At 45.9% G+C, this 128,005-nt stretch overlaps 4 protein-coding genes and 1 non-coding gene across 5 annotated transcripts; 3 read left to right on the forward strand and 2 right to left on the reverse strand.

Annotated features, from left to right (window-relative positions):
• Positions 1-23,968: 23,968 nt before the first annotated feature.
• Positions 23,969-76,847, reverse strand: PGLYRP3 (peptidoglycan recognition protein 3). Its single transcript, XM_078355306.1, has 11 exons — positions 76,510-76,847; positions 74,583-74,678; positions 71,841-71,948; positions 70,398-70,599; positions 68,030-68,148; positions 66,946-67,098; positions 65,514-65,712; positions 61,329-61,447; positions 60,023-60,665; positions 35,686-36,240; positions 23,969-24,656 (listed from the first exon to the last, which is right to left on the reverse strand). Exons 2-9 carry the CDS (start codon positions 74,629-74,631, stop codon positions 60,487-60,489), a joined length of 1,128 nt encoding a protein of 375 aa, XP_078211432.1. The 5' UTR covers positions 74,632-74,678; positions 76,510-76,847; the 3' UTR covers positions 23,969-24,656; positions 35,686-36,240; positions 60,023-60,486.
• LORICRIN (loricrin cornified envelope precursor protein) lies at positions 25,731-28,268 on the forward strand. The gene is made up of 2 exons (XM_035279874.3): positions 25,731-25,777; positions 26,956-28,268. The coding sequence occupies exon 2, from the start codon at positions 26,979-26,981 to the stop codon at positions 28,023-28,025; it is 1,047 nt and encodes a 348-aa protein (XP_035135765.3). The 5' UTR covers positions 25,731-25,777; positions 26,956-26,978; the 3' UTR covers positions 28,026-28,268.
• A 13,626-nt stretch (positions 76,848-90,473) lies between the features above and the next one.
• On the reverse strand, positions 90,474-109,946 carry PGLYRP4 (peptidoglycan recognition protein 4). Its single transcript, XM_035279873.3, has 9 exons — positions 109,634-109,946; positions 108,994-109,088; positions 107,222-107,311; positions 106,290-106,491; positions 104,189-104,307; positions 102,730-102,882; positions 101,506-101,704; positions 98,150-98,268; positions 90,474-91,328 (listed from the first exon to the last, which is right to left on the reverse strand). Exons 2-9 carry the CDS (start codon positions 109,046-109,048, stop codon positions 91,150-91,152), a joined length of 1,116 nt encoding a protein of 371 aa, XP_035135764.2. The 5' UTR covers positions 109,049-109,088; positions 109,634-109,946; the 3' UTR covers positions 90,474-91,149.
• LOC118149323 (U6 spliceosomal RNA) lies at positions 92,008-92,111 on the forward strand. Its single transcript, XR_004736711.1, has one exon. It is a non-coding gene; the product is annotated as a U6 spliceosomal RNA (small nuclear RNA).
• Positions 109,947-118,432: 8,486 nt separating the features above from the next.
• On the forward strand, positions 118,433-121,531 carry S100A9 (S100 calcium binding protein A9). The gene is made up of 3 exons (XM_008984423.5): positions 118,433-118,458; positions 118,844-119,005; positions 121,194-121,531. Exons 2-3 carry the CDS (start codon positions 118,868-118,870, stop codon positions 121,401-121,403), a joined length of 348 nt encoding a protein of 115 aa, XP_008982671.1. The 5' UTR covers positions 118,433-118,458; positions 118,844-118,867; the 3' UTR covers positions 121,404-121,531.
• The last annotated feature ends 6,474 nt before the right edge of the window (positions 121,532-128,005 follow it).

Here is a 128,005-nt window from a genome sequence, read left to right on the forward strand (position 1 = left end):
TCCTTGATAATTATACTAATAATATAATAGCATGGTTAGATTAAATGGATTTGTGCTTTCTTGCCATGCAAAATTGAAAGACAGATGATGTAGCTCTATATCATGATTCAAGGTCTCAAGGGAATAGACCCTAGAACCTAATTGGTCAGAGAGGATGGGTCAACATTCATTGATAATTCATGAAAACGGCTACCTTGGGTAATTTCCTCCAAAATTCACTTGACCCAGTAATTCCAATGCACAAACCTGTACGTTGTCCCGGAAGGGGTGGCAGTAGAGATGGTAATGGGAAACCATTTGCAGCTAATTCAAAACAAACCATCAGCTCATGATCAGGGGAAGCTTGTACAGAATTTTCTGAAACCAAACAAATGTTTTCTTTTGGGACCAAAATAATCTACTTGTGCTGTGAAGCAGAAGATTGAGGATTCAGCCAAGGGCCTCTGGAGGGTATAGAGCTGACCCTAAGCTGCTGCCTACAGAAAACCCAACCTTCCTGTGGGTGGCGCAAAGGCCTGGCTCCATTGAGAGGCAGGTAGCTGTCCATCTAGATGAGAGCACAGGTTTGACTTCTCAATTTTCATACTAGATTACCAACCATGCTACCTATTCATTTGATTTCCAAAGTATATGTAATATGCTTTGTAAATACGTAAATACATTCAATAGCATCTTCAAGAGCTTCAGGCAGGTATCTGAGAGTGTAACTCCTAATCCTCATTAGAAGTTACATTAGAAACCATCAGAAGGCTCAACTGAAAAAATAATGACTACCTTAACTAACAGTGTTGATTATTTAGGATGTGCCATTTCATCTAATCCATGCAACAGCTCTCTTAAGCAGGTGTGATCATCTCCTCCATCGTGAGATTGAGACTTTACCCTGAAGAGATGTCAGCAACAGAGAACTAGAGAAGAGATGGAGCCACGATTTGAACCCAGCAGTTTGACTCTAAGTCTTTACTCTTACACACTAGGAAAGGTAGTCTAAAGAAGTCACTACCTGTATACTACTCCTCTCCTCTAAGGTCTATTCATGGGACAAGTTAGACAGCTGTAAAGCTAAATAGTCAATTGCATTAACCTAGCTGCTCAGAAAATGGCTTTCCTTGAACGGAAACGACATGTGTTGACCTGAGATTTTATGAATCTTAATGAAAGTTGGCTGTGAAAAACTATTTCCACATGTTATCCCACTCTTGATGGAGATTCAGTGTTCCGTGGCACTCAATGTCTCCTCTGTGAGATCCCGCTGATAGGTATTTTTTAGAGAGAGGGAAAAAATATTTTCCCTAGCTAGTATGAAAGGAAAATCTTGGGACCCCAAAACTACTAAGTTAAAGGGAAAACTCAAGCTAAGAACTGCTCATGGCAAACCTGCCTCCTATTCTATCCAAAGTCATCCCTCTGCTCAGTGAGATAGATGCATATCTGATTGCCTCCTTCGGAAAGATTTATCAGAAACACAAAAGAATGCAACCATTTGTCTCTACCTGTGACCTGGAAACTCCCTCCCAGTGTCCTTGCCTTTCTGGACCTAACCAATGTACTTCTTACGTATGTTGATTGATGTCTCATGCCTCCCTAAAATGTATAAAACCAAGTTGTGCCCGTCCGCCTTGGGCAAGTCATCAGGACTTCCCAAGGCTGTGTCATGGGTGCATGTCCCTGGCAAACAAATTTTCTAGATTAGAGACCGTCTCAGATATTCAAGGTTCACACTACCATGACCTAAAATCAATGTCTCATCCAATCATAAGGAAAACATAAAACAAACTCAAATTGAGAGACATTGAAAATACTTGGCCAGCACTCTTCAAAATAGTCAAGATTATTGAAAACGAGGAAAATCTGACAAACTGCCACAGTCTAGAAAAGCCTAAGGAAACATGACAACAAACGTGATATTCTCAGTGAGACGCTGGGGTCGATAAAGGACATCAGGAGAACACTCGTGAAATAGGAATAAATTAAGGGCATGACTGAATAACAGCTGGCCCTTCAATAACAGGGCAGGGAGGGGCACCAGCCCCCTTTCCCCTTCTCACAGTTGAAAATTCACATACAATTTTGAATGCCCCAAAACATAATCACCAGTAGCCTATTGCTCCAGAAGCCTTACACATAAGCATGTGATTAACACAAACATAGACTAGTATCTACATTTTATGCATTCGTGTCACACCTGACATTTTCATAATTGTTTAGCTATTTCTAGGTTACACAGTATGTCTGAGAGGTTTTTCAAAGTGTCGAAAATCTCCAAAATCATTCCAATATATTTATTGAAAAATATCCTCATAAAAGTGGACCCATGCAGTCCAAACCCATGTTGTTCAAGGGTCAACTGCATATTGATAGATTCACTGGTTGTGACAAATGTGCTATATTAGTGTAAGATAATCACAATAGGGAAACCGTTAAGACATTCATAGGGAAAAATAAGATTTTAACAGTGGGGAAAAATCTGGGGTACACAAGAACACTATACCATCTTTTCAACTTTTTTTTAAATCTACAGTTCTTCTAAATGTCTTGATTAAATGAAAAGAACTTCTATGTTTCTAGACAAGAAAGTGTAAAGGTGGTAAAAATATCAATTTGCCCTAAATTATTTTATAAAATGAATCCAATTCTAATCAAAATCAGTATTCTTAGAAATGACAAAATTATTCTTGAACTTATAGAAGTAGAAGGGAAAATATCAAGCCAAGAAAATATTTACTAAAAAATAGTAAAAGTGGACTTGTATCACCAGATATTAAAATATTTTATAAAGATTTTTAAAATTAACAATATGAACACAGGAAAAAATAGAGAGATTAATGGAACAAGCAGACAGCCAAGAAACAAATCAAGACTATATTATTTCATACATAATAAATAATTAAATAAGAAGAGGGGAATCAACTATTTTTTGACACCTAATATCTTTAATTTATTGAGTGTCTATAAATGAAAAAACAATACAAAATATTCCAGAAATTGTGAAAATTCAGTTCATAAGAGCAGATATGTATATTAAATTGATCAACTATTAACACTTTAAACTGATTTCATTTGAATTCAAAAGTTAAATGTAAAAAACAAAACCTGTAAAAATTAGAAATCAGAAATGCACAGATAACTTGATCTCGCTTCAGGTTTCTAAGTATACAAGTCCAGGCAATAACAACAAGGAAAAATATTAATACAATTTCTGTGTCTACAAATACAAACAGAATCACATAGAACAAGAAAAACTTGGGAAAAAAACACATTTCAGCATGCACGACCAGCAAGACTAATATTCTTAATATTAGAAGAAATCCATAAGAAACAGATGAACAATCTACTAGAAACTAGAAAATTCGCAAATGAGTAAATAAATCAATAAAGACACCAAAAAAAAAAAAGTTCATCACTAGTATTCAAAGAGGCAGAATTAAAGCAACAATTTTGCTTATCAGGTTGGCAGATAATGAAATAATAAAAGGAATGATAATACCCAGTGTTGACAAAGATGTGTGGAATCCAGCACATACAGTGCTGTGGGAGTTTAAATTGGGACACTCTTTCAGGACAACAGGCTGGCAACAGTAACTAAAAGAATCATGATGATAGCTAAGAGTTTTGACTTCAGTGTGGTCAGGTGATGAACTAAGTACTTCCTGTGTATTAAGGTACCAGCACCTCATAGCAATTCGGTAAAGGAGGTACTTTTAGACACGTTCACCAGAGGGAAACCATGGTCCTGAGAAACCCTCAAAGCCATTCAGCTAGCAGGTGGCAGAGTTGGGATCCAGTCCTAAGCAGTCTGAGTCTGCGTCTTCTCTGTGCATAAAACCTGATAGGTGTACGGTCATGCTAGGAATTCAGCAGAAGGAAACAACTGTGAACGTTTACAGACTTAGGTATACAAAGGTGCTTATTGAAATGATTTTATAAAAGCGGGAGAAAGGCAATAACCTAAATTATCACCAGTAGAGAATAAATCAATAAATTTCTATTTTCCATATTTTACAAATATTCTAAGTAAGCACGTATAGCTTTTATAATAGCAGGTTAGATACTTTCTTTGTTCATTGTCAAAAAAGAAAAACTTGTCCTTCGAGTTTTGGGGTTTTTTTCCTGTATTACTTTATTTCTTTTTTATTTTTGAATTAAATAAAAATATATACATTCACAGTATATAACACAGTATTTCGGTAAATGTATACATACACTGTGGAATGACTAAATGAAGCCAATTAGCATATGCAAAAACCTCATCCTTTTGATTCAGATACCCGACTTGTCTTCCTTTCCTTAGTTCTGATTTTCTTTCTATCTCATAAGCCTCATAACATATGTATCCTTTGCTGTGGGCTTAAGAACTGTATATTAATAAACAAATAGCATAATACAATAAAAAATTCTTGACTTAGGCATTTGAAGGAACAGGAGATGACAGTTCATTGAAAATAAAAAGTAATGAATTAAGACTTAATTGATGAAGACCCTCCAAGTTTCCTCATGTTCTTGTGCTTCTCAGACCTTAGCACAAGTCCAGACAAACTCAGGGTCAAGAGGACGGGGGTTGGAGGGGCTCCTCTGCCCACCCCAGGATGAGGGGGCTACCAGGGACCTGCCCTTTCTCTGCTGAGCATCCCACCAGTCCCGGGTCAGGCCCTGTGGAGGGAGCTGGAGTATGTGTGTGGTGGCTGGTTAAAACTGGGCATCAGTGTTGTGCTCTATCTGATTCCTAGGACCTTGAAGGCTAAGATGCCCACCCATCCAGCTGAAGTGCTGCGGCGGAGCAGTCACACGTGACAGGTGTCCAGAGCTTTCTGGTCCACATGGGGCAGTGTTACCCAAATTCTGCAGTGTACTGAACCTTTATTCCTGCTGGAATGTTTGTTCCTAGAGGCACTTGACACTTTATGGTCTATCAAGCACATTCATGCTCATTATCTCACTTGAAAGATTCATTGCGGCTGTAACGGGCCTGTGGCTGTACTCTCTGCTGTCTCCCCAGCATGCAAGACAGTGCCTGTCTGTGTGTACTGAGTGGCAATGGCCATGCCATCAAATGGACACCAATGGCAGTGGACATCACAGATTTTTATCTGTAAAATGGAGATATTAGTACCTACTTCTGAGGGATATCATGGAGATAAAATCAAGTGTTAGTTGTAAAATTCTTGGAAAGCCGCAGACTCATTGTAAGGGGTAAATGAAAGTATCTGAAGAACCAAAGAACGAAAGTGTGGCGCTCAGGATCCTAGAGAGCATCCCACCTTCCTGAACTTTCAGGCTGTGGCTGCTGAAGAGTTCTTGAGACTCAAGGTCTCGATGTGGCAGGAAGCCTTGCAGGGTGGGGTGGGGTTGTACCCCATTTCACCATAGCCCCCTCCACCCATTTATTCTTACAGGGAGCAGTGAAGAAATCCTTTTTTTCTTATCACCGAAACTATGCAGAAGAAAGGCAGCACTTCAGGAGCCAGGTTGCCAAACTGCCCTGCTGAGCTTTCTAGGCTGAGTCAGGCATGTCCTAGGAGTAGTTTTTCCAGAAGGAGTGATGGATTTGTGCTGATCTGGCCTTTCCCTTGTGATGAAAGCCAAAGAGCCCTCATGCCTCTGCAAACCCTGCATTCTCACCCATGCCTCCATCCTGGGGGAAAGAGAAGCTACCACATCCCTCCTGCCCAGAAGAACATCTGATCATCACCTCAGGCACCCAATGGAACCCCACAGGGCCACAGAAGTAGTCCTTACTTTCTGTAGCTTCACGGAGTGAGGCTCCATCACAGCATAACGCACTCTGCACATCACTTTTCCCTGCCTTCACAAGACAACTGCATGCAGCAAAAGAGCCCTGCACTGTGCAGGAGCCCACGTGGACACTTGAGCACTTACATGCTATGTGGTCTGCGGCAACTTCCTCAGCAACTCTGAGCCTTCATTTACTCAGCTGCAAGATGGGAGTAACAACAATGCCGAATTCACAAATTATTTTAGGAATTAAATGAAATGACTCCGTGACTACTGGTCAGAGCAATGGTATTCAACGATTTGTTTGTTCGTTGCACATGACATTGTCACACAGACCAGAGTAGCCAGTCAAGCTCAATCACTGTGACTAAGATCCACCTTCTAATATTTTCCAAAACTACTGCCAGCACCTGCCCGGTTCCAATCGATTGATCCCCGCCATGCTCTTTCTCCAACACACCTGCAACAACCCCAGGCAGCCCAGCTTTTCCTCAGGACGCCAATGTTTGAAGAAACAACTTACCTTGGGAAAATGAAGTCATCGTCATGCTTCTTTCCAATCTAAGTAAACTTTGGTAACTGCCCATATCTTTTAAGATAAAACTCAAAACTCCCTAACGTGGCTTTCAGGCCCGAGTGATGCGGCCCGTCTCCTGACTCCCCTCTGTCCTTCCTGACCACTGCAATGGCCTGCACATGCCCACTGGGCCACCCCATACCACTGCACATGCTCCTCCATTCAGCTCCATTCCTCCCTCTACATATCCTGATGGATTCTAGCTCAAGCATATTGTTCTCCAGGAAGACCCTGTTGGCGCCCCCACCACAATCTGTGTGCACCCCTAGAGTGTGTCCATGTGTGTCCCTGTCTTGCAATCACTCATTCACAGTCATCCTCCACACCACAATATGAACTCCTTGGGGGTAGGGACTGTGTCTTGTCTGTCTTTGTATCTCCAGCTTCTATCACAAAGTACATACTCACTGAATGAATGAATGTCATTTCTTCCTTGCTCCGGCACAATTTTCTGGATCTGAAGGAAATCACTTTCCAGTCTGCTTCTCCACTTCACCATCTCATAGCAGCTGATCTCTCCTTCTCAAGTCTCAGGTCCAAGGCTCCCCCTACCTCTGCAGACCCCCCTGGTCTCTTTCCTGAGCATCCAACATAACTCAACCCCCAATCCACCAGTTTCTGCTCCACCACAAATGAGTACTTGTATGTATCTACATTTTACATTTAACTATATTTGCATTTATCTCATGTGTGGGCAAACACCAGGGGTGCTAATGATGGCAACTGTATCAGCAGATCCCCAAAGTTTAAGAATGAATTATGTGGCTGTGAAATAAATGAAACAGATTGGTCAACTGGGGCCTGAAACCAGTGTTGTTGTTGTCGTTGTGGTGGTGGTGGTGGTGCTAAAACAAACTAAATGAATGTCCCAGAGATGAGCTCCATCATAGTCTGACAGAAGACAGCGTAAAGTGATAACTCTATAGCCATAATAATCAATCAGCCCTACAATAACCTTGATATTAACACTCACTTATTGTTCCCTGTGCGCTGAACAGAATACTACAAGCTTTACTGACCACATCCACAACTGTCTGAAGACCTATTGCTTATGGCTGTGTGACCTTGAGTAATTACCTTGCTCTTTTTGCCTCCATTTCCTCATGAGTAAAATAGGGATAGTTATGGTACCTAGGCCTCATAATGATTAAATGAGTCATTATATATAAAATGTTTAGAGGAGGGCCCAGCGCACAGCAAGTCTCCCAAAAATGTGATCCCTCAGACCAGCCTGGCCAATGTGGTGAAACCCCGTCTCTACTAAATATACAAAAATTAGCTGGGTGTGATGGCGCATGCCTGTAGTCCCAGCTACTCAGGAGGCTGAAGCAGGAGAATTGCTTGAACCTGGGAGGTGGAAGTTGCAATGAGCCGAGATCGCACAACTGCACGCACTCTAGCCTGAGCGACAGACTGTGACTCCGTCTCAAAAAAAAAAAAAAGTGATCCCTCCCCGCCCCCAAAGTTAATCTGAACCTGAATTAATTAGTCCTAACCACTGGGGTCTTCTACCTCAGAGTTTGCTGTGTGGCTCAGGCTGCCGAGGAAGTAGATCTAAAGCCAACAGATGGAAGAAACAGAAGGCAGCTCTCTACTCATTATAATTGTAACTTTCTTAAAAATATGCTTGAGGCCAGGTGCAGTGGCTCATACCTGTAATCCCAGCACTTTGGGAGGCTGAGGTGGGCGGATCATGAGGTCAAGAGATCGAGACTATCCTGGTCAACATAGTGAAACCCCATCTCTACTAAAATACAAAAATTACCTGGACATGGTGGTGCGCGCCTGTAGTCCCAGCTACTCGGGAAGCTGAGGCGGGAAAATTGCTTTAAGCTGGGAGGCAGAGGTTGCAATTAGCCAAGATTGCGCCACTGAACTCCAGCCTGGTGCCTGGTGAAAGAGCAAGACTCTATCTCAAAACAAAACAAAATATGTATATATGCTTGAGGCTTTGTTTGCAATAATAAAAATCAGAGCAACCCACATGCCCATCGATTTAGGAGTGGTTAAACAAACTGTGGCAGATCCAACCTATACATTTCTAAGGAATCAATAAAAGGAATAATGTTGCTTTATGCCTACCAACAGTATGTGTAAGGCAGGGTTCTAAGTTCTTACCAAAATTTACTCATTTAATCCTTACAAGACCCTGTGGCTATAGGTATACCACAATCCCAATTTACAAAGGAGAGAAACTGAGGCTGAAAGGTTTAAATAATTTGTATCATGCAACTAGCAAGTGGCAAACCTGTGGTCTGAATCCAGGTAGTGTGACCCTGATGGATGGAACCTGATCCATCCTCTTACCCGTCATGTTAATTTACTACTGAGTGGGGAAAAAAACAAGCAGCAGAAAGATACACAAAATATATAATACTATTCAGGTAAAATATACACACAACATAATACCATATTGTTTCTAAATATACACATGAAGGTGAGAAAATGATCTCTTTTAACAATCAAGCCAATTTACGATTGTTGCCCATTTGAAGGGGCTAAAGGAACAAGAATTGACAATGAAGATCAGGAGTAATTTCACCCTGACATAAACGTCTTAAATGTTTAAAGCAAAATGTGTTCCGCTATTATAGAATGACTTAAAATGTATAAAATAAAAATAGAAGAAATCACCTACTTCAGGATTAGATGAGTTCCCTAATATAAAAAAGATTGGCTTAGATTTCTACTCTTAAGAATCTCTGCAGGGAAGGACTGAAGCACCGGTGAGGAACTGGACTGGGAGAGCACCACAGCTGGTTGTCACCAGAGAAACTCAGCATGCTCCCAGTTAAACTCAGTATCTTTTACCCTCAAACTTCTTACCCCTTTGGTCCGTCCTAGTTCCAAATGACATTGCTTACATTTACCCAATGTAATTATAATTCTGTATCATTTCTGTTTTTCCAACTCTAACTTCTTTACTCACATAAAATAACTTCCACTATTCTTCTGAAAGCCTTTAATAATGTGAAGATGGCTATTTATCCCTATCTTCTCTTCTCCTAGTTCCACTTCTACTGCCATCACCACGACCACCACCATCAGCACCACCACCACCATCACCACCACCACCACCATCACCACCACCACCACCACCATCACCACCACCACCACCATCACCACCACCACCACCACCACCACCACCATCACCATCAGCACCACCACCACCATCACCACCACCACCACCATCAGCACCACCATCAGCACCACCACCACCATCACCACCACCACCACCACCACCACCACCATCACCATCAGCACCACCACCACCATCACCACCACCACCACCATCAGCACCACCACCACCATCACCACCACCACCACCATCAGCACCACCACCACCATCACCACCACCACCATCAGCACCACCACCATCAGCACCACCACCACCACCACCACCACCATCAGCACCACCACCACCACCACCACCACCATCAGCACCACCACCACCATCACCACCACCACCACCATCAGCACCACCACCATCACCACCATCAGCACCACCACCACCATCAGCACCACCACCATCACCACCACCACCACCACCACCACCATCAGCACCACCACCACCATCACCACCACCATCAGCACCACCACCACCATCACCACCACCACCACCATCAGCACCACCACCATCAGCACCACCACCACCACCACCACCACCATCAGCACCACCACCACCACCACCACCACCATCAGCACCACCACCACCACCACCATCAGCACCACCACCACCATCACCACCACCACCACCACCACCACCATCACCACCACCATCACCACCACCACCACCATCAGCACCACCACCACCATCACCACCACCACCACCACCATCACCACCCCACCATGCTAGTTGTGGTGGTGGTAAGAATTAGTGGTAATGGCGATGATAGTGGCTGTAGTAGTGGCGGTGATGGGAAAGAATCAAGGTAGCAATGTGATAGATTGGTGGTGGTGGTGGTGATGGTAGTGGAGGTGGTAGAGGTGATGGTGGTGGTCGTGGTGGTAGAAGTGGTGGTGGCGAAGGAGGTAGATGATGGTGGTGGAGGTGATGGTGACGCAGGTAATACAGGTGGTAGTGGTGATGATGGAGGTTGTGGAGGTGACGGCAGTGGTGGTGCTGGTGGTACATGATGGTGGTGGTGGTGAGAGGTGAGGATAGTGGTGGTGGTGGGTGATGGTGGTGGTGGTGGGTAATGGTGGTGATGGTGGGTGATGGTGGTGGTAGTGGAGGTGATGGTGGTGGAGTGGGGGTCATGGTGGTGGAGGTTATGGTGGTAGAGGTGGTGGTGGAGGTAGTGGTGGAGGTGGTGAGGTGGTGAGGTGGTGGTGGGTGATAATGGAAGTTATGTTCATGGTGATGGGTGATGGTGGTGATGGTAGTAGAGATGGTGGTAATGCTGGTGCTGGTGGGTGCTGGTGGTGGTGGTGGTGGTGGTGGTGGTAGTGCCGGTGGTGGGTGATGGTAGTGGTAGTGGAGGTGAAGGTGGTGGAGGCAGAGGTCACGGTAGTGGAGGTTATGGTGGAAGAGGTGGTGATAATGGTGGTGGTAGAGGTGATGGTGGAAGTGATGGAGTAGTGGTGGGTGATAGTGGAAGTTATAATCGTGGTGATGGGTGATGGTGGTGGTAGTAGAGATGGTGATGGTGGAAGAGATGGTGGCAGTGGTGGTGCTGGTGGTATCTGATGATGGTGGAGGTGGAAGATGGTGGTGGTGGGGGTAGAGATGGTGGCAATGGTGGTGGTGGTGGTACATGATGATGGTGGCGGTGGTGCTGGTGGGTGATGGTGGTGGCGGTGGAGGTGACAGTGGTGGAGGTGGTAGAGGTGGTGGTGATGGTGAGTGATAGTGGTGATGGTGAAGGTGGTGGTGGGTGATGGTGATGGTGGTACAGGTGGTGATGTTAGTGCCAATGAGAATGAGTGTCAGCTCCATAACAGCAGTTGTGGTGATGGTGGTGGTGGTGGTGGGTTATGGTGGTGATGATGGTGGTGGTGATGATGGTGGTGGTGAGAGGTGAGGATGCTGGTGAGAGGACAATGGTATTGGTGACAGTGGTGGAGGTCACAAAGGAATAAGAAAACAATCTATTTTAAAGAAAAATCACGGTGCCTATGACACAGTGCAGTGTGTTTGCATGGTTGGCAGTGACGGTACAAAAAGTTGTGGATGTGATAGTGGTGGCAGTGGAGATGGGGGAGGGAGCGAATGTGGCAGTCATGGTGGGAAGAAGTGCACATGACAGTGGCAGTCCTTGTCATCGTGGTGGCGATGGCGGTCATGGTGAAGGTGATGAAGGTGGTGGAGCTGGTGGTGGTGCAGTGAGAATGGGCAGAGGCAACAGTGGTAGTGGTGAGGATGGTGCTGACGATGATGCTGTTGGGAGAGACGATAATGAAGTGTTAGGCATTTGGCACAGAACTGAAAGTGATGGCAAGATAGACATGGTGACCACGGTGTTGGTGATGATGAAAACAGGTGTTTAAGTCACGCAGGTACAAAGACAAAAGCAGCTCTAGGTCTAGGTCTGGTACCTGGATGCTGAGACCAAAGTTTCTTCCCCATTTTTGCTGCTGCCATTTGTCAGAAGAAGTGGAGAAAAGTTACGTGGGAAGTAGACTAAGATGAGGACAGTAAATAGAATGCCACTACCCAAGCTACGGGGCCTACAGGACCTCATGTGCTCCTTCCCAGCCACCGCAGCTTTTTCTGGATCTCAGACCTCCGTGTCTACTCCACTTGGGAGTAGCATACTTGCATAACAAACCCAGCTATGTTACTGCCAAAATTAATATAGGTGAAAACAAGGAAAATGCCAAAATTTGACTTTTACTCAGAGTGAAGTGAATAGTTAGGGTAGTAAGGTGACCACTTACTTCTGTATCTCTTTGATCAATTTATGATGTTTTTCTCCCTGCCACTTCTTAGTTCCCGTAAAAAAAAATTTAATCTCTTTTATTTTTCCATTATAAAAGTAAATAAATATACTTTAGACCATTTTTAAAATATGGAAAAAGGAAGAGAAAAAGGTAGTCTTTAATTCTACCATCATGGCGACAATGTCCTGCGTGCATCTGAAAGCAAGAAAAATGGAAAGCAAGTAAGACAAGCACACCAAGGCAGCTCCGGAGCCTCTCAGCCCTCCCTGGATAAGCTGCAGCTAGACCCGTCAGAGCTGGCCCTACTAATTGCCACTTCCCATGTCAGGAGGTCACCAAGTGGGAGTGTGAGGCCGCATTCCAGTGGTGGTGGAAGGCCCTACCAGCCGCACCTGCCCAGCACTCCCACAGACACTGAGCCTTGCTGAAGGACATTTGGCCTGTTCTTCCACAGAGAGCAAGGTGAGCAATTAGGCTCAGGAATCCGAAAACAATCTATTTTAAAGAAAAACAAATCACTGTGTCTATAGCAGCCTGTCCAAACACAGTAATCACAACAGCCGTGGCATCTCTGGAAGCCAGTGGCGTTTCTGAAACTCATTCCAGCAAACACAATACCCAATTTGGACTTGAACCAGGCTAATTCCATCTCTGTCTGCCAAGGGTTTGACTAAAGCACCTCCACTATCTCATATGTGATTCACTGGGGGGTTAGGCACAATGAAAACAGCAATTCATAGCACACTTTTGCCCCTTCCTGGTGCCTTCCCCCAGATTGTACTGGGTTTCCCAGATATGACACTAGCCTGAGCAAAGCTAGCAGTTAAGTGTGGCCTTTATATGTCCTGTCCATATGTCCTGTGTATGGCCAGCTCTTACGTGATGATGATAATGATGGTGATGGTCGTGGTACCACCAAGAGCTCCCAAATTGGACTAGATTATCTACTTCCCAGGGCAAGCTCATCCTCCAATGAAATAACATCCTCCAAAGCCACAAGGCATCTCCTCAGATCACACTCTTTCCTGTCTATTCTTCTTCTCTCAAAAGCCTCATTAGCTGCTCCTGACTGGGCACAATCACCCTGGTTAGGATGTTCCCCTTTAGTTTTGTTTACAAAACTTACAGGGCACCACTCTGTGGCAGACATTGGGCTAAGTACCGGAGGTTCAGTGATCAACAGCTTTCAGTCATATCCTCAAGGAGTTCTTAGTTCCGCAAGGGAGACAGACATGTAATACATAATGTAAACACGACATGGAAAGTGGTTTTATTTGGTTTCATTTAAGGTAAACTCAGAATACTATAGGAGCACAACAAGGGGGCACATAATCTAGTATTTGGACAGGCTTCTTGAAAGAGGTGATTGTCAGGTCTGTCCTACACACTCTGGCCAAGCAGAGTACACAGACATACATGTTTTTGCCTGTGAGGGTGGCTAGGGGACTGCACTGGCTAGGGGACCGCGCGGCTTAGCACAGCTGACAAGAAAGTGAGGCCTTCATAACCCAGAGACGCTCACATTTATTTAGAACAGATTTAATGACAAAGGCCTAGAGCAAACACCAATTGTGGGTAATTAATATTGACCCCAAGTAGGAGGCAGTCCTACAGGCGGATGATCAAAGACTGGTTTCTGGAGAAATTGGTAAACTTATCTAGATAAATTCCTTTGCACTCCCTTTTATCTGTTATAATTTTTCCTGCCACCCTCTCGGATCTCCTACAGGTAATATCTCACTTGGCTGAGAGCCTCCTTTCCATCCAGCCCAAATCAACATTGAGTTGAAGTTAAAATTTGACTGTCCCCTGCTGAAGGGAGCCACGATAGTCCTCGCCCTCATTCTCTCATGGAAGCTCAATCAATCAGCTTGAATCCCAGTTTCTTAGGGTCTTTAAGGTTCTAGGTTCCACGGCAATCTCTTCCTGGAAGGGCTCCAGGGCTGAAGGACCAAACTCAACAAACTGACCTTCTGGCCCACACTCTTCTTGGGCTGAACTCGCCACATGCCCCCTCAACCTGCTGCCAGTGTTTCAGTCTTGGTGGGGAGGATATTAACCCCTAGGATGAGGGGCTCCAAGGACACACTGCCTACTTCACAGGATGCCTCTGTCTGCCTCCAAAGACAATGCTCTGAGCCAGCTCCTGAGTCTAGAGCGGCCCTCTGTTCCAACGCTGTGTTTCAGCGGGGAGACAGACCCACTCTCACACTTGCAAACCCTCCTGCTACCCTTAGCTGACCATGAGGGCAGAACTCCTGCACCACAAGTGTGCATTTTCTGGGAGGATGTGTGGAGAAGGAAGAAGCAGAGCCCATGCTTTTAACCTGGTGTTTCCTAAACCTCAATAATGCACATATTTCATTGGTAGTTTTTCCCATATCCATGAACTATTTGAATGATTATTTATTCCACACTTTTCTCTAGATCAACGCGATTTTTGCTTGGCCGGATTTATTTTTGAAGATATATTACCACAGTGTCACCTTCTTTTACCTCATCCTAAGCAATGATACCCATGAAATAAATCTGAAGTGCTTATTCTGTACACATTAAAAGAAATGCATTTTCTTTTTTTGTTTTGTTTGTTTTGAGATGGAGTCTCGCTCTGTCACCCAGGCTGTAGCGCAGTGGCACAGTCTCAGCTCATTGCAATCTCTGCCTCCCAAGTTCAAGCAATTCTCCTGCCTCAGCCTCCCAAGTACCTGGGATTGTAGGCAGGCACCACTATGCCCAGCTAATTTTTGTATTTTTAGTAGAGATGGGGTTTCACCATATTGGCCAGGCTGGTCTCAAACTCCTGACCTCAAGTGATCCACCCGCCTCAGTCTCCCAAAGTGCAGAAATTACAGGTGTGAGCCACCGCACCCAACCAAGAAATGCATTTTCTATTTTAATGCATAGCTATTCGAATAAGGAGGGTTTGTGACTCACCAGCAGAAAGCACACTTTGCTTTACATAACTCTTCTGCAATCCATATAGGATCCAGCAGGGATTATGTGGAGTAAAATGTCCTCATTAATCATGAAGAGCAATTACATGCCATGAATAATTTAATCATACATTAATATCACAATCATGTTGGTAATGCAGTAATACCGAGAATTCAAAACCCTGTGCTGACATCCACTTTAAAACTTCTAGTATGCTATAATCTCTGTTATCTCCCTGTTTTGGAGCCAAACAGGGCTTACAATTTCTTGGAGTTGCCAGAATTTGATCAGAGAGCCCAGGGTTGGGTAGGGAGAAAGAAAGAGTTATTATTCTGACTAGACTCAAAACCAGCATCGTAACAAATCTTAAAACAATTCCTCTGTCCGCCCTACCTCCCTTTTCTCTCTCCCTCTTTCCATTCTCTCCATCATTCTTTCTTTCCTTCTTTAAACAAACACTGACTCACTGCCTGGTGCGTCCACAGGATCCAGGTTTACTAAGAACTGCAATGCTATCCCTGCCTTCCAGGAGCAAACAATCTTGTTGGGGAGGTAAAAATAGGGCAAAGACTTAATATCCTTTCCACTCAGCCCAAAACGTCTAACATCCAGGTCAGTAACAATTCTAGATGTGGGCAGTTGTGGAAGAGTGCGTCCATTCATCCATTCCTGCTACCAGCATTCATTGTGGACTGGGCTAGGCTGCTTGAAATGCAAGACAATGAACAAAACCTAGTAACCCCCACTCCGAGGAGACCTCAATCTAGGGGGAAATGGGATTACTGAGCTGCAAGGTGAAGTGGTGTCCCCATGGCAGTGGGGTGCTGGGGAAGCTTTCCTGGAAGGGTGATGTCTGATAGAGTACTGAAAGAGAAATTCGATCAGTTAAGGAAGGGGCCAGTCACAGATGGAGGGAAAGGCACAGAAAAAACATCAAGGCATTGAAAACAACCTGACTCCATGGGGGAGAGGGGTTTGCTGAGTTTGGAGGACAATGCTTCTACAGGGGAATAGTCAGAGGCCAACTGGAACTGAATCACAAAAGGCCCTTTGGGCTAAGAAATCTGGACTTGATCCTGATATGTAGACACTGGGGATTTTTAGTAGAAAAATGATGGAATTGGGACAAATCCAGTAACAGTTAGTGAAAATACACAGTAACAATACAGTTACCGTAGACACCAAAGCTGGCTGACAAGTGAGAATTATAGAGCAATTCCCAGGCCAAAATTCAGAGGGCCAGCAATCCTGTCCACATTCCCGAGAGAAAGAAAACTGGTTCTTGAGAAAGAGTAGGGTGTGAGGACAGAGATTACAGACCGTGAAGGGCTGAGACACACAGACACACACAGACATATGTACACACATCACACACATATATATGTACACATTTCACATACACATAGACATTTGTACATGTATCACACACATATGTACACACATAACACTTAGATATATGTGCAAGCCACACCGAGAGGCATATGTGCGCACAACACACGCACACACAGACTTATGTACACTCATCACACGCACATGTATGTGCCTCACATATACACACATTGACATGTACACAAATCGCACATACGACGGAAAAACACATCACACACAGGGATGTATACATACATTTCCATAGATATGTGTATACATTCTACACAGATGCATGGGGACGTGTACACACTGCACCACATGCACACATTTATTCTCACCTGCATGAGAGCAACATGAAAGTCAAAGTCCAAATCTGGAAAAACCTCTGTCTACTGTTTTTACTGTTTTCCAATCCTAACGCAAAACTTACTTTTTCCAGAAGGCTTTTCCCGTTGTTTCCCTTCTCTGCATCCCCTCATTCCCCCGGCACTGGGCTGGCACTGCTCTCAAGCATTCTATTACTAAATGACTTCCTTTTTTTTTTTTTTTTTTGAGACAGAGTTTCGCTCTTGTTACCCAGGCTGGAGTGCAATGGCGTGATCTCGGCTCACTGCAACCTCCGCCTCCTGGGTTCAGGCAATTCTCCTGCCTCAGCCTCCTGAGTAGCTGGGATTACAGGCTCACGCCACCGTGCCCAGCTAATTTTTTGTATTTTTTTAGTAGAGACGGGGTTTCACCTTGTTGACCAGGATGGTCTCGATTTCTTGACCTTGTGATCCACCCGCCTCGGCCTCCCAAAGTGCTGGGATTACAGGCTTGAGCCACCGCGCCCAGTTTTACTAAATGACTTCTTTTCCAAATGCCCCCACTAAGCTGTCTGCTTCCCTCTCCCCTCTTCCTCACACCCTCTCACACACATACCGAAAGGGGTCAATTCAGACTACACATGCCCAGGGGAATCCTGGTGCAGAAGCCTGTGAAGAGAAGATGGCTTGACAAAAACAAGACGGAAACTGCATTTTGTGGAAAATCCATGATTCCGTGGAGCTAGAGAGAGTCTGGGAGAACCAAGACACAAGCTTATACGCAAGGAAATCGGGGGGCCAAGAAATAAAGGACTGAGATAAAGGAGGATAGTTCACTCACACAAACCTTTCTCCTCACCTACTATGCAGCCAATACTGTGTGTACAAAGGAAGATAAAATCCCTTCCAGCAGTCCCCCAGGGGGACAACCAAGATCTGAAGAAATTCGAGAGAGTTCTCAAGGGCACAGAGGATATAGGACAGCTGGAAGGTCTAAATGGTAAGAACGGGAGTCTCCACCATGGACACCAGCCATTAAAACTAATAGTCATGGAGTCCACGCTGTGACATGGAGGTCTGTGCCTGTGCATGATGACACCGCCACATGGAGAGTCAGCACCCAAAATTGAGAGTTTATATAAAGGGGAAGTATAAATTAAGAGAAAAAAACAACAAGATTAAAATACTCAACAGCATTTTAAATACTGCAACCTACCAGCTGTATTTGGATGATGGAATTATAGGTGATCTTTTTTCTTTGCTTTTCAAATTTGTAGCAAATTTCTTTCCTTTCTTTATTTTACTTTTTTGTTGTTGTTGTTCGTTTTCATTTTTGTTGCAGAATGATTTACTAAGGATAAGGGGCCAGCTCCACCACCAGGGATTCCCTGCTGTAGGCATACGCACACACCTGTAGACATACGAACACATGTCACACAAATTAATCCTTCCTCTGGGATTTACAGTGTCATACCCTAATTGCAGGAGGATCTAAAGCAACGCAGCCTGCCCACATGCCTTTCTTAATCCGATGCAATTATACCCACCCTGGGTGATGACACTCACAGAGGTTATTCTTAAGGCAGGCTAACTTTCCTTGCCCGGCCCTTCTGCTGCACCCTCCCTTTTCCTCCATACTCAGCTCAGGTGGCAAATGCTTTCAGGGAGAAAAATTCTCAAAATTCCATTGATTTAAGCCCAAGGCTGGCACACAGGGAGGTAGGACATTTCTATACTTTTTTCCCATTGGCCTGTGATCCTTGTCAACCCATCTAGCTTCTTCCCTGTCACTGCTTCTGACCATCTTCATCTCTCCTTCCTCTCTATCCAGAGAAGAGCCGTGGGAGGGAGGCATAAAAAACCCCCACTAAGAGAGGAATGAAGTAGATGGAGAAACTGAGATCTGAGGGACAAGACAGTGCCCAAGCTCACAGGATATCGGTGCCCAGGCAGGTTTAGAGCATTGCACCCCTGCCAAGATCCCAAGACCTCAGCAGAGGAAAGATCTTGATCCCTATATTTCAGAACAGACCAGAGGCTAACAAACCTCCTAGCTCCCAGCTGGGTTTCAGGCCCTATCCAGAAAGCTGAACATCAGACCACAGGCGGCCAGGGCCTCCGGGAAAGTATGATTCAAGAAATATTCTGAAAAACTGACAAACAAGAGACAATGCTAACTATCAGGCACTTTAGATGAAAGTTGGAAGATAGCAGGAAGAGCCACTTATTCAAGATACTTTCATAGAAAAGAAAATCAGATTATATGTTGCCTCCTCTATGAGATTAAATTCTCATCATCTCCTTGACTGATCAACAAATTTTTACAAATATTTACTCCGAGGTCCAGCCCTGAGTTCGATGGGAATACGGAGAGTTAGGGAGATCCATGTCCCCAAGGATACCCCTAGCCTAGAAGAGAAGGCCCAAGGAACCCAGGCCAGATAGAAAACATGCTTCCGCAGTCCCACCTCTTGGGATTCTTGAGCACATGGATGGAACCAGACAAAGAGGTCACTGGAGACCCACCCACCAAGCCGTGATCTCACTTTTTTAAGCAGCAAGAAAGTTCGCCCAAGTCATCCACCTGATTTCAACAGGTTTAGCTATTGAAATAAGGAGTATACTAGGAAGAACAAGCAAATATTAAGGCTAACCAGCAAGTCTGAGGAACAGGATTACTTGTCAAGACAAAGATTGAATCAAGATTGTGGCCTTCAGTTGTAAATCCTATTAACAGTCTGGGTAAAACAGAAGTCCCACTCAAAGCCCACTGCAGATGCAGGGAATTTTTGAAAGCAGTGCTTAAGAATCAAAATTGGATTTAAAACTAAAAGAGGAGCAGCATTTGCCTGCTTTGCTTTTCAGTGGTGCCCAGTGAAGAAATGCATTGGTGGAGACTATATGCGATACAGCACACAGCTGAAATGCACAAGTTAAAGCTTTTAGGCCAAGCAGTCTAAAAGGTTATAGGTTTGAAATGCTTATGCTTTTTTCTTTCTGCCACATTGATTTCCAGATTGTTTGACTTGGAATCAGTCAAAACAACATGGATAATTCAACCAGTGAATATCAGTGGATGGGCTGGTTAAGGAGCCAACATTCTTAGACCACCAACTATCATTATGCACCAGAGTGCTGAGGGCCATCAGGTGACATTCCCTATCTCAGAGCAGGACTGCAGCTGTTCACTGCTCCTCCCTGCTCATAAAGTTTACACATGAGCTAGGATGTAGGCCCTAAGCCTTCAGGCTACCTAACAGCTGCCCACCTGTGAAAGCGCCTCCTGATATCAGCAATTTACTTTCAGGCCTGGAGGCTAGTGTGCCCTGGCCCAACAGCCTACCGGAGCTTAGCGGGCACAGCTACAAAACATTTTTACTGGCATTTTAACTACTCCCTTCTCTCATTGCCAGCACCTAGAGGTATTCTTCATAGAAATACCTCTTTTATTTCTATAAAAAGCAGAAAACCGCAACTCAAATCTACAGTGGCAGAGGTCCTGAACTGGGCATCCAGAAACCCAGGTTCTAGTCTTGGCCCTGGAACGTGGTTTAGCCTCTCAGGGCCTTGGATTCTTTTTTCTTTTTTTTTTTTTTTTTTTTGAGACGGAGCTCTTGTTACCCAGGCTGGAGTGCAATGGCGCGATCTCGGCTCACCGCAACCTCCGCCCCCTGGGTTCAGGCAATTCTCCTGCCTCAGCCTCCCGAGTAGCTGGGATTACAGGCACGCGCCACCATGCCCAGTTAATTTTTTGTATTTTTAGTAGAGACGGGGTTTCACCATGTTGACCAGGATGGCCTCGATCTGTTGACCTCGTGATCCACCCGCCTCGGCCTCCCAAAGTGCTGGGATTACAGGCTTGAGCCACCGCACCAGGCCCAGGCCTTGGGTTCTTTGCCTATCTCTACAAAGGAGAGAGATGATAGGAAGGTCTCTACATGTCCTTCCAGCTCTCATACTTTGTAAATGCGTAAATTTATCCCTAAGGAGCCAGGAGCATTCAGGAAAGCATCTTCTGCTCCCTGCCTCCCAAAGGCCACAAACCAGCCTAGCTGAGGAGTCATCCCTTCATTTGGTTCCTTTTGACCCAAAGAGGAGAGGCGTGTGGTGCTTGGAAAGAACATGCGATTTAGAATCAAAAGAACTGAGAATCTTGGCTTTTCCACTTAAAGGCTGTGGAATGTGGGCAAATCTTCTAAGCTGCTAACTCACCCTGAACTGCGGAACGTTACTGGGCACACAAAACTGTTGTGAGGATTGAACGTATGTGACAGTGGTCTATAAATTGAAGAGTCTGTCCACAGGGGAAGGGTCTGACCTCAGGCAAGCCTGGTCCCTGGTTGCACTGCTAACCCTGTGTGCATCTATAAGCTTTTTGGAAAGGACTGAACAACTCATCTGCGGTCTTCACCCTCAGCAAAATGAGCTCCAGGAACACACAGAAGAGGACCCACTAAGAGTCAGCAGTGCCTGATGACACCCCAGGGGGCTATAAAGGCTCTTTAAATCCTAGGATGCAGAGTTAAGAACTAATGGGGAGCCTTCCTTCAAGGACAATTCGAACTTGAAAAAAGGGACAAGTCAAACTGATGTGTCATTAACAGACTGTAACTAGTACAATCGCTCCTTAAGGCCTTGGAAAGGGAAAGCGGTGAAGGAGAAGGAACCAGTGGGTGGGATGAATCCAGGGAAGCTTACTGGAGAGGGAACACCAGTAGCCACGAACCACTGTAGAGCTGTCCCTCCCCCTAGCCCTCTAAGCAGCACTCCCCATGTAAGACGGAGGACCAGCCACCCCTTCAAACTGTTGGCCCAGAAGAACTGTAGAAAGGAAGAAAATGGCAGCCCAGGAGGTACCCGGAGCCCTGTGACACTTCCTGGGCCAGCACTGTGAGAGAAAACCGTTCCCATTCCAAGTCAAGAGTGCAAAGGGCTTCCAAGCCCTACTCCTATCCTGCCAAAGCTCCCTAGGCCTTGCCCTGTGTCCATTTTATTCTTTACAGCTGCCTGCTGCCCCTTTAACCTGTTACATAAGTAGTCACCACTCAGTCACGGGAATGCACGTGCATAGCTCTGGATACTTCAAGGCTGTAATGAGTACACTTCCATTCAACTGGGGGTCCCCAAACTCAAGAGCTGAAATCTCAGACTGGGGCCCAGGAGCCAGGTGCCTCCACTCAGAGAAGCAACCTTCTCAGAGTTGTTCTCTGCTGCTCTTTCTTAAACACCCCCAACATAGCTTGTGAAGATGGCCAGGCTGTGCATCAGCAACTGGGCCGTCCTCACACTGTCTTCTCTACCTCCTTCTCTCTTGCTCTGAAAATGCCTGTAACAGGAAGATGTGCACCTCCCGAAAAGATAAGCTAAGCTGAGAAGCGGAAAGAATAAGTCTCCAACTTTCTTGCAATTTATGAATCCGAAGCTGGGTTTTCTCTAAAGAATGCATCCGTGACTGTGGATAAGCCCCAATGTGTCCTTAACACCCTAGACTGCCACATCTTTCTGAAGGATCACCACCCTTCACACACACACACACACACACACACACACACACACACTTCCTATGTGGAGCGTGCCCACCAGACTGATATTGTCGTGATGGTCAGCGAAGCAGGCTGAAATGAAAATTCCACTAGCCCGGTGTCACTTCTGCAGCTGGTCCTGGAATGCTGCAGGAGGCTTGTTCATTCTGCATAGCAGCTAAATTTAATCTGTAGTTGAAACCCTCCACTCCTAATCATCTGACAAGATCAAATCTCAGCCACAGTCAGTCAGTAGGTCTCAAGAGCGCCTTCAATTCCACTGGGATTTCCTAAGTACCTATCAATGCCCAGCACCATGCCAGACACTGTGTAGCATTGCTTTAAGGACCATCCCCTCTAAGGATACAAGTATAGGCAAGAACCGTGTCCTCATCTGTCAAACTGCAGATGTCAAATGTTCTATCAAGCACACTTTCAGGGTTAAGCGTCTAAAGGCTATAAACCTTAAAAATCTGACCCCAAATACCTACGTGTTATTTTACAATTCTACAAAATCCCATTATTTCCTCACTGATACGATCAAAGGTGATAATCAGTTGCTGTCCACACAGATATCCCATTTGGACTACTGCTTCTGGTCCAGAAAGATAAGATAGGAAAACCAGGCTCATATATGCATACATCAGGCAAGGTTAACTCAGGGCTGAAAGCCACAAGATCTGGTACTCAGCATCATGTCACATCAGCCTCTTCTGCATGTTAACTAAATAGTTGTACTAGTTAGAAGTTTTTTCTCATTACATGCCATATAAGGTGGCAGAGGCAGGCATGGTGTACCAGGCTCACCCCCAACTCTACCAAGAAGATCCATGCATAGCTTTGGAAAGGCTTCTGGCTCTGTGATGCTTAGCATGGTGCCCAGTACATTTGTCTTGGCTGGATTAACAGATAAAGAATTAACATCTTAAATCTAATAGAAAAAAAATACCCTATATTCTTAAAAGAAAATGAACCCCAAAGTCAACATAGACAATGTGAAGATTAGTCATTTTAGGGGGATCAACTGTACTTGAGGTTCCCCGTTTTGTTTCTTGAGACAGGGTCTCATTCTGTCACCAGGGCAGTGGTGCAATCTTGGCCCACTGCTGCCTTGACCTCCCATGCACAAGTGATCCTCCCACCTCACCCTCCTGAGTAGTTGGGACTACAGGCACATGCCACTACATGCAACTAATTTTGTTTATTTTTTTGTAGAGATGAGGTCCCACTGTGTTACCCAGGCTGGTCTCAAACTCTTGGGCTCAAGTGATACTCCCAACTCAGCCTCCAGAGTAGCTGGGACTACAGGGGCATGATACCACACCTCATTAATTTTTGTATTTTTTGTAAAGACAGAGTCTTGCTGTGTTGTGCAGGCTGGTCTCAAGCTCCTGGGCTCAAGCAATCCTCCCACCTTGGCCTCCCAAAGTGGTAGAATTACAGGCATGAGCCACCGCACTCAGCCCAGTTTCCAAATTTTAGAATTCTACAGAGAAGCAATATCTCCCTCAAAAAAAAAAAAGAGTGGTAACCGTTACATCATTGCAAAATTTTCATTTTGACATGTAAGGACATAAAAGAAACAACTACAGCCTCGTGTCGCCATGTCACCACAGCTTTTAAAGGAAGAGGTAGGAAGGCCATGATTTCAGAATTGAAGACTTTCTTTCTTAAGAATACCCTGCTGACATCCTTTTACTTGAATACATAGCAATGGGCCAATGAGGGCCTGAGATCAGTGCTAGGAACCGTGGTCCACGTGTGCTCCTTTTTCCAATATGGCCCAGTGAAATAAAACTGTTCTTTTTTATACCCATAGCAATCACTAATCTGGGCCTGTTTCCCTCCAAATTCTCCACACTGCCTCAACTTCAGGCAGAGAAACTTGCCTTCTCCAACAGAACCTGTCTTCTCCCTACTGGGTTTTCTCTGAGGAGGAGAGCGCCTGAGTTCCTCTCGGGTTCACCTGGGTTTGTGCTGCCCAAACTGAAACCAGTGCCACAAGTTTCTGAAGTCCCCAGTCTAATCAGGATCATTTGGATCATTAAAAGTGCACTATAATTAACAATTTATTATTGGAGCTGTCATTTCAAAACAGAACTGGGCAGAGCAAAGTTCGACTGTGGTATCTTCAACAATACCAATCGACTTCCGGTGATGAAAGAAGGAGAGGCATGCTGTTCTGCGTGCACAGAGCTGATGCTACTGGTCCAGAGTCCACAGGGAAGTTCTGAGCTATTCTCCAAGGAGAAGAACTGGACTTGCCCAATCCCTCCATGGACTTCTTTCTGGCCTTGGTGTCCAAGGGAAGGCCAGGCTGGAAGTAAGGGTGTGCTGTTATAGGAGAACACAACAAAAAAGATAGCATCACCTTCTCCACTTAACTATTCCCTCTTCACATGCCTGTGAAATAGGTATCACGATTTCTATTCGATAGACAAGGAAACTGAGGGTCAGAAAGCTTGATCATTCCACAGTCAATAATTACTTACTGAGTACCTCCCATGTGCAGACATTGCACTAAGAGCTATGCCTCTGCCCAAGGTGACGCAGCTGGCAAGTAGCAAAGGGAGCACCCAACCCGTCACCTAATCTCAAGTCTATTCCATTTGATGACTGCCCCTCAGGCTGAGATCAGTGTTTTGCAACACAACACCGGAGGACAACAGAGCTATTGTCGGATCACAGGGTCCCTCTCTTCAGTTTGTTCTGCTGCAAGGAAAGTCGGTATTGATTATCTTTCTCAGACTTTCTCAAATGTCTGCTGTCTCCGGGGACGAATCAGTAGCTTCCCATGTCACATTAGTTACAGCACTGTCCAAGGTGTGCAGTCCAGAGCTGGGTGCTGCGGGCTCATGCCTCCGGTGGGCAGGACAGAAGCACCCCAGCAATTCACACATGAAATCCTGGGAGAGAAACTTTTGCAAAGGAGGAAAGGGTTCTAAAGTTTTGAGGCTTTTTGAGTAGCAGGACCAGAAACCAAACAGTAGGATTTCAAAGGTCCTACTCCTTGGACAGAGAACAGAGACCTCCAGTTTGACTATCTTAGGGCACCTCAAGACTCTGGGACCTACTCCTCAAGCACGGCCCTGTGGTCACCTGGTATGCATCCTGTGCCAGAGGTTTCAGAAACAATGTCTGCCATCCACTCTGGTGGGCTGACCCCACTGATGAGCCTGCCACACTGTTGCATCAGAGAAGGGGCCAGTCACACACCAGGCTGCCCATCTCGAGAATGCCAAAACCTTCATGAACAGGCCACCCTGTCTGTGCCTGCAATCACAGGGAGGTGGGGCTGACAGCCATGGGTCACGTAACTGAGGCCAAAAACAAGCAGCTGGCCTGGATCAACGGATGAGTCAGGGTTTGAGGCATAAGGTATATAACCTCAGGAGCTCGATGCTCCTCACATTGCCAGCATCTTCTCTCCTCACTCACCCTTCCTGGTGCTTTGGGTAAGTGTGGGTTCTACTGACTCTCATCTTCCCAGCTGGTCTTGCCCAGGTCTAACTAGATTAGAGGAACCTCTGCCTTCCCAACAGTGCTCACATTTAGAGGGGTCAGGAAAGGAGTGGGGGAGTAGCTGCTGCCATGCAGATGGTGTTTCTGGTCTTCTGGCCAGAATGTAAACTCCACAAAGACAAGACTATCTCCTGCCTCTATGGCACCCCCATCGGGGCAGGCATGGTGCCGGGCACAGGACTCTGCAGAGGCTGTCCAAGGCAGCCTGTGCAAGGGCTGAGCGGACCTTGTGAACCTTTCAGGAGGAGAGGCTGAGCCCACTCTCAAGAGAGTAGGGAGAATGATTCCAAGGAAGTTGCAGATGGGAAGGATTTGAGGTGCCACAGAAACCCAATTCCTGCTTTACAGAGTCGGAAGTTATGAGAGGGAAATACAACTTCTTACAATTCAGAGTCGCTGCTACCAAGCTCGGACTTGAGAAAATCATGGAAGAGACAGCTATTAGCTTCTGGTCGGGAATATTGGTCCAAAGGACCACCAGGGTCCTTACCCTGTTTGCAGGCAGGGCCACAGCAGAGCCTGTCTTTTCTAATAACTAGCCCTTGAATCACGGCCTCGCTTAGTGGGACAGACCAAGAGTTTGAACTAAGGGCTTTTGCAGAGGATAGAGTGCAACAGCCCTCAGCAGAATGGAGTCCAACAAATCTCCCTCTGTTGTGCCGGGAATAGGTAAAATCCCCCGTGCCAGATAAAGGTTTGTGGTAGTTTTCTATTTGCACTCAGAGAATCAGAATCAGGGATTGGAGGAGGCCTGAAAGATGAAGTGTTCAAACCCTTCCATTAAGAGGAGATGAGAAACACGTGGGATTGGGAGCGATCCGCCCTCAAATCACCCAACATTGGCCAGAGTCAGAGCTGGAAGAAAGAATGGGCACCGCTATCTGAACTGTTTAAAGCTTAGTGAAGCCTTTCTGCGGGGGAAGGAGGAACTCAACCGCTTCCAAAAGCAGGAATCGTGGGAATCCCAGCTGGGGGCTCTCCGGGCACCTGAAGGAGCTGTGGAGCTGGCCCAGGCGGGCGCTGGGAGGATGGCGATGTTGCCATGGATGCAGCTGCCTCCGTAAGCATCCCCTTGCAGCTGGTCCAGCGATGCTCTCTTCTCTCCTTCCAGGCTCCCCTTCCTTCCTAGCCAAGATGTCTTATCAGAAAAAGCAGCCCACCCCCCAGCCCCCAGTGGGCTGCGTAAAGACCTCCGGCGGCGGAGGCGGCGGCGGTGGCGGCGGCGGCGGTGGCGGCTGCGGCTTCTTTAGCGGCGGCGGCTCCAGCGGGGGCAGCGGCGGTTCTGGCTGTGGCTACTCTGGCGGCGGCGGCTCCGGCTGCGGCGGGGGCTCCTCCGGTGGCGGCGGCGGCTTCGGAGGCTGCGGCGGGGGCTCCGGTGGGAGCGTCAAGTACTCCGGGGGCGGCGGCTCCTCTGGGGGCGGCTCCGGCTGCTTCTCCTCTGGCGGCGGCGGCGGCTCCGGCTGCGGCGGGGGCTCCTCCGGTGGCGGCGGCGGCTTCGGAGGCTGCGGCGGGGGCTCCGGTGGGAGCGTCAAGTACTCCGGGGGCGGCGGCTCCTCCGGGGGTGGCTCCGGCTGCTTCTCCTCCGGCGGCGGCGGCTCCTCCGGGGGCGGCTCCGGCTGCTTCTCCTCCGGCGGCGGCGGCTCCTCCGGGGGCGGCTCCGGCTGCTTCTCCTCCGGCGGCAGCAGCGGCGGCTCCTCGGGCCAGGCGGTCCAGTGCCAGAGCTACGGAGGCGTCTCCAGCGGCGGCTCCTCCGGGGGCGGCTCCGGCTGCTTCTCCAGCGGAGGCGGCGGCGGCGGCTCCAGCTGCGGCGGGGGATCCTCTGGCGGCGGCGGCTCCGGCTACGTCTCCTCGCAGCAGGTCACCCAGACCTCGTGCGCGCCCCAGCAGAGCTACGGAGCGGGGTCGTCCGGCGGCGGCGGCGGCGGCGGCGGCGGCAGCTGCTTCTCCAGCGGCGGGGGCGGCGGGGGCTCTGGCTGCGGCGGCGGCTCCTCCGGGGGCTGCGTCATCAGCGGCGGGGGCTCCGGCTGCGGAGGTGGCTCCTCCGGGGGCGGCGGCGGCTCCATCTGTGGCGGTGGCTCCTCTGGGGGTGGCTCCTCTGGGGGTGGCTCCGGGAGTGGCAAGGGCGTCCCGGTCTGCCACCAGACCCAGCAAAAGCAGGCGCCTACCTGGCCATGCAAATAGGTCCCCCAGGGTGCCACAGAGGCGAAGGAGTTGGAGGTGTTCTCTGTGGGCGCCGATGGGCTTAGGGCTCTCATGATATTGTCAAAGGTTTGCAGATTCTTCACGCCTTAACCTACCTGGAAGAAGCCTTTGAGCTCTTGTTCAAAACCGCGGCATCTTGTTCTGAGTTTTGCCTCTTTGGTTTCTGCACAACTACCTCCCAACCCCAGTGCCTCGCTCAATAAATTTGCTTAATCATGAGAATTTGGGTCTCCAAGAGTGTTTTTTAGTGTTCAAGTTCATCCATTCCATTCCATTTTTCTCCTTTCCTGCATTCGCTCATTCACACTTACATTCATTCTACAAATACACGGACTGTATTGGTAGGAGGGTGAGTGGAGAGATGGGAGTCACCAGGAGAGGAAGGAATGGCTGGCAAACCACGGTCAAACATGTGAAGATCCTAGCGTACGGCTTAAAATCATGGCGTGATCCCAAAACATAAAGATCCTGAGTAAAGACTTCAATAAACACCTCCCTGTGGATTGGGTAACCACTGTGGGTGTCCTTACTGAACTCTGCTTTTTAAAGACATGCTGCCCTGGAGAGATGCTGTCTCTTATAGTCCAGAGCCAATTCTGCAAGGTCTGAAAGCTGGATGGCTGCACGTTAGGAGCACCAGCTTATGCTACCCAGACTAACCAGAGAAATAATAAGCATATCAGATGTTTACAGACCTCTAATCTAGGGCGAGCAAGACCACTTTAGTAGGTATCCATAGGGAGAGGAGGAAGCAGGGGAGCTGTTTCCTGCTCGCTCTCTCTCTTTTTTTTTATTTCAATCAGCTTTCTCAGGTTGTTTCCTGCTCTCTTGATGGAGCTTTCCTAACTTAGGAAGATGCAGCATAAATATACGAGATGTAAAACCTCAGCACCAGAGAGAAGTCATGGAAAACAAGGGCTTTCCAATTAACAAGGAAGAAGCCACAGTTGCTCCAAGGCATATATTAATTGCATAGCCCTCAAAAGAGATGTAGAACATCAACCTGGCCAGGGACTTTCCAGCTTAGGTTTCATGTCCCAATTTTACCAGCTCTAGTTAAATGGTAATTTACTGATTTACTCAAGAAAAACTCCTGCTACATCAAAAAGCCAAGGTGCTCTTCTTACTCAATCACTGCTGGTATTAAAAAAAAATAAAAGTTATCCCTCCTCCACTCTTCCATTTAGGATCACTACTATTCATCATTTTACATCAGTAATTTATGGAGATCAAAACAGGTAGCAGTCTTAAAGATCCAGGAGTCCAACCACTGCATTACTTTTACATTTTTTTAACAAATGAAACTCAGACTTTCAGTTCTGCACAAAATGAAGTATTTGTATTTCTTACTATTACTCCAGGGAATGAGAACTAAAATCTCTGGGCATAATATATATAACAAACATAAGAAGACTTTGAAAGGTGGAGAGGACAAGACAGACTAGCCAGAGTCCTCAGAACTGAAGGACTGACAATGGTCAGTCCTTTCCTGGGTTTTCTTTTTGCCTCCTATGTTTCCCAAATTGAGCACTAGAAAATCTGCAACCAAGATTCTGGCAGGTGCAGACAAAAAAAAAAAATAGCACCAAGAAAATTGTCTTGCTTTTGCCAAAAGACCAAGAAAGGGGTGGTCTGGTAAAACAGAAACCTTTCTGACAATATTTGCCCTACTTCAACCAAACACCATGGGGAAAAATGAACAAACATCCTGGACTTCCACCGCAGTAAAAAGTCCACATGGACTTACTCAGAAGGTGCTAAACTCTCCCTCACCTCACTAGTGTGGTATTAGCAGAAGTCTGCTATAATAGAAAATTTAAACAAGATCTGGAGTCTCATAGCATAATGCCCAAAATGCATAATGCACACAATAAAAATTACTCATCATAGGAAGAACCAGAAAAAAAATCTCAACTTGAATGATAGAAGAAGCATTTGACAGATGCCAACAGTGAAATGACACAGATTTTGAGATTATGTTAGGGGTTTTTGCTATTTTGAGACAGTCTCATTCTGTCACCCCGACTGAAGTGCAGTGGCCCAGTCTCAGCTCACTGCAACTTCTGCCTCCAGGGTTCAATCAATTCTTGTGCCTCAGCCTCCTGAGTAGCTGGGACTATAGGTGTGCACCACCATACCTGGCTAATTTTTGTTTTGTTTTTGTTTTAGTAGAGACAGGGTTCCGCCCTGTTGACCAGGCTGGTCTTGAATTCCTGGCCTCAAGTGATCTGCCCGCCTCAACCTCCCAAAGTGCTGGGATTACAGATATGAGCCACGGCCACCATGCCCGGCCTTAACTGTTAGAGATTTTAGAGAAGCCATTATTAAAATGCATCAATAAGAAATTACGAACATGCTTGAAACAGTAAGAAAATAGCAAATATTGGCAAATAAACAGAAGATATAAAAAGAATCAAGTGGAAATTTTAGAAATAAAAATATAATAACCTATTATAAAGTTAAATTTTAGAACTGGAAAATAAAAAATTTATTAGATAGGCACAATAACAGAATGAAGATGACAGAGTAAATAATCAATATCCCTCCACTTTCCACTATTCTACCCGTCCCGAGAATACAGGAACAGGCACTGTCTTAGGCACAGAAAGCAGCCCTCACCAAATAATCAAACCTGTTGGTGTCTTGATCTTGGCCTCAAATCTATGAGAAATAAATCCCCAGCCTAAAAAACTCTGAGAAACAAGTTCCTGCTCAAAAATAGATCAATAAAAATTATTCCAACAGAGAAAACAGACTGGGGAAAAAAACAGAGCCTCAATAACCTGTGGGACAACAAAAGTGCTAGTATTCGTGTCAACTGAGTCCCAGAAGGACAGGAGAAAGGGTGTGGCACTGAAACAAGTAGAAATAATGGCTAAGAACTACCCAAATTTGGTGAAAGTAACCTACAAATTCAAGCAGATGAGTAAAACTCAAACAGGATAATCCCAAATAAATCCACACTAAGAAACATCATCAAACATCTGAAAGCTAAAGAAAAAGAAAAAAAAAATCTCAAAGAAGAAAATTTTGAAAGCAAACCTTAAAAGTGGAGAAAACTGACACATCCCTTATAGGGGAACTATCATTTGAATGACAGCAAATTTCTTGTCAGAAACCAAGAAGGCCAGGACAAAGTGTCACCACAGCTTTCAAGGGCTAAATGAGAAGAAGTGTCAGCCCAGAATTGTGTATCCAGTGAAAATGTCCTTCAGAAATGAAGGTAAAACAAAGATAAATTCATATGAAAGAAAAATAAGAAAATGTGATGCCAGCATATCGATCCTAAATGTGTGGCTAATGGAAGTTTTTCAAACAAAAAAGAAATGACAGAAACCAACATGTAACACCAGGAATAAAGGAAGAACAATGTGAAGTCTAAAACTATAGGACAGTATCTTTTTCCTCCTGAGTTTTTAAAAATTATATTTGATAGTTGAAGTAATAACCAACATTGATATGGTTCTTAATGTATGTATAGAAAATGTTTAAGACAATTATATCAGAAATCAAGAAGTAAAGGGACCTAAATGGAAATAAGGTCTGCAGTTCACTCAATGATAAAATGTCCATACCAATAGACTATGATAAGTTATGTAGATACAATGTAATACCCAAAGCAGCCACTAAAAAATCTGTATACATACAAACAGAGCCACTCAAAAACACTATAGGTGAATCTGAATACATTTTTAATGAGTGTACATTTTTATTGTAGTATAGCATACATATATACAAGGGCGCAAATTATAAGTGACAGCTCAATTAACTTTTACCAAGTGAACTCATCCCAATAATAAATCTCAGAAGCCCTCTTTATTCCCTTCCCAGTCATTAGCTTGCTTAAAGATATCATCAGATTATGCTAGTTTTTGAAAGTTATATAAAGATATATAACCTTCATATATGATATCATAGGTCATTTTTAGAATTTATATTTAATTGAAAGATAAAAATTATATATTTTTTGTGTAAAACATGTTTTGAAACATGTATATGCTGTAGAATGGCTAAATATAACCAAATAACATAAGAATTGTTTCGTGTACTTATATTTTTTTGTGGTAAGAACACCCAAAATCTACTCTCTTAGCAATTTTCAATCATACAATACATTGTGTTTAACTATAATCACTATATTGTAAAATAGGTCTCTTGAACTTATTCTGTCTATCTAACTGAAATTTTGTGTCCTTTGAGCAGCATCTCCTCAGTGCTTCCCTTCCCCACCTCCAGCCACTGGTAACCCCCATTCTACTCTCTTTTCCTATGAGTTCAACTTTTTTAGATTCCGTGTCAAAGTGAGATCATGTGGTATTTATCTTTCCACACCTGGTTTATTTCTCTTAACATAATATCCTCCAGATTCATTTTCCTTGTCCCAAATGACAGGATTCTCTTCTTTTACACACCAATATTACAATATTAAAGCACTTTAAATTTGGCTATATTTAAAAGTGAGTATAAACTCATTTTTACCCTGTGACCTTTATACTTTCATACATTTTTGTTTTACTAGCCAATGTCCTTTTCTTTCATCTTAAAGAATTCCCTTGAGCATTTCTTGTAATATAGGTCTGGTGGTGATGAACTCCCTTGGCTTTTGTTTGTCTGAGAGTCTTTGTACACCCTTCATTTCTGAAGAGCAGCTTTGCTGGGTATACAGTATTCTAGGTTGATAGTTTTGTTTTTTCCTTCAGCACTTTGAATATATCATCCCACTCTCTCCAGGCCTGTAAGGTCTCTGCTGAGAAATCCACTGTAATCCTTATTGGAGATCCTTTTATATTATTTTCTTCTATTCTTTTGCTGCTTTCTGGATTCTTTGTCCTTGATTTTTGACAGTTTGATTATAATATGTCTTGGTTAGTCTTGTTTGGATTGAATCTATTTGGAGACATTTGACTTTCCTGTACCTGGATATTTATATCTCTGTCAAAATTTGTAAAGTTTTTTGTAACTCTTTAAAATAAGCTTTTTATGCACTTTGTCTTTCTCTTCTCCTTCACAAAATCCTATAACTTGAATATTTTCTCTTTAGATACTGCCTCATAAATTCCATAAGCTTTCTTTGTTCCTTTTCAATCTTTTTTCCTTTTCTTCTCTGAGTAAATATTTTCAAATAACCTGTCCTTGAGTCTACAGATTCTTTCTTCTGCTTGATTAATTATGCTGCTGATGCTCTCTATTTCATTTTTCATTGCATTCATCATCTTTTTTCAGCTCCGGAATTTCTGTTTGTTTTTCTTTTTACCTAATTTTAAGATCTCTTTTAAATTTCTCATTTTTGGTAATTCATTATATTTCTCATTTTACTGAATTGTTTCCATTTTCTTGAAGTTTGCCGAGCTTTCTCAAAACAACTATTTTATTTGTCAGGCAGTTTGTATGTCTCTACTTCTTTGAGGTCAGCTGGTGGATAATAACTATGTTGTTTTGGTGATGTTATGTCTCCTTAGTTTTTCACATTTCTTGTCTTATGTTGATGTCTATGCATCTGAAAAAGTAGAGACTTATTCAAGTCTTTGAAGTCTGGTTTTATCTGGGAAATCCCTTCACCAGTCAGCCTATCCATAGAATCTGGGCAGGCCATCTGGTATAGTCTAAAGGCAAGCTTGCTGCTGGAATCCTTGGACAGGTGGCCTGGTGTCTGAGTTCATGAGGTTGGATCTGTAACTTGAATCCACTGGAGTGGACTTATTGATTGGGTCTGTGGTGGTAGGCCTGGAGCTTAAATCTGTGGGGGCCAGCCTGAGACCTGAGTTCACATGGGCTGATCTGGCGCTGGAATGGGCCTTGAATCTGAGTCTCAAGGGCTGGCCAAATCTGAGATGAGCCTGGTGCATGCGTCCACTGGGATAGGGCTGTAGCCTGAGCCCCTGGGGGCAGGTCTCAGTCCTGGGTCCACAGGGGCTGATCTGGAGCTTGGGTCTGCAGGGGTGTTGGAGCTTCAGTTCACGGGATCCAGTCTGACACCAGGATCTACTAAGTTGGGCCTGGACCATGGGTCTGCTAGAGCAGTCCTGGACTTTGAGTCCTTTGGAGCCTGGAACCACAAGCACGAGCCCAGAGTTTGGGGCCAGCCTGGCACTAGGGCCAGCATAGAGCCTGGGTCTGTGGAGGCAGATCTAGAGCCTAGGATTGTGGATATTGGCCTGGTGCCTAGAGCCACAGGATCTGGCCTGGAGCCCGAGGCCTTAAGGGTCAACCTGGAACCTAGGTACACAGGTGAATTCCTGAAGCTTGGGTGTGTTGGGATTGGTCCAGCACTGGGGTCTACTGAGGCAGGTCTGTACCATGCGTCTTCTGGAACAAGCCTGGACATTGGTTCGGCTGGAGCATAGAGCCATAGAAGCTGGCCTGGAGGGTGAGGCCATGAGGACTGGCCTGTCACTGGGCATATCTGGAGCCTGTGTCCATGGGTGACCACCTGGTGTTTGAGGCAAGGAATGCCAACCTGGTGCTGGAGTAGGCCTAAAGTCTGGTTACTGGCTGAGTGCAGGGCGGACCTGGATCTTGTCTGTTAGGGTCAGCCTGAAGACTAGGGCTGCAGGGCTGGCCTTGCCCAGGGGCAGGCCTGGAGCCTGATTCTGGTGGGGGTCTGACCTAGTGCTGGGGTGGGGGTCAAAGCCCAGGGATGCTGAGGCCTACTTGGCACTGGGGCTGATATGGAGCCCAAGGTTATGGGGGTCAGTCTGGCACTGGGACAAGCCCAAAGACTGAGTTCACTTGGCAGACCTGGAGCCTGATTGGGCAATGTCTTATCTGGCACTTGGGCAGGCTTGGAGATTCAGTCCACAATTACCATCCTACAGTCTGGGGCTTGTCTGGTACTGGGTTTTACTGGGGTGGGCCTGGTTTGTGGGTCCAAGGAAAAATCTGGCACTCACTTTCTTCTCCTTCCCCCATACAGAGGGTATCTCTCACCGCACTATGCTGCCTAGGATTCGGTGACACAGGTAACACAAAAACGTCCTTCCTACACTCTTCAGGACCTTTCTTATTTCTGGTGTGACAGCCAGTGCTGTAATCTCTCACTTTGTTTCCTCAGCTCTTGTGAAGGTATTTTTGTGCATGGATATTTGTTCAAACTATGTTTCCGCAAGGGAATAAGCACTTTGGAGTCATATTCTGCCATCTTGCTGACATTTGGCCTTGACTATCTAATATGTGTTTTTAGTGTCTGGCTTCTTTTGCTCAGGATTATGTGTTTGTGAAATTCACTGATGTGTTTCTTTGAATAAAATAAAGTCGCATTTATTTTTTTACTGTCATATGGTGTGTGTGTGTGTGTGTAAAACCTAGTTTGCCTAGTCTAATGTTTGAGTTTCTGCTTACCGTTTTCTGTTATCACAAGATTTGTACATGCTCAGCTTTGCTGAATACTGTCAGTTTTCCAAAGTGGTGCATCAGGGTTCCTGAAGGTAATGGTTTGTATCTGACCAACACTTTGTTTTGACTTTTTTGTTGTAGCCTTGAGACTCTCAGAGTCAATAAAGCCTTCTACAAATCAAGTGTTAATATGTTGCGTTTTCATTATCATTCATTTAAAAATATTTTAATATCACTTTTCTGAGGATCCAGCAAGCTGACAGAAGTAGAACAGAAAAAGAAGCTGACCTTCTGCTAGTTTACCTACCGCTGCGTGGCCGTGGACCAACGGCCGAACACATCCTATGAGCAGGTGACTCAGCTGCACAAAGCGCGCCAGTGGAGGCGGCTGAACCGCGGCCTGCAGCGGAAGCAGCACTCCCTTCCGCCGCCGAAGCAGCACTCCCTTCCGCCGCCGAAGCAGCACTCCCTTCCGCCGCCGAAGCAGCACTCCCTTCCGCCGCCGAAGCAGCACTCCCTTCCGCCGCCGAAGCAGCACTCCCTTCCGCCGCCGAAGCAGCACTCCCTTCCGCCGCGGAAAGCGCCTGCGCAAGGCCAGGAAAGAAGCACCGCCCATGGAGAAGCTGGAAGTGGTCAAGAGGCACTTGCTAGAGGTGATCATTCTGCCCTAGGTGGTGGGCAGCGTGGTGGGCGTCTACAATGGCAAGACCTTCAAGGTCAAGCCAAAGATGATCGGCCACTACGTGGGTGAGTTCTCCATCACCCATAAGCCCGTGAAGCACGGCCGGCCGGACACTGGGGCCATCCACTCCTCCCACTGCATCCTCTTCAAGTAGTCCCTCAGCTAAAAAGACACACGCGTCTCAAAAAGAAAAATAAATAAATATATATTAATATCTTTTGTGACGTTTTCTTTAACCCTTAAGTTTTAGAAGTGTGTTAGCTAATTTCTAAATATTCGGGCATCTTCTAGCTATCTTAATGCTATTAATTACTAGTTTAATTCCATTGTAGTCAGAGAATATGATTTCATTCCTTTAAAATTTAGAAATGTTTTGTGGTACAGCATATGATCTATCTCAAAGAGTGTTTCATGTGCATTTGGAAATAATGTGTATTTACAGTACTTGCGTATAAGTCAAGTTGATCATTGGTTATAGTGTGTTCAGTTTTTCTGAATCCTTTCTGATTTTTGCCTGCTAGTTCTATCAATTACTGAGAAGGAAGCTAAGATCATCAACTATGATTGTTATTCAGTGCATATACATTCAGAATTATTATATCAATTATATCTTCCAGATGAAATGTTATTAAATGTTTCCTTTTATCTATCATATTCTTGTCTTGAAGTCCACTTAGATAGTAATATATAGTCACTCTAATTTTCTTATGCTTATTCTTTGCATGGTATCTTTTCTCAGATTATTACTTTCAAACTCCCTTATCTTTGTATTTAAAATGCATTCCCTTTAAATATCATATAGTAGGGTCACACTTTTTATTCCATTCTGAAAATCCCTTCCTATGTTTTTCCCCTGAATGTAATGTGTCAATTTTCTTTGGTTGACTTTTAAGTTTTTTATCTTAATCTTTGGTTTTTTGCAGTTTGACTAAAATAGGCTTATGAATCTAAAATAGTCAAACTTAAAGAAGCAGAGAGTAGTTGCCAGGGGAAAATCAAGCATAATTATCGTCCAAGTTTTTAGGGGCATCAGACAATTCATGCTAACTTGCTCCTGGTCCCCAACACCCATTCATTAAAAGACAAAAACTCTTTTGCAAATATACACTTGTGTTTTTTTTTATATCTGTCACATATTAAAAGTCTAATATGATTCTTTGTAATGACCTTGTTGATTCCCTGCCCAGATATCCTGCATCACTTTAACCATTGATGTGTGAATATTCCCCAGCTTCTGCATGCTTTACTGCACGCAGTGTATATATGAAACTTTCAGGAGATCATCCTTAGCACTAGAGCCCTCTCACTCACATGAAGAGCCAGGATTGTTAAGAGTTGTTTGTGCCACATTCCAAGGTAACCCAGAGCCAAAGACTAAAACGTATGGGAGTTCAAAAGCTCAGCTCATTTACTCAGGATGCAAAAAATTCTGAGATGTGATTTATACTACAAGAGCTTCTTGAGCGGTCGGGTTAAATGGAGAACTTTGCCTGAAATCGCAACCTTATATGATTTCTTCCTTTTTCCTTTTCTGCTTTTCCACTCTCAAAAGCAGTTTTTTTTTTTCTTTTTTCTTTTTTTTTTTTTTTGAGATGGGGTTTCGCTCTTGTTACCCAGGCTGAAGTGCAATGGCTCACCGCAACCTCCGCCTCCTGGGTTCAGGCAATTCTCCTGCCTCAGCCTCCTGAGTAGCTGGGATTACAGGCACGCGCCACCGTGCCCAGCTAATTTTTTGTATTTTTAGTAGAGACGGGGTTTCCCAATGTTGACCAGGATGGTCTCAATCTCTTGACCTCGTGATCCACCCGCCTCGGCCTCCCAAAGTGCTGGGATTACAGGCTTGAGCCACCGCACCCGGCCAAGCACTTTCTTAATAAAATCATTTACACACAAACCTGTGGCTCACGTCTACTTCTTTATGGGAGCAAAAGCTAAGACACTATTTCAGTTTTCCATTGGGTTTGACTTTAGACCAATCCTTCCTCTTTTTGGTAAAGGCTTTTTATTTTATTCAAGATTTGTTTTGGATATAAGGCCACCTTTCATTGAGAATCTCACATCCCTGCTGGGATGATAAAAAACCTTTTGTCTTTTCTAGCAAGTCCTTTCTGGTATAAAGACCACTGTCGTTCTGGTTTGAGTACTCTGGTTTCTACATAATTTATATTCTGTCTCTGTGGCATGTTTTCGCTGGTGAATTTACTTTTGTTTTTTCTGCACACCTAATTTAATATTTTGTTTGATCTGCATGGCTGGCTTAAAATTTTTGTGAACACTCTGATCTTAATTTGGTTATGCACATCTGTAAATGATTTGGTTTTTTTTCCCCCTTGCTTGTTTTTAAAAATCTAAGAGCAAAAAAACATTCTGAATGTCGGATACAGAATAATTAACTAAACGCCACTAAAGCAGTCACCACCACTAAAACCCTGATCTAAACTCCTGATATACTTCAACTTTGATGGTCCTCATGAAATTTTCTTTGCTCTTTAGAAATTAATGAGAAATGGAATGGTATTTTCAAACATTATGACGTGCCAGGTTTTCTGGAACTCCAGCTTGCTACATATTATGGCCCACTGTGGTACACATTTCTAAAGTGATGAGTAAATTACATCAAGAAAAACTCAGAGTAAAAATGGCCATTATTCAAAATTTCTTTAAAAAAAATTAAAACCTGCAGCTATAGAGTTAACATCTAGAGCCTTTTAAATTATTTGCCTATGTCTCTAGGTTCTTGTTTGTTTGTTTGTTTTCTACCTACTTGGAATCTGCTGACTTTTCTTTCGGCATTGAGAGAAAACTTTCTGTTTCTGACATCCCAGCCAAAATTTTTTAAATGGTCTTTAGAAGCTTTCAGATAAATAGCTTTACAAATTATAACAACTTCATGGTAACTAACAATCTAGATATCTTTTGGAAATGTAAATTAATAACAGTCTGATGGTCTCAATGTGTCCGACATTGTCAGCCATAATTCTGGTTGTTCTCTTAAAATGCTGTATGGAATAGAAATAACTAAATTTCTTCTTTAATTTTGAACTTCCGTCCATAGCCATACCACCCTGAATGTGCCTAATCTTTTTTTTTTTTTTTTTTTTTGAGACGGAGTTTCGCTCTTGTTACCCAGGCTGGAGTGCAATGGGGAGATCTCAGCTCACCGCAACCTCCGCCTCCTGGGTTCAGGCAATTCTCCTGCCTCAGCCTCCTAAGTAGCTGGGATTACAGGCACGCACCACCATGCCCAGCTAATTTTTTGTATTTTTAGTAGAAATAGGGTTTCACCGCGTTGACCAGAATGGTCTCCATCTCTTAACCTTGTGATCCACCCACCTCGGCCTCCCAAAGTGCTGGGATACGTGCCTAATCTTAAAAGCTAAGCAGGGTTGGGCCTGGTTAGTACTTGGATGGGAGACTGCCTGGGAATACTGGGTGCTGTAGGCTTTTAAAAAGAAAAGAAATTTATAAAATGAACTTCCGTCAGATTTTTAACCACAGCTGTTTCAAGTTTTTGTCATCCACAGTTATTTGCTTTGATTTTACTCCAAAAGCATTTGCAATTGACTATTTTTAAAATTGCTATTCATGGAAGGAGAATGATCCAAGATGGCCGATCGCTAACATCCCGGGATTGCAGCTCTCAGGGAAGGCGCGGAGAAATAGAGGACGCCACACTTTCAGACAAAGTCTGGTCACTCACGGAGCAGAAGATCCCCCAGTGGTGGAAACACACGAGTCGCCAGCGCGACTCTCGTGGTCGGCGCAGTGGTTCCGCCGGCACCTCTACGCGGCAGCGCTTGGCGCAGAGTAAACAGGACCGGTTCCCCTTCTGACCGAGGTTTGGAGCCTTGGGAAGGCAGAGTCGCCTACTACGGAAACAAGAAGGAAGCCAGACAGGAGAATCCTGGGCAGAAAAGCACCATCAGTTTTAACGTTGCTGCTCTGGCCCAGGAACTAACAACCTGGACGTCCACTCAAGAGACTTAATCTGAAAGTTGGTAATTTCAAAGACGACAGGAGGATAAATTTACAATGATGGGAAGAAACCAGCCTAAAAAAGCTGAGAATACTCAAAGTCAGAACGCCTCTCCCTCTAAAGATGATCACAGTTCCTCATCAACAATGGAACAAGGCTTGATGGAGAACGAGCGCCTCCTGATGACAGAATCACTCTTCAAGGAATGGATAATAACAAACTTCGGTGAGTTAAAAGAACATGTTATAGCCCAACGTAAAGAAACTAGGAACTTTGAAAAAAGGTTTGATGAAATCCTATTGAGAATAGACAACTTAGAGAGGAGTATGAGTGAATTAATGGAACTGAAGAATACAATACAGGAACTCCGAGAAGTATGCACAGATTTAAACACTCGAATTGTTCAAGCAGAAGAAGGGATATCAGAGGTCAAAGTCCAACTTAATGAAATAAAACGTGAAGAAAAGATTAGAGAAAAAAGGATAAAAAGGAATGAGCAAAGTCTCCAAGAAATGTGGGACTATGTGAAAAGACCAAATTTACGTTTGATAGGTGTACCTGAATGCGACGGAGAGAATGAATCCAAGCTGGAAAATACCCTTCAGGATATTATTCAGGAAAATTTTCCTAAACTAGCAAAGCAGGTCAACATTCAAACCCAGGTAATACAGAGAACACCACAAAGATATTCCTCAAGAAGAGCAACCCCAAGGCACATAATCGTTAGATTCACCAGGGTTGAAATGAAGGAGAGGATACTAAGGGCAGCCAGAGAGAAAGGTCAGATTACCCACGAAGGCAAGCCTATCAGACTTACAGCAGATCTCTCGGCAGAAACTCTACAGGCCAGAAGAGAGTGGGGGCCAATATTCAACATCCTCAAAGAACAGAACCTTCAGCCCAGAATTTCATATCCAGCCAAACTAAGCTTCACAACTGAAGGAAAAATAAAATCTTTTATGAACAAGCAAGAACTCAGAGATTTTATTACCACCAGGCCTGCTTTACAAGAGCTTCAGAAAGAAGCATTACACACAGAAAGAAACAACCAGTATTAGCCTTTCTAAAAATACACCAAAAAGTAAAAAGCACCAACATAAAGAAGAATTTACACCAACAAATGGATAAAACAGCCAGTCAACATCAAATGGCAGTAACCCTAAATTTAAATTGACTGAATTCCCAATCAAAAGACACAGCCAAAACCCAGCAGCATGTTACATCCAGACCTGTTTCACATGCAAGGATACACAAAGACTCAAAACAAAGGGATGGAGAAAGATTTACCAACCAAATGGAGAGCAAAAATAAATAATAAATAAATAAAAAGCAGGAGTTGCAATTCTCGTATTGGATAAAATAGATTTTAAAGCAACAAAGATATAGTGGTAAAAGGATCAATGCAACAACAAGAGCTAACGATCCTAACACCCAGATAGGAGACTTAGATTCAATGAGACAGAAAATTAATAAGGATATCAAGGACTCGAATTCAGATCCAGAACAAGTAAACTTAATAAATATTTATAGAGCTCTCCACTTCAAATACACAAAGTATACATTCTTGTCAATACCACATCACACCTACCCATTAGTTTAAATGAAACATTGATTGGCCATTATTAATACCCAATTTTTTTCAAAATAAAGCAATATTTCCATTTACTCTCCCTCTTTCTCTTCCTCTTTCTTCCTCTCCTTTACTTATTTTTTTTTTCTTTCCTTCTCTCAAAAAAAAAGAAATCAACTTGTAAACCTCTAGATCCAGGTCAGCAATGTCTCTTTCATTGCTTGATTTCCTTTCTTCCCTTCCCTCCCTCCCTCCCTCCCTCCCCGCTTCCTCCCTTCCTTCCTTCCTTCATCCCTTCCTTCCTTCCTACCATCCTTATTCCCTTCCTTCCTGCCTTCCTCCCCCCCCCAAAAAAAAATTGCTATTCATGGAAAAGACTCTAACTACAGTAGTCTTAAACACAGATTTCTGATCATTTTAAGATCAATGAACTAAATAAAATGCTTTCACAACTCAGATGAAGACACTGATGGGTTTATGAAACTGCTAAATAAGATAAAGCAGAACAAACTTAATTGCATATGATTGAATAACTGATCATGTTTTTATGACTTTTACTTAAGATGTTATTGGCTCCTTACTTACATGTTTTGTTTTACAGATATCAGAAACTTTTTCTCTTAAGCCACCTGCATGTTACAAAATGTGGTAAAGTATATGTTGTGAACAAGATGGAAATGTTTGTTTTTCCTCCTACTTGATTCCTCCAAAATTTAGAAACTATTATTACTATGTTTTTATGTCAATATGGTTATTGACATAAGCTCAATAAGAATCTGTTTTCTATTTATAACATGATACAATCAGAAACATTCATTATATTACCAAGGCTTTGACTAAAATATCATATTTGGGAATGTGCATGAAATACCTGGCTTCAAAGGTTTACAGCCTTACGGTGAATGAGTAAAATTTGTTACTTCCTAGCAGGCCCAGGGAACTTAAAAGTCTAGCTTTCTCACCAAGCTGGAGTGCAGTGGCGTGATCTCGATTCACTGCAACCTCCACCTCCCGGGTTGAAGCGATTCTCCTGCGTCAGCCTCCCAAGTAGCTGGGACCACAGGCATGCACACTACCACACTCGTACTACCATGCCCAGCTAACTTTTGTGTTTTTAGTAGAGATGGGGTTTCACCATATTGGCCAGGCTGGTCTCGAACTCCTGACGTCAAGTGATCATCCCGCTTCAGCCTCCCAAAGTACTGGGATTACAGGCATGAGCTACCGCACCTGGCCACAACTGCAGATAATATCTAAAGTCTGCCTCGATTCGGCTTCCTGGCCTCAAGAGATTTTATTAAAATCTGGGATTTCTTATGCAGTTGGTGTATAGAGAAAAATTTGTGTTTCTAAAGAAAAGCTATGATACACTTGTTATTACACTGTAGTTTTGTTCATTATTTTTGTGTTCTTATTATCCACCTTTAGACTAGACTAGATCCTGAATTATTCTCGATTTCTCCAATCCAACTTTCCTCCATGGAATCACTAAAATTCCATGTTTTCTGTTTCTAAAGCCTTATCAGCAGAAACTAGATGAATTTTAAGGAACAAGTCTTATGCCTGATGTATAGGCCACCCAAAAAGTTCACAAAACCACCAGATGTCATAACTAGAGACATTCAAACTGCAAGCCAGTATGAGAAGTTGATGCTTTCACGCTGTAGATAGCTTTTCCCAAGATATCTGAACAAGACTCTGTATCTTAATGAGACTCTAACCCCTCTTAATGCTACCTTTTTCACTTGGCAGGATACTTATCAATTGATTTATTCTTTCAGTTAGTTATATTTAAGCTTAGGATCATAGCTCAAAACCATTGTGCAAACTGAGATTGTCATATTAACATTGATTTTACTGGGTATTTTCCCTTTTTAAACTTTAGTTAGTTGTCAAATTTTTGCAGAAGTACAACTCTTAACAGAGAGCAAAGACTACAGAACAGATGAAATTGACCTTAGTTAATGGACTCCAGGTGCACTTGGCCTGAGAGCCACTCCCTTCAGAACTTCCTTGTTGCTCAAATGTGCCTTAAAAAGTTTTGACACGCAGATTGATCCAAGATGGCCGACCACTAACAGCTCAGGACTGTAGCTCCCAGTGAAAGCCCAGAGAACGAGACGACGCCACACTTTTAGAAAAATTTTCGTCACTCACCGATCAGCCGATTCCCAGTGGAGGAGCCCCACGGGTCGCCAGCGCGACTCTTGTGGCCGCCGCAGCGGTTTTGCCGTCTAGGCGCAGCAGCTCTTCATGCAGAGCCAACGGGACTGCTTCCCCTACTGATCGGAGTTTGGAGCTCCAGGAAGTCAGAGCCGCTTGTTGCGGACTCAAGAGGGAAGCCAGACCAGAGATTCCCGGGCAGAAGAGCACCATCAGTCTTACCGCTGCTATTTAGGCCGCCACAGTGGGTTGCTCGGATCCCAGCACTGGGAATCAATAAGTCGGACGTCGACTCAGAAAACTAATTAGAAAGGCGGTTCATCTACAATGAAGGGAAAAAAACAGCCTAAGAAGGCCGAGTTTACTCAAAATCAGAACCCATCAGCAACAGAACAAGCCCTGATGGAAAAGGACTCATCAGCAACCGAACAAGCCCTGATGGAAAAGGACTCATCAGTAACGGAACAAGCCCTGATGGAAAAGGACTGTGTTCCATTATCTGAAGTAGTCTTTAAAAGGTGGATGATAAGAAACTTCTGGGAGTTAAAGGAACTTGTTCTAAGCCAATGTAAAGAAACTAAGAACTTGGAAAAAAGGTTCGATGAAATGTTGAAAAGAATAGACAATATAGAGAGGAATACAAATGAACTTATGGAGTTGAAAAATACAACACGAGAACTTAGTGAAATTTGTACAAGCTTAAACAGCCGAATGGATCAAGCAGAAGAAAGGGTATCAGAGGTCGAAGATCAACTTAAACAAAACAACAAGACAAGAATAGAGAAAAAAGGATAAAAAGGAATGAGCAGAGTCTCCAAGAAATATGGGACTATGTGAAAAGACCTAATATACGCTTGATTGGTGTACCTGAATGTGACGGAGAGAATGAATTCAAGCTGGAAAATACTCTCCAGGACATTATCCAGGAAAATTTTCCTAATTTAGCAAAGCAGGACACTATTCAACCCCAGGCAATACACAGAACACCACAAAGATATTCCTCAAGTAGACCAACCCCAAGGCACATAATCGTTAGATTCACCAAGATCGAAACGAAGGAGAAAATATTAAGGGCAGCCAGAGAGAAAGATCAAGTTACCCATAAAGGTAAGCCTGTTAGGCTTACAGCAGATCTCTCAACGGAAACCCTACAAGTTAGAAGAGAGTGGGGGCCAATATTCAATATACTTAATCAACAGAACTTTCAGCCCAGAATTTCATATCCTGCCAATTTAAGCTTTACATTTGAAGGAAAAATAAAATCTTTCAGGAACAAGCAAGTACTCAGAGATTTTATTACCACCAGGCCTGCTTTACAAGAACTTCTAAAAGAAGCATTATACACAGAAAGGAACAACCATTATGACCCTTTCTAAAAATACACCAAAAAGTAAAGAGCATTAACATAAAGAAGAATTTTCATCAACGAAAGGACAAAATAGCCAGTTAATATCAAATGGCAGCAACCCTAAATTTAAATTGACCAAATCTCCCAATTAAAAGATACAGACAAAATCTAACGGTATATCCAAAGATATACATAGACTCAAAATAAAGGGTTGGAAAAAAAATGTACCAACCAAATGGAGAGCAAAAATAAATAAATAAAAAGCAGGAGTTGCAATTTTCACATTTGACAAAATAGATTTCAAAGCTACAAGGATACAAGGGTAAAAGGATTAATGTAATAATAAGAGATCTTAACACTCAGATACACAAGACCCATAATGAGATTTAGATTCAACAAGACAGAAAATTGATAACGATATCCGGGACTGGAACTAAGATCCAGAACAAATAAACTCAATAGAGCTCTCCATTTTAAACACACAAAATATATATTATCCACAAAATCTAACGATATATCTAAAGATATACAAAGACTCAAAACAAGGGGATGGAAAAAAAACTCACCAACCAAATGAAGAGCAAAAATAAATAAATAAAAAGCAGGAGTTGCAATTCTCACATTTAATAAAATAGATTTCAAAGCTACAAGGATGCAAGGGTAAAAGGATTAATGCAACAATAAGAGATCTTAACACCCAGATACATAAGACACATAAAGAGATTTAGAGTCAACGAGACAACAAATTGATAACGATATCCAGGACTTGAACTCAGAGCCAGAACAAATAAACACAATAGAGGTCTCCATTTTAAACACATAAAATATGCATTAACCACTTTAAACACTCAAAATATTGATCGGCCATTATTGAAACCCATTTTAGGAATGAAGTAATATTCCTTTTTCCCTCTTTTTCTTTTTTTTTCCCTTCTTTAAAAAAATAAAAATAAAAATAAAAAAAAGAAATAAAAAAGAAAAAAGAAAATGTCACTGAAGTGTAAATATTCCCTTTAAAATACATATTATAGTGCTCTGGGAGGCTAAGAAAGTTAAACATAAAAACAACAGAAAAAAAAAAAAGTTTTGACACTGATTATATCAGTAATCAAGGACGGGTCCTTTCTGGCACCAATGGACATCAAAAGCTAACTACAGGATGATTAATTAGTGGTGCTTTTAGAAAAAGATCTTGATAAAAATTAAATTTTTTTAAAAATCCCTAATAAACAGAGTCAGGGAAGCCCTTGAAGAGAGGGTTCTCATTCATAAATGCCTGATAACAAAAACAATCATGAAAGACTGCAAAAACCATGACTCACACAAAGGCCATTGCAATCTTATACAAAAAAAAAAAAAAAAAAAAGGCTGGGCGCGGTGGCTCAAGCCTGTAATCCCAGCACTTTGGGAGGCCAAGGCGGGTGGATCACGAGGTCAAGAGATCAAGACCATCCTGGTCAACAAGGTGAAACCCCATCTCTACTAAAAATACAAAAATTAGCTGGGCATGGTGGTGCGTGCCTGTAATCCCAGCTACTCAGGAGGCTGAGGCAGGAGAATTGCCTGAACCCAGGAGGCGGAGGTTGTGGTGAGCTGAGATCGTGCCATTGCACTCCAGCCTGGGTAACAAGAGCGAAACTCTGTCTCAAAAAAAAAAACACTTCTGTTGAGGACATCTGCCCAGCTTTGGACTGGCATCACACTTATTACTGATCCTTGAAGCAAAGGCTAACTATCTCAAAACAATTATGTAATCCTCCTCATTTTTTCTCTGAAAACCTTTGTCTTCCTTTACTTCCCTGAATATGCACATGGTTTACTGGGGCACACATATTTTCATTGTAATGCCCTATTCCCAAGGAAATATTATTTTCTTTTAGAAAGCCTCTCTGTGGCTGCTATTTAGGTTGACAGAGGACAGTGGCCGCTAGCAAGGCCTATCTTGACTAATTCAACTTCCAAACAACAGCGAAGAGGAAGATGTCCAAACTAATACGGGGACAAAGTTAAAATTTCTTACAATAGAGGGAAGTACAGATATATTAATAACCCTATACTAACTGGCAAATACACTGCAATTGGCTGAATTGTGTCCCCCTCAAGATTCGTATGTTGAAACCCTAACCACCATTGTGATTGTATTTAGAGATGAAGGCTTTGGGAGGTAATTAGGGATAGATGAGGTCATGAGGATGCTACCTGGTCTGATGGGATTACTGCCCTGATAGGAAGAAATATCAGAACTTGATCTTGCCCGCTTTCTTTCTCTATCTCAGACTGTCTATCCTCCAGAACTGTAAGAAAATAGATACCTACCGTTAAAGCAACCTGTCTATGGTATTTTGCTATGGCAAAATGAACAGACTAATACTTTGACTTTGTGACTACTTAACACATAACTGGCATAAATTTGATAGATGAGCAAATAAAAGACTTCCCTGAATTCTGTGGCCAGAGCTATGAAAAGCAGCACGCAACAGTTCCCTTCAAAGCTGCTCCCTCAGTTGCTAAAGAAAGCATTCGGGGATGGTGAGTTCCTTGTTCAATGATAGGGAAAATCCTTTGGTGAATGGCAGTTAAATAGGAGGTAGAAGTAAGTATGTGGAAATGTCTTTATTAAAAATATTTCTTCTGTACCAGCACTTTGGGAGGCCGAGGCAGATGGGTCACGAGGTCAAGAGATCGAGACTATCCTGGTCAACAAGGTGAAACTCCATCTCTACTAAAAAAATACAAAACATTAGCTGGGCATGGTGGTGCGTGCCTGTTATCAGGAGGCTGAGACAGGAGAATTGCCTGAATCCAGGAGGCGAAGGTTGCGGTGAGCCGAGATCGCGCCATTGCACTCCAGCCTGGGTAACAAGAGCGAAACTCCGTCTCAAAAAAAAAAAAAATTTCAATTGTCAGATATACCAAAGAGCCAGTGTGATATGCCAGAAACAGCCTAAAAAGTAGAGTAAAATAATTGGGTTCAGGACCCAGGGTCTCCAAGGTTTGACCTTGAACAGATCATCCAACTTATCTGAGCCTCCCTAAAATGAGAGTAGTAAAGCCCAGGTCACCGGCCACGGTGGAGCTCACAGCTACAAATTTCTGTCTAGATGAATGGAAGTCATTGTTGTTACTTCATGGTCTCAACCTATCTGAAAGTCTCTGATGTAGTGTTCAGGTGCCACCTGCCTCCCACACATGAGCAAGGGCAGACTTCACCTGCCCCCTGCTGGTGAACAGCAGAACTGCACCTTATGTCTGACACCTGGAGCCTAGGCAACCTGAAATTTTGCTGTTCCCTTCAGTGTTGAACTGGTAGCCTTGTGGGTATTCATTATTTTCTGACCAGGAATCATTGGATTTAGTCATAATATCCACACAAAAAAGGAATCCCTTTTGGACATTAGCAGTAAATAAATAGCCTAGGCTAGAGGAAAGTGCCCTGGCTTTGAAGTCGGACAGGGTTGAGTTTGCAGACTCTATCCCATGCCCTTAGCAACCAGACCACCTTGGGCTCCCCGCTGGCATTCATTGAGTGTTATCACCTTTCTTACGTCACTGAGTCTTCTAAGAAAATGCCAAAATACTAATAGAATCAAAACAATTCATATGACTTCAAAGATTGCCACTCCGTCACTGTGGAAACGGCTTCCCACAGCAACCATCTTGTAGATGCAGATGAAGAAATTCAGGTTCAGAGAGATTAGCCAGTCTATCCAAGGACACTCTATGTGTGTTTCTATCATTATTATTGCTTCTTTTAACTGTGGTCATCACCTTAAACTCAACACGAAGCCCACTATGGTAGAGGAAGAATGGGGAGATGCAGAGAGAAGGGGTGGAGGGCGAAACTGAGAAGTCATTTTCCACAGAAAAAGGTAATTCTGCTTCAAGGAGCTTCTGGGGTCTAATCCAGCCTGAACTGCCCCCACCCCGCCCCCTGCCAGCCCCCAGAATGATCCTCCCAGCAGTTTTCACCTGAGGGTATCCTCTTTCCCTTATCCATAATGAAATTCATCTCTCATTTTCTCAAGTTGTTAAGCAATTGACACAAATTATTAAGTAACTACCACATTAGTATTGGTTATAATCCAATACTAATTCATTTATGTTCTTGTTCAGAGTGTTTCATTTTGGCCATTAGGAACTCTTTCTGTTGGCTCCTGTATTTTTTCAGCATATCCCACCATTTTACTATTGCTGTTTTGAGTAGTGCCTTACTTACAGGCACTATAAGAGGTTCCAAGCTTATATTGTATATTTCTTCCCAATTCTGGAGTCAGCCATTTCTCCAAGAAGCTCTGGTTTATTTTTTAGAAAATGGTATTAAAAATCAAGATCTGCCTGCTAGACATGCTCATCACTGTCTCTGCACTCTTTCTCCCAAAAGCCGGCGACCCCATTCTCATCATGAGAAAGATTATACAAATCCCAGCTGAGGGATATTTTACAATATCCTGACCAGTAATCCTCAACATTGTCAAAATCATCAAAAACAAAGGATGTCCCAGAGGCCGTCACAGCCCGGAGGAGCCTAAGGAGACATGACGACTAGATGCCTGGTGATGTCATTCAGGGAAAGTAGTTGGAGAGGATCCTAATCATGATGGAGGGAAAGGAGCCCCTAAGAAAAACAATGAAAAGACAAGAAGAAAGAAATCTGGAGGGTGTATTGTCACCAGAGCCACAAACAATGAAAGATTTCAAAAATATGTAAGAAAATCTTCAGATGTGTCAGATACAGCAAAGACTGTTAGAAGGGGAGTGAGTGACAACTGCCCCCTTGGACCTGGCTTTTACAATGTCCCTAGGAAACCAAGTAAGAGCAATTCCAGGGGAGCAGCACCAGGTGGGGGTGAGGGCAGAGCTGTATTGCAGACTAAATAAGACGTGAGAAAGAAAATAATCTTTCTAGAGATGTGAAGAAGAGATTAGAAAATAACTAGAGAGAGCAGTGGAGTTAAACAGGTTTATTTTTGTTGTTGTTTTGTTCAAATTGTTTCAGGATGAAAGAGTACCTTTATAAACTGTGATTATGAAGAGAGAAGAGAATATGTGAAGATGCATTCAATAAATACATTCTACAAATATTTTTTGGATTCTTACTATGTACAAGAACATGTTTTGAGACGCTGATGTTCAGCAGAAAACAAAACAAGCTGAAAATCCCTACCCTCCACAGAGCTGACATTCTAGTTGGGGGAGATAAACCAGATAAATGAGTAAATCTTTTGATAGAGTGTACAATGAAGCAGAGAATGGAGACAGTGCTGGCGGGAAGGGTGTTGCAGTTGTGGGTGGGGTGACCAAGGAAAGTGTCATTGAGAAAGTGGCATTTGCGTAAAAGCTTAAAGAATATGAGAGAGAGGACCGTGTGAGTGTCTGAGGGAAAAGCACCACAGGCAGAGGGAACAGCAAAGCGAAGGCCCTGAGGCAGAAGGCTGCCTGGAATGGTCAAGGAATGCCAAGGACAGCGAGCCTGAAACAGTGAGAGAGAGAAGAAAGAGTAGAAGGTGTAGTCGGAGGCAAGAACGAGAAGCTGGCTCATGTAGGACCTTTGAAGTCATAGTAACAACCTTGGCTCTTCCTGTGAGTGACATGGGGAGCCATCAGAGGGTCTTAAGCAAGGAGAGACAGGCTCTAACGTGGATTTTAGCCAGATCTCTCTGGCTTCTGTGTTGAGAATGGACTTAAGGGCTGAAGGACATCAGGATCAGAGGGACTGAATAGGAGGCTAATGCAGTACTCCAGTGAAAAATGATGGTGACCTGAGCCAGAGTAGCAGCAAGGAAGGGGCTGAGAAATGGCTGAAATAACGTATTTTTAAGGCAGAACAAGCCAGATGAGGGGAGTGGGAGAAAGGAGGGAGTCAGTGGCAACCCAAGCTTTTGTCTTGAGCACCTGAGAGTGGAAGTGCCACTTACTGAGCTGAGGAAGACTGGTCGGAGCAGTTTTGGAGGCAACATCAGGAGTTTGGTTTGGGGCATGTTTTAGACCTTCTATGATGCAGACAGGTGGAGCAATAAATACATGGCAGAATTTGAACCTTATTAAAGAAAAATGTGGCCGAGGGTAGCGGCTCATGCCTGTAATCCCAGCACTTTGAGAGGCCGAGGCAGGCAGATCAACTGAATCTGGAGTTCGAGACCAGCCTGGACAACATAGCGAAACCCCCAACACTACTAAAAATACAACAATTAGTGGAGCATGGTGGCACATGCCTGTAATCCCAGCTGCTCAGGAGGCTGAGGCAGGAGAATCTCTTGAACCCAGGTTGCAGTGAGCTGAGATCGCACCACTGCACTCCAGCCTGGGAGACAGAGCGAGACTCTATCTCAAAAAAATAAAAAAGAAAAAGAAAAATGTGTCCACTGTAAATATAAATTTAGGAGGTATAAGCGCTGAGTTTAAAAAGAGAGCTCAAGAAACTCGAACAGGATGGGATCCAGGGAAGGAGCGGAAAGTTGGCCTTCTGAAGCTGTTGGCAAGGAAGCTTTGGGAATGCGGTTGCAAGAGCATTGGCAAGGTCGCAGGAAGTGGAGAGAGATCCTGCCAGATGGCCTCAGTTTTCACTGCTGAGCAGTAGGGAGTTGGGAAGGAAGCTTGGGAAAGAGGTAAAACGTGGGCATGAATCTACGTGAGAACCGTGCTAGCAGGAGCCTAGACAGGTAGGTGACTTGTCGAAAGGCAGTGCTGGGTCCCCAGCCTGGAGGCAGGGGAGGCTTGGCTTCTCTGACCTCAAACTCGGGACAGACAGCCTATGTGCCAAGAGCAGTTTTTGTGGCCAGAAGTACCAGGATGCCAACCCCCTACCCCCACCCACCCGTGTAGCAAGCAACTGTCCCAGCAGGTTTGGATCTGCAGCCATTCTCCCTTCCTTACTGTGCCTGTACCTGCTGGGTGCTCCGCCTCCTCACTAGACAGGCCTGGGCAATGGCTCAGCTGAGGGCACTTCAACTCCACACCCACCAGGGCTGGCCCAGCCCCAGCCCTGACCACAGAGCCAGCTCACCTGCACCATCTACTGGCGAGGCAGGGCAGGACTCCAGCACCCTTTGGCCGCTATTCCCTAACCCACCTTCCACATCAACAGCTGTTGGAACTTAGGGGTCACACTAGGACTCTTAGACTCCAAAGCATTTCACCCATGGAAAATGCCCAGATCACCAGTTGCAACCCCACTGTTTTACAAAAGAAGATGCTGAAGCCATTCGTTCATTCCACAAATATGTATGGAGCTAGCATTACGGGCTGGTGCATCTGGCATCATTCAGGAGCTAGGGAAGTACTGGGAAGGTCCTATCCTCACAAATGGAACAGGCCAGTGAGAAAGACAGACATAAAATAAGGAGGCACAGGATTAAAGATTCAGCTCTAAATGACGCAACATTGGAAACGGGCAAGTTCATGAATGAATTTATGGCTGGTAGGAAGGAGAGCTCCTATCTGAAGACATGACCTTAAGACTGGAAACTGAAAGTTGAATATAAATTGGCCAAAAAAAGAAATGAGGATGGAAGGAGCATTCCAGACAGAGGAAACAGTTTGTGAGAAGGCCCTGATGTCCGCAGCCTATGAACAGAGGGCCCTGATGTCCACAGCCTATGAACAGAAGGCCCTGATGTCCGCAGTCTATGAACAGAGGGCCCTGTCAATGACAGGGCTCCGGAGCTCTGTGTCACCTCATGGGGAGAAGACCCCGTAGGCACAATTCCGGCCTCTGTCGGGCCCCTCCCTCCCTCACCCCCCTCATCTCTAAATGAAAGCCCCCCTAAGGGAAGCAAGCAATATTGCTTGCTCTTAATTTGCTTGGCTTGAACTTATGTATTTTATCCTTCACCTTACAATATTGTGAGTTCTTCCTCTTTCCTTTAGATAGCAACCCAGAATTTCATTGTTGCCCAAATTCGACAGAATAGCAAGCAAGAGGGTTGAACAAGTATCTCTGGCTTCATTGAAACTAGCATCTAAACCAGCGCTCCATGTGCTTCTAAACAGCAACACACCTTTAACTTCCTTAAACTCCCGAGGGCTACAGATCATGAAGCTCCATGCAGGCTCCACAGCATGAATCAAGCATAAGAGTCCTTCCGTGTCACCCTTGTCTTACTATATGAACACCATACTGTCACCCACACACCCGGCTCAGTATTAGGGTGGTGTGCCCAAAGCTCACTTGGGGGGCTAGGGGCCGGTTCAGGGTCAGTTGGCCATAATACCAGAACGGGCACCTCTGAAACATGAACCTCATCATGTGTGTAAGAAGACTAAGAGAAGAAACGCAAGTAAGAATGGAGTTAAGGGGTATTCTTGCCTTTCAGTGAAAGTCAAAAATAAAAATTCCAGATTTGGGATCCATGAGAATATTAGTGATAAATGAAATGATTGTGGGCATTGAATAAGGAAAATGGACTAATTAATAATAATGAGCAGTGGTGTTGGTACCACACACACACACACACACACACACACACATCAGCCATGATCCGTCTTTCCCTCAGCAGTCACAGAATGACTGGGATTGGATGATAGATAGTACCTGTTAGTACTACCTGCTCTTGCGGGTGGCGCAATGAACAGAAGACTTGTGGCTGATGGATTACCGTCGGCCTGGGGGTAGATCTCTGCAAAATCTACACAAGGCTAGGGTGGTGCAGGGAACCAGACACTACCTGAGTCTGTTATTCATGTGTGAAGTGGGGGGATAATAGTGCCCTCCTCACAGAGTTCTTGTGAAGGTCAAATGGGGCGATCTATGCAGAAGTTCCTGATACTCATGGCCCAATACATGTAGATGTTTGGGGCATGGGTGATAATGAAGGATTTGAATTAAAATGCCGGGCCAGGGGTAATCCCAACACTTCGGAAGGCCAAGGTGGGCAGATCCCTTGAGCCCAGGAGACCAAGGAACCCTTCAAGACCAACCTGGGCAATATGGTGAAACCTTGTCTTTACAAAAAAAATACAAAAATTAGCCAGGCATGGTGGTGCACACCTGTAGTTCCAGCTAATCAGGAGGCAGAGGTGGGAGGATGGCTTGAGCCCAGGAGGACAAGACTGCAGTGAGCTGAGACCGTGCCACTGCGCTCCAGCCTGGGTGGCCGAGCGAGACCCTGTCTTAAAAAAAAAAAAAAAAGCTGATGATAAAGAAGTGAGCAGTGACTCCTAGAGGATGACAACATCAAAACTAAAAAGATTTCAACAGATGTGAACTAAAGGGACACCACTAATATGACACTAAATCAAGACAAACCGGAGTCTTGCAGCTGGGTTGAAAAACAGGCCTGGTAAGGGCAGGAAGGCGTGAGAGGTGGGTTAAGAGCAGTCATGAGGAAGTGGAGGCTCACAGCATGATGCGGTGGCCACACAGGTGAAGCAGTCTTGGGCTGCATTGCAATGGCCAGGGTTGTTATTATCACATGAATTCAGAGCTACAGCATTTACAGAGGGTTTTGCATGTACCACCTATTAATTGAAGAATGTTGTTAGATCAAGGGAAGTGAACTCCAACGAACTCTGAGTCAGGAAATCCCTGGAATTTTGTCTTCTGCCAGTCACCAACTGAAAAGGGAATGTAGGTAACTAAACAGCCAGTGTGGTATGGGCAAAGGAACAGAAACCCAGCTCCGCATTGACAGGCACCAGCTATGGGACCTTAAGGAAGTAACTTAATCTCTCCAAGCTGAGCCTCCGTTTCTTTACCTGTCACATAGGAATAGCAGTATCTGCCCTAGAGAGCTGTCTTGAGGATTAGATGAAACTCCATATACCATGGGCCTAGCACAGAGTCTGCAAGCAGAAAGGACAATCAATTGTCATTAGGCCCTCACCCCTCTCAGTTATCCACTTACGGGTATCTGCTCTGTAAGTCTGCTAGAATCTGGTTTCACCTCAGGTCAGTTTCCTTCTCACCCACTCCTCACTACACACTGGGCGCTTCCCCCATCCTCACCCCAGTTGGAGCTGAGTGGGGACAGACCCAGACAAAGCCACTGCTCTTGGCCTCTTCCCCAAGACATGCCAACGGACCATCATGGCACATCTTCCCCAGACCCGAGGCTCAGCCTGTCCAAAATGCTGACAGAGCACCTGCTACACACCAGGACCAGGTATGTAGTACGAGTGTGCTAAACATGGTTCCTGCTTTCACAGAGCTTATAATCTAGTGGAAAACTCAGATGATTAAAATATGTATACCCACAGAGAGAGAAGAATTCACAAGTAAGTGTTTCCAAATGGACACAGTACCCAGGAACAGAGTAGAGGAAAATCCTAATTTGGGGACCTCAAGAGCTAGACTCTTAGAAGTGGCACAGGAGCTGAGCACTGGAGAGAGAGGAGGAAACTCCCCAGCTCCCCTCCCAGGCAGGCAGTTGCTTCCCTTCTGGGTACCAGAGGGCTCTCAGCCACTCTGAGAGGGAGCCCCAGCTCCCCACCTATGGGGTGACACTTCTCACTCCAGCCTACTATGGAAAATTCCCAAAAGGTCACTGTCACAGCTCCTGGGAGCTCCACCCCTGCCCACCGGTCCTTCCACCTAATAACACCTTCCCCTCTTCCAGGGCCGGGCTCTAATTAACGCCCACCTGGCAGAACCTGCTGGGCCAGAAACATACTGGATGTGCTCGGTCTGGCTCCCAAATGCATACCTTCCCCAGAGCCACCCTGCCCCTGGCCTTCTGACCCTCTCCTCCCACTCCCAGCACCCCCACAGCCCTGGGGCAGGGTGTGGAGATGATTTTTCAGGGCACAGCGTGGAGATGATTTGAGTCTCAGGCCCACTTCCCCGCAATCCTTTCACACTGCCGTATTCAAGATGTTGGCGAAAGAGAAGAGAAAGAATAAAGACAGGGATGGACAGGAGCAGAAAGGCAGACAGACAGGAAATGAGGAGCATGAAGAGACAGGCATGGAGACAGCACAAGAGGGAGCGGAGAGAGGCACAGACAGACACGAGATGCAATGGTAGAAAGGAGAAGGCCCATGACACGGGCTGAGAGGAAGAGCCCAGGAAGCATGGGGAGGGGTGGCAGGAAGCTCAGGAGGAAAGGTGCAGCCAGGGAGCAGCTGCAGCCCACGCCCCTCCCAACCCTTGCCCCCCTCCCCCCACCCACAGGCTTTGGGGAACACAGTGAGGGGTCCCAGGAGCCTCCACAGGGGTGGGGTGGAGGGCATTGGTGCTGGAGAAGACAGGATGTCTCCCCCAAATCTCACCAGCGGAGGGGAAGCCGCCTGAGGGTAAGGGTGAAGGATGGCCTGGCTTTAAGAGGAGTTTCCTGTGACAAATCTGCCTGAGGCTCAGCAGTGGAGACACCAGGATTTTCCACTCTGCGACAAGCGTCAGAGACCAGCTGAGGGAGACACTGCCTCTGCCCACCGCACCCTGCCTTTCCTCCCACAGATGCTTAGGTGGCCCCAGCAGCATGCCAGACCCTGTGCTTGTCCAGGACACAGAGCCAGGGGAGAGGTGCAGCGCTCGGGGAGTCCCGACCGGCAGAGAGAAGGCACGCGGGCAGCAGAGACGCTGCAAGGCCGGGGCAAAGTCCACGGGCGCTTGGGGGTGAGAGAGGCCATTTCTGGTTTGGGAAAGCAGGTTCTGGAAGAGTGAGCCTTTGAAAAGCAGCTAAAAAAAAAAAAAAAAAAAGAGTGGCACTGGAGAGGTCAAAGGTCAAGAGAGGGCGAGCCGTGTGGACAAAGGCAGGAACATGGGGAAGCCCAGCTTGTGAGGCTGCGAGTGACCCCCGCATGGGCTTGTTCTGTGGGAAGGAGCTTGTGGCGCCTCTAACCAGCATGCTCCGTGTTGTTAGCTGACTCAGTGGGAATGGAGAGGCCATGCCATGATTTTAGCAGAGGGGTGGCAGGAATGATGCCGAGCCTCAGCCTCAGAATCCGGGCGCTCCTTCCTCTACTTAACTCACTGGGTGAACCCGAACAGGTCATCTACCTCCCTTCGGTTCAGTTTTCCGTGAAATGGGAGGCTTTAACCAGATTGACATTCACTATGCTGAAACCAAAGAAAACTTTGGAGTCTTTTTTCCCCAGCTTGTAATCGTGGATAACCACTGAGTCAGTGAGCTCTGGGCCCCTCCCGCCCTGACAACACAGGGGTTCATGAAAGGGCTGTGCTCCTCCTTCACTGTGGGCTCCTTCAAACCTGCCGCCCTGCTTGCAGGCCTGTCTGGCTCCTCCCTGCTCATCACAAGGTCTGAGAACAATCTGCTCAGATTTCCCCAGGCAGCTGCGATTGGGGCCCACGAAGACACATCCTTCCCGCCACAGTCAAACGGGAGTAATAGACAGCAGCAATCTTACGCCTCAGGCGATGCCAGTGAAACAGCTGTTCAATGCTCAGCACAGGTTCTCAGCCCCTTACGCCTGATCATTCATTTAATCCTCGCCAGATCCCTCTGAGGTGGGTGTTAGCACTGCCCTCTCTCTAGATGATTAAGGGGGAGCTGGGAAGAATTTCTCTATAAAAGGACACGGAAGCAGCGAACTGCCTGGAATAAGCTGCCTTGAATTTGCCTTGAAAGAGCATTTGCCAGTTGAGTGCTCTGATTTTACTTAGTGTGTTTAAGATCGATAAACGTGGATTATTTGGGAAAAACAATAATCCAGACCATGCAATATTTGTTTGTTTGTTTTTATTTGCTTGTTTTTTAGACAAATTGTTTGTTTGTTTTTGAGATGGAGTTTCACTCCATTGTCCAGGCTGGAGTACAGTGGCACAATCTCAGCTCACTGCAACCTGCCTCCTGGGTCCAAGCAATTCTGCCTCAGCCTCCTGAGTAGCTGGGACTACAGGCTCCCGTCACCACACCTGGCTAATATTTGTATTTTTAGAAGAGATGAGGTTTCCCCTTGTTGGTCAGGCTGGATTCGAACTCCTGACTTCAGGTGATCCACCCACCTTGGCCTTCAAAGTGCTGGGACTACAGGCGTGAGCCACTGCGCCCGGCCAATATTGTTGTTTTGAGGCCTTCAGGAGTGCTGATAGAGATGGGGAGTCTACAGTCCCTTCCAAAGTCCATAAGGGATGGGAGTTGGGGAGGGAGACCAATGAGTCCCTGAGGCCTGGGAATGGTGTTGAAATCAAAGGGAGGAGACCCTCTGTTTTGGAGGATCATAAGGAAGGCCAAGAAATTGTAAGGACACCTTTTTCATGAAGTTATTTCTCAGCATCTCAGTCTACCCCTTTGGCTGCTTCCCTCACACAGGGCTGTTAAACTCACCCCGGCTGGGGACGGTTCCTCCAGGAAGCCTGTGCCTACAGCCTCCCACCCCTCCACAAGAAGAAGGGGGCTGGCAGGAGTGTCACTTTTTACTGCAGGAGGAAGGCCACTCACTACAGGAGCTTTCCTGGAGCCACCTTCCTCTGGTTGTATAAACGGGGCAAGGGTTAGGAGTCTCCCTGGGCTTATGTGACCTCTAGACAAACCATTCTTCCCCTGCTTACACACCCAGGATGCCATAGAGCAAATAACAAAAGGACGGAATCAATCTAATGAGCTCAAAGGGACAGTTTTGAAAGCACAGAGCTGTATACAGATGAGGCTGCTAAACAGAAAATCTTTGAATCCACCTATGACTTGGAATCCCTCCCTACCACCTGCCCACCTGCTTGGTTTCCAGCCAAACCAATACACATCTTACATGTATCAATTGATGTCTCATGTCTCCCTAAAAGATATAAAACCAAACTGTAGCCTGACCACCTTGGGCTCATGTTCTCAGGATCTACTGGGGCTGTGTCACAGGCCATGTTCACTCATATTTGGCTTAGAATAAATCTCTTCAAATATTTTATTTTGACTCTTTTTGTCAACACCTTCCCTTGTTTCCAGATTAAAACCTGTGAAAACAAGAGCCAGCTCACGTGCTTCCAGTAAACAGCCGTACAGTCCTCAAGCCCCTGTCTGAAAGAAGGAGCTTCCTTCTGGGCAAGAGGAACTCAAGCAGGAAGGGATACAGAGCACCAGGGCTCTGGGCTCTCTCTCAGTGCAGCACCCAGTGGGGCCTGGCCAGGCAATGACAAGTGGCAGGCCCTGGGCAGCTTGTGTGGACACAGCCCTGGCCCGACCCTAAAAAGGCGCATGCTCCCTTCAGGGTTCTCTTGGGGAACCTGGACTCGGGACTTTAGCGATACAGTCACCATTACAAACAGGTGACCAGAGTCAGCTCTGAGCCTTGGACTGGGAGGGAACAGGAATGAAGAGAACGCTGGTGGGATGGGGACACCATCCAGGAAGGCTGCCCCAGGGAGGAAGTGCCAAAGAAAATTGGCAAGGTGAACAGGGACCTGGGTCCACTCATTCATTTATTCATTCTTTCTTTTTTTTTTTTTTTGAGACGGAATTTCGCTCCTGTTACCCAGGCTGGAGTGCAATGGCGCGATCTCGGCTCTCCGCAACCTCTGCCTCCTGGGTTCAGGCAATTCTCTTGCCTCAGCCTCCCGAGTAGCTGGGACTACAGGCACCCGCCACCACACCCAGCTAATTTTTTGTCTTTTTAGTAGAGACGGGGTTTCACCATGTTGACCAGGATGGTCTCAATCTGTTGACCTCGTGATCCACCCGCCTCAGCCTCCCAAAGTGCTGGGATTACAGGCGTGAGCCACTGCGCCCGGCCTTATTCATTCTTTCTTTAACCAACATTTGTAGAACCTATTAAACTCCAAGCACTGCTGAGGTACTGAGGACAGATGTGAACAAAATACAGTTCCTCCCTTGGAGGAACTTACAACCCAGAGGAGAAGACAGACACATCTATAAACAATTACAGCACTTAAGAAAGGGCTGCATCCAAATATGTACCAGTCCATGTGTGAGCAGACAGGAGGTATGCGCATGCTGACCTGGTCACGAGCAAGGGGTAAAAGGTGGGGGCTTCCATGCAGACAACAGGGAAGACTCACCAGGCAGAGGGACACAGGGAGAGAGAGAGAGAAATGCCACAAGGACCAGCTCATTGTCTTGCCTGGCTGAGGACGTAGGTGCCCTGGGGGAGACGAAGGTAAGGAGACAGGAGGGCTGTGAATGCGCAGCCGCATAGGCCTGGGGGCTCCTGCAGGATGCTGGCAGGAGAGGATGTGAGGACGCTGACCAGAGGAAGGAGGGACAGGATGGGCTGGCAGGGGAGGGGAACACACGGTGCTGTGCCAGGTGGCTGGTGAGGGCGGGAGAGGCCCAGCAGGGGAGGGGAACACACGGTGCTGAGCCAGGTGGCTGGTGAGGGCGGGAGAGGCCCAGCAGGGGAGGGGAACACACGGTGCTGAGCCAGGTGGCTGGTGAGGGCGGGAGAGGCCCAGCAGGGGAGGGGAACACACGGTGCTGAGCCAGGTGGCTGGTGAGGGCAGTCTCGGAGGGAGCAGGGCCTCCTTCAGTGCTTGAAATGAGGCCAGGTGCTGATGATGTTGTACAAAGCCTGCCCAGGGGACAGGATGTTGACCACGTCACTGTGGCCCATGAGCAGGTAGTTGGGAGTCAGGTACCCCTCGACCACAGCACACTGGATCAGGTCCTGGGCCGCCTCCAGCGCTGCAGCATTTGGAGGCTTTTCTGCAAAACATATTTTCCCCATCAGTTGTTAGGGTCTCAAAGTTTCTTGATCAGGGAAGGGACAAGCACCTAGATTCCAATTTCCCTCTTCCCCCACCCTGCCCCATTCCACCATCACTATAGCCAACACTTTCTCGTAAATTGTGGTAACCAGACACAAACAGAAAACAAAATCATGGCTTTCTCTGACGCCTCCGTGCCAAAGTTTCTTCCAGAAAGTTTAAAAAGTGCTCTGGAGGAGAACTGCAGCACAGCACAATTCTGAGCAGGTACAAAGCAGATCCAGCACCACCGGGCCGCCCGCTGGTTTCCCAGAGGCAGTGGTGCTCCCCAAATTGTTGCCATGGCTACCAAGAGATGGCCACATTTGCCAACTGAACGATAAAAGCACTGAAGTTTGCGAAAGACTTTTCCCCCCCACTCCATGTTTGCCTTGGATATAAAGTGAGATGGAGCTGGGCATGGGCATGGGTGGATTCAGGGGTAAATGCTCTGTTGAAAGGGTGTCCTGGTGACATCCTCTAATGAGAGTCCATTTTAAAGCTAAAATGTCCCACTCACACTGCCAGACACCACAGGGCTGCCTTTCCCCCCATGCTTCCCAGACATGCTGCATGGTCCCTCCGCCCACAGCACCCCTCTAACCCCATGCTCACCCCTTACCTACAAAGTAGCCGATGAAGGCAATTCCTAGGGCAATATCGTTGAATCCATAAGTGTGGGAGCCTTGGATGTGCCATCCAACCCCTTCATACACACCGCCATCCTGGCCCACCAGGAAGCTTGGATCGGGAAAAGAAAATGAGGAAAGTCACTCTGGGAAGCAGAATTTAAATACTTCACTCCTTCAACCATTCGTTCCTTCTTTCACCCATTTATCCAATATTGGTGGACGTCTCTTATGTGTCAATGTGGATAAGGAAAAAACGAAAAGCGCCACAGTCCACTTCAACCTGGCCTTAGTTCCCACCACGCCACTGAATCTGACCCCTCTAAGGTGAGCAGTGGCTCCTGGCACGAAGTACAATGGACACTTACTTTACTTCTGGACTTCATGGACCCTGTTGACCACTCTCTTAAAGCGTTCCCTTCCCGGGGCTTCCACAAGCACACCCCTCCCGGGTCTCCTCCCCCTGCTGCTCCCTCAGGCCCCTCTGCCACCCGCCTTCCCTTCCTCAAACGTGGAGTTCCTCTGCGCTCTGGTCTAGGTCCTTTTCTCTCTCAGTGTATTCACCCTGGACAATCATTCCCACAGATTCAAGTACTACTTTAAAAACATGTCCAGGCAAACCCACCTTCTTCTAAAATTTCTCCAGCTAGAAAATCGGGCAACGCCCTGAATGCTTTCCGCCCTTCTCTGAGCCCAGCTGGTCACTAGTCACAGCTTGTCAATTGTATCTCCTACACAGCTTCTAATTCCTTCACTTCTCTCTAGACCGACGGCTCCAAGTCACCGGGTCACTGCAATAACTTCTTGCCAGAGTTTTGCCTTCTTCCAGTCCATTCTTAAAGTAGCCCCCAGAGTGATTTTTCTAAGATACAAATCCTACCATAGGGCATGACCTCCTAAATAGTCTGCAGCTGCCTTTCAAATAGAGTCAGTCTCTCTGAGCCCACTATGAAACCTTCGGCAATGTGGCCCCCACGGGCCCTCCCACCCGTACTGCTCACCATTCCTCTCTTTCAAATCTATTTGTAGTGCTCTGTCTGTACCCTGGGCACTGGCGAATGCCGTTCCTACTCACCCAGACACTTTTCCTCCTTCTTTGCCTGAATAACCTCCACTCCCCTCCTTCTCCATGTCCCAATGACGATGCTCCTCCCTCTAGAAGCCCTTCTCAGACCCCAATCACCCTGGCAAAGTTTTGATTAGAGGCTCGTCCTATACATTATTCTGTTCTGCATCCATCACAGTGCTCAACACTTTGAATTGCAGTTACTCGTCATCCTTTCCTCTCTCATATCTATCATTGAAAGTTGTCAGAATCAAAATGGAGTCACTTGTGTCCAACTCTAACAAAAATAAATAAAGCTGGGAGGTTGAGAAGGGAGGACCCTCATGCACACAAGCCTACAATAAGAACTAGCACAGAGACTCTCTGAAGGACTCTCAGGCACTCATCCCTGTAACAAGAACTTTTGCCAAAAGCTTTCGAAACTGCAGCTTGTTACTAGTCACAAGGACATCTGGCCAATGGGGAACACTTGCCCGACACGCTGTCTCCACGAATGAAGTGGTGTCACTTCCTGCCTCCTGTGATAAACACCGACATTCGCCAGTGTTCCTTTATTTCAAAACAAATTATACTTTTCCCTTTGCCTTTAAAAGCTTCCCCCAGCCTCAACCTCTTTGGATATGCCTGTGGTTCCCATAGCGTGCATATCCCAGATTTGCTAATTTCCTGCACACTCCCAAATAAACTAATCATCTTTGTTTTCTTGCTTTTGTTTTTGTTTTTTCAGACAGGGTCTCACTCTGCTGCTCAGGCTGAAGGGCAGTGTCATACCATGGTTCACTGCAGCTTCAAACTACTAGGCTCAAGAGATCCTCCCACTTCAGCCTTCCAAGTAGCTGGGAATGACTCCAGATGCATGTCACCAAACCCAGCTAATTATTCTGTTTTTCTATACAGACAGGGTCTCCCTATGTTTCCCAGGCTGGTCTCAAACTCCTGACCTGAAGCAATCCGTCAGCCTCAGCCTCCTAATGTGCTAGGATTATAGACATGAGCTACCGTGCCTGGCCAAAATCATTATCTTTGGAGAATCTCTCTGTTTGTTGTTAGATTGACATATCTTGTCTAGCACCAGGCACATAGTAGCTATCCAATAACTATCAATTAAAAAGCTAGAAAATAATGTGTGAGTGGGTGCTTTGTCCTGATTACAGTCCACGTCAGAGTTACAGATGACATGTCATGAGACTAGAGCAGGAGAAGGATATCGCAATAGGTTTTGAAAAGTCAAGGAACAGGGATCACATCTCTAAAGACTGAATGAAAGAGGAAAACAAACGTTCCCTCAACTTCTAGAACTTTCCATGTGGAATTTCCAGATTTATAGTCCATTTCCTGTTACCTGTGCTAAATAACCATAGCACATCTATGGAAAATCCTGAAAAGTGAAGCAAGAGCTCCCCCCTGTTTGCAAAGGCTGCTTTTAAAACAGGACTTAAGGCTGGGCACAGAGGCTCATGCCTGTAATCCCATTACTTTTGGAGGCCGAGGCGGGCGGATCATGAGGTCAAAAGATCGAGACCATGGTGAAACCCCGTCTCTACTAAAAAATACAAAAATTAGCTGGGTGTGGTGGTGTGCACCTGTAGTCCCAGGTACCCGGGAGGCTGAGGCAGAAGAATTGCTTGAACCCGGGAGATGGAGGTTACAGTGAGCCTCTGCACTCTAGCCTGGCGCCTGGCAACAGAGCAAGACTCTGTCTCAAAAAAAAAAAAAAAACAGGAGTTAAAACGGAGAGAGACAGTAGGCCCAGAACAACACATTTGCAAAAGCACATTTACCTGAGACGTTGGAAGATATGTTGTGATTAAGTCACAGATGAATAATTGAAATATATTATACTCTAGCCCTAGATCCTTCCTATGAAAATTCCAAGACATCTTCCAAGTAGCTTTTCTACTCCATTAGTTTAATGTGTTTCTTTATTACAGACCTGGCATTAAAGGTACCAAAAAAGAATATTTTGATCTCATTCCCTATCTTCAAACAGATAAAGTATTTTCCCTATTGTAGAGAGGAGACAAAAGAGGCCCAGAGAGGTTAAAAGTTTCTACATCCATAGAATGTGGTAAGTAACACCAGAGGAATAGCAGGATTCTAACATCGGAGCGAGTGAGTTTGGAGCTGGGCAGACTGAGGTAGGGGTAAGCAAGGCCTTTGTCTCTGACAGGTTAGAAGGGATTGCATAAAAAAGGCACAACCCCAGTGTGTGATGCTCCCCTCCCTGTGTCCACGTGTTCTCATTGTTCAACAACCACCTATGAGTGAGAACATGCGGTGTTTGATTTTCTGTTCTTGTGTCAGCAGAACTAGGGGAGGGACAGTGCGGGGTGGGGGGTTGGGGAGGGATAACATGGGGAGAAATGCCAGATATAGGTGATGGAGAGGAAGGCAGCAAAGCACATTGCCATGTGTGTACCTATGTAACAATCTTGCATGTTCTTCACGTGTACCCCAAAACCTAAAACTCAATTAAAAAAAAAAATATATATATATATATATATTTTTTTTGAGACTGAGTTTCACTCTTGTTACCCAGGCTGGAGTGCAATGGCGTGATCTCGGCTCACCGCAACCTCCGCCTCCTGGGTTCAGGCAATTCTCTTGCCTCAGCCTCCCAAGTAGCTGGGATTACAAGCACGTGCCACCATGCCCAGCTAATTTTTGTATCTTTAGTAGAGACGGGGTTTCACCATTTTGACCAGGATGGTCTCGATCTCTTGACCTCGTGATCCACCCGCCTCAGCCTCCCAAAGTGCTGGGATTACATATATATTTAAAAAAAAATTTTTTTTTTCAACAACAAAAAAAAAAGGCACAACCCTTCGTGTCCTTTCCTGAGGGTGTCACAGTCTTGCTTTATCACTAGGCTTCTGGTGCCTTCTCTCCAGAATCTTCCCAACCACTGGTAGAGATATGCCCACGCGAGATAACTAACCATTAGCTATGCTCTGAATGATCCTCAGCATAGTCTTGCAAACATAAAATGTGTGGCCTTATGGAAAGCACCCAGCCCAAAGGAGGGGTTCTGGAAACATCGGTTCCCTCTCACAGCCCTCCTTCCTACAATCCTGAAGAAAAAGAGGGCTGTCTTTGAGTTGATCCCACTTACTGGTAGCCGATGTCACAAAAGTTCCGTGTGTCCATGTGAAAGGACTGTGTATTTCGGACGACAGTCTGGCACTCTGTGGGTACAGTGCAGCTTGTGCCAGCGGTGTGGATGATGATAACGTATTTGGCCGGGAGGTTCATTTTAGGGCAGTGTGTCTCTCTGGCTTCCCAAGCAGATCGTTTGATGATGTTGGGACAAACTGTGGTTAGATGAAAAGCCAAGAAAATAGGAATTTGCTTTTGCTTCCCTGTGAGCAATCACTTAACTACAGGCTGGATTATTCCTCAGCTTCTCCCGGGCCTCCAGCACCCAGAGGCACATCCTAATGTAAGATTCATCATCTGTGGGATTCTGGGGAAGTCCAGATGGAGATTTTCTGGGTCAGATGGCTGCAACCAAGGGGCTGGGGCAAAAATCTACAGGCCTGATACCTATAGAAATCAGTGTACAAGCAGAAGGGGAAGGACTGTGGATTATATATATGCATGGTCATTGTCTTCGAAAGACCATGGATTGCAAACACATGTGCAGGTGTGTGTGCTTAGGTAACAGGGCCACCATGCAGAAGTCAGTGCACTCTCTGAACTGATCACATATATTTGTGGAAACAACTCGAAATCTAGAAAGAGCTGTACAAATATTAAGGAATTATCACTTTTGAAGATAGTGTCCAAAAGCAAGAAACATTTTATTTAGAGATTGGCAATATTAAAAACCTAATTTAAAAAATATCATCGATCCAAAGTAAAGGTCCACGGCAGCGAACGTGCTTATTAATTTGACTAGTTTTAGGATGCTGCTTATTTGCTTCAGAATAGTGCATCATTTTTCTTACTCAGCTTTTTCTTATATGCACTCTGATGCCAGCATCATCTGTGAATGCAAGTTCTTCTCTGAGCTGTGGCTGTGCTGGAGTTTGGCTGGTCTTTGTGTCTAGAAAGGTATATATGTTTACGTATGTTTTCATGTCCCCATACAATAAACACAAATATGTATACAAGTTCACCCCACTCCATTCCCATTCTATTTTTTTCCATAGGCTTTATGCCATCTAACATCATATGTATTTACTTGTTGTTTTGTTCATTTTTCTGTTTTTTCTCATTGAAGTGCAAGCTTCCTGAAGGTGAAGTTTCATCTGTTTTGTTCACAGCAGTATGCTCAGTACTTAGAATAGTGCCTGCCATGCAGCAAATATTTATTGATTGAGTGAAAATTCATGTACATATGTTTTTAGAAAAAGACCATGGCTATATCGTTCTGATGGCATGGAGCGGATGCCAGGAAGATACCCTCTCAGAATTTTCCAGCTCTCAAATTAGGTATGAGATGTTCTTGGTCCCAGAATCCCATGGAGTTTAACAGGGAAAAAAGCACTCCCAAACATGGCTGGGTGGCAACAAGGAGGGTGAGGTGGCATGGAGGGTCTTACCTTTCCTGGGCATCACTGGTTGTTGAGGGTCTAGGCAGATCTCTTCTTTCAGAAGAAGTGGCTGAATATACATGGGTGACAGGTGACCCTTCTGGATGGCATAGGAGACCAGACCCTCTGCAGCTGAGAAGGCAGCAGGGCTGGGACTGCTGCCTTAAGGAGGAGCACAGAACTGTCAGTAAGAAACTCCACCTGGACTAGACAGCTGAAGGGAGGATGATATGACCACTTGAGCCTGAATAACTGGATTGAAAGAGAGGAAACTGGCCCAGTTGCCAGAACAGAGGGCCTAAGAGGCAAGAAATTACCTAGATCTCTCGGCAGCCAAAGTTGACAACTTCTTCCAAGAACCAAACTAAGACTTTATCCACTCCATCTCTAGGCAAAAGAGCTGGAAGGCAGTGAAAAATACATGCAGAGGAAGGCCCACCTGACTGAGTTAGGTATGCACTAGCACAGGAGAAAAGGCAAACAGGATTTACTCACATCTCCCTTGCTCAGGTATGCAGTAGACTCTGTATATCTGTTAACTCGTAATTCTCACAGAAAACCTCTGAGAGCAACACTGTTACCCAGCCCCAGCTGTCAAATGAGGATGCTGGCAGGTGCTGGTTCCATATGTATTATCTCTCAACTCCATCCCTGTTCTGTGCTTTCCTCTGCTTTTCTAGGGGCTAGAAGCCTGCAAGTTGTAGCTCCAGATTTCCTTGCCTGCTGCCTTCTGGTCCGTTTCTGCCAATGGAAGAAACTGGAAGAAGAGATGAGCCAGGCTTCTCTGCCTCTGGCAGTCACAGCATCTGTGTCAGACAACCTCAGACTTTAGAAGTGATGGCAATAACTGTGAGCTCAAGCAATGTCCGTGCTGGTGTCAGCAGTATCACAGGAGTACAGACCCGTAAAGAGGAAGAGGACAGAGAGTATGCATGTCACAGAATCCAAAGCAGAAAAGAACTTCCAGAGAAGGGCGATCGTCAGAGAAGATAAGTATGAACGTAGGGTGAAGAGACGAGTGTGGAGCCAAGGGAGTGGAGGGGGAGAGCGTACGCAACTCTCCAGCACGGGGTCCACGGGGAGTGGCCCTTACCTCTCTTACTGCCAAAGAAGGCAATGCCCAGGGAGACGTTGTTGTAGCCCTGGGTGTGCACGCCTTGGGTGCTCCAGCCAACACCTTCGTACACCCTGCCGTCGTCCCCAACCAGGAAGCTGCCGAGAGGGAAATAAGGGGTTTACTGGCAAATGCCCACCAATGAAAACCTCTCACTGACCCTCAAAAGGGAAAGGGGTTCTGGAGGCTCATAAATAAGTACTATGTTCCAACAACATAACAATGAGAGGCCAGAATAAGCAGTTTTAAACCTCCAAGAGACATGGGAATATGTTTTAATTTTTGTTGTGACTTAGCTTATGTATGTTTTCCAGAATGTCATTTTAAAAATACTCACTTGGTTCAAAGTGGAATTTGAACGTGTGGCACTCAAGGACCTGAAAACATTAGTCCAACAGTTTTCAAGAGCTCAAGAATGAATATATCGTGCTTTTAAATGAGAGGACCAAGCACTTGACTATTCTCTAAAACAGTTAGGCAGATTCAATAGTTTCTTTTATATTGATGCTTTTCTTCAGTTTCTTTTTAGGAATTTTCTTAAGCTCTTCTTTACCATAGAAATTTGTTTAGAATGTTCCTTTTTCAGAGAGGGGAACAGCACACACAGAGGCCTGCTGGTGGGCGGGGGGGCTAGGGAAGGGATAGCAGGGGGTGGGGGGATTGGGGAGGGATAGCATTAGGAGAAATACCTAATGTAGATGGCGGGGTGATGGATGCAGCAAACCACCATGGCACCTGCGTACCTATTAACAACCCTGCACGTTCTGTACATGTACCCCAGAACTCAAAGAATAAAAAATAAAATTTTAAAAAAGTTTTAAAAAGCACATTCAGAAGAACAAAAAGAATGTTTCTTTTTAACATTTGTTTTTAAAATCAAATATATATTGTTTATTCTACTTCTTTTATTCCCGCCCTTTTATAATTTCTCTCCTCCACTTTCCAATCCGTCTTCGGAATTCATGTTTTCACAACTTTGCCACATCCAGCTTTTAATAGACCATGAGTTTCCACAGGAAACTGAACACAGAGAGAAGACCTCCCTGAGGTCAAGGGAAGACCTACACCGACGTCGGCCTGAGGAGTGGGTGGGGAGCCCCGGCGTGTTCACCCCTTCCCTGGTTTTGCTGCCGGTTCTTTCACAGGTGCCTTGCTCACTCCAGCAGCAGCCTGTGGATCGTCCACTGTGAACAGTCCCTTACAGCTACTGCCAGCTGCATTGCAAAGACTGAAGATTGTCAAGAGCGTCTCAGTGCAGAAACCTGACTTAGAGACGCAATGGCTGAAATCACTTAGGAATACAGTGACCAATCCAGGCAACACGGCAGTGACCACAGCAGGATGGTGGAGGAGCTGGTGGCAGGGGCGGCAGGTGAGTCGTGGTTGACACAGCACGCACGGTGGGCAGACAGGGAAGACCCAGCCATCCCAGGGGTGCTGCGGGCCACAACCAGGGCCTGCAGCTGCTCTTATTTGTGTTTAAAAATAAATAAATAAGAAGACATAGGTTTTCCTTTCCAAAATGGATAATTCAGAAATCATTTATGTTTGCCTTTAGAGTTTTGTCGAGGATAGCCCCATTCCCACTCTCTCTTTCCCTCTCCTTCTACATCTGTCTCCTCATTCTTGAGGCCAAGGGGGAAAATGTTCTGGGCCTCCACGGTGATCCCCAGGGCAGATACTCAATGCACAGTGCACAGCTGCTTCATGCTCTCCCTTGTTTTCGCACAGGGCTCTGCTCCCCACCATTCCCAACGCCCACCCTCCCACCCTGGGGTCCCTGGCCTCGCTGTCAGAGTGGCCCTTCAGGGAAATGAGTGGGACACTGCTTCCCAGGTATGAGTCCCTGTGAGGTGGGAGGAGCACAGGCTGCAAGTGGCAGGCACCCTGACACAGCTCTGGGTACACGCTTCCTCGCTCTAGCTGAGTTAATTCCCCTGAACCGTGGCTTTCGAACTTGTGAAATAAAGATGGGAATATTTCTCCAACCCCTTCCTCAGCGTAGCTGGGAGGCCAAATTGGGTGATGCTTGTGAAGACCTCTGTAAACTGTCAGTCTCCGTGAGTTCCAAGAGCTCAGTTGGAACTGCAGTTACCACATAACCTTCCTCGCTTTTTCACAGGAGCTCCAGAATCAAAAGCCACTTAAATAAGTGGCTTAGAGTCATCCCTCTTACAATCCCTGGAGGACTCGGATTTTATTTCATTTCCTTTTGACCATTTTTATTCATTAGACAAACAATGTAAATGAAGCCCAGAATATAAAGACACACAGAGAAGGGGAAGTGGAAGCACCCTGAGAGGGGTGACGTTGGATGCAGGCCTCGGGGACTTGGCCAGCCTCTTACTTGTATGCCACGTCGCACCAGCCTGTGGTGTAGACAGAATGGGACTGCAGCCCCCGCAGCATCTGGCTGCAAACCGTCTGCTCCTGGCACTCCATCCCGGGGAGCTGCTCCGTGATGACATAAGCCACAGGCAGGGTCAGCCGGGCACTGCAGCCAAGCGGTCTTGCCCCCCATTCCTTGCGGGGGATAATGGTGGGAGTATCTGTAGGGAAGACCACAGGATGGCACACAGCAGGCCCTGCCCATCTTCCCCCAACAGGCCGTCCATGTGCCCTGACCTCTCACGCTCAGACCCTCCCAGCCCCATGGGTGGGAGACGCCCTGGGGGAGCCCTTTACCCCCACAACCCCCTCCTCCTCTCCACTGTAGCTGAACCACTGCCCAGACACACGCTGCACTCAGCCTGGGAAGTCGTGCCACCTCGTTCCCGGACAATCTCTCCTTGTCTTTCCCCGAAGGGCAAATCCCATCCCCTACTGCCCCCTGGCCTACTTCATACTTTCCTCCTTCAGAAAGCACCCCAGCTGACCCCACCGCCCACCCTGGGGCTCTGAGCTGGAAGCCTGAGGATGCGTTTTCCTCACTGCCATTTGCCCCGATCTCAACTGTGTCTCTTGTGTTGCCCTCCCCTAAGAAGCATGACTCTCTGAAGGAAGTTCTGTCAGTCTCCTCAACGAGGGGCTCCAGAGCCCACAGGAGGCTCCATGAACACAAGGTCTGCGCCTCTCTCTTCCAGGCAAAAACTGCCTAGTGGAGGGCTGTGAGATCCCACCTGCGGCTGCAGGCTGCCTGAAGGCTCCCTTTCTCCATCCACACTGTGAGAGCCCCAGGAGTGTTCTGAGGGACAGTGGAGACATTGTCATGCTGGAGCTGGGGGGTGGAGAACATTTCTTTTCTCTTTGGGTTTTTTCTCCTTCTTTTTCTCCTCTCTCTGTGTCTTTTTTTGAGACAGAGTTTCACTCTATTGCCCAGGCTGGAGTGCAGTGGCACCATCTCAGCTCACTGCAGCCTCTGCCTCTCAGTTCAAGCAATTCTCCTGCTTTAGCCTCGCGAGTAGCTGGGACTACAGGCACGTGCCATCACACCTGGCTAATTTTTTGTATTTTTAGTAGAGATAGGGTTTCACCGTGTTAGCCGGGATGGTCTTGATCTCCTGACCTCATGATCCACCCACCTCAGCCTCCCAAAGTGCTGGGATTACAGGTGTGAGCCATTGCATCTAGCCTCCTTCTTTCTTTCTTCATCTGGGTTTCTCTTATTTTTCTCTCGTTAGGCCCAGGACCCCCCCTTTGCCTAGGACTCAGGACGATCCATGGGAGTGGTTGGAGAGAGACCTCTTGAGATTCCTCCCCACCCCATTCACTCTCAGCCCAGACATCATCAAGTCCTGAGAAACATTTCTGACCACTTAAGAAACCCCAGTCAATTTCCAAACCGCCTCACCCTTGCGACTGTTGTGAATGAGCTGTGAGATGCTGACAAACAGGTTCATAAACCCCTGCGATAAGCCTCTGGCTTCGGTCTCATTCCAGGAGAACTGTGGAAAATCCCCTGCAAGAGAGCGTTGGGGCTGGTCCTCAGAGTGCACGTGGCCAGCGTGCACAGAGGCTGGGCCAGACATCCCACTCCACAGTGCACAGCCTCTCAGCCTCCCCAGGTCACCTAATGTCCTCTGGGAAGCACACAGAGGAGAACCACAGACGTCTCTGGCCTTAGCCTGCCTCTGCCTCCCATATCCCCCCAGAGAGGCTTTCGTCTTCCCACCTCCCCCAGCCTCTCCATTCCGGGAGCACTGCAGTCTCACCCGCTGTCTTATCTGGGCTATGCCACCTTTCCCGGTTCACCTGCAGACTTACTCATCAATCCATGGGTACCCAGCAGGGTGTCACATACCAAGACAGTAGTAACATGTTGAGCTAACACACACGTCTTAAGCACCTATTGGTGCCAGACAAAGTTCTTGGAACAGAAATATATAGATCTTTTCCACTGCCTTCCAAAACTAGACGTTTTAGAGATGCTTTATTGTGGATTAGACACCGCCAGCCCGTCCTTATCCCTGCTACTCCTATTCAGTACCAGGAGTCCTGGGAGCAGTCGCCAGTGGCAGCAGTGACATTGTCACCAGCCCCACCTCCCACAGGCCAGCCCTGTGGTTACAAAGCACATCCACGGACGCTCTCGGAATTGTGGCTTGAAACAACTTCATGAGTTAAGCAAAGCTCTCAATACCGAAGGGAAACCAAGTCTCAGGGAAGTTAAGTTACTTGTCTAATATAACAGAGGTTTCACTTTGGGAGGCCGAGGCAGGTGGATCACGAGGTCAAGAGATCGAGACCATCCTGGTCAACATGGTGAAACCCCGTCTCTACTAAAAATATAAAAACAAAATTATCTGGGCATGGTGGCGCGTGCCTGTAGTCCCAGCTACTCGGGAGGCTGAGGCAGGAGAATTGCCCGAACCCAGGAGGCGGAGGTTGCGGTGAGCCGAGATCGCGCCATTGCACTCCAGCCTGGGTAACAAGAGCGAAACTCCGTCTCAAAAAAAAAAAAAGAAAGAAAGAAACAGAGGTTTAAGCGTAGATTTAGATTTCACTCGGAATCTCTGACTGCGAAGCCCTTGTTCATAACAACTGCACCCTGCAGCCTCCCCAAAGTTGTCAGATGAACTTGGGTTAATCACTGCCACAATGTGACCACTTTCTCTTCCTACAAGACAAAGCCACCGAGGTTCTCCACCGTGGTTCTGGGATTCTGTTCTTCTGTAAAATCAAGAGCAAATACATGACCAGGACACCAAGGCCAAGGTGTGCTGGATAGACTGCTGCAGACGGGAGCCCACCTCAGCAGGGAGAGGGCCTGAGCTGGGTGGTGAAGGGGACACAAAGGACTGGGGAAGGGGAGGGAGGAGACTGGAGAGGACACTTTGCAAAGGAAACCCACAGAACTGTCAGAGTAAAAGAGCGGCCTTCCCCATCAGGGCCTCCGCTTCTCCATTCATACAATGAAGGACTGAACTGTGTATTCCCTGGCCTATGAGTTTCTCCAACACTAACTCCAGGTAATCCCATTGAATTTGCTGTCAGAGTAGCAGAGGACAGAGAGAAAGCTAAATTACATTATTCCTTCAGAACAGGGTCTGTGTATGTCAGACAAACTGAAAAACAGATCATACTTAAGAATCGCCAAGCCCACTTTCATTTTAATTCAACAGCATTTGTTTATTTATTTTTTTGAGATGGAGTTTCGCTCTTGTTACCCAGGCTGGAGTGCACTGGCGTGATCTTGGCTCACTGCAATCTCTGCCTCCTAGGTTCAGGCAATTCTCCTGCCTCAGCCTCCTGAGTAGCTGGGATTACAGGCACGCGCCACCATGCCCAGCTAATTTTTTTTTAATATTTTTAGTAAAGACGGGGTTTCACCATGTTGACCAGGATGGTCTCGATCTCTTGACCTTGTGATCCACCCGCCTCAGCCTCCCAAAGTGCTGGGATTACAGGCGTGAGCCACTGCGCCCGGCCCAACAGCATTTGTTTATTGAACATTTCTGTGGGTCTACTCTTATGTATAAAACGATAAGAAATCTTCTTAATCTGGAGAAAGGGCATTGCTACTCTTTGGGAATTTGCTTTAATTTACAAGTATAGACCCAAGTGCTGGGTTTCACTGTGATTGGTAAAATAACAATGGTGATAATAATTAAATCATAGCGAAAACCCACCCAGCACTTACTACTTGAGCATTGTGCCAAATGGCACACACTTGCGATCTAATTTAATCCTCAGAAACAACCCTAAGAAATGAGCAATTATCCTTTTATCATGGGAGCAATTAAGATTCAAAGTGTGGGTGAAGGGGAGAAGAAAAGCAAAGCACACTGCCATGTGTGTACCTACGCAACTGTCTTGCATGCTCTGCTCATGTACCCCAAAACCTATAATCCAATAAAAAATTAAAAAAAAAAAAAAAAAGATTCAAAGAAATTGAATGACTTGTTGACCACCGTAACAAAGGGCAGGCAAGGATTCGAATGATCTGTCAGCTCTAGAACGGGGCTCCAAATTGCAAAGCTATCCTGCCCGCTAGCAAAGGGAAAGCACTTGGATCGGTTTCTGTTATTAAACTTGAGAACGGGTCTTCTCTTGCTCATCAGAAGCACTTCTGATACAATGAAAGAAAACTTACCCCGGGCCTGGAGACCCAGAATGGAGAAGGCAAGGAGCCACAGCAGCATCCCCACGTGGTCCCAGGACTGTGACCGCAAGAGTATGGACGGTGGCCCTGGAAGAGACTCTGACAGTTAACACAGCCGTGCTAACTCTGCAAGCGGAGCACCCGTCTATTATGTGGCACCACTGTCTGCCTCCTCTGCCATCCTGTGGCTTCCTGAGGGTCAGCACCTGGCTAGCTCCTGGTCCCTCATAGAAGCCCAGTGCCTGATCTTAGGTCTTTTGGGATAGAAAATAACACTTTCTAAAATCCTCGAGGTTGCTGTTATGGAAAAAAAACCCTGTGTATGTATTTTCACATCTAGTGGTCCAATTTCATATTTAATTCTTACAAAAGTCCTGTATGATAAGTATTCTTAACCCCATTTTTATAGATAAAAACACTGAGGCTCAGATGGAGTGAACTACAAACAGAAGCAGGGGTGGCTTCACCCCCTGCACCATTTGAGAGTCCCAGGTATGTAAAGTCATTCAATGCAGTCCTCTACTCTATTCAATCCTAAGTCCATCCACCAGCAAAGACTCCTGATGGATGCTCAACTAACCTCTTCTTGAGTCAGAATCATAATAACAACAGCTGCCACTTACTGACTGCATTCTGTGTTCCAAGGTATTTGCTGAGGACTCCACAGATATTCACTAGTCTCATAATGCCCTGAGACCCACGCTTATCATCAGAACACTGCGCCTCAGAGAGTTTGAGTCACTTTTCCTAAGTTTCCCAGTCAGAACCAGATTCATACCCAGGTCTGTCTGACTCCAGAGCCTCTGCCTGAAACTTCACAACCTGCTTGAGTTACTGATGATGAATATTGAACTGTAGATTCACTATCATCTTTTCCATCTCCAGGAATCTTTCCTGCTCTTCCAGGCAGAAGTGAATTGCTTACTCATGCTCAGTCAGACCAAAACTTCAACTCTATGAGCTACCAACCAAAACATCAACTTCCCCTCCCCGCCCAGTTTTCCTAGTGAGAAACTATAGAGTTTGAAACCGAATGGGATAGATCATTCCTCTCCAGGGTTTTTAAACTGCAATCAGGAGTCCCCAGATGGAAAATTTTTTAAACCACATCTTAAGAGTAGAACTTGTAGAAGCTTCCTGGGTCAAGACAAGCAACCACCTAGCAGATAACACCCGTAAGTCCATTGATTCAGGAAAACTGCAGTGAAGACAAAATGAGCCCATTAGAAATGAGGCCAGCACCTAATAAATATGAGGGAAAATGTTCAGCCTCCCTCGTTAGTTAAATGAGAGGTGAGGATTCACTTTCCCATGACTGAAGCCCTGTTAGGAGCTGGCCTCCCGCAAAGCTACTGGAAGCCACTATCAATTCTGGTTTGAACCCTGGTCAGTTAATCATGGTGCTTCCACTACCATGAAACATCAGTGTGGCAATTCCTGTCCCAAGCTTGTAGTATCATACATCCACAATATGAAGGCTTGAGCCCAGTCCCTGACCTTGCCAGAGACAGGACTGACAGTGTCTCCCATCTGCACCATGAATAGCAAACACTAAACTGGCAGGATAAGCTGGAGCCAAGGTTTTACCACCTTAGTTCACATTGCTGTGCATCCTGTATACTTAAAGAAATATTAGAGCAGGAGACAAGTGAGATGTAGCAGATAAGAAGTCAGGACTCTACAGAAAGGGAAGAAATTAGGTAGAGGTAACCCCAGAACACACAGCCTTTTCAAGAAACATCTAGGAGGCGTGAAGCCAAACTCACTTAGAAGAATTTAGAATAAAGAAAGTTTTCTTATTTGGAAAATGGGTTCCTAAAGGGAGAGACCAGGGGAACTTTCCCTGCCATGTACACATTTCAACTTCACAGACTTCAGTGCTGTTGCTGGAAGAGGACTTCTGAAGAAACACACTTACACTCAAACTCACAGATACGGTGGGTCCTGTGCTGTCCCAGCCCAGCAGGTCAGGGTGCAGTCGGCTCACCCCTGATTGGCCAGCAGCTCCTTCCCTTCCAGACTTGACCTCCAGGCCCTGCCCTTCTTCTCCAGCTGGTGCCTCCTCCGGCCTTCACTCTCCCTGGCCCTAAGGGCAGTCCCTCCCTGGGAATGGAACACTTGGACTCTGGCTTCTCAGAGAGAAGAGGAGAACCCAGGATCCCTAACAAAAGACTGAAGAGAAGAGGAAGGCAGAGGGCTGAGGCTCCAAGCCAGCTCCGTGTACAGCACCTGGAGAAACTAAAGTGGGAACACACTGAGAGCACCTGAGGACCCGCCCCGTGAATAAGCCCAGGCAGCTCCTCCCTGGGAAAGGGCAAGATTGCCCAACACTCCCTGAGTTCCTTCTTCATCCCCAGCCCTTATGCCTGGTAGACCTGGGGTGCTGGGGGTTCTGTCCCTGACATCTGGGAGCTTCCTTCCAATAAAGATCTATCTGCTCTACGTTACACTGGAGTCACCAGCCAGGGCAGGATGAAGGGACGGAAATTGAAAGTCACTTTCCCAGGAGGCAGCTGGCAATGTGTCATCACTGTAACTTATTCTGACCCTGTAGCTACCATGTCCATTTATCCACCACCCCACCTCAACTTCAGACTCTTCCCCTGAAACAAACCAAGTTTCTCCCCGCCTCACCCATTCCTGACAGTTGCCCTCAATCCTCTACTCTGATCTCCAAGAATCCCTGTCCCTTCTCTGAAGAGGTTGATGCATAAGACTTTTCAGTCAGGCTCTACCAGGGATACCAGAGCTGCAGCCCCTTGGAGGGGGAATGCTTAGGCCAGAGGTCCTGGAAAGCACCATGCACCCTTGAGAAGATACTTGTATATCCACTCTGTTCTATACACTGATCAGCCCAAAGCACACTTCAGGAACAAAAGCTTGGGAGACCTCTCCTAGACCCCACAGCCTCTGAGGGAGACATGCTGAGTGAGCTCCATTTCCCATAGGGTGGGGAATCTTAGGTGAGGGGCTCAGAGGTCTAGCAAGGGACCGGAAATTACGGTTGGTAACAATGACAGACACCACCTTATGAGTCTGAAACTTTTATTTATGACTTTGGATGTTTTGCCATCATGACTAGCTTAAAATGAAAATGGCTTGTAAGCTCATTATTAGAACAGCAAGTTAGGGAGAACTAAAGAGAATGTCTCACTCTGAAGACCAGACGTGGAAGAGAAGAAACTCAGATGATAAAGGGGCAGTGGCAGCCCACAAAGAGAAAGGAAAATGGGTAGGACATGGCAGTCCCCAACTAGAGATCAGAGGACACCCAGGGATTAATTGGGAGAAAGTCTGAAGCAGGACCACTGTTATCCCATATGGTATTTTTACTAAAATTAGAGAAAGTATTCCTTCCACAGGTAAAAGTTATAGCCCATATGTTAACGCTAATGAAAACAATGAGAAATTAGAATAAACAGCTACTTTGTATAAGTTATGTAAATTGAATTATTAAACAAAATAGCCCTTAAAATTTTTAATCACAATAATTAGAAACTCAAAGTCACTCAGATCTAATATGTTATGTAGTTGCCTTACTTTCTTTTCTTTCCTTTTTCTTCTTTTTAAATTTATTTTTGTTGTTGTTGTTGTTGAGATAGGGTCTTGCTCTGTTACCAGACTGGACTGCAGTGTGCAATCTTGGCTCACTGAAGCCTCAACCTTCCAGGCTTGTGTGCTCCCACCTCAGCTTCCCAAATAGCTGAGATTACAGGTGTGCCACTGTATTTTTGTAGAGAAGGGATTTTGTCATGTTGCCCAAGCTGGTCTTGAACTCCTGACCTCAAGCAATCCACCTGGCTTGGTCTCCCAGAGTGCTGGGATTACAGGTATGAGCCACATGCTGGCCTAGTTGCCTTACTTCCTAAAGAGAAATGATCCTGCTTGAAAGAATAATCTGTCATGTTGTGAGAAGGCCTATGAAGCGGGCCCCAGAGTGGATCTGAGAGAGGCCTCTGGGAGCTAAGAGTGATTCCAGGACAGCATCTAACAAGGTAACAGGGGGCCTCAGTCACACAGCCATAAAGAAATGAATGATGCCAACAAACTGAATGAGATTGGGAGCAGATTTTTTCCCCAGTCAAGCCTCCAGATGAGAATGCAGCCCTACAGACCTTAACTTAGCCCTGTAAGGACTTTAGGCAGAGGATGCACATAAGTCATGTCCAGATTTCTGACCCATGGAAACTATATAATAATAAATGTTATTTTAAGCCACTAAGTGTGTAGCCATTTGTTATGCAGCAATAGAAAACAAATACAGTATCTAAGATAATCACATAGTCTCCTGGCCCTATAGGAGCATGTCAGCAGCTTAGAATGGAATCTTCAATGTATCTTCCCCATAACCATACAAAGATACAAGGAGAATTAATATCTTAAAATCCTACACCTTCAGCAAAATTAGAACATTAAAACAATCCAGTTTTAGTTACAAAGGAAGAATGTGTCTGGGAGATCCATAGTCCCATAAGGTGGTTATAGTCAATACTAATATATTGTATACTTAAAAATTGCTGAGAGTAGATCTCAAATCTTCTCACCACAAAAAAAGTATGTATGATGATAGATAGATCAATTAGCTTCATTTAATCATTCACAATGTATACATGTTCCAAAACATCACGTAGTATGCTGTAAATATATATAATTTAAGAAGACAAAAATGTCCACAGATTTCTAGGTATATGAAAGTAAGGGTGGCGTGGGGGAGAGGAAATCAGGAAACTAATACTAGAAGCCCTAATAATGAATGGTGAGGTGGTGGAGTGGTCAGTGCTATGAGAAAAAGAGACCATTATCAGCAGAACCTGGAATCAGCAGCAAATACTCATCACCAGAATGTGAGGGACCACCTAGTGGGGCACTGCTATGGACAGCTCTAAGAATGAAAAGGGTATTGCATCAGAACTGGTGGAGGTAGACAGAAATGACTGGGAGTGCAAGGAGAACAAAGATAGTATCACAATATAGCCAATGAACTACCCATTAAGTGCAACAGATGAGGAGCCCATGAGCTGAGAAACAGGAGAGGCTGCATTAATTATGTCCCACCTCCAAACACAATGCCACTGGATACTCCTGTAGAAACTGGACCAGAAGAATACAGCTCATTCCAATGTGAACAATAAAAAGGCAAAACTTCACATCCAAAAAAAAGGTTCCATTTTAAAATATGACATAAAATTGTATTTTATTAACAAAAAAAAAAACCTCATTAAAAAAGATTACAATAGGCAGAGGGGAAAATATTTCAACATAATTTTCCTAATTGTCTAACGATAAAAGAATTCACAAAACAGAAGTAAAAGACCTCAAAGAAGAATTTAACTAGACAATAGGAGGATATGAAAGAGAAGTGACATAATGATCTCAGGAATTAAGACTAAAAGACAAGGAGTGCAAAGGGGAGCAGGTACCCCAGAAAGCACATGTCAGTGTCCTAGAGAAAAGAAATTTTAAAAGTCCATGGAAACTGAAATGAAGAAAAGACAAATAAAAAAGAATTAGAGAGTTCATACACAATATGATGTACTTATTCTCTCAGAACTGTACACTGAATAATAGTGAAGATGGTAAATTGTATGTGTATTTCACCACAATAAAAAAAATTGTGGGCCCGGGCGCAGTGGCTCACGCCTGTAATCCCAGCACTTTGGGAGGCCGAGGCGGGTGGACCACGAGGTCAAGAGATTGAGACCATCCTGGTCAACATGGTGAAACCCCGTCACTACTAAAAATACAAAAAATTAGCTGGGCATGGTGGTGTGTGCCTGTAATCCCAGCTACTCGGGAGGCTGAGGCAAGAGAATTGCCTGAACCCAGGAGGCGGAGGTTGCGGTGAGCCGAGATCACACCATTGCACTCCAGCCTGGGTAACAAGAGCGAAACTCCGTCTCAAAAAAAAAAAAATTGTGGAAAAAATAATTAAAGCAAAAATGACCAATGTGGAAGACAGGCAAAGGAGATCCAACATATATATAATTCACATACCAAAAGAAGAAAAAACAAATATAAAGGAGTAAATACTTCAAATAATAATTAAAGAAAAACATATTTTGAAATCAAAGATACGACTTTACATATCGAAGGGTCACACTTTTACCTGAGAGAATTACCTGCAATAGTAATCACTAAACCATATTATGGTACTTAAAATATGGTACTTAAACTTTTCAGTCAGTCAAGCGAAGAGACCAAATCATTTATTTATAAGAGAAAAAATTAGATTGTCATCAGGCTTCGCAACAGCAACATTCACATGCAGATTACAGAGAAGAACCTACAACACACCCATCAAAGAAAAGATAGCATGAGCCAAGGATTTTATGTCCAGCCAATCTGTTATTTAAAGTATAAAGGCTACAGAAAATAAAACTTTTGAATATGTAGTAACTAGGTAAATATTGTTGCTTCATCGAGCCCTTCTATTAGTGACCCTTGGAATCTACGTGTTGGAAATGTAATTCCCAATGTGACAGTCCTGAAAGGTGGAGCCTAATGGGAGGTGTTTAGGTAATGAGGGTTCATGACTATCTGCCTCCCACTATGTGAGGATGTAGCAAAAAGGCCCTCACCGGTTGCTTGTGCCATAGTCTCAGACTGCCCAGCCTCCAGAACTGTGAGCCAATAAATTCCTGTTTATTATAAACTACCCAGTGTCACGTATACTGTTATATCAGCACAAAATGGACTAAGGCAAACTCTTTACTCAGTAATTTGCTAGAGAATAATCTTCATCCAGTCAACAGGTTATTGGAGAAATTTTGGCAAAAAAGAAAACTAAAAACTTGCAGTGAGCAGTGTCTATGTTTAACTGTAGAACTAGGGCTCAAACATGTCTGAAGGACACAAAACTAGATCCAACAAGCAAATGGGCATTTTTAAAAAATATTATTGAAACAACTAGACAGCCATAAGGAAAGACATAAAATTTTGGTCTATACCGTACATAACACCAAAATAAACTTTAGATGAATAAAAAAAACATACAAAAATTAAAATATTGAATTACTTGAGAAAATATGAATGAATTTTATTATAATGTGGGAGTGGTAGGCCTTTCTAAATATAATTCAGAAATCATAAAAGATGATAAATTTGCAGCTTAAAATAAAAAATTCTTGCATACTCCAAAACCTTAACTATATATCATAAGCAAAGGCAATAAACAGATAGCAAGCCTGGGAAAAATATTCGTGATTAGTCTCACAAAAGAGCTGTGTTCTGTAATGTATATGTTTTTACATGAAAGCACTTAGAAGCAATATAATCATACTCCTCAGTATAGCATCTCACAACTAATTTGATAATTTACTTTACGTCTATCTCTCTGGTAGACTTTAAACTTCAGAAGGCTGTGAGTCTTTCATTAACTCGTTATCCCTGGTATTATCACCTTTCCTAGCAAAGCACACTATAAAAAGTATTTTGAAAGAATAACAGAATATATAAATAAAGTCTTCATGTAAACAATCAGCTCAAAAGCTAAAGGCTGTCTTGACTGGATAAGGCCAGGAGAAGGCAGTATAGACTCTTTGGTGACCTTAGAGTTCACATTCCCATCACTAGGAATTTCCCGAGTCTCCCAACTGTTTCAACTCTTCTCTTACCTGCATATCAGAACCATTATTCTGCACACAACGACCGTTTACTCTGTGTGAAGTTTATCATCATCCAAAAATAAGTGACGCAATAATTAGTTTACTTTCAAAGAGTTTATATAGGATGGTGTGGGACACAGGCTCTAACACCAATCAATAATCCTTACTACAAGGTCAAATATAGTAACCTGTGTGCTTTCTGTAAAGCTATATCTAAGTAAAAGGAATTATAAGGAAGCCAGGAATGGATTACTAAGGTGGGAATTGAGGGTATTTAATGGTCTGTTAAGTCATCACCCTGTGGCTTCATGCTTGGGTTCAGCAAGGAGTAAAATGGTAAAAAGAAATTTCCAGGGTTCTTAGTTCGGGAGGTGGTACAGTTCTCAGTGGTGATGAGCCTGAGCTCTGTGACTAGGAACCTCCGAGATGAAGTCAGTAGGGGAGCATCGGAGTTGAGAAGGTTGAAGGAACAAAGGTCATGGAAGTCCTTTGTATCCATGCCGAAGCAGCCTGGAGACCGAACAGGTGATCAGGTCTTGGTCTGGATTGAGCCCAGAGGGCAGGGCTATGATCTGAAGATAGCTTTGGGCCCTGAGGAGTTTGCTGAGACCTTGTAATGCACAGGAGACACCAGCGGAGTGGGTGGACGGAGAATGTATTAGAAAGTGTCAGCAAGTTTGCAGATGATAGTGCCAGATAATATTATGGTTGCAGAAAGTATCTTGGAAGATGACCTGGAATAAAAGGAGCGGGTGAGGAGGCAGTAGGTTGGAATACATTCTTGCAGTGGCTAGGCTCAGAGTTCACCTCTGAGAGTCTGTCATTCTTTCCCAGACCTCAGATCCCTCTGTGAGGGGTCAGTGTGCATGGACAGAACAGGAGCTTTCCTGCTGGTGGGGCAGCAGGGAAACCTGGATTCAGAAGAGCACCCTGTAGTCTTGTTCAGTCTACAGCAACTGAAAACTCCAGTGGGCTCTAGAAATGATCCAGACTCCTCATTTTAAAGAAAAAAAAATACTAATATCCAGAGAGGGAAAGACTTTCTCAAGACCAAAGAGCAAGTCAGGCAAAAATGCCAAATCTGGACCTCAGCTCTGGTGCCCATGGTCTAGTGGGCACTTTCAGCCAAAACTTTGAAGCTTCGGAGCTAAAAGAAGAAAACCCAGGACAACAACTCTGTGTGTCTGATGTGACAGCGCCCTATCACACCCCTTTGACTGGCAAAGGCCACTGATTACTGTCTAGAAGGAGTAAAGTTCCCAGAGGCACATCAGGATGTGGAGATGGAAAGAGGCATTGGCTCACTGGCTGTCCTGGGGGTGGGAGAGAATGCTAGTTTGATTGCATGTATATAAACCTCTGTTTTGCACTGTTTCATTTTGTGTTTAAATAACCCATTTGAAGAAACTTTAGTGGCCCCCACCCAGTGACTAAAACCCCACACCAAAAACAGTGAGGACAGTCGCCTCATTTCAGGCACTAGAAGAGTTCCTCCCTTATTGACAAATAAGACGCCTGAAGAGAAGAATTTACCTACCGCATCCCCTCATTCTTAACTGTGAGCCTTGGTTACAGTGAGGAGCTAAGTTAGGGGTGAGAGCTCCTATCGAGCTAAAGGTCGGAGCCTTGAGCCCCTGGGCCCTGCAGAGGTTGGAACAATCATCTGCCTGCCATGTGGATGAAGTGCAATTCTTCAGTGAAGACTCCTCTCTGGGTTGCCTGCAATGAATGGGGACTCTTGGCTGTCAGTCCACCCGCCCCTGCCAAACTTCTCCTGCTCCTGCTTTCTTCTCCTCTCCTGCCCTTATTTTATTTTCCACCTGAACCAGACACATTATATATGGCACATATAATATATAATAATATACAATATGTAATTATATGAAATTACATGTAATATTACATATAATTATGAATTAACATGTAATATTTATCATGTGATGATACATAATCACAGCCAGTGGCTCTGATCAAAATTACAGGGCAAATGTAAACAGACCCAGTGTTTATCTATTTGTTCATCCACCCATGCGTGGCTTTATTATTCAACATAAATTTATTTAGCATAAACAATGGGCCAGGCGCTCCCCAGCACTGTGCCAAGCACTGAGGGTAGAGCTACGAATAAGAGCCTGGCCTCAGTGAGATCATAATCTAGGGAAGACACAGAGACATGCAGGGGTAAAGCAGGGTGCTGGGCAGTTTGATTTCATAGAAGGGCACAGCGTTGAAGGAACTCCAAGGGTCTTCCGTTGATAATCCAGGTCCAGGGGCCACGCAGGTGAACAGGCCATCCATCAGAAGTGAAATCTTCTCCGAGAAGGAAAAATCTGAAATGGGCTCCGGAAATTACAACCATTTAATGAAGTCATGAACCTTTTAATGAAGTCACCTGTGCCTGGTGCTTAAAATAAAGAAACAAACAAGGCCACCAACCTCAAGGAGCTCACTGCCAAAAGAGGGAAACAGACCTGTGCACCAACAGCCCTGCAGAGCCTACGTTACAACCCGACCGCTTTGAGATAGTGTGTTGGCCCTGCATATTATTTTTAATTTTATATTTCAATTAAATCAGTGTTCTTTTAAAATCTGGAAATTTAAAATTTAAAATTGAGATTATTAATATTTTTCTCGGTTTGGGCGCCTCAACAAAATACCGTAGACTGGGTGGCTTAAACATTTATTCCTTGACAGTTCTGGAAACTGAAAGTCTGAGTTCAGGTTATCTTCATGGTCACGTTCTGGTGCCTGGCTTGCAGATGGCTGCCTTCTCACCATGTGTTCATGGCCTTTTCCTTGGGGGAGGGTGTGTGTGTGTGTGTGTGTGTGTAGACCTCCTAGTGTCTGATGAGGGCACTAATCCCATCATGAAGGTCTTACCCTCATGACTTCCTCTACTCCTACTTCCAAAGGCCCCATTTCCAAGTACCATCACACTGGGAGTAAGAGCTTCAACATATGACCTGGGGGGGACACAAGTCTGTCTATAGCAAGTGGAATATCAGGAGATCCCAAAACATAGCCCACAATCCAGAAATCAAGGGCGCTCATTCATTGATTCATACAACAAATATTTATTGAGCTAAGAGTATGTTCCAGTGGTCCTCCCACCATGGTAGGAACTGGGGATACAGCAGAGAGCAAAAGACAAGTCAACCACCACCCAGCAGTGTCCCTTCCACATGCCCCTTAAACATAATGCTGAGGAACATGGTTCAATAACTGGCTGGCATCTGACATTAACTGGAGGGCCTTATAGGTCATGAAATGCCAGAAACTTCACACTTGAAATGTGAACTAGTGCCCCATATATATATTTTTTTTACTCAAACAGATAAAGGAAAAATTAAGGACAGAATTAAATGAAACACTTGCTTAAGTAAAAAAGTGGATTGAATAAACCATATGGGCTGACTGAAAATGTTGGATACTAGTGGCAATATGTATACACACACACATTTCAGCCATTGTTCCTTCTCTCTACAGCATTATAAAACCAAATGGGCTGCATGGTAGTACTTCTCATTGTGTCATTATGTTTGTAACTGACAAATGAAAGGAAAGGTGTGTGCTTGATGAACCAGGTGCCCCTGGAGGAGGTCACTGGTGAAATCACACAAGCTACAATGAAATTGCTGGGAGCTATGATGAAGGGAAGTTGACAGTGAACCCAGAGTCAGGGGCCTGGTTCCAAGCCAGCCTGTACTCTCTCTGCCAGGTTAATTCTTGGGCACCTCTTGGTGCCTTCATCTGCAAACAGACAATATAGTACCTACTTCATGGGGTTTTATAAATGTTAGGTGGGGCAATTATGCAGTAGTACCTGGTACACATCATCTAACAAGTATGGTCTGAATTCCCTATGGGAAGAATGTTGATGAAGGATACAAGAAGGCAGAGAAGACATGCCACTCATATTTTCAGATGACACAAAAGCATCGAGTGCACAGTGAGCCCAAAGCAGATGACAAAATTGAGATTTTTGAAATATTTCATGGCTGAAAAACCATGATGCCACTAAATCAGGACACACTACACTCTTTTAAAAACTGGGTCTGATTACGCACGATGGTTGAAATGTGGATTTCTATAACTTATTTCTAGAAGGCCTGATCGTTTTCCCCATCTGCCAAATGAATGAGAGCGATCAGGAGGGCACAGAAATCAAAATAGGTCATGCACTCCTAGGCCTTATAATTATTATAACTATCAACTGAGAAGTATATCATTCACAAAGCATTTTCATATGTATCACCATATATAATTAGTATATACTGTAGTGAGAGAAATAATGGCTCCCCTGAGTTCTGCCTGAGACTGGGAACCCTTGGAGTATTCTGTTTACTTCTGGTCACGGCATTTAAGAAGGAACTTGAGATCCAAAGAAAGCTTCCCATGGTATAATTCCCAAAAGATTTTGAAGTCAGATATACCTAGATGCAAGCCCATCTTGTCACTGACACCCATAAGTTATATGACATTAGACAAACTTATTAACCTCTCTGAACCTGCTTCCTCAGCTGTCAAGCAGAAATGACAATACCTAGTCCACAGAATTGTTATGAAGGTTCATGAATCCTCATAGGCTCTGTGCACACAGAAAAGACTCAATAAACGTTGTTAAGCTCCCTCTCATGGGCTACATGTTGACTCTGTGTGTCTGCTGTAATTGGGTTTGATCCTGGATATGTTTCCTTTTGACTCTTCCATCCTCTCACTCCCGACTTCCTAGCCCCCAGCCAACAGCAGTTCCCATGATGAGGATGTGGGATCTTAGGAGACACAGATCCCATCAAGCCAACACTTTGGATCAGCTATGAAAACAATATCAGAAATTAAGGAGTATATTCCCTGGATTCTTGGGATTCAACATTCATCCACTTAGCTTATATTTAGTGAGCAACTACTACATACAGCAGCTAGATAAACAGTGGTGAAAAAGACAAGCATGGTTCCTGAGTCCACAGACCTCTCATCAGTTGGGAGCTGTGTGTGTGATGTTAACAGTCATTAATATCTAGATTTTTTATTAGGGCTTGCAAGGTGGTGATATTCCATTTCTACCATTACTTTTTCATTTATTTATTAGAGTATATCTATTAGGAGAGGTTCCCCACTATTTGATTATTCAATTGTATTCTTTGTAGAGGAAAGGCGGCATAGGTACATCCTCTTTCCCTTTTTTTTTTACAAGTTTTAAAATTAAAAAAATTGGATTCAGTGGACGTGGAAAAATTGGATTAGCAGTGACAATTCAGGTTTTCTTTTTTTGTATTATTATGAATGTGTCGATTTAAACTTAACAAGCTCAGACCCATCGCAGCTATTGCTGCTATTGATGCTCATACTGTCTCATTAGCCATTAGACATTAGAATTTTCCCATTAGACGGTAGAAATTTCCCAAGTCCTTTTGACCCGATATGAGAAATATTTGATAGCTTCATTGCTATTTGATAAGATAAAATGCTTTAACTTATATATTTCCCACCCCAACCTGAAATCAGCCATTCCTCTAAGAACTGTTGATTTCTTTTACTGGGAAATTGTATTTAAGGTCACATTGGGTGCTATGAATGCTTATTGCTGCCATGTTGATCGGTTTTCTAGGCCGATTCAGTGAGCAAAGATAAAGTTATTTGAGATTAAACACCTCATATGTTCATACATTTTTAAATTCACATCCAGGGACACAGTGCTGTACTTAGCCTCTGCTGTGTTAGTCTGTGTCTCCTTTTCCCACACCGAGAATCCTACTCTCAAAAACACTGGGATGATGGAATGAGAATATCACATAATTACTCATTTGTTTGATTCAACATCTCACACTAAACTTTCTTCCAATAACAATATCAATATTAGCATACAGTATGATTACTAAAATGGTTTTAAAAATTAATTTGCAGGGCCGGGCGCAGTGGCTCACGCCTGTAATCCAAGCACTTTGGGAGGCCGAGGCGGGTGGATCACGAGGTCAAGAGACCGAGACCATCGTGGTCAACATGGTGAAACCCCGTCTCCACTAAAAATACAAAAAATTAGCTGGGCATGGTGGCGCATGCCTGTAATCCCAGTTACTCAGGAGGCTGAGGCAGGAGAATTGCCTGAACTCAGGAGTCGGAGGTTGCGGTGAGCCGAGATCGCGCCATTGCACTCCAGCCTGGGTAACAAGAGGGAAACTCTGTCTCAAATTTAAAAAAAAAAAAATTAATTTGCAGATGCTCTCCTTATTCTCTCCCCACTGTTTTACAGTTCTACCTTATACTACATTGTCAGAGCTCATAACCTTTACATACAATACTAACTTTCTTTTTTTTTCTTTCTTTGAGATGAAGTTTCACTCTTGTTGCCCAGCTTGTAGTACAATGGCGCGACCTCCACTCACTGCAACTTCCACCCCCCGGATTCAGGGGATTCTCCTGCCTCAGCCTCTCAAGTAGTTGAAATTACAGGCACACGCCACCAAACCCAGCTAATTTTATGTATTTTTAGTAGAGACAGGGTTTCACCATTTTGGTCAGGCTGGTCTCAAACTCCTGACCCAGGTGATCCATCCGCCTCATCCTCCCAAAGTGTTCAGATTACAGACATGATGAGCCACTGTTCCCGGCAAATACTATCTTTCTAATAACCTTCATTTAGTCTTAATTCTACAAGTAAATACATATTAAATGCTTACCACCAGTCATAATTCCAGTGTCTCTCCACTTATTTTGGTCATTTTTAAAGACATTCTCTTGCAGATTCCTACAAAGGGGCTCATGGGCACAATATTTACAGAGTTCTTCCATGTTCACGAGAGTCTATCTGTGACCTTTGTACTAAAAATCAATTTAGTTGAACATAAAATCCTTGGATCACATTATCACATTTTGTCTTATTTTTAAAATGTGTTCTTATATTTTCTCCTAGCCCAAAATGTTGCTGTCAATAAGTCTAATGATATTTTTCTCTCGTTAGTAATTTGTTTTTGGTTTTTTCATGAATGCCCGAAAGATATTTTCCACTAAAGAAACAGTTCTTTAAAATCCATAGTTCAACTAGGCCATATGTTTGCATTCATCATTTTAAGTCCATCTTTTCTTGTATGAAGTGTGCCCCCTTATAAACAAAATTTCAAAACTTTTTTTTATTTCAGGAGGTGTTTCTAGAATAGTAGTTTTTAAAATTTGTTCAATTCCTCTACTTTAGTTTTGTTCTTTAGGGACTCCAATTATATGTATCTTCTTTGCCTATCATATATTTATCACTTTCTTTCTAATTCTTTTCATCTTACTTTTTAATTTCTTTTTTATTTTTAGAATTTTCCTTTATTTTATCTTATTTTTCTTTGAAGGTGTTATCCATTACGTATATCCACTTTTAACATCTTTTTTTTAAAACTGGTTATTTCCGAAATGGATGTTTCCTTTATTATTCTCTTCTGAGCTCATTACCTCATTTCTGAGTTTTTGTACTTTCCATTAATTGTTCTTTCATACTATTTTTCTAATTATTTTAGCTCAGTTTGCAATTGTAGTTTATAGTTATCACCCATAAGCATGTCTTTATGTAATGCTTTCATTTTCCTGATTCTGCTCCTGATTCTATTTTTATCTTATAACAACTTTATGCGGATTTGAACCTCAATTATTTTCTGCTGTTTATTTTATATGATATTAGCTTTCCTCAACTTTAAAGATATATGGTTTTGAATATCTTTTTTTAATTCAGTCACTCTGGATGCCTTCTATTGTTTTTTTTCAAGTAAGTGTTCAACAATATGGTGCCTTATATTCAGAGAACTTCTTGCTCCACTGCCTTTCCACGCTTTCATCTGAGCTTTTTCTTTCTTCTTTTTTTTTTAATCTCTTATGACTGGACTGAACTAGATTCTGTTTCCAGCAGTTCTCCCCTGTGGGGCTTTGTTCTAGAAGGGAACTTTGGCTGGCTGGTTTTGAGAGGCATAGGACCCAGACTGTTCCAGTTCCTGCAGATCTGATCACAGAACCCTTTGTGTTTGTACACCACTGGAGTATGCAAAAAGGTCTCTTGATTTTGGATGCTAAGTGATGAAGAAATGGGGTAAAAATATCTTGGTTATTTGAGGTTCTCACGTCCATCAGACACCCTGTTGTTTCTCTTTGCTTCCTCTTACACAGATGATGGTACCATACAGATCTCATGGCTCTTGGACTGGGAGGGAACAGAAGCACAGAAAATGCTGGTGGGATGGGGGCACTGTCCAGAGAGCCTCCTCCAAATAGGGATGATGTAGCAAATTGGCAAGGTGAACATAAATTTGGATGTCTTCATTCATTTATTCATCTGTTTATCTAGTAAACATCAGTAGAACTTATTAAATTTCAGACACTGCTGAGAAACTGAGGACATAGAGATGAATAAAAGACAGGTCCTCCCCTGTGGAGAAACTCACAACCCAGGAGCAAGAATAGAGACATCTATAAATAATGACAGCCCTTAAATGAGGGCTGCATCCAAATATATACAAGTTTATGTGTAAGCAAAGAAGGGTGGTCACATTGACCTGAATTATGGTTGAGAGGTGAGGGGTGGAGACTGGGGGCTGCCAGGCAGATACCAGGGGAAGGCTCACAAGGCAGAGGGTCATGGAGAGCAAAAGTGAGAGAGACAGTTAGAGAAAGAGAGAGAGAGAGAAATGCAACAAGAACCAGCCCATTGCCTCACCTGGCTCAGGAGTCGGGTTCCCAGGGAGAGGACGATAAGGAGAGAGGAAGTCTGACTCAGAGTCAGAGGACTGTGAATGTCCAGCTATGAGGTCTGGGGGCCCTTGGAGGGTGTTGGAAGGAGAGAACATGATCCTTCAAATCTGAAAAAGGAGGCACAGAACAGGGTGGCAGGGGTGGAGGACACAAGGTGTTGAGCCAAGGCAGATGGTGAGGACAGGAGAGACCTGACAGGGGAGGGAGCAGTCTCAGAAGGACCTGGGGCTTCTTCAGTGTTTGAAATGAGGCCAGGTGCTGACGATGTTGTACAAAGCCTGTCCAGGAGACAAGGTTCTGGCTACATCACTGTGGGCCACCAGCAGGTAGTTGGGAGTCAGGTACCCCTTGACCATGGCACACTGGATCAGGTCTTGGGCTGCCTCTAGTGCTGCAGCATTTGGTGGTGTACCTGCAAAACACAGCAGCCCATGGCTCACAGATTACAGGGTACCCTGCAAGGTAGAACATATTCCCAGAACCCACTCTCATCACCAAGCTAGTATATCCCACTGTTGGCAGCCTCCCTAGGGACAGATAAAAGAATAAGGTCAAGACTTAAAATTTCTTAGTGCCAAAGTTTTCCTGAATCAAAAGAGCCAAGCCTGGGATAATATATTCCTCTGGGCATGTATAGAGCTTTTCTCCACTGCAAGAGTTTAGCCTGATAGTTGTCTATAAGGGTGCAATTCAGCCCTCCAGGGGACATTTGGCAATGTCATGAGACGTTTTTAGTTGTGAAAACTAGGAGGCAGGGGAATGCTAGTTGGTATAAGCCAGGAATACTGCTAAACATCCTAGGACAGGACAGCCCCATGACAACGAATTATCTGAGTCAAAAAGTCAATTGCACTGAGGTTGAGAAATGTGATTTAATCACACATGTGCTGCCTGTACCCTTTACATGTCCAGCTCCAGCTCAATGCTCAGCCCAGTATCAAGGCCCTGCCCTGGTTAACCCCATCCCTGACCCAATGCCCATTTTAGTATGGGCCATGTCACTGAATCAGCCTCAGTCACATGGCCTCATCTTTTCAGAGGTTCCATGAAAGGCCGTTGAGCCTAAACAAACTGATGAAGAGCTTTGAGTTGTTCTCACTTTGGCAGGACATACATTAAAATTGGAATCCTACAGAGATTAGCATGGCCCCTGAAGTAGGATGGCATGCACACTTGTGAAGCATTCCGTATTTTTAAGGAGAAATAAAGTGTTTCCTAAACAAGCAAATGCTAAGGGAATTTGACACCACTAGGCCGGTCCTATAAGAAATGCTTTAAAAAGTTCTACACATGGAAACTAAAGGGCAATACACACTATCATAAAAACATATGAAAGTATAAAACTCACAGGACTTATAAAGCAATTACTCAATTAAAACTGCAAAGCAACTGGGTAACCATTAACATTAGGACAGGGATAAAGCCTCACATATCAATATTAACCTGAAACATAAATGAGCTAAATGCTTTACTTAAAAAATATGGGCTGACTAAATAAATAAAAACACAAAATCCAACCATATGCTGTTTACAAGAAACCCATTAACCAGTAAAAACATTTACAGGCTCAAAATCAAAGAGTGGAGAAAGATATTCCATGCAAATGGAAACCAAAAGAGGAGCAGGAGTTGCTACAGTATATCAAGTAAAACAGACTTTAAGTCAAAACAGTTAAAGAAAAAAGATAGGGAAGTTCATTACGTAATGACAAAGGGACCAATTCAATAAGAAGATATAACAATCCTAAATATATATGTATCCAACACCAGAGCACCCACATTCATAAAACAAATACTGCTAGACCTAAGAAAAGAGATGAATAGCAATACAATAATAGTGGGGAGCTTCAACACCCCACTGACAGCACTAACAGATCAGCAAGGCAGAAAATCAACAAAGAAACTCTAGACTTAAATTGGACTCTAGACCAAATAGACCTAGCAGACATTTACAGAACTTTCTGCCCAAAAATGGCAGAATATATATTCATCTCTTCTGCACACAGAACATTCTCAAAAATAGCCCATATGCTAGGCCACAAAACAAGGCTCAGTACATTTGTTTTCTTTCTTCTCCAGAGGAGACAAGAAAAAGTGCCCCGTAGACATTGTCTCATTTACTCGTTTTTGGTTTTTTTTTTTGGTTTTTTTTTTTGAGATAGAGTCTCACTATGTTGTCAGTTTGGAGTGCAGTGGCACAATCCCGGCTTACCACAACCTCTGCCTCCCAGGTTCAAGTGATTCTCCTGCCTCAGCCTCCCGAGTAGCTGGGACTACAGGTGCTCACCACCACTCCCAGCTAATTTTTTTGTATTTTTAGTAGAGACGGGGTTTCACCACATTGGCCAGGATGGTCTTGAACTCCTAACCTCATGATCTGCCTGCCTTGGCCTCCCGAAGTGCTGGGATTACAGGTGTGAGCCACTGTGCCTGGACCTTACTTTTTTTTTAAATTAAAATTATATTAAGTATCTTGTTGGACCACAGAAGAAGAAAACTAGAAATCGATATCAAGAGGAACTCTCAAAATTATACAAATACATGGAAATTAAACAACCTGTTCCTGAATGATCATTGGGTCAATGATAAAATTAAGGCCAAAATTAAGATTTTTTAAATGAATGAAAATAGAGACACAAAATACCCAAACCTCTGGGATACAACCAAAAAAACAGTGATAAGATAGAATGTTACAGCATCAAACGCCTGTATCAGAAAGATAGAAAGAGCTCAAATTAACAATGTAACATCATGCCTCAAAAAAATAGAAAAGCAAGCACCAACAAAACCCAAGGCAAGCAGAAGAAATAACAAAGATCACAGCAGAGCTAAATGGTAGAGACCAAATATAAAAACTGAAAAGGATCAATGAAATTAAAAGTTGGTTATTTGAAAAGATAACTGAACTCACAGTCCACCAGCTACACTAACGAAGGAAAAAAGACGTAAGTTTAGAATACCCACAATCAAAAATGATAAAGTAGCATTACAGTTGATTCCACAGAAATAACAAAAGATTGTCAGAGATTACTATGAGCTCTCTATGCACACGAACTAAAAAACCTAGAAAAAATGCATAAATTCCTGGAAACATACAACATACCATGATTGTACCTGGAAGAAATAGAAATCATGAATAGACCAATAACAATTAACCGAATCAGTAATTTAAAAAAGAATCTCCCAACAACAAAAAGCCCAGGACCACAGCCCAATTCTATGAGATGTAAAAGGAAGAATACCAATCCTACCAAAATTGTTCCCAAAAATTGAGGAGAAGGGAATCCTCCCTAACTCATCTACAAAGCCACACTAATACCAAAGCCAGGTAAGGACACAACAACAACAACAAAAACTACAGGCTAATATCCCTGATGAACAAAGATGCAAAAAATTCACAACAAAAAACTAGCAAACTAAATCCAACAGCACATCAAAAAGTTAATTCACAGAATCAAGTGGGCTTTCTTCCTGGGAAGCAGAGATGGTTCAACATATGCAAATAGGTAAATGTGACTCACCACATAAACAGAATTAAAACAAATCTATATAATAGTTTCAATGCAGAAAAAGCATTCAGTTAAATCCAACATTACTTTATGATAAAAAAAAAAAACCTCAACAAACTAGGCATCAAAAGAACATACCTCAGAATAATAAAGCCATATACGACAAAATCACAACCAGCATCACACTGAACGGGGAAAGGTTGAAAACATTCCCCCTAAGAACTGGAAAAAAGGCCAGGATGCCCACTTTCACCACTCCTATTCAATAGTACTGAATAAAACGATCTGGCAAAAGAGATCAATAAAAGGTACCCAAATTGAAAAAAAGAAAGTCAAATCATCTCTGTTCATTGATGATATAATCTAGTGCACAGAAAACCCTCAAAATTCTTCCAAAACACTCCAAGATTTAATAAACGACTTCAGTAAAGTTTCAGGATACAAAATTGATATACCAAAATCAGTAGTATTTCTATACACCAGTAACAATCGAGCTAAGAACAAAATCAAGGACTCCATCCCATATACAATAGCTATAAATAGATATAGATATGTACACCTATAGATACACACACCTACATATGTTTTTTATATATATAGTAAATGGCATATATATATGGCATACTAGAGTCTGTTCCAAATAATGATCTACTGTGTAAGCATCTGTAATGAAAGTAGAGAGTTCAGCTCATCAAAAACAATAGCCTCATTCTAACCTCTCTCTCGTCTTCCTTTTTTTCTCTTGTTCCTTCTTTTTTCTCTTCCCTCTCTCTTTCTCTGGATCTGTTTTCCTTGGTTGGTTTTTGCTACCTGCAACCCTTCTCACTATCCTAGGTGTGGTTCCTTTTCCTCCTAGAACCCCCACCCCATGCCTCCCAGAGGCTCCCTTTTCTGATTTATGATACCATCAGGGAGACTTGACCACCCTACTGCTCTCTTTGGTCCTTTTGCCAAAATCTGTTCATTATATTCTGTAACATACACACTGCATGCTACTCCTTATTCTCCATGTGCAATCAAATGAGACAGAGGAGAAATTATATACATATACACACCTATATATATATATATATATGTTATATATATGGGTGTGTATATGTATGTGTGTGTGTATATATATACATATATATGTTATATGTAGGTACGTGTATGTGTGTGTGTGTCTGTGTAGATATAGATATAGATAAATAGATACATTTTAGAATACATTTAACCAAGGAAGTGAAAGAGTTCTATAAGAAGAACTAAAAAATACTGATGAAATTGTAGATGACACAAACAAATGAAAGGACATCCCATGCTCATGGATTTGAAGGATCTATGTCATTAAAATGACCATACTGCCCAAAGCAATCTACAGAGTCAACACAGCTCTTGTCAAATCACCAACATCATTTTTCACAGAATTTTTAAAAACTATTCTATAATTCATATAGAACTAAGAAAGAACCCAAATAGCCAAAGCAATTGTAAGTGAAAAGAATAAAGCTGGAGGTATTATATTACCTGACTTCAAATTATACTACAAGACTATAGTAACAAATTAGCACGGCACTGGTATAAACAGAGACACATAGATGAATGGAACAGAATAGAGAACCCAGAAATAAAGTCACATAGCTACATTCAACTGATCTTTGACGAAGCTGACAAATGTATACACCAGGGAAATGACACCCTATTGAGTAAATAGTGCTGAGGAAATTGGATAGTCACATGCAGAAGAATGAAACTAGACCCACATATCTAACTGTATGCAAACATTAACTCAAGATGGACTAAAGTCTTAAATGTAAGATTTCAAACTATAAAAATCTTAGAAGACAATCTAGAAAAAAACTCTTCTGGAAATTGGCAAAGGATTTATGACTAAGTCCTCAAAAGCAAATGCAACAAAAACAAAAATAGACAAATGGGACTTAATTAAATTAAAATGTTTCCGCACAGCAAAAGAAATAATCAACAGAGTAAACAGCCTACAGAATGGAAGAAAATGTTTGCAAACTATGCATCTGACAAAGAGCTAATATCCAGGATCTACAAGGAACTCAAACAACTTAAGGAAAAAAATCAGCTCATTAAAAAGTGAGCAAAGGACATGAACAGACATTTTTCAAAAGAAGAAATACTAGCAGCCAAAAACCATGAAAAAATGTTCAAGCTTACTAATCGTCAGAGAAATGCAAATCAAAATCACAGTGAGATGCTACCTTCCTTCAGTCAGATTGACTATTATTAAAGAGTCAAAAAATAACAGATGTTGCTGAGGATGCAGAGAAAAGACAATGCTTCCACACTACTGATGAGAATGTAAATTAATCCAACCTCTGTGGAGATCTACCAAAGAACTAAAAATAAAACAGCCATGTGATCCGGGAATCCGAATACTGAGTATCTCCCCAAAGAAAAAGAAATCATTATATCAACAAGACATTTGCACTCATATGTTTATCTCAACACTATTCGCAATAACAAAAACATGGAATCAACCTCAATATCCATCAGTGGATGACTGAATAAAGTGTGTGTGTGTGTGTGTGTGTGTGTGTGTGTGTGGTGTGTGTGGTGTGTGTGTACACATTGTGGAATACTGTTCAGCCATCAAAAATGAAATCATGGCTAGGCGTGGTGGCTCACACCTGTAATCCAGCACTTGGCGAGGCCAAGGCAGGTAGATCAGGAGGCAGGAGTTCAAGACCAGCTTGGCCAACATAGTGAAACCCTGTCTCTACAGGAGTTCAAGACCAGCCTCGCCAACATAGTGAAACCCTGTCTCTACAGGAGTTCAAGACCAGCCTCGCCAACATAGTGAAACCCCCCCTCCCAAGTAGCTGGCACACCCCTGTAGTCCCAGCTCCTTGGGAGGCTGAGGCAGTAGAATCGCTTGAACCCAGGAGGCAGAGGTTGCAGTGAAACCACACCATTGCATTCCAGCCTGGGCAACAGAGCGAGACTCCATCTCAAGCAGTTTAAAAAATGAAATCATGTCTTTTACAGCAATATGAGTGGAAATAGAGGCCATTACCCTAAGTGAAATGACTCCGAAACAGAAAATGAAAAACTACACGTTCTCAATTATAAGTGAAAGCTAAACAATGGGTACACATTGGTACATAAAGTACATTAATAGACATCAGAGACTTCAAAAGGTGGGAGAGTGAGAGCAGGATTAGGGACAAGACATCATTTAATGGGTACCATGTACACTATTCAGGTGATGGGTAGACTGAAAGCCCAGACTTCACCGCTATATATCCATGTTAATGCAATGCATTTGTAGCCCCTAAATCTATAAAAATTAAAATAAAAAGTAAAATAGAGCTCTGAGTCATGACAATTCTCAAGGTAAAGACTGGGGCTTATTGTGGTTTTGGCATATAAGGCAAAATGTCTCTACCTTGTGTCATGGTAACCAAGAGAGGCTGCATCTGCTGACCAAGATGAGCTAAAAATATGCGCAAAGATCTTTTCCCCTTACTTTGCATGTTCCTTACATATTGGAAGGAAGAGATATTTGGCTGGATGTAAAGGAGGTAAATGTGAGTATTATGTCTGGGGGTCACCTCCGATCACACTGAGCTGAGTCAAATGTTGGATTGGAAGCTGGGTCAATCAAGCATATGCAGGCACTAAAATGACACTTGACACTGAGACTTTGTCTTCCATGTCAGATGCTCTCTTTCAAATACCATGCAATGACCCTACTGCCCAAAGCATCCACCTACCTGTGAATGTGCCCATGAAGGTGATGCCCAGGGCGATGTCATCATAGCCAGGGGTGGAGAAGCCTTGGACATTCCAGCCCACCCCTTCATAAATGGCGCCATCCTGGCCCACAAGGAAGCTAGAGGACCACAAGGGGAGATGGAAACCAGTGTGAAACTCTGGAATTGTTTCTCTCTTTCATGTATTAATTTATTCATGTCTTTACTCCTTCAGATTTTGATAATCTATTGGATTCTAAGCACTGGGTTACAGAAACAAGACCGAGTCCTTGCCAGTGGAGTGTCGGTAAACTCGGGGGAATGAGGGAGACAGGGTGAGGAGAGAGAATCCCAGTTTATAGCATTTACTGATTGCTGTGGTGTAAACCTCTCACTGTAGCAAATTTCAGGTGACCAGCAATTTAACAACCGGATCTGAAATTCCAGAATCTCTAACAATCAGCTCTCATGAGCTGGTACAAGCCTGTTCAGCTCCAGCACACCACTGCTGCCCCCAAGTCACTCACAGTCCATGAAGAAAGAGGAGAATGACAGCGCAATCCCTAGGCCTTTTCTCCTTCTCACTAAGAAAACGTGTTCCCCCAGGGCGACCCAGGATTTCCTTACCAACAAGTACATTAACTTCCCCGATCTTTCCTGACCTGACCTGACCTCTGTACATGTGACTCTGCCACCCCTCCTGACTTCTCGAAACATTCTCTTCCCTTAGCTTCCATCACACCACCTTCTCTTGGCTTTCTTCTCTAGCTGCTCTCCCCCCACACCTCAAAACCTGCACCCTTTCCTTAAATGTGGGGTTCCTCAGGTTGCTATCCTAAGTGAGCCCCTTTCTCCCCTTACTCGACACAGGACTCACCCATCCACTTCCTTGGCTTCAGTTGCCATCCATGAAAGTCTGCATGTTCACCACTGGCACCATCTTCTTCCTTACCTGTTCCCCTTTCTGGGATCCCCATCTTGGTGAAAAACACAGTCACCCACCCACCCACTGGCCCCAGCCAGGAATACAAGCATCAGCCCATCCACTTCATCCACTCCTTAACCCAGTTTGTCAACAGTGTCTGCCAGCTACAATCCCTGATCTGCCCTGCACCCTGATCACTAACCATTAACCTCCACTGACCTCTCAAATTCCTCCACCTCTCTCTGTGGCCTCTACGACCACCATAGGATGTCACCACTCCATCTCGCCTGGATTGCTGCACAGTCCTCAGATCTCACTGCCTCCAGTTCTACCCTTTCCCATCCAATCTATTCCTAAAGGATAGCCAGACTGGTCTTTCTAAAATACGGAACTGACTACGTCAAACCCTGTCTTCAGTCCCTGAGCACTGAGTACACACACCCCAGCTTAAGTTACAGGATCCTTCAGACATGGACCCTGTCTGCCTCGCCAGCCTCAGCTCTCCCACAACCGTCTTTGGCATTTACATTTATCCTGATGAACTTCTCTCAGCTCCCCAAAGGCACCTTTTTCAGGCTGGAATTCAGTCCTTTCCACAGAGGTCCTTTCCCTCTTCCTGAATCACTCTTCCTGCTTTTTCCTCCTACTCACCCAGCTAATCTGGAGCCCCACAGGGAGGGCTTCTTTCACTCCCACTTCCTGGCATCCTCAGCCTCCTGTCTACTCTCCATGCGTCCCCTATCATAATGTTTAAACTACCCTGCTGGAACTTATTTGCTTGAATTTAAAGCACTGGTTCCATGCAGGGAAGAACCACATTTGAGGCGTCTGATGGCATCCCCAGAGGATAGGCTTGAGCCACACAGAGTACACATTCAGTCACATGTTCAGTGAATTATAGTCTGTGAGGCAGGGATTGTGTCATCTTGACTATAGACCACCTCATGGGGAAAAAAAGTGACACCATCATGATGCTATAATAGGAGAGGATACAATAGAAGGTCCAAGTCAAGGGACAGGCAACTGCCCTCTGAGACGTGAAAGGACCTCCCCTCAGCCTCCACCTCTTTGCAGTTTTGGCTTTCCAAAATCACAGTCAATTTTCAGGTATCTACTCCCATTAAAGTCAGCAATGCTGCAAATAATCCTGTGTGGCAGGACCTAGCAAAGCGCTTGTAGGTTCTGGTACATGCTAGATGTTGGAGGAAAAGCTTTCTTCTATCTTGTAAAGGGGGCTACTAAAATGGGGACAGAGAGGGGAGAGACACTCAGCCCAGAATCATGTACCAAGCGAGGGTAAATTCATCTAAGACGGGACCACTGCACACTGCTGTGCAGACTGCATTCTGCCCAAAGGGGTCTGGCATAGGAACAGTGGAAACTGAAATTCAGCTCCACTCACTAAGCCATAAATGCCCCTAGAGTCAGGGGCTCCTTCTGTTAATGGGGATGAATATGCCAGATGGGCTAGAGTCGCTTTTCCTGAGACTTAAAATTTAGTGTGATTTCTCCTGATGGGACGTTATATGGGGTCTAACCCCAGATGTCTTATCTGCAAGCTCTGAAAACATCCTTCGAGAAACTTCTACTCATTTTGTTTGGCCATTTTTAAAATCAGAACTTTTTCATGGAAGCATCTTGATCAAAAATGTGTCTTTTTGATCAAAAATGTGTCAGAATTTTGAGACCCTTCAAAATAATTCTTAATTAGGAAAAAAATCAAATGTTTACTCTTCCACTTAGGTCAATGTGTTTCTTATTAAAGAATCACAGACCCTCTAGTCCCAGCTACTTGGGAGGCTGAGGCAGGAGAATCGCCTAAATCCAGGAGGCGGAGTTTGCGGTGAGCTGATATCACACCACTGAACTCCAGCCTGCTGGGTGACAGAGAAAGACTCCATCTCAAAAAAAAAAAAAAAAGAATCACAGACCTTAGCATTAGAGAAATCAAAAGATAGTATCCGGTCTCTCCTCTGCCTTCAGACAGGAAGTACATTCTTCCCAAGGAAGTTGGTGGTTTCTAGAGGCAGAGAAGCATTATGAGTCTAACATGAGAGGGGACCACTCCAGGCTGCGGACAAAGTGAGCAGCAGAGCCCCAGCCTCTGAGTAGCAGGCGGTGGCTACACAAACAAAACACATCTTTTGATTATCTTTTCTGCAGGTGCCGCAATCTTGCAGGCATACTGCTTCCTCCAGAGACTTTTTTGGCATCCATCATGCCAGTTTACTACCTTTAATGGGTACACCTCTTGTTTGGGCAAGTGACTGCCCCTGTGGCTGTCTCCTAAGAAAGAGCATGCAGGGTCATGTGATGAATCCATTTGGTTAGCCACACAGCGCCTCTCCTATGGCCAGTACCCAGCAAATATTACTTCCCTTTCCCCTTCCTTTCAAAGGTTCAGTATCTGTCCCCAAGGGAAGAGAAGCCCACGGTACCCAGACACACTTACTTATACCCAATGTCGCATGACTTGAGCCTGTCTATGTAGAGAGACTGGATGTCCCGGACCAGCAGGCGGCACTCTTCAGAAATGTTGCAGGTCCTGCCAGCAGTGTGGATAATGATGCCATATTTCGCTGGGAGGGTCATCCTGGGGCAGTGGGTCTCCCTGGCCCCCCATGCAGACCGTGGGACAATGCTGGGGCAAGCTGAGATGGGACAAGAAAGCACAGAGGGTTCATCTCCCCCATCCATGCCAGCCACTTCCCCACTGTAGGCTGACTCAATGCTCAGGACCCTCAATGTCCCAAACCCCCTCTGGGTCCCCCACCCTGACCCCAACAGTGGGACTTGAGAGCAGATGGTGTCCCACAACGGGACCTGGACATTTTATTCTAAGAATATGTCTTTAAGTCATTTGTAATCCACGAAACTCTCTGTCAATGTAGGTGATCATTTATATTCGCAGATGGCACTAGAGATCACATTTACTCAAGACTTTAATATAACAGATGAAATTTCCTCGCTCTTGATTAAGTCCAAGAAAAGGCTAAAGGTGCTTGTTAAATTTACTGTTTTTGGTGTTGCTGCTTGTTAAACCCAAAATACTGTCTACTTTTTATTATCTGAATGCTATTAAACTCTTTCTTTAAAGTCAGTGTAAGTGGTGGTCTAGGTTTTCTGCAACGCTTCAGTCCATTCGTGTTGCTCTGGTTTTTGTATTCAGAAATGTGTGTTAGTGTGTGTGTGGTCATGTGTAAACGTATGAATGTATAAATATGCGTATAAATGTATCCAGTCCCTTTCCATTTTTTCCTCTCTCACACTTTTCTCCATATTACATACCAAATAGTTATTTATTTGCTCATTGTCTTTCTCTGTCCTCTAGATTGAAACTTCTTGAGGGCAGGGACTTTGTGTTTCTTTCCTTGGTGTATCCTCAGGGTCTAGCAGGTGCTCAGTAAATGCTTGTCAAGTGATGGAAGAAAGGAGTGTGCATATATGACACCAGGCATAATGCTATGGCTCTTTCATATGAGCACTCTGGGGGATAAAGAGGTGGCCTGGAGCTTCCTCTCAAGATTTACCAGCCCCAAGATTTCAGAGAGTTGGGTGACCAGTTGCCTACCAGAAGGAATCGAGTGAGCCCTGCTGAAAAAAAGGTGGCTCCCAATGGTGTCTGGGAGTTACTGGGGGTGAGCCTGGGGGGGGCCTGTAGGGTTGAAGGTCTTACCTTTCTTCAGGCTCTCCTTCTGTCGAGGGGCCAGGCAGTTCTCGCCTTTCACAAGAAGTGGCTGAACGTAACTGGATGACAGGTGGCCCTTCTGGACAGCGTAGGAGATTAGATTTTCCATGGCCAACTGGGCAGCAGGGCTGGGACTATAGCCTGGAAGAGAGAAATCTGTGAGAAACCTGCACCTGGCCTGAGTTTCAGGGGGTCTTTTGTGGGAGGAGGAGATGCCCTGCCAGCCCCTGCACAGCTGATAGAGAGGAAGAAAAGGGAACAGGTTATGCCCCCAGTTGATTAGGCTGAGAATTAAGGATCTGCCTGGAAAGATCTCTCAGTGGCTCATGATGAAGTCCTTTCCCAAATACCTGCCAAGGCTTCACCCGCTCTCTCCATGAAGGAGCTCAGCAGCAGCACCAAGTTCAGCAGCACCCATCAGAAGGGGCCCCTTCATGGCCAGGCTTTCCCATCAGAAGGGGCCCCTCCAGGCATGTGCCAGGCTCTTTGCCTCCAATAACTCATTTCATCCTCAGCACAAACCTCTGAGAGATGCTATTATCAGCTGCATTATTCACGAAGAGGAACTTGAGGCTCCAAGAAGTCACATGCTCAGGATCCCAAGCTAACAACAAATGGAAATGAGTAGTTCATGAAAACAAAAGCAGAAACGAGATAAACACGGAGTCCTCTGGAATGCTGGGGAAACCACCCAGGGCTGGAGATAGAAGACACGGACCATGTTCTGATTCTTCTCCTTCTAGCTGTGTCACTTGGGGTCACTGAACTCTCTGAATCCCAGGCTGCACCGCTGTACAACGAGAGTCATGAAATCTACCTGGACTATCTCAAAGGATACTGAGAGAGGAAAATGAGAAACTAGGTATGCAAGATCTCAGTTAACAGGAAAGGGTGCACAGATTGAAAGGAATGGTCCTGGAGCACATATGTTAGGATGCATATGGCAAGGGGCCTTGGAGCAATAGTCCAGAAAGAAGTGGAAGAGAGTTAGGGGACTCAGAATTTTTTTTTAAGAACTATATAGAAAATCTAGGAGTAACAGATGGAAGGAGGAGGTGCCTGGCAGGAAATTGGAAAGCATGGCCCACAGGAGCCAGGAGCCACAGAATGGTCAGAGCTGAGAGGAAGATGTGATAGTCATTGACATAGAGGTGAGAGCTGAGCCCAGACAAGCTTGCAGAGAGACAAATGATAGCATCGCCACTGAAGAGAAGGCTGGAGGAAGACAAGCCTGTTTACAGGGGTTGAGAAGGAAGCCAGGGCAGTAGGAGGAGACCCTTCACAATGTTGTTTCCTGGAAATCAAAGAAGAGAATTCCAAGAAAGAGTGCATCTTCAGAGAAGGATGAGAAGTCAGCAGAGTAGCAGACAGCTACTTCCCATGAAGTAGCACCTGAGGCAAAGGATCAGAGAACTCTTTGGAGAAGGTCAGCTGAGATAACCATTACCTTTCTTAGTGCCGAAGAAGGCAAAGCCCAGGGAGATGTTGTTGTAGCCCTGGGTGTGCACACCTTGGATGCTCCAGCCAACACCTTCATACACCCTGCCATCGTCCCCAACCAGGAAGCTACGGAGCAAGATAACACCAGTTACATGGCTGGCACCGTAGGACATTCCTGAGAGAGGACACCATTTACCCAGTCCCAAAACGGAAAAGGGCTGAAGACATGTTCACAAAAAGGAATTTGCATGGACTCTTCCAAGACATAGGAAAGACCAAGTCATTCTTACTAGCCCTTAGAATTCAGAAGGACCCACTCTCACAGTCCCTACCTCCTTCCCTTTTCAGAGGCTGCAGTTTTACCATAAATCATTCTACATGCTCAGGAGAAGAGGTCCTCGAGGTTCCACAGTAACTAACACTGACCTGACCACACAGTGGAAGGCTCTTCTGTCTTCCACACTTCCTTAAACGTGGCTCTCCCACCTCCTCCAAAGTGTGTGCTGCCTGTCTGATCCCTGCAGAGCTGTTCATTTGATTTCTCCCTGTTAAGTAGGGAGTTATAGGACGGTTGCTACATAGACCTCCCAAGAAGTAGCTCCTGAGACTAGGATGAGGATGCAGGCCATTGATTTGCAAAGGGATCTGACAGAGCAGGAGCACTGTTATCTCAGACAAACGCCACCACTCTTAAGTTCCAGCTCCCTTTCTAGCCTCATGCGTCTCAAGGAAATCACTTCCAACAGCAAGCAGCCAGAAAGAGCAGAAGTAAGACACAGATAAGACAGCTTGGGCACAGAGGGAGGTGGGGGGAAAGTCTCTTGGGTAACTGCCAAACTTTACCCTCATACAATGGGCCCCAGTAAAACAGCAGACCTTAATAAGCACATTCCTTTCCCTTCAGGTGCACTAAGTTAAGAAAGCTAAAAGCAGACTCAGGGAATATGCCTGCAGCTGCAGAAAGATGTGTGGGAACAGACATACAATTCTCCCTCCCAGAAAGCACAACAAAGACACACAGAAGCAATCCAAGCCTCTGATAAACTCTCCCACCCTAAATCCTTAAAAACTCTTAGTCTGTAGGAGAGTGGGCTCTGACCTAACTTCATCAGAAGCCTCTCTCAGATTTGTTTTCTCTAAAACAAACTTGTCTTCGACTTTCAAGCCATGTTTCATGTTTCTTTCCTCTTTCTTTAATTCTTATAGGATCCTGGAAGCGAGTGAGGAGCCAGGAGACTGAGACAGAAGGAAGAAACCCAGCAAAGTCTGCGAAATTGGACTGGCTCACAGTGGCCATCTGGGGCTACATCCCACCCTGTGGCCTTCCCAGGAGCTGTGTACATGCACTTTAGAACTGCCCCTCAGAATGGCTGGGGTTGAGGAGGCTACACCCCAAGGCCTGTCCCCCAGGAAGGCATTCACTCCCTTTTGTCATCAAGGGCTGGGGAAATGCCTGAAATAGGAAAGCAGAGAGAGGCACTGGGCACTGGGTGAGTCAGGAAGCCATCACCACACTCAGGAACTGTCCACAGCTAGCCAAAGTCAGAGGTGGGCCAAGGGCATGTGCTGTGGGCACCAGTAGCACCTACTAGAGTGATCATTACAGCAACAGATGGACAGTTGCCTCACCGAGGCTGGAACCCATGCGTGTGGTGTGCAGGAGCACACCAGGGATAAAGAGAGCCAGTTAGGCTCCATGAGCTCACAGCTCTGTGACCTCAGATTAATCAGCCTCCCTCCCTTGGGCCCCTCTCCCAGGGCAAAGAGATGGTGACACCTGCCTACCAGTTGGGGGAGCAAAAGCCCTCAAATAAGAGGAAGTCTTTTGTAATCTGTGTTGTGCTGTACAAGCCAGGGTTGGAGGAGGGTAGAGAATACAGTTATTGCTTAACCTTCCTTGCTTCCTTCTGGGAGCTCTCAGAGACAGGAACCTCACAGAAAATTCCAACGCAGTTGGAATTTCATGGGGATTTCAAATATTTTATTCATTAGAAAACATACAAGACCACAACCCAGAAAATGAGGAAAGGGGATGATAAGGGACAGGAGAAGCATCCCGGGGAAGCAGCATTGACCACGTGCCTTGGGACCCAGGTCCAGCCTCTTACTTGTAAGCCACGTCGCACCCACTGTTATTGTGGACATGATGGGACTGCAGTTCCCGCAGTCTCTGGCTGCAGACTCTCTGGTCGTGACACTCCAGTCCAGGGACGTGGTGTATAACTAGGACATTCACTGGTGTGGTCAGCTGAGTACTGCAGCCAACAGCTTCTGCCCCCCATGCCTTGCGAGAGACCATGGCAGAGACATCTGTGGGGAAGCCATGGGGACGTCACTCAGTGCACCTGCCCCATCTCTGCCACAGTAGCCCACCAAGCTGCACATGCAGGCATCAGCTGTGTTGGCCCCATGGTATTAGGAAAGCTGGAGGAGGAAGCCTTCAGTAGACAGGTGCACCCTGCTCTGCTCACCTCTGCATCCTCAGCTCTCCAGCACTCACCCCCAACACAGACTCTGCACCTGGCCAGGGAGCCTAATGCTTTGTTCCCCCATCTTAGAACATCCCCTACTCAGCTCCTCCCCTGTGGTTGTCCAGGTCCTACCCTTCAGGAAGCATCACCTCCTTATCCCTGGGGAAAGCCCTGAGCAGCCTGGCTTGGTGTCACCTCAGCACTCAGTGTGTGCTCTCTGGGCTCTGAATGCTCCCTGAGGGGACTGCATCTTCTCCTCCAGGCAAGGGCTGTGTCTCCCACTCAGTCTGAGGACTCCCTGAGGACAAGGTTTGGGTCTCCCTCCACAGGGGTCCCTGCCTGCAGAGGCTGTTTCCCCCCTTCCTGGGTTTCTAGCCCTCCAGTACCATCCTTCCATCCCAAGGACCTAGGACAATTCGTGCAGGTGGTTTACAGGTTCTGCTCTCAGCACCTCAACCCCGTTTGCCTCTCCCAGTTGCATGTGGCTCTGCAGACCTCAGAAACATTTCCAGTCACATGAAAAACCCCAGCTGGTCCCCAAATCCCCTTACTATCCAGATTCAGTTTACCTTTTTCAGTAAGCTGGGAGATGTTGCCAAATAGGTACTGAAGCCCCTCTGAGAGCTGTTTCTCTTGTGTTTTGTTCCAGAAGGAATCACCTACAAAGCAATAGCCCATTTTACATCAGAGAGCTCCAATACCTCCATCATGGTGGAGAGCTCCAATGCCTCCATCATGGTGGAGAGCTCCAAAAGCTCCATCATGGTGGAGAGCTCCAATGCCTCCATCATGGTGGAGAGCTCCAATGCCTCCATCATGGTGGAGAGCTCCAATGCCTCCATCATGGTGGAGAGCTCCAATGCCTCCATCATGGTGGAGAGCTCCAAAAGCTCCATCATGGTGGAGAGCTCCAATGCCTCCATCATGGTGGAGAGCTCCAATGCCTCCATCATGGTGGAGAGCTCCAATGCCTCCATCATGGTGGAGAGCTCCAATGCCTCCATCATGGTGGCACCAACTCTGGACAGAAACAGCCACCCCTCTCCACTGCCCCTCCTCAAATCCAAGAGCCCCTCTAAGAAATCCCTCTGGACTGACCAGAGGACCACTTTTAACAGCAGCAGGTGGTATAGTTTCCTCCCACACCAACTCTGGGCAATTCCCTGGGACAAGCGGGGAGTTGGAAATGTCATCCTTTTCTTGTGAGCTGTATCTACACACACAATTGGCCAAAAAACAACCTGGAAATGTATTCAGATACTTCAAAACCACAAAGTCCTCTCCTGTGTGCATTTTACCAAAGCAACGGGGAAGCGTATGTGGAGAAAGGGTTAGAATTACCTGCATGGCTCAGACCAGTTCCCCCAGAATTGATTTTGGGGCCATGTGCTATGCCCACTCCCCTGTGTGAAGGCCCATGGGGGAGGGGCAGGGTCTGTTGATTGACACCTTTGCCCACAGGGTGGCTTTCTCTTATTGACAAGCACAAACCCAGGCCATAGGTTGGACTCTGATTGACGTCATGATAATACAAATGTCATCCTTGCTCCTGTTTATTTGCTTTTACTGCCCAATTGCTCTACTTTCAGGTGCATTATCTCATTTAGCCCTCACAGAGAAGTCATCACTCTCTCAGTTTCCAGGTGGGAAAATGAAGGCTTGTAGAGCTGAATCGCTTGTTTAAAATCATTCCTAGAGGCAGAGAAAGAACCTGAGTCCAGGTCTATAGGCTCCACGTACAATCTATTCTTTCTCCTTAAGACAGAGTAGGTTGTATGTTGCTTGTTTTTTGTTTTTTTTATTTTTTGGTTTTTGTTTTGTTTTTGTTTGATTGTTTTGTTTTTGAGACAGAGTCTCTGTCACCAGGCTGGAGTGCAGTGACGCAATCTCGGCTCACTGCAACCTCCACCTCCCGGGTTCAAGCGATTCTCCCGCCTCAGCCTCCTGAGTAGCTGGGACTACAGGTGTGTGCCACCACCTCTAATTTTTGTATTTTTAGTATAGATGGGGTTTCACCATGTCGGCCAGGATCACAGGTCAATCTCCTGACCTTGTGATCCGCCCGCCCTGGCCTCCCAAAGTGCTGGGATTACAGGCGCGAGCCACCGCACCGGAACAAGAGAGAGCAGATTTTTGTTGTTTTGTTTTGTTGTGTTGTTTTGTTTCTTGGAGACAAGTTCTCAATCTGTCGCCCAGTCTGGAGGGCAGTGGCATGATCTTGGCTCACTGCAGCCTTGAACTCCTCAGGCTCAGATGGAAAGTAGCTACTTTTTAAATTCTATTATGAGCCTTTAGGATGATCCTTCCCAGTTGCTCTTCTGTCCAGGAAAACAAAACTTACCCCAGGCCTGGAGACCCAGAGCAGAGAAGACAAGAAGCCACGGCATCATCCCCATGTGGTCCCAGGACACCAAGCTGGAGGGTGTGGACAGCAGCCTAAGAGAGAGAGACGCTGACAGTCGTGAACACTACCATGCTCAATCTGCAAAGCATCCCCCACCCCGACTGCAGTGGGCGCCGTCTGCCTCCTCCACCATCCTGTGGCCTCCTGAGGGCCAGCACCTGGCTCAGGCTTCTCAGGGCCCCCGGCACAGAGCAGGTGCTCGGCATCCCTGTCCTATCGTTACCCAGGCAACTCAACTTCATCACGCGCCCACTGTGTGCAAGGCCTGGGTACACACTGCACATGCAGTCTCACTCAATTAGTCCTCACACTGTAGTGTGAGACTGTTAACCCCCACTTTTACAGACAAAGGAAGTAAGATCCAAGAATAGTACAGCCAAGAAATCCAGACTCATGTGGATGGGTCCGATGCAGAGAACTCCTTCTCTGTTGGGAATATGCCAGGTGAGGGGATATAGGAGCAGGAGGGGTTCCTAGTTCTAGGGCAGAGGAAATGCAGTCCTAACACTCTCTCTGGTGGATTCCAGTCCCCTTGCTGGAAGAGGGCTTCTGAAGAAGAAACACACACTCAACTCACAGATACGGTGGGTCCTGTGCTGTCCCAGCCCAGCAGGTCAGGGTGCAGTCGGCTCACCCCTGATTGGCCAGCAGCTCCTTCCCTTCCAGGCCCTGCCCTCCTTCTCCAGCTGGTGCCTCTTCCGGCCTTCACTCTCCCTGGCCCTAAGGGCAGTCCCTCCCTGGGAATGGAACACTTGGGCTCTGGCTTCTCAGAGAGAAGAGGAGAGCCCAGGATCCCTAACAAAAGATGGAAGAGAAGAGGAAGGCAGAGGGCTGAGGCTCCAAGCCAGCTCCGTGTACAGCACCTGGAGAAACTAAAGTGGGAACACACTGAGAGCACCTGGGGACCCGCCCCGTGAATAAGCCCAGGCAGCTCCTCCCTGGGAAAGGGCAAGATTGCCCAACACTCCAGAGAGCTCATCCTTGGCCCCAACCTGGGAAAGCCTGAAGGGCCTGAGGGTTGTGTCTGCAACATCTAGAAACTTCCTGTCTGAGAAGATCTGGTCCAGGAGTCTGAAGATCGGATTGAAGTCACTCGACAACACTCCCTTTTACCGGGGTCACCAGCAGGGTCAGGATGCACAGAGAGAAAATGAGAGGTACAATCTCAGGAAGCAGCTCCCTGTAGCCTACATGTTTGTCCATCATCCTCCCGCCTGCCATGCCCCACTGTTGGCATCAAGCTGCCACCCACCAGAGAAAGCCTTCCACAGACCGAGAATCTCCAGCTCCTCGCCATGTTCAGTTGTCACCTAATCTCATTCCACAGTCTGCAACCTGGGCTTCCAGCCGTTGAGTCTTCACAGAGGAAACTCCGTGTGACACTTCTTTTCCAAGAACGCGGAAGGGTGCAGGCTCCGCGGGGACCTGCAGAGCCTCTCCTGTCCCAGGGGGTGGGGCAGCCTCCCTAGACACTGTGGAAGTGCCCTGAATCCAGGACAGTTGCTCTCAGTGAACTGCAGCCCCACTCTCAGCCCGGGCTCCCCAAGAGCACTCTCTGGGAGGGGCCCCTTGAGTGTGCACCAGGTCTACCTGTCATTCACCCCAGTCATGCACCCAGACCCAGGCTGGAACTGTGTGATGAGCAGAGGCTGCTGAGCTCTGTCCTGGGTGGAGGGTGAACGTGGGACAGAGCCAGAGACAGAGGTGAAGGAGACCAAGAACTGGAGCCTGGGACCAGCACTGCAGGGACCCTGGCAGTTCCCCAGCTTGGCAGTGTGCTATTTCTCCATGCCTCCAGCTGGCCGCCCATCCTGACTGAGTAGAATGGCTCTCAAAATGAGAAGGTTTCTGGGCCTGGGTCTGGGGCACCAAGGACTTGAGAAGATTCGATTCCCTTTTTTGGAGAGGCTTGGGGATGGGAAGCCTAAGGAAAGATTGGGTGGTGGCTGCCTAAGGGGACCGCAGATTCTCTGTCCCATCCAGGGTCTTGAGGACTAACAGGCTGAGGGCGTTCTGGGCAAGGGCATCAGGAGGGAGGAAGAGCAGTGTGGGTTGTCCCTCTCTGGTTCTGTGAACTCAGAATCCCAAGAGGACCTCCCAGTTCTGAGTGATCTGGCCCCCAGCCCCATCTCACTCCACGCTACCATGGCAGGCTCCCAGTGCTCTGTGCCTCCACTTCCACCATCCCAGGACCTTCCCCAGTGCCCAGCCTCACTCCCCACCTGCGCCCAGAGGCTCCACTTCAGCCTGGCATCTTTGAAAAGGGCTCCATGACTAGTCGGGGCCGGTAGAGCTTCAGAGTCTCTCTTCTCGATTCTAGCACCCATATTAATTGTAATTATAACCTCTTCAAGATCAGTTCCTAGTCTGTCTCTTTACCTGCCTTTAATAAGTGTCATTGTTTATATTTAGATTTTTTTTTTTTTGTCTTCTGTCTTAAACTCCCCGCTCCCCCCACAGCTGTGAACTTCACAGAGGGGTAAATTATACTTTATTCTGTAGTCTTGGGGTTTAGCATAGTGTCTGGTATAGTGCTGACACATGTTAGAAACTCAATAAATATTTGCCAGAAGAAGGAAGGAAGGAGGGAGAGAGGGAGGGAAGGAAGCAGGGAGGGAGGGAGGGAGGGGAAAGAAAAGAAAAGAAAAATGAAGGAAGGAAGGAAGGAAGGAAGGAAAAAAGAAAGAAAGAAAGAAAGAAAGAAAGAAAGAAAGAAAGAAAGAAAGAAAGAAAGAAAGAAAGAAAGAAAGAAGGAAGGAAGGAAAGACTTAAAAAGGACCCACTTTTAAAAGGTATCAAAAGAAAAACCAAAAAGGAAAAGCAGGCAGGCACACAGACCTGCTTCAAATAATGCATACCTTCAAGCATCTAAGCCAGTGGTTCTCAAAGAGTGGCCCAGGGAAAGCTGGGAGACCCCAGGACCCCTCGGGAGTTTCATAAGATCAAAACCAATTCCAGAGCAATATTCCCTGAACTGCCCACCACAGGAAGCTGCCCACAAACCAAGACTCCCGGCTCCTCACTCTCCCCGCTGTGCTGATATTTGCACTGATGACACAAAAACAACAGTAGGTGAAACTGTTGCAGGCGTGAGCCTAGGTGTCGCGTCAGACCGCACCAGCAGCCAGCACATTCTTCACAGTGTATTCCTTCCAGAAAAGGAGGCCCGCTTAAGAATGTTCCTGATGAAGCCGTGAGAATTGCTCGTTTTGTTAAATCTCAACCTGATACTCTCAAGGAATAGCATTTGCGTGCTCGAGCTGGGGGCTGAACCAACTGCTTTTTTCATGGAATGCCACAAACAAATAACATAAAACCAACGACAGCCAAGCTCTGGATGCTCGTCTATGGTCTGTGGCATATATTTTCTTGAAAATTAACAGAGGGAGCCTTTCACTTCTAAGAAAACAACTAGAATTTGTTAGCATAATAAAATTGGAGCTTTCAGGCAAAAATCCAAATTTTGGAAAATTTGTGTCTGCCACGATGATGAGTTCAACTGCTTCCCGGTACTTGGAGACTCTCCTGATGAGATCAGTGGTGATATTAACAAATGTGGTTTATTTATATGTGTGTGATACATATAAATATGTATGTATATTGAGTAATAAATGATGTCAGCATTTACATGGAGTACATAACTCAGTTAACCAATATTTTAAGACAGACCAATTGATTCCAATGTAACAGAGACCGATGATATGGTCTCAGACTCCACGTTGCAACTATCCTTTGAGAAACCTCCACATGTTGGGTTTTGATGTCCTATCAAAAAAGAACATCCACAATTGTACATTTAAAGGCTATTAGTGTATTCATCACCTTCGCAACTACTTACCTGTGGGAGATTGGATTTTCTTCAAATCTTCAACCAAAGCAGCTTACAGCAGCACCCTGTACGCAGAACTAACTGTGAGAATCCAGCTGTCTTCCCTGAAGACATACAGTAAATAGGTCTTCAAAAATGTTTAAAAAATAATAACACTCTTCCACTAGCTTTTAAATATATATAATTATTTTTAATTTTTTTAAAAGGTGGTAATATGTAATGTGTTTATTAATGGTACTTTGAGTGAGTTAATAAATCATTTTTAATTTTTCAAACTTTTAATGTAGCAAATGTTGATGCATATAATCCACAAAAGCTCTTTGGGATACTCAATGACTTCTAGGAGTACATATAAAAGGGCCGGGAGGGCAGAAAGATTGAAAACCAGAGGAATCCCACAGCCTGTCCTTATGCACGGAGGCCACAAGGTGGCAGCATGCGCCCTCTGATAACTCCGGAGCCAGCTTTCACTCACTAGGAGTCTCTGAGCAACTTCTTTCTCCATCACTCCCCTCCACTTCCTGTCTTACCTTCATGCTTCTGTGTTGCACACCTTTTTTTTTTACTAGCTTTATCCACCAACAGTTTCTTGATTACAGGAAATAGCAATCTCCTAAGCATACGTTCTGGCCAAACCAAGCCAGGCATTCATTTCAGTGGGCAAACATTTGTCAGGTGTCGCTCATATGCAAAGCTTATCATCCAGGATGAGTAAACTGAGAACACTGATAATCTAGTGTGGGAGACAGATCCCAAGGCCAGTGATTATAAAGCCTGCTGAATGTGAAAACGCTTTATTCTTTACAAAGGGCTGCGGACTTCAAAGGGAGTCCTGAGAGTGGAGGATGCCAACAGCCAGATGCTGAGATGCCCACCAAGAATTCCTGCAGGGATCTGGAACCTAGGGACACAGGGAGACCAAAAGCCAGGTTCCCAAGAGATCAGGGAGGAGAAAGGACTGAAACAACAGAAGCCAGGGGACAGAAAAGGGAATGACAGCTTTCTCAATTTTGAAGGTGGCATGTCTGAGAAATTAGAAGGATGATGAGCAGAGGCAGCCAAGGTGAAGATCGGGGAAGGATTCAGCCTTGGGGAAGCTTAGGTCGAGGGTATAAGAAGCCAGATCACTGGAGGGGCCTCACTTCGGATGCTGGAGCAGCCTCACAGGGGTCAGGAGTAGGGCTGCCATCAGCAGGGGGTCTCAGAGACCTTAGGATGGCCAATGGAGGCCTCGAGGATGCCAGGGGTGGCCAAAACTTGGAGTGGACTGAGTCCAAACATAGTTGGACAATGGTCTGAAGCTACCTGTGGATAACTTCTCTAAGTCATCCTAATGCACTAGGATCTAGAATGAGCATTGGGGAAAAGGGGGAGGTCAGGGGGCTTGTGGTTAGGAGACCCATATCCAGAGATCTCCATGGAAGAGTACCTGGGACTCCCAGCAAGGAGGAAGGGAGGGAGTGAAGGAACAGGCAGCAGGCTGGGCACAGCCTGGGAGGGGCTGGGTCTCAGGCAGAGAGTCCCAAGGAGGAGAAGGACCTGACTTCACCTGCAGGTGGAGCAAGTAAGCCAGGAGAGAGCGCCTGGGAGCCACGAGGCTCACGGTGGTCAGGGAGCCCACCAAGGGTCCATCAAAACCTGGAATCTGTGCTAGAAATGACCAAAGGGCCAGCTGTCCCAATCTCCTCATGTAATGGACAAGAAAATGGAGGCCCACACATGGAGAATGATTCTAAAGAGCACCAGCAAGTCTGGGAAAGCTAGGACTGCAACCCAGCTCAGTCCCACTGTGTGCCGCTGTAACACCCCCATTACAACACAGGAGGGGCAAGGCTCCCTGAGAGGCCACGGCAGGGTGGCAGGGGCTGCGGGAAAGGGATAGACAGACCCACAGTGGGTCCAGTCCCAGGCATCGGGGAAAGAGCACAGTGATTTGATGGTAGCTGCAGGACCCTCTGCCTGCTTGTTTACTTATCTGTTTTTGTTTGCTTGTTTGTTTTTGAGAAGGAGGCTCACCCTGTCCCCCAGGCTGAAGCGCAATGGCGAGATCTCAGCTCACTGCAACCTTCGCTTCCTGGGTTCAAGTAATTCTCCTGCCTCTGCCTCCTGAGTAGCTGGAATTACAGGTACACGCCACCACGCCTGGCTAATTTTTTGTATCTTTAGTAGAGACGGGTTTTCACCATGTTGGCCAGAATGGTCTCGAACTCCTGACCTCGTGATCCACCCTCCTCAGCCTCCCGGAGTGCTAGGGTTACAGGCATGAGCCACCATGCCCAGACGCTTATTTGTTTTTTAACCCAAAAAAATGCCCTTTTCTCCCAGCGAAAACCTCAAGTCGTTGTACAGAGCCAGGAAAATTGGCCCACCCACTTCACGCCCTAGCAGGAGGCTCTGACTCTCCCTGGAAAATGAGTCCCCAGAGGGGAAGACCCCCAGCCCACCATCCCTCAGTCCAACCTGTGGCCTCGCCTGGCAGTGAGGAGGCAGGTGGGGGTCAAGCACCTACTGATCACACCAGGAACTTTCTGCTTTGCTCACAACCAGAATGACTCAGCCCTGGCCATACCTGGTCCCGGGCTAGCCTGGAACCTGGGGGCCTGCAGTGGCCTTCTAAGATGGGGGCCCACTGTTAGCATCGGACCCCCCAAGTATGTTTTGAAACCCTGACTGGCTGCTCACTCCCACCCACTGCTGAGCCTTCTCTCTCCCCTCCCCCTATTTTACTTTCACTCTGAACCATCCGTAAATGACGACAGTCAGTGGCTCTGCAGAAGGTCACAGAGCAGAGGGCGACAGACCAATGTTCGTGTCACATTCACTCACTTCATCATTGATTCATGCACTCCTGCATTTATGCAATCAACCAGCGTTCATCCAGTGCCTTCCGAGCTAGCCCTTGCCCAGTGCTAAGACTCCAGAGGTGAGCAGGCAGCATCGCTGCTCAGAGGAGCCACAGTGGCGTGGAGGAGTCAGAAAGTCGACCCGAAGTCAAGAGCTCCATGGCAAAGCAGAGGTGCCTGAGGGCCGCACGCCAGCAGTCAGGATTGTTCAGCACACACCCTGCTTCATTGCCATGCTTTTTTCATTTTTATTTTAAAGTCATAGACAAGTTGTATTCAACAGGAGATTTCACATAAAGACTCAGATGTCCTGGGCCTTCAGGAGGTCCAAGAACATCCGGTCCACTTTCCCATATGGCAGCCCTGGCCTGAGACTGGCTGTCGCTTCAGGTTAGGAATGTTGTCATTCCCCATAGTCGCCACCACTGCCCAGTGTCCCCAACCCTGAGGCCCCATATGAGTGGCCACAAGTTGCCCTACTGCTGCTGTTGATGTTCTCATGCCCCGCCAGCTTCAAGTCTGGTTCCTGCAAGGCTGAGTCGGAGATCTTTGGTCCAGGGTGAAAAGTGCTTTGACAGAGGCAGCAGAGGGCGCTATGGGAGCACACAGGAAGGGCACCTGGGGCACTGCAGGGACTGCAGAACAGGCTTCGTGGGCACACGCAGCTGCGGGCTGCTGGCTGGGCTTCCTCCATTAGCTTAAACAATGGAAGGCGGACTTGAACAGGGAATGTGCCTCATGCATTCCTGAGCTGCGTGTGCACCGTTTATTCATTCCTCGGTGACTCATGCATGCAAGCACTCATTTGTTTATTTATTAACAACTTGCTGTGTGCTTGGCACTGTGCCAGGCCCTGTCCTTAGCCACCAAGAGTTTGCAATGTGATTTGGAAGACAGGATACAAGATTATGTCTCCCCTGTGTATTGCGACTCATTCATCAAGTTCTCCCAGCGTCTAGCATTAGTATCTGCCACTCGGTAGGTGCTCAACAAATACTTGTTGCACAAATGAATGAAAAGATTATTAGTAACAATACCTCTTATTTACTGTCCTCTTCCCAACTCTCCACGTATGGTCGCAATCCTCAAGATAGGTCCCGTTATTATCCTATTTTATTGATAAGAAAAGCAGGGCACAGAGAAGTTAAGTGAATAGCCTAAGGTCACACAGCCAGTCTGAACTCCATGGACATATCAGCAGTGCAAGGCAGGTCACACTCAGGGCCAATGCTTAGCACACACAAAGACTGCATCAGGCTATCAGGGGACAAAGCAGTCAGGAGGGGCTGGGGCAGTAAAGGAAGGCTCCACGGAGACAGAACGAAAGGACCAGTGGAGGCAGAAGAAGAGAACCATCTTTCCTGATGGGGGGGAGCAAGCAAGAGGGAGGCCCAGGGTGGGTCCTCCATACTGCCCTCCAGGGCTGAGGGGAAAGGATGCGGGCAAGGACATCAGCAAGGATCATTCAGCAAATCCAAGGGTGTCCCTGGTGCTGTGTGCCTAGGAGAACACGAACATGAATGAGAACAGCCAATTGTTGGACAGAGGCAAAATATGTAAACAATTTTACTCCAGGAAAGCAAGTGTTGAGAGCCAGATGTGGTGAGAGAATCATTGTCAGGAAAACAGAGACTGTTTCCAAAGGGGACTCACAGAGCAATCTCCTTGGAAGAGAGCACATTGGAACTGAGCCGTGGGGGTGGGCAGAATGTCACTGTGGAGTGGGGGAAGGGCACTCCTGCGGTGCAAGGTGGGAAGTGGGAGGTGGGCCCTGCGTGCCCACAGTGGGCAGGGAAGTAGTGAAGGGGAAGCTGGCCAGCCAGGCAGGGCCATTCCCAGAGGGCTCTGTGTGCAGGGCTAAGGCAGAGGCAATGGGGAGCCGCTGGAGGTTTGCAGCAGGGGAAGGACATGTCTTGCCCACCAAGAGGCTACGGAAAAACAGTTGTCTCCCAAGTTATAAGTTCCTGAAACCTGATTTAGGAAAATGATGCTGAGAGATGCTAGAAACATATTCTCCCTGAGGCTCTCTCACTCAGAATGCAAAAGGGAGGTGTCATCAAAATCACCCGTAACCAGGAACCAGAACGGCTGGGTCCAGATCCTGCCAAGTCAGCAACCAGCTATGTGACCTTGCTCAGGTCCATCTCTGGGTGTCGGTTTTCTCATCTACAATGCAAAAGAGTTGCCCACCTCTGAGAATCCTTCTAACCCCAACTCCCACCCTATGAATCTAAGAATCCCACACCAACCCCTCACCCTCCTAAGTACCACAGAGCCAGGCAAGCATGGGGAGGGCTCGGTTCATCCTTGTTACACTAAAATGAAGGGGCAGACTGCCCACGGAGGGGGGGGGCGCCGAGAGGGTCAGGCTCCCATAGGTCCTCAGCCCACTGCAACCTCAAGGGGGATGGGGTGCTGAGGGGTGCCAGAGAAGCAGCAGGCTCACTCAGGGAGAACAGGGGATTAGGACAGAAGGGAAATCAACTAAACAACCAGCTTCCTCCAAAACCAGTTCCAGGCCAGGGCTGGGAATTTCACAAAAAGGCAAAAGGCGCTCTGTGAACACATCCTGCTCCGCCCCAGCCCCCTTCCTGGCAGCGTTGCCACACGGCTCACCTGTGAGGCAATCTTCCGGAGACAGGGCCAGAGGGCCAAGCGTGCCAGCCAGGAGCTGCTATAAATGCGGAGCCTGCACAGCTCTGGCAAACTCTGTGTGGCTCCTCGGCTTTGGTAAGTGAGCTGCCAGCTTCCCCAGGCAGGAGCCTGCCCACCAGTTCCTTCTTTCCTTCCCTGACCCAACTTCCTTCCAAATCCTCCTCCTGGAAGCCCTCCTTGGTTGGCCCTGCTCACTTAAAGCTGCTTTCACATTTTCTCAGGTTGTGTTCTGCTGAGGCCTCCTGCCCTCAAATGCTTTGCTTTTTGGCACTCTCTAGATATTCTAAAAATCATTTTGTACATGTGTGTAACAGGTAATCTCCCAGCTAAGTTGCGGTCTGTGCTTTCTTTTCATTTTGCGCTTCCCCCACTGTTTCTGTGAGTGCTTGGTAGGAAGTGCCAAAGAAGCTTGACGGCCTTTTCTTCTAAGCGCCCCAACCCTTACTTCTCCATTATGCAGACAGAGTGTAAGACAGCTTTCGAAATGTCTCAGCTGGAAAGCAGCATAGAAACCATCATCAACACCTTCCACCATTACTCTGTGAGGCTGGGGCACCCAGATGCCCTGAACCAGAAGGAATTCAAAGACCTGGTGCAAAAAGAGCTGCAAAACTTTCTCAAGGTAGGACTGGACTCTGGCAGGTCTGAGCCAGCCTCACGGCAGTTTGGGTTGAGAAGGGAAGATGGGGGTGTGGTCTACAGCAATCAAGGGGAAGACGTGAGCCCCTTGAACTGGACCCCCAGACTTAGTAGGCATCCTAGTACACAGGGCAGGTGCTCCTGTTACACAGGACGACAGGGCCAAGAAATTGCTCAGTTGAACACCTGCTGTGTAGGGTCCTGTTCTGGGCAGAGGGATGCAGTGATGAATGGGGAGCTCACTATTCCAGTGGGGTGGATACCCAATAAAGTTGTCGACCAGTACAGAGCACAGAACAAGCCAAATGCCGATAGGTGCCTGGAAGAAAGTGGGATAGAGTGCTGTGGGCAATGTGGGCTGGGTGGGAGGGAGGTGACCTGTTAGGGTACGTGACAAAGGCCACTTTGAGGAGGCGACATTTGAGCTGAGCCCTTAATGTTGGCAAGGGAAACCCCTGAGGATGACCCTTGGCACAAAGCTGAGGAGACCCTAAGCCTCAGGCGGGAACTTGGGGTGGAAGACTTGGAAGGCTTTTGTAGTCCTGAGGGTCTGCGGGAGAAAGCCAATGCATAAGCAGCACGTGAAGAGCACCTGGCACAGCACTCAGGGAACTGGGAGGCTTTTCCCCTGTTCCAGAAGCGATCAGGCAGTTCTAAGGAAAAGGCTGAGCACTTCCAACAGGCTTTTTGTTTCCAAATTTGGGGAAAGTGGGGAAACAGAGACCCGCATTAAAAAGGGTGGAACACATGGGTCTCAGTCTCAGTTCCATTTCCCGAGCCAGACATTCTGGCGTAGGTCCCCACTCCTCCCAGGGCCCCTCCCTCCACCTTGGTAAGGTGGAGAATTGCAGCCTTCAGAGGTATTAGGGATCCTGACAGTTCCCCATAGGTGGAGGCCTTGGGCAGACAGGATGCTGGGTGGGGTAGACATGAGAGTGCCCAGTGGAGAGGCTGCATGGCGAAGCTCTCCTCTGTGTGACCCCCTATGCCCGCTCCACCCCACACCTGACTCCACCCCACACCTGACTCCCCGCTCCAGAAGCAAAGCGATGCTGTGGGAAAGGAAGCAGAGCCTCGTGGAAGGGCTGCGCAGGAGAGTGCTCGCATTGGCTGGCTGCCCCGCAGGCCCTGGGAGGGGACTTAGTGAGGTGACCCAACCAGAGGGTGGCAGAGCTGGAACCAGCCCGTGCTCTCTTGTGCCCCGCCTGGGTCTTCCACCTCCCCTGATGTATCCCCTTCTATACTTTATCACACCCTTGAAGGTCAACGGAGCACATACTCTGCTCTCTCTCCCTCCATCTCCCCTGCCCACACCTAGTTTTTCCAGGTGCTTCCCCCTCGCTGTGTTTCGTGAAATGAGTTTCACTAATTGGTAACCTACAGAGGGAAGGGAAGGAAGGGCAGGGGAGGGATGGGAGTGGAACTGGCCTCTTAAGTCAGATCTGAATTTGCATGCCCTGAGCAGTCAAGCTGGGAAAACTAATGGCCCTCTCTAGGTCGTCGGTTTCAAGTCTTCCCCCAGGAAGCTATCACACCTAGCTGTCAAAGTTGTTATGAGGACCAAATGAGGTGACATTTCCAGGCTTACTCATGCCGTGACCCGGGGAAGGTACCTGGAACTCAGCTTCCTCTTCTATAAATAGAAAACCAGGCCGGGTGCGGTGGCTCACGCCTGTAATCCCAGCACTTTGGGAGGCCAAGGCAGATGGATCACGAGGTTAGGAGATCGAGACCATCCCGGTCATCATGGTGAAACCCCATCTCTACTAAAAATACAAAAATTAGCTGGGTGTGGTGGCGCGCACCTGTAGTCCCAGCTACTTGGAGGCTGAGGCAGGATAATTGCTTGAACCCGGAAGGCGGAGGTTACGGTGAGCTGAGATGGCGCCTTGCACTCCAGCCTGGGTAACAAGAGCAAAACTCTGTCAAAAAAAAAAGAAAAGAAAACCAGCACCCAAGTTGCAGGCCCATGCAGGGAATAAACCGGAGGGTGTTTGGTGCATGCTCAGCGTCTGCTCCATCATGAGCACTCAGCCCACGGCCATTCTTAATTTTTTAATTGAGTCCCAGGGCAAGACTTCCCTGTATATTTGCCAGCAAATGTGCTATGCTCCTGGTCCCCCCACCCCTGGCCACACCCAGCCCTCACAGTCTTCTCTCCCCACCCACAGAAGGAGAAGAGGAACGAACAGGACATAAACCACATCCTGGAGGACCTGGACACAAACGCAGACAAGCAGCTGACCTTCGAGGAGTTCATCATGCTCATGGGAAGACTAACCTGGGCCTCCCACGAGCATATGCACAAGAATGACCACGGCCCCGGCCACTGCCATGGGCCAGGCCTCGGGGAGGGAAAAGGCCATGGCCACTGCCACTAACCAGGAGGCCAGGCCACCCTGCCACTGCCCAACCTGGGCCCCTGCCTGACACTCATCTTCCTGTTATGCCAAACTGTCTTGGCTGTGAGGCTAGGGGCTAAGGGCAAATAAAGTCTTCCTCCAAGTCAGTGCTCTGTGTGCTTCTTCCATGTCCTCTCCAGCCCTTCCTTCCTAGGGCTCTGGACATTCAATGGCCCTGTCTTTATCTGTGGCTCAGCCCCCTCATTCAGTAAAACAAAATGAGAGGCAGCAAAACTTGGATCTGTGCTGAGCCCATGGGCTCACCTCCCTGAGCATGTCCTCACCTCTGACTTTAGGCACCCTGCCCCGTCTCAGACACTCCATCCAGCCTGTCAAATGGCCCTTGTCACTGTACACTCTAGGAAGCAAAAGGGCATATCCTTTCCCCTTGATGTGCCAGTTACCTCCCCAACCAGCCAACCCTGTCTTCACCCACTGCAGTCTACACAGCCCTCTCTCTCCTAATGGAATTCTGTTCTCAAAGTATAGCGCCACGTCGGGGGAGGAATGCTGGCACTCAGGTAGTGGAAACAAGGACAGATCTGGTGTGTTTGCCCTCAGACTCTTTCTGGATCCAAGAGAGAAACTGTGTCTCTCTTAACAGAGCTGCCACCCTAATTGACAGGGTGCTCACATAAGTGGGAATCTGGGAGCTTAGCCCTATGCTCACCCTAGTCTCAACAGGATGACAGAGTGAAGAAATGAGCTTCACTCCTCGCTCTGCAGCTAAAAGACTCAGTGCCTACCATAAAGAGTCTGTGCTTTGGGCCCGGAGAGCCTGGGGATCTGAAGACTCTGATTTGAAGTTTTGAGGGCCAGCTGTCCTTTCTGGGGGTTAGCTGAGAGCTGGAGCCAGCACAAGTATCCACTTCTCTATGCAAATCTTACTCCCAGGACTGGCCCTAGCTGCCCAGGGCTGCTGCTCTTCTTCACGCTGCCCCGGACCAAGCGCTCGCTTCAGGGACTCTTCTGCCATCTTCCTGCGCTTTGGCTCTAAAGTCCCTTTCCTAGGTTATAACCAGCGGAGGTGGGCCTTCCAAAAACCAGGGTCCAGATCAAGGTCCTCTGACCCCTGTCCCTCAGCAGAAAGAAGATTCGCAGAATTAGGATCTAGGGGAGCTGGAAAATGACTAGTGGTCGTCTACTCTCCCTTTTCATAAGCCAAAAGAACCAAGGTGTATCATGGAGAGAGACTAGTCCAAAGTCACACCAGTGACAGAGTTGTTTGAAACAGTTCAGTACGAAAAGTAGCTTGAGTCACATCTGCTCCAGGGGCCGCACCTCCCCAGCTCCTTCCCCAGGGAAGAGCAGGAAGATACAGAGCTGCCAGGGGTGGTTTTCAGCCCTCCCCTCACAGCGTGGCTATGGTTGTGCCCCCAACCTGCCTGTTGCAGATTCCTGCTCTAAGACCCTCGGGGCTCTGCTCTGGGTGCAGGCTTTTAAGGGCTCCCAATTGAGGGTATGAAGATGTTTCCAGGAACTGTCTCTGGTTGAGAGCTTAGGCATCAGAGTCTAGAAGCCCTCACCAGTCCCTTCTGTATGTGACTTAAGGACCTGACAGCTGGGGACACTCATCTTCTGACAGCCTTCTGATCCCGTGCTCACATCCAGGGAGGAGTCACTGTCTTCATCCCCTTCTGAACACAGCTTGGTACCGGGGAGAGAGAAGCATCCTGGGGATTGGAGGGCCTGAGACCAGATGCTTCCAGTAGGGGGGTAAGTGCTCCCCCTAGGCCCTCTGCCCACCATTACTTGTCACAATGTGCCTACATATGTTTATGACTCTGCCTATTCTAAACTGATAACTCCAAGAGAGAAATGTCCATGGAATCTGTCTTTTTTCTGCTTTATTCCCAGCATCTAGAGTAGTGGCTGCTATATAAAAGGTTCTCAACAAATGTTGTCTATTTAATGTTCTAAAATTTCTCATGTGTTCCATGCTCTCTTCTCAAGGGATGGTATCAGGGAAAAAAAAAGGCAAGAGGAGATCAAAACTTGCAAATGGAAGGCTTCTATATTAGCATTATAGAATCTCAAACCTGAAGGTAAGGAGGAGCAAGTTGAGGGAATCTGAGGGCACCTCCAACCCTCTGTTCAATCAGACCAATTTGATGTGAAGAAAGAGATTTGTCTTGAAAAAACAGTGAAAACTATTGATTTAATCCAATCTGTCCCACCCACACCCTAGAGTGATTCTCGCCAACATCCCTGCCAAGTGGTTGACCCAACCTTGCCTGAATTCCTCCAGGAAAGGAGAGTGTCCTCTTTTGGGAGTGACACTTGGAATGTCCCTCATTACACTGAGACAAAATCCATCTCCTCATGCCCACCCAGCATTGGTCCTATTTTCCCTCCTTTGAGGACACAAAATAAATCCAACCCCTCATCATCTGTCCTCCCATCCATGTGTCCATTCCACCACTTCTTCAAAACAGCCTACCTCAGTTACATCCATGCTTTCTCCAGCCTCTTCACCTTTGCACCAGAAACACTGTGCTCCATCCTGGTGTTTCTTATAAGTCTTAGGGTCCATCAAGCCTCAGAGCCAGTGCTACTGCCTCCTCGCCATCCACCCTTCTCAAGAATATAGGGCCTTCCTCCTCCAGGCCCACAGAACTCTCTGATAATTCCACCATTGCACTTCAAATACTGAGTTGTAACCTCTCATTTGCCAAGACTATGAGCCCCCAAAAGCAGGGACTGTGGTTGATTTTCCCCATATTCCAGATCCCAGCATGGACCAAGCTCTCAGTGAGCATTTGTGGATGAACAAGTGAAGATAGGATGGTTCTAGAGCAGAACTGGGTGCTTTGCTTGAATGTGGATGTGAGGTGGGGGTGGCTCCCAGGAACTAGGGTTGGGGGATGCCAGCTGTCTGGAGACCTGAGGCTGGCAGAGAGCAGAGCAGCTGAGCAGCAGGATGATTTGAGACCTCCTCAGGTACCAAGGGCTCTTCCATTTGCCTTGTCTCTAGTAATTCAGCATGTAGGTGATTGTTTCAGACCATGGGGGAAGATCTGACAGCAAGCTACTTTCACCCTGTGAAATTTTCTTTAAACATAGTTGAACAGAGCTCATCAAGTAACTTAAACTCTTCCTTCCCATTAGCGTATTTCATTTAAAAAAAAAAAAAAAAAACCTGGTTGGTTGAGTAGAGTGGAGTGGGCTTCTTTGCTCAGATAGAGAGAGCAAGCAGGCTGGGGGCGGTGGCTCACACCTTAATCCCAAGACTTTGGGAGGCAAAGGTGGATGGATCACGAGGTCAGGGGATGGAAACCATCCTGGCCAACATAGTGAAACCCCGTCTCTACTAAAAATACAAAAATTAACTGGGCCTGGTGGTGTGTGCCTGTAATCCCAGGTACTCGGGAGTCTGAGGCAGAAGAATCGCTTGAGCCAGGGAGTTGGAGGTTGCAGTAAGCCGAGATTGTACCACTGCACTCCAGCCTGGCAACAGAAAGAGACTCTGTGTCAAAAAAGAAAAAGAGAGAGAGAGCAAGAATGTCCATGTCAAGGTTAAGATTCCCAATCCGAGTGAGAATCAGTAGCTCTTTCTGTGATTAATGAGTCTTTTGGGGAAACATGACCCTTGAGGACTTTCCCAGCATCGTGGTGACTAAAGAACCAGAGACAACCTGTCATCAGATTGTCAACCATTCCTGCAACAATGAGTTTCCCTCCAGTCTGGGGTTAGCAGTGGAACCTGAAGTGCTGGATGCCTTCCTGGGAGGGATGAGGAAGGACCAGCCGTGGTCTGAGCTGCTGAACTCTACCCAGATACTTGACAGTGCTCTGAATGTGGTCCAGGGCCTGGGTGGTGGTGGCATGGCCCCAGAACTTGGGGGAGAAATGAATTCACTTGTCCATTCACTTGTGTGTCCTCTCATTCACTCAACAGCCATTAACTGCAGACTTACTGTGTGTCAGGCACGGTATCATGCTCTAAGGGGCCTTCGTGATAAACAAGCCTTGTCCATGTTGTCAAGGAGCTCTCAGGCCTGCGGGGAGACAAGACAGCTCCTCCAGTGATTCTGATGTGGGAAATGAGAGGCCAGGAAGGTGCGAAGTTCGGTGGGACTTTGAGGTAGGAAGGACGCCCTTCCCTAGAGCCATCTCCATGGAGGGACGAGTATCAGTGTGACATCAAGGCTGGCACCTATAGTCATCCCAGGATAAACATGAAGGTGCTTCAGGAGCATATTCCCACTCAAACCCCACACCTGCCTGTTTCTACAGGCAGGTGTGGGGTTTGAGTGGGAATGAGGAGCACTGGGGGCGTGATGGGGACAGGTGAGAGACACAGCGGAGAACAGCGTAGGTACCAGGCCAAGGAGCTCACGTTCCATCCAGCAGAATGGGGGCAGAGCCCTGAAGGCTTCAGGGAGGACAACGATGTAATCACATTTGCATTTCATAGAAGTTTCTTTATTGTGTTTTATGGGATGCATTTGGGATAGGAGTGAGGCTCCAGGCACACGGTCTGTGGGGAGTCTGCTGAAATAGCACAGGTGAGCACTTAGGAGAGCCCAAGGGTGCTTCTCAGAAACAGTAAAGTTAGAGCCTCAAGCTACCCCAAGCTTCACCTTAGTTTGGCAAGGGGTGACTGCAACATGATAAATAACATTATTTCATGCTGTTTGCCAAGACCCTTCCAGGAAGGAAGATCTCCGCTTTCACCAGCACAGTGAGGCAAGCTTACCCAACCCTGATGCAGCCCTGCTCTGAAGCAAGCTCATAATCCAACCCCAACACGCTGCCCCCTTCCAGCAGTTGCTTAAAATGTCTATTTTAGAAAGCCTCGTGTCATGGATTTTGACACTCCACTTACCAAAGTGACAGCAGGACTGAAAGAACTGGTTACTCAAGTCCTGTTGCGTCTTGGGGCTCTGGTCTGACACCATTTTTCTCTCCCAAGACAACAATCAGTCCCCTGATGATTGGACCCCCACTCCCTGTCTTCAGAGAGCCGCCCCCAGACACAGGAAACAGGGAAGGGGAGCCCCCGTGGGAGAACCAGCTGGCCTCCTTCCTGAGTGTCCACGGAATGCGGAGTCCCAACTAAACGCAGAGCACCGCCATTGGTGCCGGGTCAAAACGACTACCTCTAGGTTTTCCTTTTCTCCGTGAGTTCTCCCACTCTTGCCCGCACACCCAAAATTGCCACAGGCAGACTGTACGGTGAGGAAGGGGTTTGTTGCCAAGACTGAGGTGAAGACGGAAGAGGAGGGCACCCCCGGTGTGTGCAGCAGGGGTGGCAGGGTTCCAGCATGCAGCCTGCACCTGCAGCACACCCCGTCTTGGCTTGGAGTCTGTTCCTCCCTCCTCTCCTCTGCCTCTTCCCCAACGTTTTCCCTCTTGACTTTCCCCCTCTCTTCCTCTCCCTACCTTTTCTCCATCTTCTCTCCGAGTTTTCTCTCACTGCTGCCTTCTGCCCTCCTGTTCTCTGTGGTAAGATGCAGTTCTATGTGGCTGGTGCTTTCAGGGAGGGGAATCCTTTTGGGAAGGAACTAGGGGTCGTATCTAACCAGGAATGGCTCCTTCAAAACATACGATGTCCCACTTTCCAGTCTACTCCTAATAACAAAAGGAGACAATCACAGGGGACAGTTGGTGAAGGTCTTGGGGAATTGAATCTGGATAGGTAAGCATGAGAGCCATGACAACTGCCTTCAAATATCGCCGAGGTCCAGAGAGAGGAGCGCACCCCGGGTTAGGCCTCCAAAGCCCGCTGTGGCATGGCTCATTTGCTGCCAGGTCCTCCACCTCTCCCAGCACTGCGGCAAGCATCACCCTCGCATTCTACTCTGGGTGTTCATTCCCTCCAGTAGAAAACAGCTCCATGCAGGCCGGGCGCGGTGGCTCACACGTATAATCCCAGCACTTTGGGAGGCCGAGGCGGGTGGATCACAAGGTCAAGAGATCAACACCATCCTGGTCAACATGGTGAAACCCCGTCTCTACTAAAAATACAAAAAATTAGCTGGGCATGGTGGCATGTGCCTGTAATCCCAGCTACTCGGGAGGCTGAGGCAGGAGAATTGCCTGAACCCAGGAGGTGGAGGTTGCGGTGAGCCAAGATCGCGCCATTGCACTCCAGCCTGGATAACAAGAGCGAAACTCCATCTCAAAAAAAAAAAAGAAAGAAAACAGCTCCATGCAAAGAAACTAACACTCATCAGTTACTCATCCAGTCTGCAAATCTTCACTGAGCAGCAGCTAAATGCAGAGCACTGTTATAGGTGCTGGGTCAACAAAACTGCATCTAGGGGAGAGTCAGACAAGAGGCAAGTGAAGAAATAGCCCAGATCATTTCAGACGGCGATGAGTTCCACAGAGAAAATAAAAGACACGTGCTAACCGGACTGCTCTGTGAGCCGGCAGCCGGGCAAGGAAGCAACACTGGAAATGAGGCCCGGATGACAAGAAGCCATCTCCACAAAGGCTTCACGCCAAACACATCGGGGAGCCTTTGGAGGAGTTTTAATCAGGCAGGTGATGTGATATGAAGTCTGGAGGAGATCATTCAGGTGGCTGTGTGGAAGGTAGACTGCGGAACCCCAGAGTAGAAGCATGAGGACCGG

Source organism: Callithrix jacchus, chromosome 18 (genome assembly GCF_049354715.1).
Source record: "Callithrix jacchus isolate 240 chromosome 18, calJac240_pri, whole genome shotgun sequence".
Taxonomy (NCBI): Eukaryota; Metazoa; Chordata; class Mammalia; order Primates; family Cebidae; genus Callithrix; species Callithrix jacchus.

Bases quoted from the DNA above. Each gene is read 5' to 3' on its own strand.
- LORICRIN (XM_035279874.3), top strand. From the start codon at position 26,979: ATGTCTTATCAGAAAAAGCAGCCCACCCCCCAGCCCCCAGTGGGCTGC.
- PGLYRP3 (XM_078355306.1), bottom strand. From the start codon at position 74,631: ATGCTGCTGTGGCTCCTTGCCTTCTCCATTCTGGGTCTCCAGGCCCGG. The intron at 71,949-74,582 runs GTAAGTTTTCTT...GCTCTCTTGCAG, and splicing joins TCTGGGTCTCCAGGCCCGGG to GGGATTTTCCACAGTTCTCC. The intron at 68,149-70,397 runs GTAAGAGGCTGG...CCCTCTCGGCAG, and splicing joins TGGTGCGACGTGGCATACAA to CTTCCTGGTTGGGGACGACG.
- PGLYRP4 (XM_035279873.3), bottom strand. From the start codon at position 109,048: ATGGGGATGATGCCGTGGCTTCTTGTCTTCTCTGCTCTGGGTCTCCAG. The intron at 107,312-108,993 runs GTAAGTTTTGTT...ATTGCTTTGTAG, and splicing joins TCTGGGTCTCCAGGCCTGGG to GTGATTCCTTCTGGAACAAA. The intron at 104,308-106,289 runs GTAAGAGGCTGG...CTTGCTCCGTAG, and splicing joins GGGTGCGACGTGGCTTACAA to CTTCCTGGTTGGGGACGATG.
- S100A9 (XM_008984423.5), top strand. From the start codon at position 118,868: ATGTCTCAGCTGGAAAGCAGCATAGAAACCATCATCAACACCTTCCAC. The intron at 119,006-121,193 runs GTAGGACTGGAC...CCCCACCCACAG, and splicing joins AGCTGCAAAACTTTCTCAAG to AAGGAGAAGAGGAACGAACA.